This window comes from Ornithodoros turicata, chromosome 8, assembly GCF_037126465.1.
Source record: "Ornithodoros turicata isolate Travis chromosome 8, ASM3712646v1, whole genome shotgun sequence".
NCBI classification, from domain to species: Eukaryota; Metazoa; Arthropoda; class Arachnida; order Ixodida; family Argasidae; genus Ornithodoros; species Ornithodoros turicata.
In genome coordinates this window covers 13,755,295-13,879,846 of record NC_088208.1, presented here as the reverse complement: position 1 = coordinate 13,879,846, position 124,552 = coordinate 13,755,295, and the positions used below count along the sequence as shown (strand labels likewise).

The 124,552-nt window shown below is 47.8% G+C and overlaps 2 protein-coding genes across 2 annotated transcripts; both read left to right on the top strand.

Moving 5' to 3' along the window:
* The first annotated feature begins 4,978 nt into the window (after positions 1–4,978).
* Positions 4,979–72,001, top strand: LOC135366484 (ATP-dependent RNA helicase DHX8-like). The gene is made up of 14 exons (XM_064599196.1): positions 4,979–5,006; positions 5,084–5,256; positions 12,952–13,146; positions 14,330–14,515; positions 16,359–16,445; positions 20,773–20,896; positions 48,432–48,610; positions 60,977–61,117; positions 62,055–62,264; positions 65,622–65,702; positions 65,772–65,900; positions 67,549–67,745; positions 70,200–70,403; positions 71,721–72,001. Exons 1-14 carry the CDS (start codon positions 4,985–4,987, stop codon positions 71,887–71,889), a joined length of 2,097 nt encoding a protein of 698 aa, XP_064455266.1. The 5' UTR covers positions 4,979–4,984; the 3' UTR covers positions 71,890–72,001.
* Positions 72,002–85,471: 13,470 nt separating this feature from the next.
* LOC135367525 (uncharacterized protein K02A2.6-like) lies at positions 85,472–86,365 on the top strand. Its single transcript, XM_064600822.1, has one exon. The coding sequence runs from the start codon at positions 85,472–85,474 to the stop codon at positions 86,363–86,365; it is 894 nt and encodes a 297-aa protein (XP_064456892.1).
* The last annotated feature ends 38,187 nt before the right edge of the window (positions 86,366–124,552 follow it).

Below are 124,552 nucleotides of genomic sequence, written 5' to 3'. Positions count from 1 at the left end.
GACGTCACCCGGTCGCCATTACAGTAGTGTGGGGGCGTTGTGCCCGCGCCCAGTGATATGCTCCGCAACCAATACGGTAGTGCGGGGACGTCATAGCCCACGGATATGCGCCACAACCCATACAGCAGTTTCCTAGAGAGCAGCTATCTTGCCTGATGTCACCCGGTCGCCATTGCAGTAGTGTGGGGGCGTTGTGCCCGCGCCCAGTGATATGCTCCGCAACCAATACGGTAGTGCGGGGACGTCATAGCCCACGGATATGCGCCGCAACCCATACGTCAGTTTCCTAGAGAGCAGCTATGTTGTCTGACGTCACCCGGTCGCCGTTACAGTAGTGTGGGGGCGTTGTGCCCGTGCCCAGTGATATGCTCCGCAACCAATACGGTAGTGCGGGGACGTCATAGCCCACGGATATGCGCCGCAACCCATACGTCAGTTTCCTAGAGAGCAGCTATGTTGTCTGACGTCACCCGGTCGCCGTTACAGTAGTGTGGGGGCGTTGTGCCCGCGCCCAGTGATATGCTCCGCAACCAATACGGTAGTGCGGGGACGTCATAGCCCACGGATATGCGCCGCAACCCATACGTCAGTTTCCTAGAGAGCAGCTATGTTGTCTGACGTCACCCGGTCGCCGTTACAGTAGTGTGGGGGCGTTGTGCCCGCGCCCAGTGATATGCTCCGCAACCAATACGGTAGTGCGGGGACGTCATAGCCCACGGATATGCGCCACAACCCATACAGCAGTTTCCTAGAGAGCAGCTATCTTGCCTGATGTCACCCGGTCGCCATTGCAGTAGTGTGGGGGCGTTGTGCCCGCGCCCAGTGATATGCTCCGCAACCAATACGGTAGTGCGGGGACGTCATAGCCCGCCGATATGCGCCGCAACCCATACGTCAGTTTCCTAGAGAGCAGCTATCTTGTCTGACGTCACCCGGTCGCCGTTACAGTAGTGTGGGGGCGTTGTGCCCGCGCCCAGTGATATGCTCCGCAACCAATACGGTAGTGCGGGGACGTCATAGCCCACGGATATGCGCCGCAACCCATACGTCAGTTTCCTAGAGAGCAGCTATGTTGTCTGACGTCACCCGGTCGCCGTTACAGTAGTGTGGGGGCGTTGTGCCCGCGCCCAGTGATATGCTCCGCAACCAATACGGTAGTGCGGGGACGTCATAGCCCACGGATATGCGCCGCAACCCATACGTCAGTTTCCTAGAGAGCAGCTATGTTGTCTGACGTCACCCGGTCGCCGTTACAGTAGTGTGGGGGCGTTGTGCCCGCGCCCAGTGATATGCTCCGCAACCAATACGGTAGTGCGGGGACGTCATAGCCCACGGATATGCGCCACAACCCATACAGCAGTTTCCTAGAGAGCAGCTATCTTGCCTGATGTCACCCGGTCGCCATTGCAGTAGTGTGGGGGCGTTGTGCCCGCGCCCAGTGATATGCTCCGCAACCAATACGGTAGTGCGGGGACGTCATAGCCCACGGATATGCGCCGCAACCCATACGTCAGTTTCCTAGAGAGCAGCTATGTTGTCTGACGTCACCCGGTCGCCGTTACAGTAGTGTGGGGGCGTTGTGCCCGCGCCCAGTGATATGCTCCGCAACCAATACGGTAGTGCGGGGACGTCATAGCCCACGGATATGCGCCGCAACCCATACGTCAGTTTCCTAGAGAGCAGCTATCTTGTCTGCCGTCACCCGGTCGCCGTTACAGTAGTGTGGGGGCGTTGTGCCCGCGCCCAGTGATATGCTCCGCAACCAATACGGTAGTGCGGGGACGTCATAGCCCACGGATATGCGCCGCAACCCATACGTCAGTTTCCTAGAGAGTAGCTATCTTGCCTGATGTCACCCGGTCGCCATTACAGTAGTGTGGGGGCGTTGTGCCCGCGCCCAGTGATATGCTCCGCAACCAATACGGTAGTGCGGGGACGTCATAGCCCACGTATATGCGCCGCAACCCATACGTCAGTTTCCTAGAGAGTAGCTATCTTGCCTGATGTCACCCGGTCGCCATTACAGTAGTGTGGGGGCGTTGTGCCCGCGCCCAGTGATATGCTTCGCAACCAATACGGTAGTGCGGGGACGTCATAGCCCGCGGATATGCGCCGCAACCCATACGTCAGTTTCCTAGAGAGCAGCTATCTTGTCTGACGTCACCCGGTCGCCATTACAGTAGTGTGGGGGCGTTGTGCCCGCGCCCAGTGATATGCTCCGCAACCAATACGGTAGTGCGGGGACGTCATAGCCCACGGATATGCGCCACAACCCATACAGCAGTTTCCTAGAGAGCAGCTATCTTGCCTGATGTCACCCGGTCGCCATTGCAGTAGTGTGGGGGCGTTGTGCCCGCGCCCAGTGATATGCTCCGCAACCAATACGGTAGTGCGGGGACGTCATAGCCCACGGATATGCGCCGCAACCCATACGTCAGTTTCCTAGAGAGCAGCTATGTTGTCTGACGTCACCCGGTCGCCGTTACAGTAGTGTGGGGGCGTTGTGCCCGCGCCCAGTGATATGCTCCGCAACCAATACGGTAGTGCGGGGACGTCATAGCCCACGGATATGCGCCGCAACCCATACGTCAGTTTCCTAGAGAGCAGCTATGTTGTCTGACGTCACCCGGTCGCCGTTACAGTAGTGTGGGGGCGTTGTGCCCGCGCCCAGTGATATGCTCCGCAACCAATACGGTAGTGCGGGGACGTCATAGCCCACGGATATGCGCCGCAACCCATACGTCAGTTTCCTAGAGAGCAGCTATGTTGTCTGACGTCACCCGGTCGCCGTTACAGTAGTGTGGGGGCGTTGTGCCCGCGCCCAGTGATATGCTCCGCAACCAATACGGTAGTGCGGGGACGTCATAGCCCACGGATATGCGCCGCAACCCATACGTCAGTTTCCTAGAGAGCAGCTATGTTGTCTGACGTCACCCGGTCGCCGTTACAGTAGTGTGGGGGCGTTGTGCCCGCGCCCAGTGATATGCTCCGCAACCAATACGGTAGTGCGGGGACGTCATAGCCCACGGATATGCGCCGCAACCCATACGTCAGTTTCCTAGAGAGCAGCTATGTTGTCTGACGTCACCCGGTCGCCGTTACAGTAGTGTGGGGGCGTTGTGCCCGCGCCCAGTGATATGCTCCGCAACCAATACGGTAGTGCGGGGACGTCATAGCCCACGGATATGCGCCGCAACCCATACGTCAGTTTCCTAGAGAGCAGCTATCTTGCCTGATGTCACCCGGTCGCCATTACAGTAGTGTGGGGGCGTTGTGCCCGCGCCCAGTGATATGCTCCGCAACCAATACGGTAGTGCGGGGACGTCATAGCCCGCCGATATGCGCCGCAACCCATACGTCAGTTTCCTAGAGAGCAGCTATCTTGTCTGACGTCACCCGGTCGCCGTTACAGTAGTGTGGGGGCGTTGTGCCCGCGCCCAGTGATATGCTCCGCAACCAATACGGTAGTGCGGGGACGTCATAGCCCGCCGATATGCGCCGCAACCCATACGTCAGTTTCCTAGAGAGCAGCTATGTTGTCTGACGTCACCCGGTCGCCGTTACAGTAGTGTGGGGGCGTTGTGCCCGCGCCCAGTGATATGCTCCGCAACCAATACGGTAGTGCGGGGACGTCATAGCCCGCCGATATGCGCCGCAACCCATACGTCAGTTTCCTAGAGAGCAGCTATGTTGTCTGACGTCACCCGGTCGCCGTTACAGTAGTGTGGGGGCGTTGTGCCCGCGCCCAGTGATATGCTCCGCAACCAATACGGTAGTGCGGGGACGTCATAGCCCGCCGATATGCGCCGCAACCCATACGTCAGTTTCCTAGAGAGCAGCTATGTTGTCTGACGTCACCCGGTCGCCGTTACAGTAGTGTGGGGGCGTTGTGCCCGCGCCCAGTGATATGCTCCGCAACCAATACGGTAGTGCGGGGACGTCATAGCCCACGGATATGCGCCGCAACCCATACGTCAGTTTCCTAGAGAGCAGCTATGTTGTCTGACGTCACCCGGTCGCCGTTACAGTAGTGTGGGGGCGTTGTGCCCGCGCCCAGTGATATGCTCCGCAACCAATACGGTAGTGCGGGGACGTCATAGCCCACGGATATGCGCCGCAACCCATACGTCAGTTTCCTAGAGAGCAGCTATCTTGCCTGATGTCACCCGGTCGCCATTACAGTAGTGTGGGGGCGTTGTGCCCGCGCCCAGTGATATGCTCCGCAACCAATACGGTAGTGCGGGGACGTCATAGCCCGCCGATATGCGCCGCAACCCATACGTCAGTTTCCTAGAGAGCAGCTATCTTGTCTGACGTCACCCGGTCGCCGTTACAGTAGTGTGGGGGCGTTGTGCCCGCGCCCAGTGATATGCTCCGCAACCAATACGGTAGTGCGGGGACGTCATAGCCCACGGATATGCGCCGCAACCCATACGTCAGTTTCCTAGAGAGCAGCTATGTTGTCTGACGTCACCCGGTCGCCGTTACAGTAGTGTGGGGGCGTTGTGCCCGCGCCCAGTGATATGCTCCGCAACCAATACGGTAGTGCGGGGACGTCATAGCCCACGGATATGCGCCGCAACCCATACGTCAGTTTCCTAGAGAGCAGCTATCTTGCCTGATGTCACCCGGTCGCCATTACAGTAGTGTGGGGGCGTTGTGCCCGCGCCCAGTGATATGCTCCGCAACCAATACGGTAGTGCGGGGACGTCATAGCCCGCCGATATGCGCCGCAACCCATACGTCAGTTTCCTAGAGAGCAGCTATCTTGTCTGACGTCACCCGGTCGCCGTTACAGCAGTGTAGGGGGCGTCTGAGGAAAGACGCAAGGGAAAGATGTGTCCCTTTATCGTGGTCAGGGAATTCTCTCGAAATAGTCCGCGGAAACCTGGAAAAGTCAGGGAATTTAAAGATTGCAATTTGCTAGACATTCTGCTTAAACGAATTTCTTTCTTTCTTTATATGGCAGAGGGAAGACTCGGACATGGCGGGATCAGAAATCACCGGTGAGTATATTCATCTCAAGAAGAACTTAGAAGTGTTATGATGTCTCAGTGTGTGAAAGTTTGCCATGGATTCACAGGGGACCCGTTCAAGGCCTTGTTGCGTCGCATGAGGACTACTAGCATACGGGATGTTGGCGAACAGTTTCTTGATGACGGGGATGTGGCCCACGTGCCAGTGTACAGTAGGAGTGAGATCCAGAAGCAGAGAGAAGCACTGCCCATTTTTCCCTACAAAGACCAAATCATCAAGGTCAGTCTGGTATTATACTTCAGTGCATGCAACTTCATTCTCAAAGGTCACATCTGATGCGTCGCGTGTAATGGGGTAGTGTACTGCTCTCCAGTGGTGAATCACCCCAGGCCATAGTCACAATTTATTTGTTGTTCTTGTTCAATGCATGGGACATGTGCAACTATTGCCTCGCAGACACCAGTGAGTGACTGCTTCATACATGATACTCAACCCTTAAAAATGAGCTTCACCGTATAGCACGCTCCTAGCCGACCAACATCTCCAATGGTATCATTATCTGCCCTGATTTGTTGAAAACCTGGGGGGTCTGTGACAATTATGTAGTGCGTGAGTGTCACAAAAAAGGTGCACGCCTCCCGTTTTCAACAAATCAGGGCAGATGGTGATGTCATTCGAGATATTCAGGTTCATCACAGCAGAAAACACCTGTTCCCAGACCTCTATGTTGACACAGTTGTTTTGCGACGTAAGACCGAGAATTATTATTAGTAGTAGTAGTAGGGCCCAGATTTTTAGGCACAAACAGGTAGCGCTCTTCGTTGGATAAACCATTCTAGGCCAACCAACCTTCAGAACCGTATTGTTTTATCTTCCGATTGGAAGGAATGTTGATACATAAAATGTGGCGCACCCCCTTTCTCGGCTTATTGAGAGACAGAGCGATATCATCCGCGATGATGATTGGCACTCTGGTGCTATGTAAAGTCCCTCGATCGCTCTTTGAGAAGTAGCGACAACCCTTGCGGCGCCGACAGGGAGCGTTCGTTGGTCGAAGGTGCTCACGTGGTAGTTTGCGCCACGTCCGCCGTGTCGCTTTGCTTCCGTCCGCCATGATCTTCCCAAGTTCGCTCCTCGCTCAGTTCGTGCGTTCGTGCTCTTTGCGCGTAGTTTTTGAAGGCCGAACTATCGCGTTGAATCGCCTATCATAACCGACTGAAAATGACTGGCTGCTGTGCCTTCGGGTGCAATAGTCGTCCTGAAACAGGACAGGCAATGTTTGCCGTTCCAATGGGGAAAAGCAGTAAAGAAGTAGCAAGGCGGAAGGCGTGGCTGCACAAGATTGGAGGAAAAAACTTCAAGCCAACGAAAAGCACCAGTGTCATTGTCTTCATCCTTGTGACCCAAGCCGCCGTCTCTACTTCTCTGCTGACGTTCCCCACGTGTTAAAGAATTCGAGAAACCATTTATCACACGGCCAACAGATATATACAGGGTGTCCCAGAAAACGTGTCATTGAATTATGATAAAAAAACTACACCACCTAGAGTCATGCGGTCAACAGCATTTGTTCTTATGAGGTTTTTGTCACCTCCTAATGTGAATGTCATGTACTCCAAGTTTAATTATGTAAATATTTGTGAACTGAACTCGGAAATTTGCCAAGTAAAGGTCACTTTTTTAACTCACCAATATGAAGAGCGTGCCAAATTCACTCAAAATCATGATAATTCACAGTGATATTCACGAGCTATCCCATCGGAAAAAATAGCCGAATATCATGCTTTTCGGAGCACCGGACCATAGCGCGCGATGGCTTTTTGAGCGCAATCGCTCTGAGTGCGACGAAAGGAGGTTCCGAAGCCAGCCCACAGAGTGATAGTAGAAAAAATAACAGTTCCTAAAATTGGGAGAGGGAAAGCATTATCCCAGCGAAAGTCGGACGTGATAAGCCGTGCCTGTTAATTTGACTAAATTAGACACGCTCTTCACATTGGTGGGGTAAAAAAGTGACCTTTACTAGGCAAATTTCCGACTTAAGCTCGCAAAAATTTACATAATTAAACTAACGTTACACGACATTCACATGACGAGGTGGCAAAAACCTAATAAGAACACCTATAGATGGTTAAGATTACCTATGAAGACAACCCGATTGTGACAACCTGACATGACAACACGCGCTGAAAAAAAGACCCTTTTCAGGGCCGTTCCAATTAGTCAGCATGAGGCTTGCAGCTGTGTTAGCAGGAAATCCAAATTGTGTGTTTTTTCCCTTATACTTGAGGGTGGGAAAATTATAGTAGCCAGGCATAGGGACATTAGTGGGAAAAATTACGGTAAACCGGGGCATTACTTGGAACAGCTACCTCCTTACAAGACGCTGTGCAGAAAATGAAAAAAGTTTGGTGTAGTTGAGGTTGAAGTTTGTTTGATTCTGGAAAAAAAAAAAAAAAAACGAACGAAAAGGCTAAGTTGCTATCGGTCATGCTTGTGCAGATGTTTTGTCTTTTTATCTTCCTAACAAGCAAACGGAGTCGTGCAGGACTGGCAAACAGCACTTCCGAGAAATAGATGAGAAGTCTTCCTTCGAAGACGTTTTCGTTTGGTTTTCATTCAAGCGTTTCACTGCACAGCCAAATGGTTCTTCGTCATGCTGTAACACTAAGCGGCATGCTCCTACTTCTGATTTGGGAGTTCAAAAACAAGCCAAGGACGTCTAGCATTCAAAACGCATGCAGATACACAAAATTTCGGTCTGCTGAAGTGAAATTAGCAGGCGGCTAGCAAGACAATGTATCAGCGAACCGAACCGGCGTCGATACCTGGGAAGAACACGGCGGGCGGAGGAGTGAAAGGGAGAAAAATAAAGAGGGCGAGGGAAGGGTTGTCGCTACTTCCCAAAGAGCGATCGAGGGACTTTAGTGCTATGCGGTCAAGAGCGCCCCCTGTTAATGCCTAAAAATGCATGCCCTAATTATTAGACGTCTGTTTTGCCGAACATGGACAGGTTTCTCTATGACAACATACGTATCTTTGGATACTTTCGTAACGTAAGAATAAAACATAACCGCACCACCGTCAGCGAATTTGTTCTATATCGGTATGTCGCACTGCAGGTCAATCATTCCATTTGTAAGTGAACACCAACGTTGTCCACAGCTGCAGAAAACAGCGACCCAACAAGCCCTATTGCAAGTGCCCTGAACTCGAATGATTTTTCACGCGGGAGATCACCAAGCCCTATGATTGAAATTGGCCAAAAAAATGGAAAACTACAAATTTGCCGTGTAGGGAAACGTCATGTCAAAAATTTTGATAGGAATGTACTAGTAATGTCCAGGGTTGGAAACCAGAACTGAACCGTAATCGAAAACTGCAAAAAAACGAAAGTCATTTTCTACCGAACCGAACCCAAACAGAACCGAAAAAATATAATGCGGTAACCGGTTCGCCGGACGGTAAAAACACCTATACCTCCACACTCAACTGCTCTGCACCAGCTCCCTGCATCGCCCGGAATCTTGCCGAATTCATAGAGCGGACAAATTGATAAACCAAGAAGTGGTGAGTCATTGCACCTCCTACAGCCTCACCTCCAATAGCTTCACGACATCCCCGTACACCTTTGCGATTCGAAAACAAAAAAGGAAGAAAAAGTTGTCCTACACGACAGCTACACTTTGCATTCTTGCCTCGGCTGTTTGCATTCATTCAGCATCGCAGTGTGAAGGCGACGTAAATCTTAATAGTTCACAAAGTGACATCCACAAGCAACGCAGACCTCTATCGACTACGGGAAAGAGGATGGCGTGTGGTCCCGACCCAGACCATGGTAGAGAGGAACACTGGAGCAGCACCCTCTTTTCAATGGGGAGCAACGTTTTGGCCTGCACATGGGACTCTGGGATACGCCTATCTACAACGTGGCCTCTTTCTTCTCTCTTTTTTTGTCATTTTCTGTAGAAATTGGCGATAGCGTTTTGCAAAGGGCATGCTAGCTGTACGCCGTTTCCCAGCACTTTTATCTGCTGTGAACTGCATAGTTCATTGTACCTATGAGGTGAAGGGAGAAGGAGAAAGCCATTGCCGGAACCTGATATTAATTCTTACATGTGGCATACTGATTAGCACAGCACGCGGTTGCGCTGGACCCGAACCGAACCAATAACCTTGAACCGGAACTTGAACCGAACCCGAAAAAATAACAGTTTCGAGTCCTGGCTAATATCAATGAAGTAAAAATCGGCCACGCAGGAGCAGGTTTCGAGAGTCATCAGCGAAAACGTCTAAAGTAATACAGAGACCCAGACAGGGAACAACTTGATAACGCGACCTAACACCGGTGGGCCGCGTCTTTGAATGCGCGGCCTACAAGATAGTCGTCGGGGCAGGATCGCTTGCAGCGGGATTTTTTCTTCCAATCTTCAGAGAACTAGTTCTCTTGCTTGATGACAGTACACTCTTTAAATGCCCTGTAGTCTATGTGCTGCTCACTTCTATGGAACACGTTTTAATCTTGCCACCTCGGCCTAGCTCGATGTAGATGCTGTCCAAATAAATATATATAAACTCATCTCATCCACCAGGTAGCAAAACAAAATAAACTTCAGTTTTTTGTTTGTTTTTTTTGCGAATTGCAACGAAACGGAAGGGAAGGCCCCAAAGTAGGACCTTCTAGAAAGGTGTCCAGTCATCGCCTGTGGCTGGTGGTAATTTCTGATCAGTAATGTACGTGTAGATATAGCTCTAGACCAGAGAGGGGATGTTTTTATCGGAACAAAGAAAAAAAGAGGAGGAAAGGTCAACCAAAAGGGGAGGTCGGCTTGCTGTTCCGCAAAGAAAAAAAAAAGATAAGATAAATACATAAAAGGTTTTTACAGCGTCAGCTGCATAGTGCAGACGTGCAGACTTTCCCAAGGTTGCGTCGGAGGCGACATGTAAGGAGGAAAACCGCACCCGTTTAGAACCGCTATCGGTGGTATCGCCGGATTTTTAGTACATAGCCGAAAGCGTACACGATAAGAGGCCCTCTCACCTCTTCTTTTTAAAGGGGCGGTCTCACACAGCAGGGGCGATTACCGAAACTTAACCAAAACTAGCTTCACGAGTACTGTATGCATACAACCGTCAAAGTTTCATTCGGAATAACCAAGACGTTTGAGGAATTTCTCGAAACGTGCCGAAATAGCAGACGACGAAACCTGCGCTCCACTCGCATGTAACGTCATGCGTGACTTCGGCCTGCGGGTACATCGTTGTTGTCATGGTAGTTGTAACCTGCAGAAGCACCTTGTGTACAGTCATTCCCTTTGCTCTCGAAATGGGGACACTCAGGCATATACCTCCGCCAGCAGAGAATATAGTCCGTGCATTGACTGTGGGGTCTCCGCGATAATGTGCGCATAGTCGGATACGTGCAGTGTTGTACCCGTTACCGAAATATGGTATCGCGATACCGATACTCGTTACTTGAGTAAACAGTATCGAAATACCGATAACGATACTTCTTTTTTAAAGTAACGAATACCGCTACCGTTACTAAAAAAAAAGTAACGCGATACTTTGCCCGATACTTTTGTTTGAAACACAAAGATGATGCAACATAGAAATACTGTATCGCTTACGTAAACAGTTTTGCAGTAAAAAGACAGCAGACTTTTATCAATAGCTCGTTCTGGAACTCGTCTTCTGCCATCCTTTCAGGCCGTGGTCTCTCCGGCAGTTGGCAGAGACCAGTATGACAATTACGTTAGTGTCAGGCCCACACACCCTGGAGTCCGATTACCAAGGAATCCTATCCGAAGTATATGTGAGCGTGACTCAGTGTGACACGGCAGCTAAGCAGTGGAATCCAGAGCGTACTGTCAATGACTTGACCTCTGTTCGTTGACCTCAACCCTTTTGTTGTGATTATTTTCTCCAGTTTCTAAGAAAAGCAGTGAACATGTGTTTGGTATAGTAATTCTATAATTCCGGTTACGGAGCACTTGGACATGTCCACAGGCTTCTTGTCGAGGGCTAGGCGGACCATTGACAATGAACAAGAGTGAGAAATGTCGTCGGTGAAGAAAGGGTGGGGCACTAAAAAGTATCGGTATCGGTAACGATACGGAGATCGCGTTACCATAAATTTGTAACGGAAATACTCTTCCGATACCAATTTTAAAAAGTATCGCGATACGCACTCCGATACCGGAAAAGTATCGATTACAGTAACGGCGTTACTTGTAACGGCGATATGTACAACACTGGATACGTGGAAGCTATAAGTCACGTGTTTTCTTTCCGCAATTATTGAGTGCGGTTCTTAGATAAACATGCACTCCTCCTCCATGTACGTCGTCAGCGACACTTCATTTCAAAACATGATCAGTGTGCAACGAGGAGTGTAAAGGAAGCGCAGGTAATATAGTTTTAAGCCTAGTTCTCACATACGACAACGGCGCACGGCAACGGCAAACGGCACGGCAACGGCAAACGGCACGGCAAATTGTGTCGTTCCGCGTGCGACCGCGTGCACCGATGGCTGGCGACTTGAGATTTGTGATTGTGGACGGGGCTATCCTGCTATCTGCGACTTTTAACTTGTCTCTGAAGATTAACATTGTGGTTCTAAGCCACCATGTGGGCCAAAAAGGCGCAGACAATAGATTTTAGGAAAGTTAGAAACACTAGTTCATTTAATGGGCAGAAATTAAAAGTTAAATGAAAAAAGGGTCGACTTGAATTGCGAACATATGCCCCACGTGCAGCCATGGAGCATTCGCTCATTTTTATATTTGTATCTGTACTCACTGGCTTTGCACTGCGACCTCCGGAGGTGTTGCTAACACCTGGAACATTGATGCTTGCAGAGACACAGTGTTTGTGCCGACCCTAGAGCGTGTCACATCCCTACGCTGGGCCGATGAGAGCCAAAAAGCTTGAAACGGCCGTCCACAGCTGGGATTGTGGCATGCTTGAATTGTGCCAGAGTCATGTTCTGGAAGGTTTTGGAAGGTTCCTGGGTCCAAAACCTTCCAGAACATGACTCACTGACGACCGCCTCGCAGTGGAATTGTACCGGCTGTGACGACACTTTTGTAATCTTTTAAAAGACATTGTACATGGATTTTTCGTTTTAGTCCCGAAGAAGGCGGAGCCTCCGCCGAAACGTAGACTTCCCCAGACCCTTAGTTTAAATGCCAATTTAATAAATAACATTCCCCCACTCCCTACTTCAGTCTCTGGTGTCTTTTTTTCCCTATCTATATACAACATCCTGGTCGTTCGAACCTCCATTTTGTAACGTATATATATAGACTACGAGTAACGAACAGACTTGGGAAGCCGTATAAGGGTTAAAAACAGTTGCTACTTTTATTACATTAATAATTAAGGGGGAACTAGAGATAGATTTGTAGTTAGGGGTCGACATTTTGGCAGTCAGCGCTGCCTTCAACAGGACTGGACTTTCTCGCATCCATCTGTACCCCGTTATTGATAGAGATTGGTGTCTCAGTTAAATCCCTGGGCTAAAATTCGCAAAGGTATGCACCAATCGAAGAACTTTCTTTTTTACAAGTATCTGTCTGATACCACCTACAAGTTGCGCACTGTGTGAATGAGTGGGAAGCACTCATTATTTCTATATAAATTCAAATGAATTTCGTGAAAAAACGTAACTTCCAAAGCAGGTGCTTCCCCTTTTGGGAACTTCAGTGGACACCTTTTAGAGAAAGATCTGCCAACAAATCGGGCACGTGCTTACATTTTTTCACGAAACACATTTGAATTCTTATTTAAATAATGAGCGCTTCCTGCTCATTCACGCAATCTTCAGCTCGTAGGTGGTACCGGATAGATACTCGTAAAAAAGAAAGTTGTTCAATCGGTGCACCCATTCACGAATTATTCAGCCTGGGGAGTTGACTGAAACACCCGGTATAGCAATTAGCTTGTGTGATAGTAAGTGTGGTGCTTGCAACATAGACTGTGCAGGAGAACCAGACTGTGGTGCTGACAGGCGAGACAGGTTCTGGCAAGTCCACTCAGATCGCGCAATACTTGCATGAAGCAGGCATTGCAAAGGGAGGAACAATTGGCTGCACTGAGCCTCGGAGGGTGGCTGCCATGTCTCTGGCTCGCAGGGTTGCTGATGAAGTCGATTGCCAACTGGGCACAAAGGTAAGCACTTTTCAATGTTATTCTCTCTTCCCAACTCTGGAAATATTTTCTATGCGGTCCTCCATGGGATTGAAAGTGGCCTACTACACGGTATGACCGACACATGGTGTTAAAACCTTGAATTAGTCCAACCAAGCATTAGCTTCTTGATGGAGAAGCTGCACGTCAACACACTAATCGGCTCAGGTCCTGGAACATCATAGGCATCGTCAGGGAACTGCCATTATGGCTTTGGGTTATTTTTTGAGAAGGCGGAAATTCCTTTCGCTTCCACTAGTTATTCTTATGTCGGTACTGGAAACTTCCAACGCCCAGGAATCGTATGTAGAAAGTGTTGAATCCCAAAAGACAAGACCACCAGCGCGTACTTTAAAGGGAGACTTGGCACGAAAAACGTGTCGAAGTAACAGTGCAACGTCATTCCATGCTGTACAGTGAACACAATTTTTCATCCCCAAGTGGCACAGGCAATTAGAAAATGAATATTTTCCTTCATATGATTCGGGGCTCCGGCACGGAAGAGCAGTCCAGCAACACTGGGCTTGACCTCACCGGTATTGTTCGCGTACGCCTTTCTGTAGGCTCTGTTCTGCCGTTGGGGACCACTTAATTTACAGCGAAAGTGAGGAAGCACATGACTCGTCATCCATTGTCTCACGAAGAAGTTAGCAAGCACGGGCTCGAAAAACAGCCGGCAGCCTGCGCGACACTACACCTGTGACGTTACGCAGGGTACAGAGACGGAGAGGGAAGGTTCAGGAGTTTGGGTTTCGATATAAGCTTCCCAGCTCTTTTGGCAGCTAACCAGCTATCGATTGCCAAACCAACCTTATTTCGTATTTCGGTAGAATGTACCGAACTTATTCACAGAATCCCTCTAAGAATTTCCAACTGTCCCGGAGCGTCCCTTTAATTGTCAAGTACAAAATAGCAGTGTGCAAGCCAGCTTGCCTCTGTTTACACCTGATTTACACTGCGGTCCGCCTAGCGGACTCTTTCCTCATACACTGAGTACATAACAGAAATGTGGGAAATCCAGTGAACCGTTGGGGAGAACCGCCTCCAGTGGCCTTCCAGAAATTTCAGTTTCTACTTAAAGCCACTAGAGGCTGCAAAGCACGTGTCAAAGTGGAGTGTCAGTGTATTGCTTTTGCAGTGTAACGTCATTTGCTTCAATGAACAGGTTGGCTATTGCATTCGCTTTGAAGACTGCACGGCACCGGAAACAGTCATCAAGTACATGACTGACGGAATGCTTCTAAGCGAGGCAGCCAGGGACAATCTACTGGAACACTACTCGATCATTGTTCTGGACGAAGCCCACGAACGGTCCATACATACCGATGTCCTTTTCGGCGTTCTCAAAGGGGTATGCATGGAGATTTTCCAAACCACTACTCATATGGTGCCAGTAGACATACTTAGAGGATGTTTCACGTCATGCGCTAAAAAATTGTATCGAAAAATATACTTATCCGAAAATTATGGGGTCAACGGTATTGACGTTCGGCGAACTTTTACCACGATTGCGACAACTTTGGAGAATTTTCTGTCGCAAACTGAATTTTCTGAGTCGCTGAAGTTCGCTAAGGGAATGTAACATTTTGATGTGAAATCGTCTGTTAGTTCGATTTCGTTGCCAGATCAAATTTTACGACGCAACGAAGATTACGCGGAATTTAATGACACGATAACTCGGTGAGTAATAAACCGAGAGCAACCAATGGGCTACATCCAGATAGCTTGTACGCACAAGATTCTAGCTAACAAGGTCGTTGCGACGGCTCACGTAATCTCTGGGTGTGGCGGGCACGTGCGAGAGAGAAGGAAATTTAGGGGGTGCCCGCACCTTATAAACGCGTAAAGCTATAGGACGTCAATCGAGGTGTCATTGGAGAGCACTTGATATGTTCTACGTGGACCAATTACCAAAATTTTATAAATTTGCAATTTTGAAATGTCAAAGTTTTTTTCATAATAATGGCATATATGAAAGTAAAATATGGTAAGATGCGAAGGAAACGGCAATCAGAAGAAAGGGCAGCTCGAAAGGAACCCAAAAAAGCCCCCAAACTCAAGCACTGAGCAATCGAGAGAACTATACGGGAGCACTGAAGGAGATTAGTGGGGGAGCCAAATTAGGGGACTGTATGCAAGTGCACATAGAGCCCTTGCCCTCTTGAATAAAGGAATAAAGACTCGTGTTTCTTTCACTGAAATTCCATGTGGTGTTTACCATGTGTAAATAAATACTGAGTTGCTCCTACCGTTTAATATCACTCTTTGATTTAATCACCACCGGCAAATTGACATCACCTATTTCTTTGGCCTACTTACGCGCAATAATTCCGCAAAGGAGCCGGACCGTGACGTTTTTGTGTAAGACACTACGGCTCAGACACGAGCCGTAGCATCGTCCCACGGCTGTCCCATCCTTAGCAATAGTGCTCCCAGCACGAACGACATAAATTCCCCGCTAGTACGTGAACTACGATGTAATCAGACAGTGTTAGTAAACGTAAATTGAGTTTCTAAAGTAAAACCACGTTTTAGGCATAAAATTCTGTAGATTTAAGTGTATTTTGATATTGTGTGAGTATTTCAGTAGACCGACCTGAAGTCCGGTAGATCTACTGAAATTTCAGTAGATCTGGCAACACTGCGCTATTCACCTCCGCACACACACGCAGTACCGTATCCACTGCTGCTGAGGGCAGCGAAAAGCCGGTACGCACGTCGCGGAACTCTTCACATACCTTAACATGCAAGCGACAACGGTCGCTGCCACTGTTCCTCCGAGGAACGTGACGTCAACATCACAGCCAACGTGACTCTCCGAAATGACCAATCTGCATCGCGCACCTTTTTCTCGATCTTTCGCTTTATCTCGCGTCAAGGTAGAGAAGGGTTGGGGGGGTGCGACGTACGGGACATGATCATCACAAAATTGAGCCCTTAATAGCTGCTGCTCTGAAACGTTCACTTGTCGAATTGCAAAATTCAATTCAGAACATTCAATTGGTTGCGACAGCAACTTTATCCAAGCGGTCGCAAGTCGTGGTAAAAATTCGCATAAATACCTGACCGCATAATTTTAGAACAAGTCGATTTTTTTTCTCACTGCACTTTTTAACAGATTATGTGAAACTCCCGATATGCCTCCCTGAAAAGACAGACACAAAAGCAAAAAATTACTAAAATGTCTCTTTCAGATTGCCAAACGAAGGTCCGACCTGAAGATCATTGTGACATCAGCGACCATAGATGTCACCAAGTTCTCGAACTATTTCTTGAACGCTGTAAGTCGAACGATGTATACTGTAAGAGAGCCAAGGGTAACTGCCTTGTGTGTGAGAAGAAATGGGAAACACAGAGACCATGAGAAATTCTAACTACTTTAATCTTTCCAGCTTCTTGTCCTGCTCAAAGCACCTTGTTTTTAAATAGTATAATATCTCGAATTGGAAGCAAGTGAATCTCCTTCACCCATGCATGAGACTATGCCCAGGCGAAAATTTTTTGAACTGGTACCAGTTGAACTGTGTTATCGAACAGGGACCAGTTCAACCGGTCCCAGATCAACTGGTACCAATTGGGACAACTGGTCCCTGTTTGATAACACAGTTCACCCAGTCCCAGCTGAGACTGGGACCGGTTAGAAACCAGTTGGGCCAACTGGTACCAGATGATCGAACTGGTCCCTGTTCGATAACACAGTTCACCCAGTCCCAGTTGAACTGGTCCAGTTGCAACTGGGACTGGGTGAACTGTGTTATCGAACAGGGAGCAGTTCAATCAACTGGTACCAGTTGGCCCAACTGGTTTCTGGCCAGTCCCAGTCTCAACTGGTACCAGTTGGCCCAACTGGTTTCTAACCGGTCGCAGTCTCGACTGGAACTGGTTGCAGACCTCATTGTTGAGCTGTGACCGGTTGAAGGGGCTTCACTTAGAGCGGCCTGTTCGGACAGAGGCTAGCTTGTATGTAACCCTTTGCAGGATCGCTGTTCCCAGCAACGGCAGATCCAAAGAACTGCAATGCAAAATTGCATTTTATTTCTAGTCAAACATTACACATATTCTAATGTACATGTAGCGTAACTATAACATAATTAAATTATAGCAGTAGATGTACTACAGAGTTACACGGAATAGATAATACTTCATGGTTGATTGGTCCCTTGCTTGACTGCCTTGTGGACATCTTGAATCATTTAACAAAGTATTTGAGATGTTCTTAATAGCACACGATGGATCAATATTTTCCTTTGAGCCCCAGCAGCTCAAGGTTTCTGGAAAGTTGAAAAGGCACAAGTAAACATGCATTCTATTGCAACATGTAATTGTGGTGTGTGCCTGGACAGTCACTCAATTTGAGCAGTCGTGGCCCCGGAAAGTATGCGAATCTCTCAACATTTTCATTGTGCAGTAGTTGGCAGTGATGGCCAGTAGTTAACTACATGTAGTTCAACTACTAGTTAAACTACCTGATTGTAGTTATAAAGTAGTTATCAACTACTTGCCAAAATGTAGTGTGCAACTACTAGTTAAACTACTATTTCAAGTAGTTAACTACAGTAGTTAGGTTACTGCAGGCGCCACTACTTCCAATTTTGCCGCAAGCTTCACGGCAGGATTGCGCTTCCGACTTTTACCTTGAGCTACTTGTTTGATGAGAATGGAGGTGCAGAACAATTGTGCCATCCATGTGTACTAAATCTTCACTTTTATCACTGCTTATGATTAGGGTTCGTGGTTTTCGGCATTTTCCGAAAAATGCTGGAAAACACCCCCCCGAATGATTTTTTTCAGATTCGGAATATTCCGAAAAAATACGAATTTCTCGTATCCTGACAGCTGCCATTCCTGGAACCGCAAAGGGAAATCCCCTTGGAATCTCCCTTTGTCGACTATTTCTCGAGCGTGGCATTATCTCCGGGCTGTGCCCTGTTTGTTTCGTTATGCGTAAGCGCTTATAGGAGGATGACCTCAGCTCTGTTGACGAATCTCGTATGGATGATATAAAGCGCGAGTTTTTCGAATATGCTGCATGCCCTGCCCCTCAGGTATCTCCTATTCAGTTTTGGACGACCCGTTCCAGCACATGGTCTTTGTTATTGCAGTGCGCCTTAAGCATACTGGCTATTCCTGTTTCTAGCGCTAATGTTGAGCGCGCGTTCTCTAAACTGCTTGTTATTAATCGCAAGGAATGAGCCGCTATGACAGATGCGAGCATGATGATGTACGCTTGCATCTATTACAACAAGAGGTAGTCTCATTGTTTGCTGGTTAGGCACAGGCAATAAAAGACATTGTTAATGAAACCGTGAATCAAATCACTTATTTTCGGTTCGTTGTTACTTCGCCCGCAAAATAGGCTCTCCTTCATGCGAAATAAATAGATGCCCGTATTCGGGCGTTTATTTTTTGGGCGGAATATAGATGCCGAAAAAATCCGCTTTATAGTCCCCAATATAAATGCCGATAAACACCCCCCGAATTGGGTTGAAAATAAATGCCGAAAACCACAAACCCTACTTATGATTCATATTTAGGTGCCCAAGAATACTATAGAATGGGATTGATGTTGATGGACAACGTTAAGTAGTTATAGATGTAGCTAAAATACATTGCAGTAGTTAAAGAAGTAGTTTTAACTACCTCCCCTGAAAAGTAGTTGAACTACTAGTTAAACTACTCCATCGCAAAGTTGTTAGTAGTTATAGTTAAACTACTGTAGAAGTAGTTAGTGGCCATCACTGGTAGTTGGACCTTTCAACTAAGAGATTCGCCGGCCTTCGGGGGCAATGAGTACTACTCTGGCACACCACGGTAGTTCGACAACATCCGTGGTGTGAAGGATCTAAAGCACGAGAATGAACGAAAAAAAAAGCAAAAACAAAACCATGAATGAAAAAAGTTGCTGGTAACGTTAACATAAGCCGGATGTTACTCGTAAAACGGCATGCACTTGCAGGTGCCACAAATGTGACGCGGAACAAAGAGAAGAGGTTCTAGTGGAAGCCATATTTCTAAATGGTGCACAAGGAAAAAGCACTTAAGCATATAGAACTCACCATATAAAGCGGTCTCCACAGTTGTAGTCGAGCTGTAATCCTATAACACCCACTCGCCCGGCAGCTGGCGCTCATTGTACTGTCGCACTGTTGTAACTTGCAGACAAATCCTTTAGATTATAAAACCAACGCCTATGTCACATCACGCTAAGAACATAACGAGCAAAAATCGCTGTACAAGCATGCTGCTAAGCAAGCGACTGTTGCACAATAAACGCATCATTCATCGCGGGAGCAGGAACGCACAAAATACAAATATAAGAGTTCCAAAATAACTTTCGTTAACACTAACGAACTTTACCAAAAATTGAAATACGATTATTTCTACTAATAAAGTTACTTTCTGATCGTTTTTATAACTTCGTCTTGCAACCTTCATATTAACCTGTCCTGGCACTGAAACCGGAACTTCCCCCCAAATATGTAAACTGGTCCAGTTCGAAGTGGCACCACCTCACTTCCAGTTGCTACCAGTCTAGCTTGAACTGGTACTAGTTCACTCTCCAGTTGCCACCAGCCCAGCTTGAACTGGTTGCACACAGTGCCCACTTGCCACCAGCCTAGCTTGAACTGGTACCAGTTCACTTTCCAGTTGTCGCCAGCCCAGCTTGAACTGGTACCAGTTCGCTGTCCAGTTGCCGCCAGCCCAGCTTGAACTGGTACCTGTTCACTTCCCAGTTGCTACCAGTCCATCTTGAACTGGTACCACAAAGTGCCCAGTTGCCACCAGCCCGGCTTGAACTGGTACCAGTTTACTTTCCAGTTGCCACCAGTTTGGTACCAGTTGGTTCCAGTTGACCACGAGCTGGTGCGAACTGGGAACGAGCTGGTACCAGTTGACTTCCCAGCTCAAATTTTCGCCTGGGTCTGTGTAGTTCCCATGGGCATTGCCAGGATTTTACCAGGAAGGGGGGGGGGGAGTGCGTCAACTGCGCCTGCAACTACATTGTCTTGGCTCAGAAACCAGGGGAAGGTGGCAACGGCCCTTCGTGACAGTGCCCATGATAGTCCCACTTTTATTTGTAAACAAGAAGGAGCGCATGCGCATAGAGCAGACGCCGCTAGTGGGCAAAAGAGAGTAGGAAACCGCATAGTTGTACAGCGTGTACCTTTACGTACGGTGTACCACTAGCTACACCTCTTTGTGGCATACCTTTAATAAGTACCCAGAATACTCAGTGAAACACTGTGTGATTTTTGTCCATCAAATTCGACAGCAGCGCCGCCGCATAACGTCACGCGAAGTGAAGTGGTCTAACCCAGTAAGCAGCAATGAGAGAGAAGAAGCCTGGTATGGGGGCTATTTCCTTTCTGCTTCGTCTAATATGATTGTCAAGACGTAATTTTGGCCGGACCATCATCATCTGGTAGTCGCTCATTAGCCTCTGACTCGTTAAAGGGTGCACCCTCAGTATCAATAAATGGTCTGGCGACATGACATTAGTATGACGTTTTACTGGCGTTTTTAATGGTTCAGTCTTGTCAGTAGCTGAACTCAGACACTAAGGGAGGACCTAGGAAGTACCATTACTTTGACTGTTTTGTTCCTTAGCCCATCATCAAGATACCAGGGAGACTCTTTCCCGTGGAGATTTTCTACAACGATGACCCCAAGCCTGACTACTACGAAGCCTCAATTCGAAGAGTGCTTACCATACACAGAACAGAGCCAAGAGGTGTGTTTAAGAATATATAAAGGTAGAAGTATGGTTGAGTGGGGAAAGCCAAAGTGATACAGTCGAACCTCGATATAACGAATTTGTAAATGCTGGCTCTTTGTTTCGTTAAATAGAGATATTCGTTAAATGGAACATGCCACGGAGGAGAAGTAAGGAGAACTCTTCTCGAAATAAGGTTGCTGTCATGCACGCTTTTAGATGTACTTGTGTGTCCAGTGCGAGCAGAAAAAATATTTTGCTAAGTAAACACGTTTGCTGTGCATCGAGGAACGATCTCGCTATGAATTTCTCGCCTACAGTTTTTGTTAGTGCAAAGCGAGAAGCTTTTATTTTAGAATGCGGGGAAGCCGCCGTGAAGGGGTTCCGTGTTTCCTTGAAGGCTTAAAGGAGCATGGAAATGATCGGAATAAAATATGACGGGAGAAGTAGAAATTATGATTCTGAGCCCTGTGATACATATTCGCACAAAAAGTTTGAGCGTAGCGCGCAATCCTGGAGCGCGAGGGAGCTTTGAATCTCGCGGCAGAAATGCCCCCTCACTCGGCTGTCAGCCGCTGACGTCATGTGACCGCGCCGTCTTTTTCTTTATTTTTTGCGATTTCTCCGGCGCGCGCTGGCAAGCCGACCGGGAAGGAAGCGTTGTTGCTCATCGGACGCCGTGCGAAGGACAGGTGATGAATTGAACACTCTTTAGGCGACACGTCTGCTCTTCTCGACGAAACGTTTTATGGAGTTGGAGGCTAAGTTCCTCGAGCTTCGATTTCGCCACACGAATGTACCGGAGGCTGGTAAGTGATGCTGCTAAGTGTGAACGAACATTCGGATTGAAATATAGTGCTTCTTCTTATTTACAAATGCATAGTCATGAAGACGCGGCGCAGTGACCAGTGTTTTCACTTGAAGATGTTGCCGACCATCATGACTTCTCCGTGTCGTGGTCAACACTATGGGCTCTGAACCGCATGGACACTGGCATCTCTGAGGCGAAAGAGCGGACCGATGAACGCATAGCTGTGTAACATTGCGCTTACCATATCTTAGTGATACCAGGAGCGTAACGTCTCCACAAACACTACAACATGAATACCAAAATAAAGTTAGTAAAGTTCATCTGCTAGCGATCTGTGGGAAACCCCAAAATACATGGTCAAATAATCATTTTCTTTTTTGAATGGTCATACGCAGAATACAACACTGGCACATGGAATAAATCTCCAACTGACAGGAACGTATTTAGTCGTATCACATATATATATATATATGCTGCACACACTTGCACAATACTGTTCACTAATGAACGACACCTCAGCACAATCGGAACAGAAATCACAACCGCGTACGATCCACCTCAACCCGGGCCGTCACCGCAACACAGAGGCATGGCTACACCTTTTACACTGCCCGCAGTCTTGTTTTATGCAAAACTTACGAGACAAATCATGTAAGAACGCAAGTGAATGTCAAACGCAAATAAATAGCACCAGCGTCTCAGTCGGTAAGTTGCCACGATTCCTGAGCTAGCAGACGATTCTGGCGGGGAGCGGACGCTTCCGGCAGCCAATGAAGTGCTCGGACGCCTGACGTCACCACACGCCAGACTCGGCTTGGGGGAGACTGTCGCCGCGGAGCGCATTCTTCCAAACTAATTTTCTCGGGAAATTCGCGCTTTCCGAAGGAAATATTTTCCGTAACAGTTTATGAAGGTAGTATGTTCATATCAAGCGGTGAAAAAATATATGTTCCAAATGATTTCTATGCTCCTTTAAATGTCTCCGTAAGCGTAGTGCTGTCGCAGTCTTGCGGTCAACAAGCTGTTCTCTTTTTTCTTTGAGATAAAACACGACACCCGAAGAAGCACAAAGGTTGTTGTCCGACATCGTACAGGATATGGTACGGGTATTTACATCACCGCCAACGCACAACCAAGATATCACCTAGATATCAGCTAAAATATCTAAGATATCAGTTTAAATAACAACTAAAATGTCAGCTAAAACATCAGCTAAGATCTTAGTTAAAATATCAGCAAAAATGTCAGCTAAGATAGCAGCTAAAATATCAGCTAAGACGTCAGTTAAAATAGAAGCTAAAATGTCAGCTAAAATATCAGCTACGATGTCAGCTAATATATCAGCTAAGATATCAGTTAAAATAGCAGGTAAAATGTCAGCTAAGTATCAGCTAAAATATCAGCTAAGATATCAGTTAAAATATCAGCTAAATATCTAAGGTATCAGTTAAAATATCAGCTAAAATATCTAAGATATCAGTTAAAATAATAACTAAATGTCAGCTAAAACATCAGCTAAAATATCAGCTGAGATATCAGCTAAGACATCAGCTAAGATATCAGCTAGATATCAGCAAAGACTCCTGCGTGCGAATGGGGCTCTAAGAAATGTCGACACAGTTCTCTGTGAAGTCGGTCCAGGACGCACGATCCCCCCTGCGGTAGTTGTGACATACGCCGCCTGATACCACTACGAAGTGAGGGAGTAACAAATCAGCTAAACATAGGGTAGCATTATCAGCTAATGGTAACCATTATCAGCTAATATATCAGCTAAATATCAACTAAGCTATCAGCAAAAATATCAGCTAAGATATCAGCTAGATATCAGTTAAGATCTTAGTTAAAATATCAGCTAAAATGTCAGCTAAGATATCAGTTAAAATAGCAGCTAAAATGTCAGCTAAGATATCAGCTAAAATATCAGTTAAAATATCAGCTACGATGTCAGCTAAGATATCAGCTAAAATATCAGCTAAAATGTCTAAGATATCAGTTAAAATAACTAAAATGTCAGCTAAAATATCAGCTGAGATCTTAGTTAAAATATCAGCTAAGATTTCACCTAGATATCAGTTAAGATCTTAGTTAAAATATCAGCTGAGATATCAGCTAAAATATCATCTAAGATATCAGTTAAAATATCAGCTAGAACATCAGCTAAGATATCAGTTAAAATACCTAAAATATCATCTAAGATATCAGTTAAAGTATCAGCTAGATATCAGCTAAAACTCCTGCGTACGAATGGGGCTCTAAGATAAATGTCGACACAGTTCTCTGAAGTCGGTCCAGGACGCACGATCCCCCTGCGGTAGTTGTGACATAGGCCGCCTGATACCACTACGAAGTGAGGCAGTAACAAATCAGCTAAACATAGGGTAGCATTATCAGCTAACGGTAAACACTATCAGCTAAGATGTCACCTAGATATCAGTTAAGATCGTAGTTAAAATATCAGCTAAAATGTCAGCTAGATATCAGCTAAAATGTCAGCTAAGATATCAGCTAAAATGTCAGCTAAGATATCAGCTAAAACATCAGCTAAGATATCAGTTAAAATATCAGCTAAAACATCAGCTAAGATATCAGCTAAAATATCAGCTAGGATATCAGTTAAAATAGCTAAAATATCAGCTAAGATATCAGCTAAGATATCAGTTAAAATATCAGCTAGATATCAGCTAAAACTCCTGCGTGCGAATGGGGCTCTAAGATAAATGTTGACACAGTTCTCTGTAAAGTCGGTCCAGGACGCACGATTCCCCCTGCGGTAGTTGTGACATAGGCCACCTGATACCACTACGAAGTGAGGCAGTAACAAATCAGCTAAACATAGGGTAGCATTATCAGCTAATGGTAAACATTATCAGCTAAGACATCAGCTAAATATCAACTAAGCTATCAGCTAAAATATCAGCTAAGATGTCACCTAGATATCAGTTAAGATCTTAGTTAAAATATCAGCTAAGATATCAGTTAAAATATGAGTTAAAACATCAGTTAAAACATCAGCTCAGATATCAGCTAAAACATCAGCTAAGATATCAGTTAAAATAGCTAAAATATCATCTAAGATATCAGCTAAAATATCAGCTAGATATCAGCTAAAACTCCTGCGTACGAATGGGGCTCTAGGATAAATGTCGACACAGTTCTCTGAAGTCGGTCCAGGACGCACGATCCCCCCTGCGGTAGTTGTGACATAGGCCGCCTGATACCACTACGAAGTGAGGCAGTAGCAAATCAGCTAAACATAGGGTAGCATTATCAGCTAACGGTAAACATTATCAGCTAAGATGTCACCTAGATATCAGTTAAGATCGTAGTTAAAATATCAGCTAAAATGTCAGCTAGATATCAGCTAAAATATCAGCTAAGATATCAGTTAAAATATCAGCTAAAACATCAGCTAAGATATCAGCTAAAATATCAGTTAAAATATCAGCTAGGATATCAGTTAAAATAGCTAAAACATCAGCTAAGATATCAGTTAAAATATCAGCTAGATATCAGCTAAAACTCCTGCGTGCGAATGGGGCTCTAAGAAATGTTGACACAGTTCTCTGTAAAGTCGGTCCAGGACGCACGATCCCCCCTGCGGTAGTTGTGACATAGGCCGCCTGATACCACTACGAAGTGAGGCAGTAACAAATCAGCTAAACATAGGGTAGCATTATCAGCTAATGGTAAACATTATCAGCTAAGACATCAGCTAAATATCAACTAAGCTATCAGGTAAAATATCAGCTATGATGTCACCTAGATATCAGTTAAGATCTTAGTTAAAATGTCAGAAAAAATAGGCGATGTCAAGTTGCCGGTGGTGAGTAAATCAAAGAGTGATATTAAACGGTAGGAACAACTTATTTATTTACACATGGTAAACAAGACTTTCGTGCACGAGACTGCACTTCTTCAGGTTACAAAAATGTAAACATGGTACAGGCACATATATACAGTTGAAGGGGGAGTTCTGGCATGAGAGGGTAACAGGTTGATGGAAAGGATGCAAACAACAGATAAAAATCACAAGAACATAAATACAAAAGCAGGGGTATCAGAAGCGAAACAACGCGAGCCCAAGGGCTTATACACAGGAAACGAGAACACTTGTTGGTGACGTTCGAGGAATTAAGGATAAAAAGGGGGGGTTATGGCGACGGAATGAGGACACGGGTGCGGAGTACAAAGGTGACCAGTGGACCGTGAGAAAGTGAAGACGGAGGTGGTCTCAGGAGAGAGACAAACGAAGAAAAATGTGGAAGTTGGAGAGTAGTGTGTGTGTGTTTATCATTATCTTGTTTTATTTGAAAAATTATATTTACGGGTTCAATAATTGTAGTGGGCCTGCGTGGATGTTCAAACCATGAGGCTTCAGAGACTGGAATTTTGCAATTAAAAAGGATTCGCGATTTTTGCGCTTCATGTCACTGTTATAACCCGATTCAAGGATAACGATTTTGAGGTCTGTACCTAAAGCGTGTCCAGGAAGGTTAAAATGTGTAGAAACGGGTGTAGGATGGTTATTAACAATATCGGATTTATGGCCGTAAAACCTTTCCCTCATGGTGTTCGAAGTTTCTCCAATATACTGAATACAACAAATTCAGTATATTCAACACATTCAACAACAAATTCAGTATTCAGTATATTGGAGAAACTTCGAACACCATGAGGGAAAGGTTTTACGGCCATAAATCCGATATTGTTAATAACCATCCTACACCCGTTTCTACACATTTTAACCTTCCTGGACACGCTTTAGGTACAGACCTCAAAATCGTTATCCTTGAATCGGGTTATAACAGTGACATGAAGCGCAAAAATCGCGAATCCTTTTTAATTGCAAAATTCCAGTCTCTGAAGCCTCATGGTTTGAACATCCACGCAGGCCCACTACAATTATTGAACCCGTAAATATAATTTTTCAAATAAAACAAGATAATGATAAACACACACACACTACTCTCCAACTTCCACATTTTTCTTCGTTTGTCTCTCTCCTGAGACCACCTCCGTCTTCACTTTCTCACGGTCCACTGGTCACCTTTGTACTCCGCACCCGTGTCCTCATTCCGTCGCCATAACCCCCCCTTTTTATCCTTAATTCCTCGAACGTCACCAACAAGTGTTCTCGTTTCCTGTGTATAAGCCCTTGGGCTCGCGTTGTTTCGCTTCTGATACCCCTGCTTTTGTATTTATGTTCTTGTGATTTTTATCTGTTGTTTGCATCCTTTCCATCAACCTGTTACCCTCTCATGCCAGAACTCCCCCTTCAACTGTATATATGTGCCTGTACCATGTTTACATTTTTGTAACCTGAAGAAGTGCAGTCTCGTGCACGAAAGTCTTGTTTACCATGTGTAAATAAATAAGTTGTTCCTACCGTTTAATATCACTCTTTGATTTAAAATGTCAGCTAAAACAGCTAAAATATCAGCTAAGATATCAGTTAAAATATCAGCTAAAACATCAGCTAATATATCAGTTAAAATATCAGCAAAGATATCAGTTAAATATCAGCTAAAACATCAGCTAAGATATCAGTTAAAATATGAGTTAAAACATCAGTTAAAACATCAGCTGAGATATCAGCTAAAATATCATCTAAGATATCAGTTAAAATATCAGCTAGATATCAGCTAAAACTCCTGCGTACGAATGGGGCTCTAAGATAAATGTCGACACAGTTCTCTGAAGTCGGTCCAGGACGCACGATCCCCTTTGCGGTAGTTGTGACATAGGCTGCCTGATACCACTACGAAGTGAGGCAGTAACAAATCAGCTAAACATAGGGTAGCATTATCAGCTAAAGGTAAACATTATCAGCTAAGATATCACCTAGATATCAGTTAAGATCGTAGTTAAAATATCAGCTAAAATGTCAGCTAAGATATCAGCTAAAAATGTCAGCTAAAACATCAGCTAAGATATCAGTTAAAATATCAGCTAGATATCAGCTAAAACTCCTGCGTGCGAATGGGGCTCTAAGATAAATGTTGACACAGTTCTCTGTAAAGTCGGTCCAGGACGCACGATCCCCCCTGCGGTAGTTGTGACATAGGCTGCCTGATACCACTACGAAGTGAGGCCGTAACAAATCAGCTAAACATAGGGTAGCATTATCAGTTAATGGTAAACATTATCAGCTAAGAGATCAGCTAAATATCAACTAAGCTATCAGCTAAAATATCAGCTAAGATGTCACCTAGATATCAGTTAAGATCTTAGTTAAAATATCAGCTAAGATATCAGTTAAAATATGAGTTAAAACATCAGTTAAAACATCAGCTGAGATATCAGCTAAAACATCAGCTAACATATCAGTTAAAATAGCTAAAATATCATCTAAGATATCAGTTAAAATATCAGCTAGATATCAGCTAAAACTCCTGCGTACGAATGGGGCTCTAAGATAAATGTCGACACAGTTCTCTGAAGTCGGTCCAGGACGCACGATCCCCCTGCGGTAGTTGTGACATAGGCCGCCTGATACCACTACGAAGTGAGGCAGTAACAAATCAGCTAAACATAGGGTAGCATTATCAGCTAACGGTAAACACTATCAGCTAAGATGTCACCTAGATATCAGTTAAGATCGTAGTTAAAATATCAGCTAGATATCAGCTAAAATATCAGCTAAAATGTCAGCTAAGATATCAGTTAAAATATCAGCTAAACATCAGCTAAGATATCAGCTAAAATATCAGCTAGGATATCAGTTAAAATAGCTAAAATGTCAGCTAAGTTATCAGCTAAAATATCAGCTAAGATATCAGTTAAAATATCAGCTAGATATCAGCTAAAACTCCTGCGTGCGAATGGGGCTCTAAGATAAATGTTGACACAGTTCTCTGTAAAGTCGGTCCAGGGCGCACGATTCCCCCTGCGGTAGTTGTGACATAGGCCACCTGATACCACTACGAAGTGAGGCAGTAACAAATCAGCTAAACATAGGGTAGCATTATCAGTTAATGGTAAACATTATTAGCTAAGAGATCAGCTAAATATCAACTAAGCTATCAGCTAAAATATCAGCTAAGATGTCACCTAGATATCAGTTAAGATCTTAGTTAAAATATCAGCTAAAATATCAGCTAAGATATCAGTTAAAATATGAGTTAAAACATCAGCTGAGATATCAGCTAAAACATCAGCTAAGATATCAGTTAAAATAGCTAAAATATCATCTAAGATATCAGTTAAAATATCAGCTAGATATCAGCTAAAACTCCTGCGTACGAATGGGGCTCTAAGATAAATGTCGACACAGTTCTCTGAAGTCGGTCCAGGACGCACGATCCCCCTGCGGTAGTTGTGACATAGGCCGCCTGATACCACTACGAAGTGAGGCAGTAACAAATCAGCTAAACATAGGGTAGCATTATCAGCTAACGGTAAACACTATCAGCTAAGATGTCACCTAGATATCAGTTAAGATCGTAGTTAAAATATCAGCTAAAATGTCAGCTAGATATCAGCTAAAATGTCAGCTAAGATATCAGTTAAAATATCAGCTAAACATCAGCTAAGATATCAGCTAAAATATCAGCTAAGATATCAGCTAAAATATCAGTTAAAATATCAGCTAGATATCAGCTAAAACTCCTGCGTGCGAATGGGGCTCTAAGATAAATGTTGACACAGTTCTCTGTAAAGTCGGTCCAGGGCGCACGATTCCCACTGCGGTAGTTGTGACATAGGCCACCTGATACCACTACGAAGTGAGGCAGTAACAAATCAGCTAAACATAGGGTAGCATTATCAGTTAATGGTAAACATTATCAGCTAAGACATCAGCTAAATATCAACTAAGCTATCAGCTAAAATATCAGCTAAGATGTCACCTAGATATCAGTTAAGATCTTAGTTAAAATATCAGCTAAGATATCAGTTAAAATATGAGTTAAAACATCAGTTAAAACATCAGCTAATATATCAGTTAAAATATCAGCAAAGATATCAGTTAAATATCAGCTAAAACATCAGCTAAGATATCAGTTAAAATATGAGTTAAAACATCAGTTAAAACATCAGCTGAGATATCAGCTAAAATATCATCTAAGATATCAGTTAAAATATCAGCTAGATATCAGCTAAAACTCCTGCGTACGAATGGGGCTCTAAGATAAATGTCGACACAGTTCTCTGAAGTCGGTCCAGGACGCACGATCCCCCCTGCGGTAGTTGTGACATAGGCTGCCTGATACCACTACGAAGTGAGGCAGTAACAAATCAGCTAAACATAGGGTAGCATTATCAGCTAACGGTAAACATTATCAGCTAAGATGTCACCTAGATATCAGTTAAGATCGTAGTTAAAATATCAGCTAAAATGTCAGCTAGATATCAGCTAAAATATCAGCTAAGATATCAGCTAAAATGTCAGCTAAAACATCAGCTAAGATATCAGTTAAAACATCAGCTAAGATATCAGCTAAAATATCAGCTAGATATCAGCTAAAACTCCTGCGTGCGAATGGGGCTCTAAGAAATGTTGACACAGTTCTCTGTAAAGTCGGTCCAGGACGCACGATCCCCCCTGCGGTAGTTGTGACATAGGCCGCCTGATACCACTACGAAGTGAGGCAGTAAGAAATCAGCTAAACATAGGGTAGCATTATCAGCTAATGGTAAACATTATCAGCTAAGACATCAGCTAAATATCAACTAAGCTATCAGGTAAAATATCAGCTATGATGTCACCTAGATATCAGTTAAGATCTTAGTTAAAATGTCAGCTAAAACATCAGCTAAAATATCAGCTAAGATATCAGTTAAAATATCAGCTAATATATCAGTTAAAATATCAGCAAAGATATCAGTTAAATATCAGCTAAAACATCAGCTAAGATATCAGCTAAGATATCAGTTAAAATATAAGTTAAAACATCAGCTGAGATATCAGCTAAAATATCAGCTAAGATATCAGTTAAAATATCAGCTAGATATCAGCTAAAACTCCTGCGTGCGAATGGGGCTCTAAGATAAATGTTGACACAGTTCTCTGTAAAGTCGGTCCAGGACGCACGATCCCCTTTGCGGTAGTTGTGACATAGGCTGCCTGATACCACTACGAAGTGAGGCAGTAACAAATCAGCTAAACATAGGGTAGCATTATCAGCTAAAGGTAAACATTATTAGCTAAGATATCACCTAGATATCAGTTAAGATCGTAGTTAAAATATCAGCTAAAATGTCAGCTAAGATATCAGCTAAAAATGTCAGCTAAAACATCAGCTAAGATATCAGTTAAAATATCAGCTAAAACATCAGCTAAGATATCAGCTAAAATATCAGTTAAAATATCAGCTAGGATATCAGTTAAAATAGCTAAAATATCAGCTAAAACATCAGCTAAGATATCAGTTAAAATATCAGCTAGATATCAGCTAAAACTCCTGCGTGCGAATGGGGCTCTAAGATAAATGTTGACACAGTTCTCTGTAAAGTCGGTCCAGGACGCACGATCCCCCCTGCGGTAGTTGTGACATAGGCCGCCTGATACCACTACGAAGTGAGGCAGTAACAATCAGCTAAACATACGGTAGCATTATCAGCTAATGGTAAACATTATCAGCTAAGACATCAGCTAAATATCAACTAAGCTATCAGGTAAAATATCAGCTAAGATGTCACCTAGATATCAGTTAAGATCTTAGTTAAAATGTCAGCTAAAACATCAGCTAAAATATCAGCTAAGATATCAGTTAAAATATCAGCTAAAACATCAGCGAATATATCAGTTAAAATATCAGCTAAGATATCAGTTAAATATCAGCTAAAACATCAGCTAAGATATCAGTTAAAATATGAGTTAAAACATCAGTTAAAACATCAGCTGAGATATCAGCTAAAATATCATCTAAGATATCAGTTAAAATATCAGCTAGAACATCAGCTAAGATATCAGTTAAAATAGCTAAAATATCATCTAAGATATCAGTTAAAATATCAGCTAGATATCAGCTAAAACTCCTGCGTACGAATGGGGCTCTAAGATAAATGTCGACACAGTTCTCTGAAGTCGGTCCAGGACGCACGATCCCCCTGCGGTAGTTGTGACATAGGCCACCTGATACCACTACGAGGTGAGGCAGTAACAAATCAGCTAAACATAGGGTAGCATTATCAGCTAATGGTAAACATTATCAGCTAAGACATCAGCTAAATATCAACTAAGCTACCAGCTAAGATATCAGCTAAGATGTCACCTAGATATCAGTTAAGATCTTAGTTAAAATATCAGCTAAGATATCAGTTAAAATATGAGTTAAAACATCAGCTGAGATATCAGCTAAAACATCAGCTAAGATATCAGTTAAAATAGCTAAAATATCATCTAAGATATCAGTTAAAATATCAGCTAGATATCAGCTAAAACTCCTGCGTACGAATGGGGCTCTAAGATAAATGTCGACACAGTTCTCTGAAGTCGGTCCAGGACGCACGATCCCCCCTGCGGTAGTTGTGACATAGGCCGCCTGATACCACTACGAAGTGAGGCAGTAACAAATCAGCTAAACATAGGGTAGCATTATCAGCTAACGGTAAACATTATCAGCTAAGATGTCACCTAGATATCAGTTAAGATCGTAGTTAAAATATCAGCTAAAATGTCAGCTAGATATCAGCTAAAATGTCAGCTAAAACATCAGCTAAGATATCAGTTAAAATATCAGCTAAAACATCAGCTAAGATATCAGCTAAAATATCAGTTAAAATATCAGCTAGGATATCAGTTAAAATAGCTAAAATATCAGCTAAAACATCAGCTAAGATATCAGTTAAAATATCAGCTAGATATCAGCTAAAACTCCTGCGTGCGAATGGGGCTCTAAGAAATGTTGACACAGTTCTCTGTAAAGTCGGTCCAGGACGCACGATCCCCCCTGCGGTAGTTGTGACCAGGGATGGGCATAAATACATTTTTTGAGTATTTAAATATAAATACAAAATACTTTGTTGAAAGAGGTATTTAAATACTCTGCATAAATACTTTTCAACATGAGTATTTAAATACAAAATATAAATACAGTATTTAAATACCGTAACTACTACCATAAATACTGTGTGGAAAATGTCATCTGGAATTACAGAAATAACGATGATCATAACCACAAATCAGCAGCGAATAATACCATTTATTTGTTGGATTATCATGATTTTAATATTAGAAGTTTCTCGAATACTGCATCTTTTAGGAATCTTCTGTTCGACCGTACAATCACATACGCAAAGGAGAAGGGCATCTCCACAGGTGCCGATGACCAAGTGCTTGTATTAAATTTGATGAAGATGCTTCGCACAACAAGGGAATTGGCTAGTCACGACCGTTGTCCTCAACAACAGTGAAAAACTTGCCATCTAAATTTTTTTGTCGCATGCGCATGGTAGCGCAAACACAGCATAACTGCGCCCCAAACTCTCTCGTCTTCCCGAAAGGTCAAATGGAGGGCAAGTTTAAGGTATGAGTCAGTATATACTGTATTTAGGAGTATTTTTAAAGTATTTACAAGAATAAATACCCAAAAATTGGTATTTAAATATAATTATAAATACATTTTTCAAGTCTGTATTTAAATACAAAATATAAATACATGTATTTATATTTTAAATAGTATTTTAATTACAATGTATTTAAATACTGCCCATCCCTGGTTGTGACATAGGCCGCCTGATACCACTACGAAGTGAGGCAGTAACAAATCAGCTAAACATAGGGTAGCATTATCAGCTAATGGTAAACATTATCAGCTAAGACATCAGCTAAATATCAACTAAGCTATCAGGTAAAATATCAGCTATGATGTCACCTAGATATCAGTTAAGATCTTAGTTAAAATGTCAGCTAAAACATCAGCTAAAATATCAGCTAAGATATCAGTTAAAATATCAGCTAAAACATCAGCTAATATATCAGTTAAAATATCAGCAAAGATATCAGTTAAATATCAGCTAAAACATCAGCTAAGATATCAGTTAAAATATGAGTTAAAACATCAGCTGAGATATCAGCTAAAATATCATCTAAGATATCAGTTAAAATATCAGCTAGATATCAGCTAAACCTCCTGCGTACGAATGGGGCTCTAAGATAAATGTCGACACAGTTCTCTGAAGTCAGTCCAGGACGCACGATCCCCTTTGCGGTAGTTGTGACATAGGCTGCCTGATACCACTACGAAGTGAGGCAGTAACAAATCAGCTAAACATAGGGTAGCATTATCAGCTAATGGTAAACACTATCAGCTAAGACATCAGCTAAATATCAACTAAGCTATCAGGTAAAATATCAGCTAAGATGTCACCTAGATATCAGTTAAGATCTTAGTTAAAATGTCAGCTAAAACATCAGCTAAAATATCAGCTAAGATATCAGTTAAAATATCAGCTAAAACATCAGCTAATATATCAGTTAAAATATCAGCTAAGATATCAGTTAAATATCAGCTAAAACATCAGCTAAGATATCAGCTAAGATATCAGTTAAAATATGAGTTAAAACATCAGTTAAAACATCAGCTGAGATATCAGCTAAAATATCATCTAAGATATCAGTTAAAATATCAGCTAGAACATCAGCTAAGATATCAGTTAAAATAGCTAAAATATCATCTAAGATATCAGTTAAAATATCAGCTAGATATCAGCTAAAACTCCTGCGTACGAATGGGGCTCTAAGATAAATGTCGACACAGTTCTCTGAAGTCGGTCCAGGACGCACGATCCCCACTGCGGTAGTTGTGACATAGGCTGCCTGATACCACTACGAAGTGAGGCAGTAACAAATCAGCTAAACATAGGGTAGCATTATCAGCTAACGGTAAACATTATCAGCTAAGATATCACCTAGATATCAGTTAAGATCGTAGTTAAAATATCAGCTAAGATATCAGCTAAAAATGTCAGCTAAAACATCAGCTAAGATATCAGTTAAAATATCAGCTAAAACATCAGCTAAGATATCAGCTAAAATATCAGCTAAAACATCAGCTAAGATATCAGTTAAAACTCCTGCGTGCGAATGGGGCTCTAAGATAAATGTTGACACAGTTCTCTGTAAAGTCGGTCCAGGACGCACGATCCCCCCTGCGGTAGTTGTGACATAGGCCGCCTGATACCACTACGACGTGAGGCAGTAACAAATCAGCTAAACATAGGGTAGCATTATCAGCTAATGGTAAACATTATCAGCTAAGACATCTGCTAAATATCAACTAAGCTATCAGCTAAAATATCAGCTAAGATGTCACCTAGATATCAGTTAAGATCTTAGTTAAAATATCAGCTAAGATATCAGTTAAAATATGAGTTAAAACATCAGTTAAAACATCAGCTGAGATATCAGCTAAAACATCAGCTAAGATATCAGTTAAAATAGCTAAAATATCATCTAAGATATCAGTTAAAATATCAGCTAGATATCAGCTAAAACTCCTGCGTACGAATGGGGCTCTAAGATAAATGTCGACACAGTTCTCTGAAGTCGGTCCAGGACGCACGATCCCCCCTGCGGTAGTTGTGACATAGGCCGCCTGATACCACTACGAAGTGAGGCAGTAACAAATCAGCTAAACATAGGGTAGCATTATCAGCTAACGGTAAACATTATCAGCTAAGATGTCACCTAGATATCAGTTAAGATCGTAGTTAAAATATCAGCTAAAATGTCAGCTAAAACATCAGCTAAGATATCAGTTAAAATATCAGCTAAAACATCAGCTAAGATATCAGCTAAAATATCAGTTAAAATATCAGCTAGGATATCAGTTAAAATAGCTAAAATATCAGCTAAAACATCAGCTAAGATATCAGTTAAAATATCAGCTAGATATCAGCTAAAACTCCTGCGTGCGAATGGGGCTCTAAGAAATGTTGACACAGTTCTCTGTAAAGTCGGTCCAGGACGCACGATCCCCCCTGCGGTAGTTGTGACATAGGCCGCCTGATACCACTACGAAGTGAGGCAGTAACAAATCAGCTAAACATAGGGTAGCATTATCAGCTAATGGTAAACATTATCAGCTAAGACATCAGCTAAATATCAACTAAGCTATCAGGTAAAATATCAGCTATGATGTCACCTAGATATCAGTTAAGATCTTAGTTAAAATGTCAGCTAAAACATCAGCTAAAATATCAGCTAAGATATCAGTTAAAATATCAGCTAAAACATCAGCTAAGATATCAGCTAAAATATCAGTTAAAATATCAGCCAGGATATCAGTTAAAATATCATCTAAGATATCAGTTAAAATATCAGCTAGATATCAGCTAAAACTCCTGCGTACGAATGGGGCTCTAAGATAAATGTCGACACAGTTCTCTGAAGTCAGTCCAGGACGCACGATCCCCTTTGCGGTAGTTGTGACATAGGCTGCCTGATACCACTACGAAGTGAGGCAGTAACAAATCAGCTAAACATAGGGTAGCATTATCAGCTAATGGTAAACATTATCAGCTAAGATATCACCTAGATGTCAATTAAGATCGTAGTTAAAATATCAGCTAAGATATCAGCTAAAAATGTCAGCTAAAACATCAGCTAAGATATCAGTTAAAATATCAGCTAAAACATCAGCTAAGATATCAGCTAAAATATCAGTTAAAATATCAGCTAGGATATCAGTTAAAATAGCTAAAATATCAGCTAAAACATCAGCTAAGATATCAGTTAAAACTCCTGCGTGCGAATGGGGCTCTAAGATAAATGTTGACACAGTTCTCTGTAAAGTCGGTCCAGGACGCACGATCCCCCCTGCGGTAGTTGTGACATAGGCCGCCTGATACCACTACGAAGTGAGGCAGTAACAAATCAGCTAAACATAGGGTAGCATTATCAGCTAATGGTAAACATTATCAGCTAAGACATCTGCTAAATATCAACTAAGCTATCAGCTAAAATATCAGCTAAGATGTCACCTAGATATCAGTTAAGATCTTAGTTAAAATGTCAGCTAAAACATCAGTTAAAATATCAGCTAAAACATCAGCTAATATATCAGTTAAAATATCAGCTAAGATATCAGTTAAATATCAGCTAAAACATCAGCTAAGATATCAGCTAAAATATCAGCTAAGATATCAGTTAAAACATCAGCTAAGATATCAGTTAAAATAGCAGCTAAAATATCAGCTAGCTAGCAGCTAAAATGTCAGCTAGATATCAGCTAAAATATCATCTAAGATATCAGTTAAAATATCAGCTAGAACATCAGCTAAAAATCCTGCGTGCGAATGGGGCTCTAAGATAAATGTCGACACAGTTCTCTGTGAAGTCGGTCCAGGACGCACGATCCCCCCTGCGGTAGTTGTGACATAGGCCGCCTGATACCACTACGAGGTGAGGCAGTAACAATCAGCTAAACATAGGGTAGCATTATCAGCTAACGGTAAACATTATCAGCTAAGATATCAGCTAAATATCAACTAAGCTATCAGGTAAAATATCAGCTATGATGTCACCTAGATATCAGTTAAGATCTTAGTTAAAATGTGAGCTAAAACATCAGCTAAAATATCAGCTAAGATATCAGTTAAAATATCAGCCAGGATATCAGTTAAAATATCATCTAAGATATCAGTTAAAATATCAGCTAGATATCAGCTAAAACTCCTGCGTACGAATGGGGCTCTAAGATAAATGTCGACACAGTTCTCTGAAGTCAGTCCAGGACGCACGATCCCCTTTGCGGTAGTTGTGACATAGGCTGCCTGATACCACTACGAAGTGAGGCAGTAACAAATCAGCTAAACATAGGGTAGCATTATCAGCTAATGGTAAACATTATCAGCTAAGATATCACCTAGATGTCAATTAAGATCGTAGTTAAAATATCAGCTAAGATATCAGCTAAAAATGTCAGCTAAAACATCAGCTAAGATATCAGTTAAAATATCAGCTAAAACATCAGCTAAGATATCAGCTAAAATATCAGTTAAAATATCAGCTAGGATATCAGTTAAAATAGCTAAAATATCAGCTAAAACATCAGCTAAGATATCAGTTAAAACTCCTGCGTGCGAATGGGGCTCTAAGATAAATGTTGACACAGTTCTCTGTAAAGTCGGTCCAGGACGCACGATCCCCCCTGCGGTAGTTGTGACATAGGCCGCCTGATACCACTACGAAGTGAGGCAGTAACAAATCAGCTAAACATAGGGTAGCATTATCAGCTAATGGTAAACATTATCAGCTAAGACATCTGCTAAATATCAACTAAGCTATCAGCTAAAATATCAGCTAAGATGTCACCTAGATATCAGTTAAGATCTTAGTTAAAATGTCAGCTAAAACATCAGTTAAAATATCAGCTAAAACATCAGCTAATATATCAGTTAAAATATCAGCTAAGATATCAGTTAAATATCAGCTAAAACATCAGCTAAGATATCAGCTAAAATATCAGCTAAGATATCAGTTAAAACATCAGCTAAGATATCAGTTAAAATAGCAGCTAAAATATCAGCTAGCTAGCAGCTAAAATGTCAGCTAGATATCAGCTAAAATATCATCTAAGATATCAGTTAAAATATCAGCTAGAACATCAGCTAAAAATCCTGCGTGCGAATGGGGCTCTAAGATAAATGTCGACACAGTTCTCTGTGAAGTCGGTCCAGGACGCACGATCCCCCCTGCGGTAGTTGTGACATAGGCCGCCTGATACCACTACGAGGTGAGGCAGTAACAATCAGCTAAACATAGGGTAGCATTATCAGCTAACGGTAAACATTATCAGCTAAGATATCAGCTAAATATCAACTAAGCTATCAGGTAAAATATCAGCTATGATGTCACCTAGATATCAGTTAAGATCTTAGTTAAAATGTGAGCTAAAACATCAGCTAAAATATCAGCTAAGATATCAGTTAAAATATCAGCTAAAACATCAGCTAATATATCAGTTAAAATATCAGTTAAATATCAGCTAAAACATCAGCTAAGATATCAGCTAAGATATCAGTTAAAATATGAGTTAAAACATCAGTTAAAACATCAGCTGAGATATCAGCTAAAATATCATCTAAGATATCAGTTAAAATATCAGCTAGATATCAGCTAAAACTCCTGCGTACGAATGGGGCTCTAAGATAAATGTCGACACAGTTCTCTGAAGTCGGTCCAGGACGCACGATCCCCTTTGCCGTAGTTGTGACATAGGCTGCCTGATACCACTACGAAGTGAGGCAGTAACAAATCAGCTAAACATAGGGTAGCATTATCAGCTAAAGGTAAACATTATCAGCTAAGATATCACCTAGATATCAGTTAAGATCGTAGTTAAAATATCAGCTAAAATGTCAGCTAAGATATCAGCTAAAAATTTCAGCTAAAACATCAGCTAAGATATCAGTTAAAATATCAGCTAGATATCAGCTAAAACTCCTGCGTGCGAATGGAGCTCTAAGATAAATGTCGACACAGTTCTCTGTGAAGTCGGTCCAGGACGCACGATCCCCCCTGCGGTAGTTGTGACATAGGCCGCCTGATACCACTACGAAGTGAGGCAGTAACATATCAGCTAAACATAGGGTAGCATTATCAGCTAATGGTAAACATTATCAGCTAAATATCAACTAAGCTGTCAGCTAAGATATCACCTAGATATCAGCTAAGATCTTAGTTAAAATATCAGCTAAAATATCAGCTAGATAGCAGCTAAAATGTCAGCTAGATATCAGCTAAGATACCAGCTAAAACATCAGCTGAGATATCAGCTAAAATATCAGCTAAGATATCAGTTAAAATATCAGCTAAGATATCAGTTAACATATCAGCTAGATATCAGCTAAGACTCCTGCGTGCGAATGGGGCTCTAAATGGGGAAGATAAATGTCGACACAATTCTGTGTGAAGTCGGTCTAGGACGCACGATCCTCCTGCAGTAGTGGTGACATTGCCCTCCCGTGTTTTCTTGTCCGAAAACCCAAAACAGGTGCGAAGAGGCGCCGGTTTCGAAACGGCGTCGGCAACGCAAATATCTACACGCTCGTGCCTACAGCACGTGACAACCAAAGTAACCAAGGAAAACTCGCGTGAGGACAACCGAGAGGGGAAGGTTTCTCCTCCTCATCCTCTTCTTGGTGAAGGAGAAAGACACGTGCGGATGGCTTTGGTCGCCCAGAGACTTCGTTGAATGGAGGTGACCAAACGAATGTATTTCGTTGAATCGAGTGCAAAAATACATTGGCGTCTATGGGGACGCGTGCGTGCAACGGAAATTCTTCGTTAAACAGAGGATTTCGCTAAATCGACGTTCGTTATTCAGAGGTTCAACTGTACTCTGTCTCCCCTCTTGGTCACATATAGAACACATATAACTATGTAGATGGGTAGAAATCCAGCGAACCGGTAGAATGTAGGGAGTTGCCTCAGGACAGAAGCCGCCGATATTTCGAACAGAGACTGTTCTTCTTCTGGGCACCGTCCTCATCATTGGCATGGTATTTAAAGGGTTAGGTGTGACGTGTTTAAAGGTTCATGCGAATTGTGGGTCAACAGCCCGGAGGGAAGAAAGGTTCCGTACGGGCTTTTATGGCCGGAGTGAATGGCTGCTTTGTTAGAGTGTGGAGGGGATTATGTGAACGTAGTGATCTAGGCTACAGACCGGTTACAGAAAAATGGAAGGTTCACGAACACGTGGACGGAACGGGACAACAGGCAAGAATTGGCAAGCATAGCGAAAGATAAGGAGGTTAGTGGTTATGTGGGGAAAATTCCAGACGAGGTTCTGGAAAACCGAAAAATCCTTACGCGTGCCAAATAAGCTTCATCACAAGATATTCCAACGCACTTCCAAACATCAAAGCCATTCTACAGAAGCACGAGCCCCTCCTCCAAAGCAGTGACCGACTTAGCAATATATTCACAAATCCCATACAGGTGACATACCGACGCGCAAAAAACCTGGCAGACTCCTTGGTCAATGCCAAAATCAGCAAAACAAGCACCCCGTACACGGGAACACAACCCTGCAACCTCCCGCGCTGCAAAACATGCAAGCACGTTCAACACGCTAACTCCATCAAAAGCACTGCGAGCAATTACACCCACCCCGTTAACCACGCGTTCACATGCACAAGCTCCAATGTCATATACTGCATTGAATGCGGCGACTGCTCTATGCAATACATTGGTGAAACCGGCCAACAAATGAACAACCGCCTTACCGGACACAGAACCGACACGTCCAACAAACTCCCCAAAGCAGTCGCCGAACACTTTAACGTTCCTGGTCACAATTTTGACAACATTAAACTATATATTCTAGAAACCGGGTTTGGATCCACACGTGACAGACGTGATAGGGAGTCTTATCTCATATACAAGTTCAACGCTCTTCACCCGTCCGGTATCAACAAATCACAAGGCACCCTAGAAACACTTCACAAATAAAATATGCTTTTCCCTTCTACCTCCATTATCATCTGTTATGTTCTGCATGGCCACTGCTTTCTACTTTCTTTATTGCATGCCACAACTTTGCAGTACAAATATTAAAAAAAAAAACCTTTGCTGGTTCTGGAATTTTCCCCACGTAACCACTAACCTCCTTATCTTTCGCTATGCTTGCCAATTCTTGCCTGTTGTCCCGTTTCGTCCACGTGTTCGTGAACCTTCCATTTTTCTGTAACCGGTCTGTAGCCTAGATCACTACGTTCACATAATCCCCTCCACACTCTAACAAAGCAGCCATTCACTCCGGCCGTAAAAGCCTGCACGGAACCTTTCTTCCCTCCGGGCTGTTGACCCACAATTCGCATGAACCTTTAAACACGTCACACCTAACCCTTTAAATACCATGCCAATGATGAGGACGGTGCCCAGAAGAAGAACAGTCTCTGTTCGAAATATCGGCGGCTTCTGTCCTGAGGCAAGTCCCTTCCTACATAAAACTATGTGGTTGCTGTGACGTTTTTTGCCACCATATTAATAAAAGAATAATTAGCGTTAGAGAGTGTCCGGGCATGTAAAAAAAAGTGAGTTTCTATTATATTTAAAAAATTCAGTGGGGATTTACGGTAGATGCAAGAGAAATCCGTCAGCATTAAGCGCCTTTTCCGATTTACGGCCGACTTCCGGGTGTTCACTGACGGTCGAAATCCAACTTCCGGTTGTCCACTTCCCGTCTATACTTCCGGTCCAACTCAACTTTCGGTTGTCCACTTCAGGTCTAACCTGACTTCCGGTTGTCCGCTTCCCTTCTATACTTGACTTCCGGTATCCACTTCCGGTCGAACTCTACTTCCGGTTGTCAACTTTCGGTGTAACCTTACTTGCGATTGTCTGTCTCAACCCGACTTCCGGTGTCCCACTCCTGGTCTATCTTAATGTCTGGTTGTCCACTTCCCGTCTATACTTAACTTTCGGTATCCACTTAGGTCTAACCTGACTTCCGGTTGTCGGCTTCCCTTCTATACTTGACTTCCGGTATCCACTTCCGGTCGAACTCTACTTCCGGTTGTCAACTTTCGGTGTAACCTTACTTGCGATTGTCTGTCTCAACCCGACTTCCGGTGTCCCACTCCTGGTCTATCTTAATGTCTGGTTGTCCACTTCCCGTCTATACTTAACTTTCGGTATCCACTTAGGTCTAACCTGACTTCCGGTTGTCGGCTTCCCTTCTATACTTGACTTCCGGTATCCACTTCCGGTCGAACTCTACTTCCGGTTGTCAACTTTCGGTGTAACCTTACTTGCGATTGTCTGTCTCAACCCGACTTCCGGTGTCCCACTCCTGGTCTATCTTAATGTCTGGTTGTCCACTTCCCGTCTATACTTAACTTTCGGTATCCACTTAGGTCTAACCTGACTTCCGGTTGTCGGCTTCCCTTCTATACTTGACTTCCGGTATCCACTTCCGGTCGAACTCTACTTCCGGTTGTCAACTTTCGGTGTAACCTTACTTGCGATTGTCTGTCTCAACCCGACTTCCGGTGTCCCACTCCTGGTCTATCTTAATGTCTGGTTGTCCACTTCCCGTCTATACTTAACTTTCGGTATCCACTTAGGTCTAACCTGACTTCCGGTTGTCCGCTTCCCTTCTATACTTGACTGCCGGTATCCACTTCCGATCCAACTCTACTTCCGGTTGTCCACTTTCGGTGTAACCTTACTTGCGATTGTCCGTCTCAACCCGACTTCCGGTGTCCCACTCCTGGTCTATCTTAATGTCTGGTTGTCCACTTCCCGTCTATACTTAACTTTCGGTACCCACTTAGGTCTAACCTGACTTCCGGTTGTCCGCTTCCCTTCTATACTTGACTTCCGGTATCCACTTCCGGTCGAACTCTACTTCCGGTTGTCAACTTTCGGTCTAACCTTACTTGCGATTGTCCGTCTCAACCCGACTTCCGGTGTCCCACTCCTGGTCTATCTTAATGTCTGGTTGTCCACTTCCCGTCTATACTTAACTTTCGGTACCCACTTAGGTCTAACCTGACTTCCGGTTGTCCGCTTCCCTTCTATACTTGACTGCCGGTATCCACTTCCGGTCGAACTCTACTTCCGGTTGTCAACTTTCGGTGTAACCTTACTTGCGATTGTCTGTCTCAACCCGACTTCCGGTGTCCCACTCCTGGTCTATCTTAATGTCTGGTTGTCCACTTCCCGTCTATACTTAACTTTCGGTACCCACTTAGGTCTAACCTGACTTCTGGTTGTCCGCTTCCCTTCTATACTTGACTTCCGGTATCCACTTCCGGTCGAACTCTACTTCCGGTTGTCAACTTTCGGTGTAACCTTACTTGCGATTGTCTGTCTCAACCCGACTTCCGGTGTCCCACTCCTGGTCTATCTTAATGTCTGGTTGTCCACTTCCCGTCTATACTTAACTTTCGGTATCCACTTAGGTCTAACCTGACTTCCGGTTGTCCGCTTCCCTTCTATACTTGACTGCCGGTATCCACTTCCGATCCAACTCTACTTCCGGTTGTCCACTTTCGGTGTAACCTTACTTGCGATTGTCCGTCTCAACCCGACTTCCGGTGTCCCACTCCTGGTCTATCTTAATGTCTGGTTGTCCACTTCCCGTCTATACTTAACTTTCGGTACCCACTTAGGTCTAACCTGACTTCCGGTTGTCCGCTTCCCTTCTATACTTGACTTCCGGTATCCACTTCCGGTCGAACTCTACTTCCGGTTGTCAACTTTCGGTCTAACCTTACTTGCGATTGTCCGTCTCAACCCGACTTCCGGTGTCCCACTCCTGGTCTATCTTAATGTCTGGTTGTCCACTTCCCGTCTATACTTAACTTTCGGTACCCACTTAGGTCTAACCTGACTTCCGGTTGTCCGCTTCCCTTCTATACTTGACTTCCGGTATCCACTTCCGGTCGAACTCTACTTCCTGTTGTCAACTTTCGGTCTAACCTTACTTGCGATTGTCCGTCTCAACCCGACTTCCGGTGTCCCACTCCTGGTCTATCTTAATGTCTGGTTGTCCACTTCCCGTCTATACTTAACTTTCGGTATCCACTTAGGTCTAACCTGACTTCCGGTTGTCGGCTTCCCTTCTATACTTGACTTCCGGTATCCACTTCCGGTCGAACTCTACTTCCGGTTGTCAACTTTCGGTGTAACCTTACTTGCGATTGTCTGTCTCAACCCGACTTCCGGTGTCCCACTCCTGGTCTATCTTAATGTCTGGTTGTCCACTTCCCGTCTATACTTAACTTTCGGTATCCACTTAGGTCTAACCTGACTTCCGGTTGTCCGCTTCCCTTCTATACTTGACTGCCGGTATCCACTTCCGATCCAACTCTACTTCCGGTTGTCCACTTTCGGTGTAACCTTACTTGCGATTGTCCGTCTCAACCCGACTTCCGGTGTCCCACTCCTGGTCTATCTTAATGTCTGGTTGTCCACTTCCCGTCTATACTTAACTTTCGGTACCCACTTAGGTCTAACCTGACTTCCGGTTGTCCGCTTCCCTTCTATACTTGACTGCCGGTATCCACTTCCGGTCGAACTCTACTTCCGGTTGTCAACTTTCGGTGTAACCTTACTTGCGATTGTCCGTCTCAACCCGACTTCCGGTGTCCCACTCCTGGTCTATCTTAATGTCTGGTTGTCCACTTCCCGTCTATACTTAACTTTCGGTACCCACTTAGGTCTAACCTGACTTCCGGTTGTCCGCTTCCCTTCTATACTTGACTTCCGGTATCCACTTCCGGTCGAACTCTACTTCCGGTTGTCAACTTTCGGTGTAACCTTACTTGCGATTGTCTGTCTCAACCCGACTTCCGGTGTCCCACTCCTGGTCTATCTTAATGTCTGGTTGTCCACTTCCCGTCTATACTTAACTTTCGGTACCCACTTAGGTCTAACCTGACTTCCGGTTGTCCGCTTCCCTTCTATACTTGACTTCCGGTATCCACTTCCGGTCGAACTCTACTTCCGGTTGTCAACTTTCGGTGTAACCTTACTTGCGATTGTCTGTCTCAACCCGACTTCCGGTGTCCCACTCCTGGTCTATCTTAATGTCTGGTTGTCCACTTCCCGTCTATACTTAACTTTCGGTATCCACTTAGGTCTAACCTGACTTCCGGTTGTCCGCTTCCCTTCTATACTTGACTGCCGGTATCCACTTCCGATCCAACTCTACTTCCGGTTGTCCACTTTCGGTGTAACCTTACTTGCGATTGTCCGTCTCAACCCGACTTCCGGTGTCCCACTCCTGGTCTATCTTAATGTCTGGTTGTCCACTTCCCGTCTATACTTAACTTTCGGTACCCACTTAGGTCTAACCTGACTTCCGGTTGTCCGCTTCCCTTCTATACTTGACTTCCGGTATCCACTTCCGGTCGAACTCTACTTCCGGTTGTCAACTTTCGGTCTAACCTTACTTGCGATTGTCCGTCTCAACCCGACTTCCGGTGTCCCACTCCTGGTCTATCTTAATGTCTGGTTGTCCACTTCCCGTCTATACTTAACTTTCGGTACCCACTTAGGTCTAACCTGACTTCCGGTTGTCCGCTTCCCTTCTATACTTGACTTCCGGTATCCACTTCCGGTCGAACTCTACTTCCTGTTGTCAACTTTCGGTCTAACCTTACTTGCGATTGTCCGTCTCAACCCGACTTCCGGTGTCCCACTCCTGGTCTATCTTAATGTCTGGTTGTCCACTTCCCGTCTATACTTAACTTTCGGTATCCACTTAGGTCTAACCTGACTTCCGGTTGTCCGCTTCCCTTCTATACTTGACTTCTGGTATCCACTTCCGGTCAACTCTACTTCCGGTTGTCAACTTTCGGTTTAACCTTACTTGCGATTGTCCGTCTCAACCCGACTTCCAGTTGCCCACTCCTGGTCTATCTTAATGTCTGGTTGTCCACTTCCCGTCTATACTTAACTTTTGGTATCCACTTAGGTCTAACCTGACTTCCGGTTGTCCGCTTCCCTTCTATACTTGACCTCCGGTATCCACATCCGGTCAACTCTACTTCCGGTTGTCAACTTTCGGTCTAACCTTACTTGCGATAGTCCCTCTCAACCCGACTTCCGGTTGCCCACTCCTGGTCTATCTTAATGTCTGGTTGTCCACTTACCGTCTATACTTAACTTTCGGTATCCACTTAGGTCTAACCTGACTTCTGGTTGTCCGCTTCCCTTCTATACTTGACTTCCGGTATCCACTTCCGGTCAACTCTACTTCCGGTTGTCACCTTTCAGTCTAACCTTACTTGCGATTGTCCGTCTCAACCCGACTTCCAGTTGCCCACTCCTGGTCTATCTTAATGTCTGGTTGTCCACTTCCCGTCTATACTTAACTTTTGGTATCCACTTAGGTCTAACCTGACTTCCGGTTGTCCGCTTCCCTTCTATACTTGACCTCCGGTATCCACTTCCGGTCAACTCTACTTCCGGTTGTCAACTTTCGGTCTAACCTTACTTGCGATTGTCCGTCTCAACCCGACTTCCGGTGTCCCACTCCTGGTCTATCTTAATGTCTGGTTGTCCACTTCCCGTCTATACTTAACTTTCGGTATCCACTTAGGTCTAACCTGACTTCCGGGTGTCCGCTTTTGGTCCAGCTCAACTTCCGGTTGTCCACTTCCTGTCTATACTTTACTTTCGTTGTTCAGCAGTGGTCTAAACCTGACTTCCGGTTGTCCACTTCCTGTCTGTACTGGAGTTCCATTATCCACTTCCTGTCCAACTCGACTTCCGGTCTAACCTGACTTCTGTTGTCCTCTTCCGGGCTACACTTGACTTCCGATTCGACACTTTCAATTACCATGTGTAAGTCCATTTAATGAACCCTTCCTCAATGCTTTCAGTTACCCTGTAATTACCATTAATTACCGAAGGTAAGTGCGGGTTATCTGCGATAATTTTGAATTTCATTTAATTGCCTTTAATTACATTTACTTGCTTTAATTACTCTCAATTCCCTTCTAGTTGACATTAATTAGCTTTAATTACATTTAATTACCTCCGGTAACCTGTAGTTACCTTCAGTAATCTTTTAATTTAATCTTTCCCTTAATTACATATATATTACATTCATTGCTTTTAAACTTCCTTGCTTTAATTGCCTTTAATTACCTTAAATTTCTCTTACCTCTTACTCTTAATTACCGTCGACTACTCCAATTTCAAATCATTTACCTCCATTTAGATTTACCCTCTTATATCCCCTCTACATGTCCAGTTATACCTCTGCCTCGCTGAAGCTTCATCATCTCACACACGGACACACACACATACAACCTTTTCCAGTTACGCATTATAACGCAACGCGTCACCCTAAAGAGGCAATCTGCTTTTCCTTGTGATGGCGTGTTTGTTTAGGGCGCGCAAGAAATACAACTGCAGTACGCTCTGCAGACGTCTCGTTTCTGTACACTGCCTTTTTCCGCACAACTCGCAGCATAGGCTACATGTATGTAGGTCTCACTCTGTTGAAAGATCTGAAGACAGTAGAAGACACGTGTGTACATCCTACGTCATGGGTAGGGGAAGTGGTGACACGAGGGTGGTGCGACGCGTGCGGTGTGCACTGGTTGACGCGACAAAAGAGGGGGTGAAGCGCCGCACCAGTACCGCCGCTTCCCCCTTTCTCTGCCACGCATTGACGCCAAAGACTATGTGAGGAGCCCCCTGCGGGCACCTTTCTTTGGTTTTTCTGTTCTGAGCGTGGTACATTATCTACTGGGCAATGCCAGATATGGAGGTAGTAGTACGAGGTAGGGAGGGAGTAGTCCAGCAGTATTGAGAGGTGATGCAAGGTGCTCCCGCACCGGGTGACATGAACCTTAGTTAATTCTCTGGGTAGGGTTCCGAATTTTTGGAGTTATCCAAGAAACAATCGAAAACAGATGCCGGTAAAATGTAAAGTAACTCGATTTGTCCGAAAAACTTTACGTTTGGGTGTTGCAGGAACTGAAATCTCACCAAGAAAATCAATGTAGTGATTAGACGGGATTCATTCTCTACTACTCTCTACTACTCGACATTAGGCGATTTTCAGATTATTTCGACCACTTCCCAGGTCTGCTTGGAGTGTGTGTATTCCCTTCTTGATGCCACTACATACATTTGAAAAACGTCCGGCGCCTACAGTTTTGCTCGATTTTTTTCTGGGATCCATGCTTCCTCGTGCTCCGCCTCAAAGTGGACATACAAACTAAAGGAGCACAGGTGGCATAAGTTGTTCTATTAAAGGTTGACTTCTGGAGGAACCGATGTATAGATAGCATAGATTGTTGTCATAATTGTGTATTCACATCCAGGAGATATTCTCGTCTTCCTGTCTGGGCAAGAAGAGATAGATAACGCTTGCGACGAAATCGAACACAAGTCTCGAATGCTACCAGCAGCCCTAGAAGCGATGGTGCTGCCGCTGTACAGCGCCCTTCCGAGCAACATGCAGGCCAAGGTGTTTGAACCAACACCAGAAGGTTACAGGAAGGTAGGTGTATAAGGGTGTAGCACGATTTGTTAGCTCTCATGTCGCCTGTCCAATTACCCCCGATCCATTTTTCCCGTGTGTCAAACCACCGGCGTCAATTTCCCCCGCGGTGCTTCACCCGAAGGCTAAAATGTGCTCGGGGAAAGGCAATACGGGGCAACGTGTCGGGGCAACACGTCGTTACGAAAAGCTGAAAGTTGTAGACGAATGTTGAAAGTGCTAGCTTATATCCATATGGAGGCTACTTCCTATGCAGTACTAAAATAGCCATGACCTTTTAAAAAAGGATTCGCCTTCCAAAACCATCTCCTGTTTTCCTAGTTCTGAGTCACACCACTGAGGCAGGGAAAATGGGACGATTATACGATGAAAAATTGCCGATCGGTTTTTTGCGCTCGACGGGAATCGCGCAAAAGCACAAATAATAGAGCAGTTAAAAAAAACGAATTTTGGTTTTTAAAAACATTCGGTGGCAGGAAATCCTTGTTAATATTTTGCTGATGAACGCTGTTCCGCTTCCATGCGATTGTATGTCCGTTTGTACGTCACCAAGGGACATTCCTTCCCAGTGTACGTACCGCTTGCAACATACTTGTCTGAAATCTCCAGCCTGTGGCGGAGTGGTCCCCTATCGGCGGTCTCGTGCGCGCAGGGCCCTTACCATTATCGCCTCCGAGGGGAAATCGTGTTTCACACAACGCCACCAACTAGGAAAGGTAATCTGTGATACTTGGGAGTCGTCTCCTAGCATGGGGAAGTAAGAATGCTAGCAGACGACGCACTACGCGCTCAAGTATCACAGATGATCTCCCCCGATCGGTGGCGTTATATGAAACATGACCTCCCCTCGGAGATGATAATGGTATGAGCCCTTCGCGTGCGACACCGTCGATAGGGAACCGCTCTGCTCCGCCACGGGCTGGAGATTCCAGACTTCTATGTGGCAAGCAGTACCGCCTTTGTCTATTCAAACTACGACGGCCGCACCGTATCCCGCACATCGGCCTCGGAGTCAGTCCCACTAGCTCTATCAAGCACTTGCTCATCTCATGCGATCTCATCATTGGGCAGTTCAGTACATCAGTATGTTGATGATGCAATTCACACACGGCGCGACAGCGGGTATTTCGAACCCTCCGTTGCGCAAATCACAAAGCACACACGTAAAAAGCAGCCGGCGCCATTTCAAAGACTTTCAATGACAAAATCACTTAACACCAAAATCGCTTCGTTATTGCGGTCCAAGATTACTACTAGTTTCGTCAGGAAGCACTCGCACTGAAAACAAAGGACAGATCAATGGCGGCCATGACAGGGAAGCGGAACTGGTCGTGCAGCACGCCTACCAGGTGCCTCAGTTAAATCCCCAGGCTAAATAATTCGCGAACCGGTGCACCAACCGAAGAACTTTCATTTTACAAGTATCTATCCGATACCACCCACAAGCTGCGCACCGTCTGAATGAGCGGGAGACGATCATTATTTAAATAAAGATTCAAATGAGTTTCGTGGAAAAACCTAACTTTTAAAGCAGGGCGCCGTCGGCATTAAAATGTCCCTCTCTCACGCACGGCTCTTCTGCTCCGCTTCTGTTTCGCTTGTACCCGCTCAAAATTTCAAGCCTCAAGCCAGACGTTATCACCTCCACCAGCGCCTTGGCGCCTTGCTGAATCCTGCGAACTGGGATTCGCGACGCGGTTCCCCCCTTCCGAGCATGGAGGGGGTTGAGCACCCCAGCTACAAATCCTCCACAGAGGAGGGAAGTAACATTGACAGCGACTCATCCGCAAGCTGCGGAACCGTGCTCCTTGGGAAGAGAAGTCTTCCTCCTTCCTCCTCGTGCGATGGTCCCGGTCTCCCATCTTCGGACGATGAGCCGCCCTTCCAGGAGGTCACAAAGCGTCCCCGCAAAGCTGCCCGCCGCAACACCGCACGAGCTTCCGCTCTAGAGGGCACAACGGTACTGTTCACTCCTACTGACCGCAACTCCAACCTCGCTCGTCTTAACCACCTAAAGATCTCCGAGTTCCTCACCTCCGAGTTTCCAGGGCGAATAAGGGAGATCCGCCCCAATTACTCGAAGAACATAATCGCAGTAGACGCTGTTTCACCCTCCGCAAAGCCATCACTCCTACAACTGGGGCGAATCTGCTCCGTCTCTGTGCGCGCTTATGAACCACGGCCATCGAACTCGTGCTACGGTGTGCTCCCAGGGATTGACCCCTCGCTTACGGACGAGCAAATACTGGGCGCCATCAAATCTGAACCTCCGGTCCTCGCGGCTCGGCGAATCAGGAAGGATGGGGGAGCTGTGCGGCTCACTTTCCCTGGTTCTAAGCCGCCAAACCAAATCAGCCTTCACCTCCTCACGATGCAGGTTCAAAGCTACCTACCCCATGCAGTACAGTGCAACAACTGCCTTAGATATGGCCATGTGGCTGCGTGCTGCACCCGAAAGAGGACGTGCGCAACGTGCGGGATGTCTCACGACAACGCTGAGTGCCCCAATGAAGAACCGCTCTGCATAAACTGCAAGGGGAGTCATGTTGCCACGTCGGCAGATTGTCCGAAACTCAGGGAACAAAGACGCGTAGCCCGGGTGCGGTCCCGCTCTACGAGCAGCTACAAAGAAGCCCTGGAAGTAGTCAGGAAGGCTGCACGCAAGAGGAAGCCAAAAAAGAAGCGTGCACCTGCTCCGCCAACTACAACGGGTTCACGCCATCCGCCTACCAACAGCCCTGCCCCCGAGAAGCATCCCTCGTGGGCGGACCCCGACTACCTCCCGCTCCCGCCATGCGAACCTCGAGCGGCCGCTTCAAAGCGCACAGCGGCTAAGCATCCAGCACCTGCCATGCCAAGCAACACCCAATCTCCGTCCCCTTCATCCCGTGCCGCCCTAGACCGAACACGCGGCGGTGACGTCGCATCGGTCATATTAAAACTGCTGTTCGCGGCACTTAAGGCCATAGTTACTGCGTGCCCTAACTGTACCGTTCTCCCAGATGTTCAATCGATCCTAGGCCTTGAAAACCTCATCGCACCCATTCTCCTGGCGGATCAGAGTAGGAACTGAACTCATCCAGTCTCGACCTCACCGATCAGAACATAACATCGGAATGACAACGCACTTTCAAGAGACAACGGTGTTCCAATGGAATGCGAAAAGCCTCTTGTCCAAAGTGTCCGACTTCCGTCAATTCACCTGGCGACACAAGTTTCCTATTATGTGTATATCGGAATGCGGAATTCCGGTAGAGTTTCGTTTATCGAACTACGTGACATTCACCTCCAGTCCCCGTGGCGGGCGATGCCGATCCGCGTTGTTTGTTCGGTCCGACATTCCAGCCATCAAGAAGGATATTATTACGGGCGGACAGGGCGAATACGTATGTTGCATCGTGCGCATGGCCGACCTTGTCCTTACTGTGGTCTCACTTTACCTTCCTCCGGCGGTCGCTTACGATACTGGGGACCTGCCCGCAGTACTGGACAACGTCCCGCCTCCATATCTTCTTTGTGGTGACTTCAACGCCCACAATGTCATCTGGGGCAGCGCGCGCTCCGACACGCGAGGGGAGCGACTGGCAGCCCTGTTCGAGGAGCGAAACCTCTTCACCCTTCATCCTCAATGATGGCTCCCCTACGTTCCTGAAGACAACGTACCATTCTTCCTGCTTGGACCTCTCTGTTGTGTCAGCTCCTATTGCACATCGCTTCAGATGGCAGGTGGGCGCTGATACCCTTGGAAGTGATCATCTTCCTGTCCTGATCAGCATGCAAGGTTCGCGAGTACAAGCCCGCTCCCACACCGCTAAAAGAACGGATTGGCAGGCCTACAGATGCATGCTCGAATCTTCACTTTTAGACTGGAGGCCCCAAAATGCCCATGACTTCTGCGACGTGGTTGCTAACGCGGCGCGCGCTGCGACCCAGGTGCACCGCATACCTGCCAAGTTCACGTCCGTCGACGCGGAGCATGAGAGGCTGCGCGCTATCCGCCGCCGCGCCGAGCGACGCGCCCGCCGCACACATCTCCCAGTCGACAAAAGTGAAGCGAGGCGGCTACAGAAGGTGATTCATAGGCATCTGTACAAGCTGACACGCGACCGCTGGAGAAGCTTCGCGACATCACTGTCTCCAAGAACACCCATGTCTCGAATTTGGTCGGTGCTCAAAGGGCTCGCCACTCCCGTTTTCCAAAGGCATCCTTTCCGCTCACTATCGCTTGCCACTGGGTGCCCTGAAGTCGAGGTTGCAGAGCAGTACTGTGCCCGCCTGACGTCGACACCTGCCGCTCCTCTCGCGTCTTCCCTTGACATCCCTGTAGCCCTTGAGTGCTCCGCAGATCCGTCATTGGATGCCCCATTTTCGCTTACCGAGCTCGAATCTGCTATAGGGCTCTCGCCTGCGCACACGTCGCCGGGTCCTGACGGAGTCACCTACAAAGCATTGCGGTATCTCCCGCTTTGTGGCCGCCAGCTCCTTCTGGGCCTCTTCAACGAAACTTGGCAGGCCAGCTCCATCCCGCCGCACTGGAAGTCCGCGATGATCGTGCCTATCCTTAAACCTGGCCAGTCCCCTCACAACATCGACTCTTTTCGGCCAATCGCACTTACAAGCTGCGCAGGGAAAGTCATGGAGCGGATGGTCCACTCTCGCCTGAACTGGTTCTTCGAAGCCTCGAACTTCTTCCCTGAAGTCATGGCCGGCTTCCGTCAAGGCAGGTCGGCGATAGACAACGTAATCGACATTGTCTCTAGTGTACAACAAGCGCGATCGGAAGGGAAGCTCACAGCAGCGGTCTTCCTTGACGTCAAAAAAGCATATGACAGCGTGGTGCACAGCACTGTCATTGCGACGCTCCAAGAGGCTGGTATTGGGGGCCGCCCGCTCGCATGGATTCGGGACTTCCTCGTTGATCGCACCTTGTTTGTGCGCACCTCTCAAAGGCACACTGCACACTACAGAGTTCTGCGAGGTGTCCCGCCAGGGGAGTGTGTTGAGCCCACTGCTGTTCAACGTCATCATGGCTGCTTTACCTGCTCAACTAAGTGAACATGTCAACATCACAATATACGCCGACGACCTCTGCATCTGGGCCTCCTCCACCCGTCGGGATGTAATCCAGCGTCGCTTGCAAGGTGCTTTGGACACTATCGTATCTTACCTCTCCGACCGTGGTCTTACAATCTCACCTAGCAAGACTGTTGCCATGGCATTCACCCGCCGATCCTTCCGCAAATTCCCCCTCCGCGTTGACGGCCAACAGCTCGCCTTCGTACGTCATCACAAATACCTGGGCATAACCATTGACAGGGAGCTGACCTGGTCCAAGCACGTCAAGGCCATGTCTACCGCGGCGACTACCATCGTGAACGTCCTCCGCCGCATCTCTGGTTCGTCCTGGGGCCCATCATACCCTGACCTTCGCCAGGTGCATACCTCACTCGTCCTAGGGCTTCTGCGCTACAGCTTACCGGTATTGCACGGTCTAAGTTCAACGACAGAGCGCGAACTTTTGAACATCCAGGCGCGAAGCCTTCGAGTGTGCCTTGGTGTCCCCAAAACGACCGACACCTTCCTGGTCTTGGCTGAGGCGAGGGAGACGCCAGCACACGTCCTACGCGACATGGAGACCCTGCGCGCATGTGCGCGGTACCGCACACGACATGCTGCCCACTACCTACGGGACATTCACCTACTGTATGAAAGCTCAGGTTTCGGGGCTGCTGTTTGCAGGCTGGCACAGTCTCTTCCGCCCCCTCCGTCGCGCCTGCTATACGCTCCACCTTTGTGGACCCTCGAGCTGCCTCCGACGGACCTGCATATTCCCGACATGTCCCGCAAAAACGACACTCCTGTCCTCGCTGCGCGCCAGTTTGCTCTTGACCATTTGAACTCTGTCCACGGTCAGCGTAAAGGAATTTTCACAGATGGCTCGGTTGTGTACGGCGCGTCGTCTGCAGCTTTCTACATACCTCACAGCGATACTACGCAGACTTTCAAGCTGCCGCATGAAACTTCATCCACCGAAGCGGAACTGACAGCCATCTATGAAGCGCTCAACGCCATATCCGGTTCACAGGCCGACTCGTGGTCCATCTTCACGGACAGCAAGTCAGCATTGGAGACCTTGGCGTCGTACCGGTGCAGTGCTATTTGCGATCTCCGCACGCTTGTAATCGCCAGACACAACGAGCTCTTGGCTTCCGGCCACAGCGTACGGCTCCAGTGGGTACCCAGTCACGTCGGGTTGCCCGGAAATACCCGTGCCGACATTGCTGCGAAACGTGCCCATACCACGGCTGCCTTGAGTCTCAGCATCCCGCTTTCAATGTCTGCCTGCCTGCTCCAAATACGTCGCTTGCGCACTCGCTGTGTCCTAGATTTCACAGAACGAGCCATCTCGCCCAATACATTTCTGCACTCCATCGACCCAAAAATGCAATACGTCCCTCCCCCAAACATCACGAGGAGGGAGGCGTCCGTTATCCACCGACTTCGGTTAAGCGTGGCTCGAACGCCAACACGGCTCTTCCAACTCAACACGCTTGACACCCCTACATGTGCAGCCTGCTCTACCGAGGGCAACACTCCCCACCTACTCCTCCACTGTCGCCTGTTCGCCGCTCCCCGTGCCACTCTGATGGAGCGGCTAGCTGCCCTAGGGCTCAGGGAGGTCACGCTGGCGACGCTACTGGGCCCTCTGCAACGCCCCATTCAGTGGCGCGTCGGAAGGGAATTCGTACGCTTCCTTACCGACACAGGGCTCGCGCTGAGCCTGTGACTGCGCCTCCTTCTTTCGCTCTTTCCGATTTGTCTTTATTTTTTCTTCTTTCTCTTTATTTTTCCTTTTCTCCCTTTTCCTTTTTGTAAGCGGGAATAGCAAGTCGGCTGCTGGAGCCAGGCTAACCTTTCCCCTCTTTCGTGTTTTTTTTTTTTTTTTTGTTTTGCAATAAACCTATATTCCCCCCCCCCTTTTGGGACCTTCAGTGGACACCTTTTAGAGAAAAATCTGCAACCGAAGCGGGTCATTTGTTGCAGTAATTAATTGGTTTCGGTTTACATATTTTTGTCGCGGCGAAGAGCAAAAGGGCGTAATTCATTGGCGGATAAGTGAATGGTAACGCCATGAAAGAAGGGGTGGCAGCCCTCTACTTCCTCGGCCATCGGGTCCATTTCCCTCGTCGATTCAGCCTCAGAACAGTCGCTTTCCACCATGTTCACCTGACGATGTTGCCTCGTCCTATGTTGCATGGATGTATAATAAGTGTGTCTATGAAAAAAACATATGTAGGAGAGAATGGGAAGAGAGTGGGTACGTGTTCCGATCGTTGGCACCTTGGTAAGCCTTTTTCAGCGTAGCGCAATCTCGACTGGCAATCCAGAGGTGCTTGGTTCGACTCCCGTCGTTGTCTTGCTTTTTCGACGACTGCCATATTTCAACTGCCTATGTACATATACGTGTGGGGTGTGAATCAGCCTTTTGTATCTCAATACAGAGAACTGTCCTGAGGAATAGGAAAATTCTCATCGTCTATTAAAAAAAAAAAAGAAAGTGGTGCCCGCGAAGAATCCGGAATTATAAAGTTAATGTGATATCCACTTGGAGATGCCTTCAAAATTAAAAATAAACAAAGTTTCACAAAATTCGTTCATGTTTTTTCATAAAGCTTCAAATTCGAATCCAACTGACAGCTTCCGCTTGAAACAGCCCTACCCTGCTTCGCCTCTTCCGGTGACGTAGTTTGCATTGCTCGGGATATTCCCAGTCGCTTAGCTGACTGCGTCGCCAGGCTGGTTGCAATCCGATACCACCAAAAGCTTGTAGAGCGAGAAATGAGGCGACCAGGCTCTACTGAGGTTGATGGGTTTAATGACGGTTAATGGCGATGAACCGAAAACGAAAGCTCGGGTCACGCGCAGTGCTGCGCGTAACCGATGGCGGTGCTGGTGATGATTATGACGCTGCTGCTACAGGGCTCCCCCCCGTGGCGGATGACAAAGCTGGCGAGGAGGGCCGAGGTCGGCGGAAAGGTCGGGCGCCGAGGCCAAGGAGTGCAGGAGCCGGACCCGAGGCGGTGGGCGGCTCGTAGTGTGCGAGCTGCGGCGCCCAATGCACTCGACGTGGAGGGGGAGGAATGCTGGAGACAGGAGCTGAGCACGGGCGTAGGGAGGGCGGGTCGGGCGATACCAGAGGTGCCGACTCCAGGAATGCGGGCTTAAGCCTGTCGATGGCCACAGTGTCAGGTCCCCGCGGAAGGTCGAGGCGGAAAAACTTCCCGGCTCGCGAGATGACCCTGTAGGGGCCGTCATAGGGAGGCTGCAAGCTGGAGCGCACAGAGTCCCGGCGGACGAAGACGTGGGTGGCTTGATTAAGGTCGGGGCTCACGAACACGCGTGTTGCGGGAGCGGAGCGGGTAGGCGTGGGCTTGAGGTCCCGGAAGAGCTGGCGGAGACGGTCGATGTAGGAGGAAGGGTCGTGCACGAGCGGGGCCGAGGGGGTGAAGAATGATCCGGGAAGGCGGAGCGGGCAGCCGTAGACCATCTGGGCCGCGCTGCAGTCATCCTGGCGGATCGCGGCGCGAAGGCCAAGCAGGACGAAGGGTAGACGCTCGGGCCAGGTTGTGTCGCCGTGGTCAGTGGCGCGGAGGGAAGCCTTGAGCTGCCGATGAAGGCGCTCGACCAGGCCGTTGGCAGCCGGATGGTAGGCCGTGGTTCGGATGTGATGGGTTCCGAGGGCGCTGCACAGGTGACGGAAGAGGGCCGATTCAAACTGGCGTCCTCTGTCCGTGGTTACAGTGGACGGGACGCCGAATCGGGAAACCCAGGAGAAGAGGAATGCGTGGGCCACCGTCTCTGCCGTGATGTCAGGAATCGGCGTTACCTCCGGCCAGCGGGTAAAGCGGTCGATGCACGAGAGCAGGTAGCGGTAGCCTTTGGCCGGAGGAAGCGGGCCGACCAAGTCGATGTGGACCTGGTCGAAACGGGCATCTGGCGGAAGGAACCGCGATGGAGGCGAGATGGTGTGGCGGTAGATTTTGGACCGCTGGCAGGCCAGGCAGGCCCGCGCCCAGTCACGGACATCGGCATTCATGCGAGGCCATATGTAGCGCTCTGCGACGATCTTTTGCGTGCCGCGCACGCCAGGGTGGGACAGCGAGTGGAGGGCGTTGAAAACATGCCGGCGGAAGGCCAGGGGAACGAAAGGGCGCGGGGTACCAGTAGAGGTGTCGCACCATAGACTTGCCGTCGAACCGGGGAGCGAGATCTCCCGAAAAGTGGTGGATGAGGCGGGGGAGGAACGAAGATTGGCGAGATCTTGATCAGCGTGTTGAGCCTGGGCGATGCCGTCCAAATCGACCGCGGGGGGCGGATGGAGAGCATTGACGTCCGGCCGCGAGAGTGCGTCGGCAGCGGCATTGTCTTCGCCTGCGACGTGTCGCACATCGGTCGTGAACTCCAAGAGGTAGCACATGTGGCGGGTTTCACGAGGCGAGTGGTTGAGGGAGGCCGATCGCAGGGCGAACATGAGAGGCTTGTGGTCGGTGTACAGCACAAACGGGCGGCCCTCGAGAAAATGGCGGTAGTGTCTGCATGCCAGGTAGGCGGCGAGGAGCTCACGCCCGAAGGTGCTGTAGCGTGTTTCGGCTGGCGAGAGGCGTTGGGAAAAGAAACCGAGAGGTTTCCAGTTGCCATCCTGACGCTGCTGCAAGACTGCGCCGACAGCAGCAGTGGAGGCGTCGACGAACAACGCTGTCTCGGCGTCAGGACGAGGATGGTGGAGCAGCACAGCATCTGCCAGGGCCTGCTTGACCTCTGCGAACGCGCGTTCTGCTGCCGGTGTCCACTCCAGAGGGGCAGCACGGGCCTCTTTCGGATGGTCAGCGCCGAGAGCTGCGTAGAGAGGCTGGAGCAAGGCAGCACAGCGAGGCACAAAACGTCGGTAGAAAGTCACGAGGCCAAGGAATGAACGAAGTCCTTTGCGAGAAGTGGGGGCAGGAAAGTCTCGGATGGCCTGGACCTTGGATGCGAGTGGCCGGATGCCTTGCGGGGTGATGGTGTGTCCCAGGAAGGTAAGGGTGGTAACGCCAAACTCGCACTTCGCGGCATTGATGGAGACTCCGTAGTCCTCCAGGCGCGAGAACAGGGCGCGCAGATGGGCGCGATGAGCCTCCGGAGATGGACTTGCGACGAGGATGTCATCCATGTATGCGAATGCGAAGTCCAGGCCGCGGAGCACTTCGTTGATGAATCGTTGGAATGTCTGCGCAGCATTACGCAGGCCAAAGGGCATCCGCACGTATTCAAAGAGGCCAAAAGGGGTGGTTATAGCAGTCTTCGGGATGTCAGGGGGATGGACGGGAATTTGGTGATAGGCTTTGATGAGGTCTATCTTGGAGAAGATGGTCGCTCCGTCAAGATTCGCGGTGAAGTCCTGAATATGGGGAAGCGGGTATCTGTCCGGTACCGTGACGATGTTGAGTGCACGGTAGTCCCCACATGGGCGCCAGTCACCAGGTGTTGCTTTGGGCACCATGTGGAGAGCGGAAGACCACGGGCTGGAGGAAGGCCGAATGATCCCCAGTTCGAGCATGTGCTCGAATTCCCTCTTGGCAATGACGAGGCGCTCTGGAGCCAGCCGTCTGGGGCGAGCGAAGACAGGGGGGCCCCGTGTCACGATGTGGTGAGTGACGCTGTGGCGAGGTGGGCAAGAGGCGTGAGATTGGCGCAGGACAGCGGGGAACTCCGTGACAATGTCGGCGAAAGCAGTGGGCAACGGTAGCCGTATGGTGGGACTAATGGCGGCTATATGCGCTGGAGCTCCATAAACGTGCAAAGAAGTAGTGTTGTCGACGAGGCGCTGGCGTCTAATATCCACAAGAAGGTCGAAATGGTGGAGGAAGTCGGCGCCAAGGATTGCGAAGGGGAGGTCGGCGATGGTAAAAACCCAACGAAATACTCTGCGCAGGCCGAGGTCAAGGGTGACGGAGCGTTGACCGTAAGTTGAGATGGTGGACTTGTTGACTGCCTGCAAAGCCAAGTCTGGTTGTCGGTGTCGTTTTTCTGCGGGGGTTGGTGGAACGACGCTCACGTCAGCCCCGGTGTCCACCAGGAAGCGACAGCCGGACACGCGGTCCGTGATCCGGAAGAGCCGGCTGTTGTCGCCCCCAGCCATGCCAGCCGTTAATGGTTGGGGGGAGCGTTTCCCGGCCACGAGCAAGGGGCCTGGCAGTTCCTTGAGGCATCGCCGAATTTTCGATGATACCAGCAGAAGTGGTGCTGAGAGGGCGAAGGAGACCGTTGACGGGATGGCGAGCAGCGACGGCAAAACGGGCGCCGAGGGGAACGTGGTCGCTGCGGGGGAATGGCGTCCACCCGGTTCACCAGGGCCGCCACCGTAGTCTGGAGTTGCTGGAGCGACGTGCTGATGGCAGTGATTGCAACGTCCACCGGTGGAGGGGAGGTGCGGGGGGCCAGGGCGGCAACTGCTCCTGGAGATGGAAGGCCAGCAAAATCCAGAAGCTGCTGCAATCGCCGCTCCTCCGAAGCAGATGTGCGGCGAATTAACTCGTCCCGTAGGGTGTCGTAGGGCAACTCGGGGTGAGGGTGGATTATTAGGTCACGGACTTCCGCCGCAGCTTCGGGAGGAAGGTTTGCGATGGCGTAGCCAAACCTTGAGTCTTGAGAAGTGACGCGGCGTCCGTCGAAGAGAACCTCCGCCTGCGCGAACCACAGCTGAGGGTCGGAGATGGAGAAAGGCGGCAGGCGGAGCGGTGCCACAGAAGCCTCAAGCGGTGGAAGTGGCGGTGGCCGGCTGGGAGGCGAAGAGCTGCTGGAGTGCTGGTCGCCGTTCATGATGGTGGAACGTTGGATCACGTTCGGGTCACCAGTTGTAGAGCGAGAAATGAGGCGACCAGGCTCTACTGAGGTTGATGGGTTTAATGACGGTTAATGGCGATGAACCGAAAACGAAAGCTCGGGTCACGCGCAGTGCTGCGCGTAACCGATGGCGGTGCTGGTGATGATTATGACGCTGCTGCTACAAGCATAAACGCAGATGTTTCTAGTGACTGTTCGGCAGCAAATTGCGCATTTGTGACGGACAGCCTGCCTTCATAACAGACTCTAGTGACGTCTGTTCGCGCACTGTTGCCTGAGCTCAGACGGGAGCGCGCAGCCGGCTGCAAATCCGATTAAATGCATTTTCTAATGTTCTCGACTGTGTCCAAACGAAATATTCGGGTTTCATGTATTTTGTATTCCGATCGCACCTTCAGTTCAACTGCGTTCTTTTTTTTTTTCTTTACACAAGCTCTTCCTGGAGTTTTGAAGGAGAGCTTGCATATTTCTTCTACTTTGCAGGTCGTTGTGGCAACCAATGTAGCAGAAACATCTCTCACCATCGACGGGGTGGTCTACGTGGTGGATTCGGGTGTAGTGAAAGAGAAGACATATGATCCCCACACGGGGGTTGAGTCCCTCACCGTCTCGTTAATTTCTCAGGTAGTACCCCCTGTGGGCATATCATGTTTGCAACAGTGTTCTTGTAACGTATCGTGTATACTTACAATACAGTGTCAATACCAACCAAGAGTGCTTACATTTCCGGGTCATATTTGTGTTCCGACCCGCTGATGCGTTTTCGGTTTTCAGTAGCTGTAAATATTATGAAGGAAGCTATGAACAGGGTATCGTGATAACATCCAACATTACCTTAGAGGTCCGACATCTGAGAGCCGTGCAAGTATTTCAGGGTTGAACAGTAATCTAAGCAGCCTCACTAGTGCATTCCGAAAGTTCAGCAGTTGTGGGTTTAGCCTGGCACAAATTACCAGAATAAACGTTTTCGTCTTCCAGAATGATATCTATAATTTCTGACATTAAAACTTACATGTGTATCACAGTGCGTTCTCGCATAATTTTCATTTGAGAGGGAAATTATACAAAATTAATTTCTCATTTTAAGCATTAGCTCATACAAACAGGCATGACATGGCTCCTACCGTTCTATGCGGCTGCACTACCTTGACCTGCATCGTGACCTTTCCTCCCTCTATTTTTTTGTTCTAATAAATATATCTTCCTCCCCTCTGTATCATTATCTTCGGATTCCAAACCGTTGGCCGTCCTGCAACGCTTCATGGAACCAAAACTTGAGAAAGTTTGGGTCTCAACGGCAGTGCAACCAATTTGTGTCGCTTTTATATGCGGACATGTTGACCTTCATAATGTAAAAGCCTGAGTCTGAGTCTTACGGAGTTGATCCACCAGCTGGCCTGCATATATGCCATCTTGTCATGTTGACCTTGCGTTGTCTTTCTATGCTGTCTACCACAAACAGTGGGCCTTGTAGCACGTTGTTTTTCATTAGCAAATTAACTTTTTCTCTGAAGTTCTCGGTGCGCTGGAGGTGTTCTGGGTTTTGCATTGTTCATGCTAGACACAAGCGGACCAGCGATCAGGGAGAGCCGGAAGAACAGCACCAGGCAAAGCATATAGGATGTACTCTAAGGCCGCATACAACAAGATGAAGCCCACACAAGACCCGGAGATCATCCGCAACGAACTCGCTTCTACCATCCTGCAACTCAAGGCTCTCGGCGTTCACGAAATCATGAAGTTTGATTTCATGGATACTCCAGATCGTCAGGTGTGTACAGCAGTGTGCCAGATGTGGTGTATCCGTGTGAAGTATATGCTATTGATGCAGTTGCAGATCCAAGAAAGGGAGGGTGTGCCCTGCAAATCAATGGGTTAAACATTAGACTTCCCCTCCCCACAGTTCGCCCTGTTAGTCGAACCAGTCCCCCACTACTACTGCAGGTTGGGACAAAAGTTTACGGAACACGCGAGCGGCGTACTTTTTCTTCGGTGCGACACCCTAGCGGCCGCCGGAAGCAGGTGAGTTCACTGTCTCTGAGCGGTAAAAGGGTAGGCTGTGAGCGACACACAGCGGTGGCTTCCCTCCGAGGCACACCCAAGCGACACCGAAACTACCACTGTGTGTCGCTAACAGCGAACCCTTCCACACCTCCGAAACAGTGAACTCATCCGGTTCCGGCAGCCGCTAGGGTGTCGCACCGAAGAAAAAGTATGTCGCTCCCGTGTTCCATAAACTTTTGTCCCAACCTGTACTAACTCCCCTGCTCCTGCTCCTGTCCTTTCTCCATCTGACCAGCCTGTACTCCGCTCATGGCCACAGTTACTTCGCGGCGCTAGCACGGACATGAAAAAAAGGTCTTCATGCAGCAGGTGCTATTGCTTTCTGTGCTGCACTTTTCTAAAGGAACGCGCGAAGGCTTCCTGGTTAACGTTTTCTTTGTACGGCATGTCTTAATGTCGAGGAACACAGGTGTATGGGAACAGTAGGTAACACGGATGCTAACCATTTAACCAGTTTCACCTCGTCTTATGAGAGAACGTGGTATACCTTACAAACGACAGCTCGGAATCCTGATGATTCCGAGCTCCATACTCACGTCCCCCCCCCCCTTTTTTTTCTTTATCACATCACGATCACCACCATCCTGACTGTCCTTCTGCATTCGAGCCTATTACTCCACGAAGAACACACGCGGTCCTGAAGATGTCCCCAAAGTGTCATCGTGTCCTGGTCCTTCGATATGAATCCGCAGAGCGTCCTGAGGACGATACTGGCGGACTGTGCACGAAGAGTCATTCAGATACGTCCTGTGCATGTCCCTGTGGGTAACTGACAGGATGAGAAATATTATTTTGTACAGTTTACCTGCTAAGATTCCCCAAATATTGAGTGATACATTTGTATTGTTTTTGGGTCGATCTCTGGGCCTGAATGGCGTTTGTCATCAACAAAGTGCGGTCCTGTGTAAGATTCCTCCTCCCAAAAAACGTGACTGTCTATGACACATGGAGCATTTACCGCGAAAAAGACAGAAATGTGTGATTCTGTTGCACTGTTTTTGACTTCCCAAAATCCCACTGAATGCCTCAAACCAAATGGAGTAAGAAACATAGCATTTGCATCGATGAGGGGTTAATACTCTAAGCAATTCCTCGTTTGTTGTACTATTTGTTTGCATAATCGAATTAAACTTAGCAGCACACCTTTCGTTTTTAATACGGAAGCGACTAAGGCTCTCGAATTTACGGGAGGACGCGTAACAAGCAATAACTAGTATCTGTTTCTGTTTGGAGGGATGGTCCAGTACCTTTCGAAGTGAGTTTCTCGGACATAGTGCTCCTGGAAATGCTTTTTCTGAATCTTTCATATTTCTTTTTGCTTGCTTTTTAAACAGCCGCGCTCCTTGTCCGTTATGAGAAATACGCTAAACAAATAAAAAGGAGCAAACGGAAAGCTGGTGACAAGGGTTGAACAAGTGCCGGAAAGAGAAAAACGGCCTTGCGCTCAAAATGGGCCACCTTTCTCAAAATAAATAAATAAGATATCCTGTTTTGCTCCTAAAACCTCTCTGGGGCTGTTTTTGGGACACTCCCTGAGGAGCTTCTGGGGATGGCCGGAGGCTTTGCATTTTAACACTTTTCTGACAAACTGAGGACCATACGGGGATGTCCGAGGAATGTTATTCCTGTCCCAATGGAACATCCCTGGGATGACCTGAAGATATCATTGTGTTCTTACCATGTGAACTGCTACCACCGTATTTTGTGGATCTGGAGTGTGCGATATTGTTTTCCCGTTCTATTGATTGTGTGCCTGTGAGTACGTGAGGGATACCGCTGTGATTTGTTTTGATTGCTGTATATAGCTCTTGCAATGGAGCAGGTAGCACCCATGGTGGGTTGCTGAAAGCTCCAAGGTTTACTTTATTCTACTAACTAACTACTAATTTACTAACTAACTAACTACTCTTGACCACACTTGACTGAAGAATTGAAGTGATAGAAGCAGGAAAATGCGGGCGGGGCTGTGCCGGGATCATATCCGCTATGTACAAAAGTTTACTTGAGTGCATTGGCATGTGGACGGTTTTATTTGTGCGCGCCGAAGTTTACGTCGCTGCTTTGCAACGCTGTCTCCAGCTTCGTGCTCACTCGCTCGGCGCTGCTCAGTGCCCTGAGTGCGAGTGGGGTGGCGGTGGGGTACGATGTTCAAGGAAGAGGAGCGAGTGTTTCATGCTGTGGTATCATACTCTTGTCCACGCGCTGCAGTGATCTTGTCCACGCTACTTGTGGCACTTGGTGACATCAAGCCAGTCAGCACTTTTTACTGGCTGCGGAGTTCCACCTTCACTGGTCGGTGGAATAGGGCCCCACCTCTCATTGCTTCCTCCGTGTCGGTCTATGATGCATATCCTCCTCTGTCTTTGCGTCTCTTTCTTCCTGTTCTGTCTGCGTCTGTACACGGTCCATAGCCACAGCTGCTTCACGGTGCCGTGCGAAAAGTGCGCACTAGCTACGTCAAATGAGCGACCACGTTTACTGTGCGCCAGCGTGCGCATTCATTTTCTGCATAGACAAAGAAAACTGTCCCACTCATTGCCTGCCCACCTTCTAACCTTTCTTCCCTTGGTTTCCCGTCCCAACGTGTTTCCTCTTTAGCCTGGACCACTAACTGTGAGACTCATTGGAACGTTATAGTGGATGAGGCAAGTAAACATAGACGGATAAACGCAACACAAGCTTCACAGCGCCCCGTTGCATACTATATATCATATCAGCACAATCACAGGGCGTGGATTCGATTCACACTTCTGGTTCCTTTTCTTCAAGTGCCATTGTGCAGTCGAGGACTTATTGTAGTTGCTTGCTCTAGAACGCTAATGATGGCCATCGTGAACATCATGCACGATCACATCATGTGATATTGAGTCACGGGCTGCAATGCGATATGATGTTGAAGTCGAATGACAAGTTTTGTAGTTGATGTTCAACGATAGGCTGTAACATCGAATGCCCTCTCTGAAGTCAGCCTGTACCCTCGAGCGTGTTAATGATGACCTCACCCTGTTGCTGTTTCCTACTCTGATTTGTCACGTGTGTTACATTTATATGGCTTGGTATGCAGGCCCTTCAAAGAGGAATCATAAGCCTTCAGATCCTGGGAGCACTGAATAAACAAGAGATTCTGACCGAACTGGGAAGACAGGTAAGGCTTAGATGTTTTGGTGTGGCAACTTTTGGGATACTATACAGGTTGGTCTGAATCTCACACCAGATGACGCTGTACCCAGTGGATCCGCCACTTGCAAAGATGCTGATAAAATCGTTGGAGCTGGGTTGCAGTGACGAGATCCTTACCATAATCGCTATGCTGTCTGCCCAGCACATATTTCATCGTCCAAAGGTGAGGATTTTCTAAACGTGATAGCATCTGTAGACGAACCTTCCGAGTTTCTGTGAGGCGAGGTATGTAGCCACATAAGCGGCACTGCCATTGGCCGCTACTATAGGCTGCCATCACTTGTTCTGTCGCACCTATATCGGCCCGTCGTGAGAGGAGGCTCCTTCAGATGTTGCAACCACACCGTCCGATCATACCTTGGCAAAACTCACTCATGGGCATGCTTGCTCATGCTCAATATGCCGAATGAAGTGAGCTGCGAGCGAACGCGAAGCTGAGCATGAGCAAACGTCACTCATGAGCCACGCTCCTTCATGCTCAGTGAGGTCCATGAGTTAGCTGAACTGATGCTCAAATTAGGTGAACCGAGCACGAGCGAACTTGAGTAAAGGGGTTGAGACACTTTCACAGATGTGGTTCATTACATCACGGGCGAATTTTAGTACACGCCAGGGCACGGAGGAAAAAAAAAAAAGAATTGTTCTTCTACGTGTCATACTTAGCTAGATACAAGCCCGTGAACAGACTCCCGAGCGAAGCGCAGGAGTCACAGACCTCGTCCGAGTTGCGTCCATTCCCACTGGCAGCCGTAAGCACGTGACGTCTGGTGCGCTACCTCACTGGTAGCGGTGAGGTCTGTGATGTCAGAGCCGCATGACTTTCGGTAAATACGGTGCCCATTTTCTTCATTTTCTATTACCCTCTATGCTGTGAAGGTGGTCCATCGGTGCAATCACCGTTGTTTACGTTTATCTGGGAGAGTGTGGGATGACCTGTCGCAACCGCTTGACGTTCACGCTCCGCGAACTGAGCATTCAAGATAAACAATTCTGCCTTACACCTCATAACCACAACCTACATAATTTCATTTTTACGTCACTGAACATCACCTCTCCTTACCTCATTTCACATTCCCATCACACGAGCACAACTCCCCTCATACTGTGCTCTTCACACTCTTAACAACCGAGAGACCTGTGATGAGACAGCAACCGAGAATCGGAGGCAACACTGTTTGGGCAAGCGTGAGCACCCCATAGTTCATCCAGAGATAAGAATCCAAGCAGAAGATGAGTGAGCAAACGAAGAGCTGAACAGGGAGTGAGTGATTGAGCACCAGTGAGCAAAAGCTGAGTACGAAGTGAGTGAGCATGAGTAAGCGGTCACAACAAATACCTGCGAGAGGGTTGGGCAGCGCCCAGAATGGCGCCCCGGGGCCCGGTCCACTTCGAGGATCCAGCGGCATCGAAGACCTGTTGTAATCATATAAAGAAGAAATACTTGGACTGCCATCGAAACACGAGGAGGGTGTGGGGGGCATGACCCGTCCCCGGGGCCCCTAATTTCTCTTGCCGGCCCTGGTCATGACGCACGAGTGCCGACCTCTGCACGCGAGAGCAGGTACCGGAGAGGGAACCTCTCCAGCGCAAGGGTAAGCATGATGAGGTGTAGCATAGCGAAGGAGGCGTATGGACAACGTGAAGCGCGTTTGTGTAAAATGCGAGAACCGGCCTCGCTAAATTTTTCCCAATCAACTGATTATTGTAAAGTTTATTCGCCTTGCCCCTCCCTTGTCCTAACGTTCTGCCCCCCCCACCCCCCACCATGGACCACGCACTGACTAATCCTGCTTGTTAATGGCTTCTTGCAGAAGAGTCACCAGCAAGCAGATTTGAAGAAGTGTCAGTTCAACGTCCCTGGCAGTGATCATTTGACCCTGCTCAAGGTGTACAATATGTGGGTGGACACGAACATGAGCAGAGAGTGGTGCTACGACAACTTCGTTCAACACCGTCGCTTGCAGCAGGCAAGGTCTGTGAGGAATCAGCTGTGCTCGGTGTTAACAAGGTAAGCAAAATATGATTGTCAAATGGATATATCTATGAAAGACTAGCCAGAGTCTTACCAAGGTCACCTTGTCATGCGTACCAAGCTGCACGTGCGCCGCTCTTGGTACCTACACCTGCACCGCAGGCACGCCGCGCCACACGCATCCCCCACTATACACAAAAACGCGAGTCAGAAAATGGGCGCCGCCAGTAGTGCTGCCACCCCGTGGTAGTCACAGGAACTGTGCACGCTGGTGGACTGCCGTTTGCCTAGTTACTTCATTTTGCTGTGTGTTTTTGTTCATTGTCTCTCACTCAGGAACTGGTGTAGAGAAGATATCGCATCCGCCAGCACACCTCACATAGACCTCACGTGGGCAACTCGGAATCTTCTGTTTCCTTGATCTTTCGAACGTTGATACGCTACTCAGATGTTTACCGGATGACAATGTTACGTTATCGTCAGTCATACTCATTAAAGACGGCGGCCACCAGTATTCATCCCAACGACAAGAGCAATTTTGGCAGTCCGAAAATCCTGGTTCACGAAAATCCCCCATCTGAATAATTCGAAAATGGTGCCACCTGTCAGAAAACTTGTTTTTTTCTTTGTTAGCATGTTTGATGCGCCGGCCAGAAACTGGCCGCTCAATTCCTCATTTGGATGCGCTCGTTAATTAAATAAACATCTTGACTTTGTTGTTTTACTTTGCCGTACAGTCTGGCTCTTCCATTGACACTACCGCAATCAAACCCTCGCTCATGGCTGTTCCTTATCTTGCGGCTCCCCCGCCACCAATGCAAGCGGATGAACACGAATTTGAGCGCAGGATAGTTGGACGAAAGAGCACATTCATGGGACTGCTCTGCATAAGAAATTTGTTAACCGAAACGAGTAAATTACTGGGTAAAAAATCACTAATAGTCGAAGCTAGTTTTTTACTGCTCTGGCACTGTCCCCAAGTGACCATTGCAACGGCACAGGTACCAAAGCCCGGTGAAGTAAAAGCAAAAAAAAAGTCAGGATATTTATTTAATTAACGAGCGCATGCAAATGAGAAACTGAGAGGCCAGTTTGTGGCAGGAGCACCAAGGATGCTAGATGAAAAAAAAAAAAAAAGATCCTGATAGGTGGCGCCGTTTTCGAATTATTCAGCCGAGGGATTTTCGTGAAACAGCCTGTATACCTGCCGACGCTGTGCGAGTACCCTGGCAAATAGCAAAACCAGGTGATGGGCATACCCGCATTCCTGCTCATCAATACTTATGGCATGAACATTGGCAGACTAGGGGCGGTGGCATAATCGAGTAAAATGTAGCAACGTCGGATTAGCAGTGCAAGGGCAAACCATTTGCTGTAAGGAGCAATTGTTTTTGACTCAGCTATATGGGACGAAGCCAGCGGTACATGGCAGAGGGGAGGGGGTGTTGGGGGTACTGCTGGAAGAGCTCGCCCTTGTCGGCCTCGATCACAAGGTTGGTGACGTCACGACTAGCTCTCTGGGGAGAATGTGCGTCCTGGGCCGACTTCTGAGGGAACTGTGTCGACATATGTCTGACAGCGTCTGAGGAAAGTCAGATAGGGAGGTACCCGGGTTCGAATCCCGGTGTCAGCTGTGCTGTCTGGGGTTGTTTTTCCTGGGTTTTCCTCAGACGCTTTCAGACATGTCGGCACAGTTCCCTTAGAAGTCGGCCCAGGACACACGTTCCCCCAGGGCGTCAGTCGTGACGTTGCCCACCTCGGTGAGGCCGACAACGGAGAGCTCTTTCACCATCCACCACCACGCTGTGTTGACAACGACGAAGAGGTACGAAAGAGAGTATAGCGCGTGCTTAGCAACAGCCTATGTAGCATGCAGACGACGGTGGCGGTGATGATAATAGTGTACACGTCATTTCCTCTCCCCAGCAATAGGGTGCCTGATTACTAGCTCCTTCTGTGCAGTTGGAGCATGTGAGTTGGAGATAGTATTGAGGCACCCTACCCAGTGATGCTATGTGGCGCTTGCAGCGGCCACTGGCGTAACTATCTCACGACCTGACTCTCCCGTAGGCGACTGCCATTTGTCTAGTTTTCAGACCACCCCCACCACCATGGTTGGAGCTTTCTTCGTCTTCTCACGTGGTGCAGGCTATCGTACGTTTCCTGAACATACCACGATGACCGTAAACACACGGCATGTCGCGCTTTGTGTGCTGTAAATTATATGACGTGATTTACTGTACCGTTCGCTCAACATACTAGCCAAAGGACAGGTCAGGTGCATTACTAGTTTACTACATTACTATTCTGGATCCAATGCGTGGAAATACGAAAAATATGCACGGTCGTCAGCCCCCCGCCCAGAAAAAAAATCCTGGCGGTGCCCCTGGAAATATTATTGTATGTGGCTGCTTTTTACGTTTTCCCAGTCAGAACAATCTGCCTTGTGTTGCCGCAAATGTCACGCAATCCATTTTGCGTTAATTGCAGACGAAATTTTGAAGTCACCTCGTGCGGGAAGGACACAGACAAGGTCCTGCAAGCACTTTGTTGCGGCTTCAGCCAGAACATCGCAGTAGCCAACAGACAATTTTTGCCAATGGAGCCAGAAGATATATCCTACAAAACTGTTATTGGCTTTCGGAATGTATCCATCCACCCTTCAAGTGTCCTTTTCCACGAGAGCGCCGAATGGTAAGAGTCCTAATGTTCTGAGACTGATATATCTGCATACAGGTTGTGTTTTCAGTTGTAATTAAGTATACTCGTAGCTTCTGGAAGGCAATGGTGGAGAGGAACTAGAGGAGCCTACGAGTGGAGGTTCGTCCGCATGGGTTTGGGACCCATCAAGTGAGCAAAAATGGAGGGCAGTAGAGTGGCAGGGACGTAGCTAGCGTGCGGTGGTACTAGAGTCACTAAATAGAGAGCAGAGTAGCAACATATTTTGCAATGACTAAAGAAGAAAGTCACTGAAAAGGTTAGCCAGCTGTAGGACTCGAACCCACATTTTCTGGGCTAACCTTTAAGTGACTTCTTTCTTTCATCATTAATTTCTTAGACACTTGAAGCTTTGTATGTATTTGTCCTTTCTATGTGCTCCAGCCTCAGAACATCAATTTGTCTTATATTTTGCGATGTACTTCACGCAACACGGTTGTCTGAAACTAGGTGATTTCCCCATTGAAGGCGTGTGCTGGACTTAGTTCACTTACCTGCCATATGGCGCTCGCTACATGGCCCAGGTTGGCGATGCTGTTGGGGCCACGCCAAGTTTCGGAACAGTTCTGTGTCCTGGGCTATCGAATGTGTTGTATGGGAATTTTTCAACGACAATTATTTAGTTCAGTGAGTGGGTCTATGTTTTGTGCCTGCTCGGAAGAAAGAGAGAACTTAACTCGTATGCGTGAGGATTTCTGAACAATGCGTACACAATTTTTGCTTGCTTCAAGGTGAATCGATTTCGCTTGTGGATCTTGTGCATCATAATGAAGGAAACGGAAGGGAAGAGGCACAAGCAAGTCTCTACCCCTTCTTATTGTTTCTTTTCAGACCTCAAGCTCGACTTTTCTCTCTCTCTCTCTCTCGCACGCGCGCGTGCGACATAGAGAGAGAGGGAGAAAAGTCGAGGGCAGCAGGGCTAGCTTATGACCACTGATTATCTGCGAAAAATATATTTCCAAACTCCGAGGATATGTCGTTAGACAATTAAGCCCGCGGTTTTGCAGGCTAGGTCTTGAAAAAATCAATTCCAGAAATTATTGACATTTAACATCTTTTATAACCGAGGAACTTGTGTTGTCCACAACAGAAAGTAGCGACAAATATTCTTGTTTGTTTGTTTTAGTTTTTTGTGCGAGTTTCACACCCTTCATTATCCGTTAAACACCAGGCTGCTTTGGATGGATGGATGGATGGAGTGTAGGGGCACCCCTGGTGGGCCTCTTCGGAACGTTCATGCATATCACTGTTGCCAGCTTAGAATGTTTTTTATATTGTTATTTTTGCTTTCAGGATCGTGTACCACGTGCTACTTAAGACGACCAAGCCGTACGTTCGATGCGTCAGTCGAGTGAAAGCGTCCTGGGTTCCAAAGAACATATACGACCTCCAAATGCGCAGATTCAAAGTAATTGACTCAGCCATAGCAACTGTCTTCCCGTCATTCCCCTTCAAACGATAGACTTCACTTATTCATCCGAAGAGACAGGCAAGCACCTGAATGTGTAAGAGAGGTTTCGAATAGTGCAAAATTTGTGTTTAACGTTCAATAAAATATTGCAAGATGTAATCGACTCAATTTTGATCCATGCACATGTATTCCATCAGTTTTATTTTTATGCACACTTATTATGTGGGGCTAGCAGAAGGGGTCCGAAGTCTATAGTGAGGCAGATATTGGCCTGTTACAAATGCCCATGCTGTTTTTATCATTATTATTATTCAACACGGATTTTTCTATTTTTGAAAACTCAAAACGGCACAGAACAGCTGGTTGTGTATGCGGGTTAGCCTGAAAACGACCGTATGTAAACTACTACTAGATTAGTAGTTATGCTAAGATTTGTTACTTTTTCTTTTCATAGAGGTTTTTGCAGAAGCGTGATATGGCACAGCTGATGTCGTTCATACTTTTTTAAAGAAGTTTCGGCTGCGGTGATAGTGATGCTGTGCCAATCACAGGGCGCTGCGCCGTAATGCGCCGTAATGGGTGCATTTGCGCAAAAGGCGAGTAGGCGACTATTTCGCAGTCCACGGAGCGTGTCACGAGAAAATGCAGCCCGAAGTGGAAGATGATAGGGCTTGCCGTTACCGCGCGGCCTCACGTAGCGTCACGACTGACGCCCTGAGCCGACTTGTAAGGGAAGTGTGCCGACATATGTCGCAAAGCGTCTCAGGAAAATCCAGGAAAAATCCCCATACAGCACAGCCGGCACCGGGATTCGAACCCGGGCACCTCCCAGTCTTGACGAGACATGGCCAGCACGCTAACCACTGAGCCACGGAAGCTGGTCGTCTCCTCCTCTTCCTTGTCTTCACTATTTATTTATTTATTTATTTATTTTACCCTCAGGGCATACGCATTTCAGAGGGGAGTGGTGTACAGAATGGTTATTGAGCATAGCACATAAATGAAAGACACTAAAGGTTGGCATTTCACACAGCAGTCAATCACTCGAATAGTGCACACATACCGCATTTTTAAACAACTGAGACGAAGAGGTAGCCGTCAGGGAGCCGGGAAGGCAGTTCCAGTCGATCGATGTGCGTGGAAAAAATGAGTCTGAAAAGCCTTTAGTAGAACATCTAGGAATTCCTACTTTTTGTTGATGGCTAGTGCGATGGGAAATATATGTGGGAGAAAGTAAAAAGTGGTTACGTAGCTGACCGTTGTGATAATATATTTTGTGAAAGAGGCATATGCGGGCAATTTTACGACGTATGGCGAAGTCGGGAAGATGGAGTGTGGATTTCATAGAAGATACACTGGACCGTTGATGATAGTTACCGCAGATAAAGCGAACTGCTCTCCTCTGTATGTTTTCAATAGAATCTACAAGTATGCTCAAACCTGGATCCCAAACCGAGGCTGCGTATTCAAGTTTGGGCCTAACGACAGATTTATAGAGCGTTAGCTTGAGGTCCAGTGGTGCTTGACTAAAATTACGTCTGACGTAACCAAGAGTACGATGGGCATTATTTGTTATATAATTAATGTGAGCATGCCATGAGAGGTCACTAGTGATAAGGACCCCCAAGTACTTATAACACTGAACTTGTTCAAGTGGGACGTTCTCTAGTAGATACAGAGGATGACGTTCGAAGTTCCGAGAAATTCGCATGTGCTTGCACTTACCGATATTAAGTTCCATATGCCATGTCTTGCACCATGTTATTATGTTATCTAGATCTGATTGTAATAGGGTAATATCTGAGATGTGAGAAACTTTCCTGTAAACGACACAGTCGTCTGCGAATAAGCGAACAGATGAAGACAGTACAGATTGCGGCATGTCGTTAATATAGATTAGGAAGAGAAGGGGACCGAGGACTGAACCTTGTGGCACACCGGATAGTACAGATGTTAAGCTAGAATTCGTGTCGTTAACTGTGACATATTGGCTGCGGTCAAGCAAAAAAGAATGAATCCAAGATAGGACGTATGTGTCAATATTGAGTGTACTTAGTTTATGAAGTAGTAATCTGTGAGAAACCTTGTCGAATGCTTTAGAGAAATCAAGAAAAATACAGTCAGTCTGGAATCCACTGTCAAGGTTCGAACTCAAGTCGTGTAAAAAACATACGAGCTGAGTTTCACAGGAAAATGATTTACGAAACCCATGTTGGCTGTCATGAAAAAAAGAGTTAGAATCAAGAAACTGAAATAAATGTGTACATATGATATGCTCCATAACCTTGCAAGGAATGCTAGTTAATGAGATGGGACGGTAGTTAAGTGGAGAGCTTTTATCACCGTGCTTATGAAGGGGAACTACCTTCCCAACTTTCCAGTCGTTAGGCAACAATCCTTGTTCAAGAGACTGCTTGAAAATCATTGACAGAATAAGCGATGAATAACATGACGTATTCTTTAAAAATTTAGATGTTATGAAGTCAGTACCACAACTGGATGAGATCTTCAGAGAGTCAATAATACTTTCAACACCACGACAGTCAAATACAATTGGGTCCATAGGAATGTAATTGGTAGGTAGCAGGGGGGGATAAGAAAATACAGTGGAGCTAGAGAAGGAGCTTACAAAAGCATTATTGAATGCCTCAGCACACTGAGAATTAGTTAAGTCATCACCGGATGAGTTACGCAGAGCAATGAAAGAGTCCCGATTTTTGTCTTTATTGACAAGATTCCAAAATTGACGTGGATTAGTCCTAAGCATGTGGGGAAGAGACAAGCTGTAAAAACGGGATTTAACTTCTTCCGCAGCCTTCTTATATTCTGAGGCAGCCGCATGGTATCTATCCCACTTGAGGACGTCCTGAGTAAATTTTGCGGCGCGGAAAAGTCGCTTCTTTTTACTGCAAAGCCTTCGGAGCGCTGTATTGTACCAAGGGGAGCGTGACTGACAGGACAGTCTCACGCGAGGTATGTACCTCTCGACGAGTACAGCAACTTTGTTTTTAAAAAGTGTCCAATTACATTCCACAGAACGAGAGTAAAAGTCGTGCACAAAGGTGTCCAAAAAAGAGCATAACTCGCTATTAATTGTGGTGAAATCCGCTTTCTTGTAATTCCTTATATATTTAATACTTTTCTGCGACTGTGGCGCTGGGAAATTAAGGTAGAAGTGAATGATTGAATGATCACTTAGCCCAGGTACAATGGTTATATCTGAAACGATGTCGGGCTCTGTGGTCAGAACAAGGTCTAGTGTATTTGCACAAGAAGTTGTAATCCTTGTTGGGCCATCAATCAGCTGATAAAGATTGAAATCTCTGCAAACATTAACAAACGCGTCACATTCGCGAGACATTGGGGAAATTTCTATATGAGGACGCCAGGTAATATAGGGATAGTTAAAATCGCCCACTAACAAAACTGCATATGTAGGAAATCTGTTTACAACAATGTTGAGAGCGTCATGCAAATCATCCACAAATGATGAGCAAGATGAAGGAGACCGATAACAGATGCCAAGGATGAGACGCTTGAAATTGGAAGTTACACATACCCATAATATTTCAAGATTGGTAGGGATGTTCACAACAGAGGATGAGATTTTATCAGATATCGCGATTAGGACGCCTCCACCTGCCCTGTGACCTCGGTCTGCACGATACACTATAAAATTTTTACAACATTGAAACAACTCATGGTTGGACACTTTTGCTGAAAGCCAAGTTTCAGTGAGCAAAACAATGTCAGCTTCACAGGAATCTATAAAGGAACACAATTCACCGCGATGTTTCCAAAGTGATCTAATGTTAGTGTACATAACAGAAAATTTTTTAGGAACAGAGGTGCTCAAAGGTGGCAAAAATTGCTATGCAGAAGAGGCACTGGCGTTCATTGCAGAACGGGTGGTGGGTGGCGAGTATTGTGGGTTGGAGTGAGTACGAGAATGTGGCGTGTGGTTTGTATTAGAACCACTAGAGGTCGAGGCAAACACATGGGTACTGACCTCACGAACGGCACTCGCATGGACATCATATTGGTAACACTTGTTATTAACGTATAGCCTATTGTAACGAAGTCTGAATGGTAGACCAGTCTGTTTACCATATTCTATTAACTTCTTTCTCGCGAGCCGTGTAGACTCACAGAAATCTTCAGAAATCGTAAAGCCACTCGTTCTAATTGTTGCTCTGGCTTGAAAAAGAAGTTCGCGACTTTTAAATGTTGAAAACTTTGCTATAATGGGGCGCGATTTCGCTGAGTGAAAGGAGCCAAGTCTGTGTACGCGTTCGAAGGCCTCGGGAGTAAGCGATAGACCTATCTTTTCGTTTAGCACCGCGATCAATTTATCTTCAGTTTGCTTAACAATACCGTGGAAAATAAGATTATCCCGCCTCGAGCGATCCTCAAGGTCATTGAGACGTGAGCGTAGTTGTGCGTTTTGCTGTTTCAACACGTGGAATTCATCCTGAATATTATTAAGACAGGATGCCGTCTTCTCAACAGTAGACAACCTAACGCTTAGATCGCTGATCTGGGTGCTTATTTCAGTTTGCGTTTTTTGAATGGTCGACACTGCTCCTAAGAGTTGAGCTTGACCAGACTCAAAAGCGCTCGACCGTGAGCTAAGATCTTTTAACATATCAAAGATAGAGTCAAGCTTAGACTGCGGGTCATGCTTATTGGGTCCTGGATTAAGTTCTACATCACCAGAAACCAGAAGTGTTGTGCGCATGTAGTCATATGATGTATTCAACAGGCAAGCTAAGGCATTGTACATGGCAACAAGGTAATCACATATTGAGCATACGACAAGTGGGCAAGGCAGCTCCAACAAAAACAAGTTACTAGACTTCCTCGCAAACAAGGAGTAGTTATTTCTCACCTGTGTGAAGAGTAGGAAGTGGTTTAGTGATATCCACATTGTAGAGCTGCGATGCCCACTGACGTGTCCCGAAAAGCCCGCGCTTTTAACGAACAAGCGAGAGAGGGATGTATCCAAGGTTGCTCGACGCTCAGAAGCAGCGCTGCCGAATGAGGTGCACGACAGCTTAGTTGATGGAATCCAGTTGGGGAATGCACTGTGAGTCGGCTCGGTTGATGATATCCCGTCGGGTGGAACCTCGATTGCGAGCGGAGTTTTCCATAGCACCAACTGTGTGAAGAGTAGGAAGTGGTTTAGTGATATCCACATTGTAGAGCTGCGATGCCCACTGACGTGTCCCGAAAAGCCCGCGCTTTTAACGAACAAGCGAGAGAGGGATGTATCCAAGGTTGCTCGACGCTCAGAAGCAGCGCTGCCGAATGAGGTGCACGACAGCTTAGTTGATGGAATCCAGTTGGGGAATGCACTGTGAGTCGGCTCGGTTGATGATATCCCGTCGGGTGGAACCTCGATTGCGAGCGGAGTTTTCCATAGCACCAACTGTGTGAAGAGTAGGAAGTGGTTTAGTGATATCCACATTGTAGAGCTGCGATGCCCACTGACGTGTCCCGAAAAGCCCGCGCTTTTAACGAACAAGCGAGAGAGGGATGTATCCAAGGTTGCTCGACGCTCAGAAGCAGCGCTGCCGAATGAGGTGCACGACAGCTTAGTTGATGGAATCCAGTTGGGGAATGCACTGTGAGTCGGCTCGGTTGATGATATCCCGTCGGGTGGAACCTCGATTGCGAGCGGAGTTTTCCATAGCACCAACTGTGTGAAGAGTAGGAAGTGGTTTAGTGATATCCACATTGTAGAGCTGCGATGCCCACTGACGTGTCCCGAAAAGCCCGCGCTTTTAACGAACAAGCGAGAGAGGGATGTATCCAAGGTTGCTCGACGCTCAGAAGCAGCGCTGCCGAATGAGGTGCACGACAGCTTAGTTGATGGAATCCAGTTGGGGAATGCACTGTGAGTCGGCTCGGTTGATGATATCCCGTCGGGTGGAACCTCGATTGCGAGCGGAGTTTTCCATAGCACCAACTGTGTGAAGAGTAGGAAGTGGTTTAGTGATATCCACATTGTAGAGCTGCGATGCCCACTGACGTGTCCCGAAAAGCCCGCGCTTTTAACGAACAAGCGAGAGAGGGATGTATCCAAGGTTGCTCGACGCTCAGAAGCAGCGCTGCCGAATGAGGTGCACGACAGCTTAGTTGATGGAATCCAGTTGGGGAATGCACTGTGAGTCGGCTCGGTTGATGATATCCCGTCGGGTGGAACCTCGATTGCGAGCGGAGTTTTCCATAGCACCAACTGTGTGAAGAGTAGGAAGTGGTTTAGTGATATCCACATTGTAGAGCTGCGATGCCCACTGACGTGTCCCGAAAAGCCCGCGCTTTTAACGAACAAGCGAGAGAGGGATGTATCCAAGGTTGCTCGACGCTCAGAAGCAGCGCTGCCGAATGAGGTGCACGACAGCTTAGTTGATGGAATCCAGTTGGGGAATGCACTGTGAGTCGGCTCGGTTGATGATATCCCGTCGGGTGGAACCTCGATTGCGAGCGGAGTTTTCCATAGCACCAACTGTGTGAAGAGTAGGAAGTGGTTTAGTGATATCCACATTGTAGAGCTGCGATGCCCACTGACGTGTCCCGAAAAGCCCGCGCTTTTAACGAACAAGCGAGAGAGGGATGTATCCAAGGTTGCTCGACGCTCAGAAGCAGCGCTGCCGAATGAGGTGCACGACAGCTTAGTTGATGGAATCCAGTTGGGGAATGCACTGTGAGTCGGCTCGGTTGATGATATCCCGTCGGGTGGAACCTCGATTGCGAGCGGAGTTTTCCATGGCACCAACTGTGTGAAGAGTAGGAAGTGGTTTAGTGATATCCACATTGTAGAGCTGCGATGCCCACTCACTATATTGGACTAAGAAAGGTGTAGAAAAGCCTGCCATTTGTAACGCGTCCTTATTCAGACGAGCTTCTACGAACAAGGTATTCTTGGCGATGAAACTCTCCGTTCACCATCAGTAAAATAATGTTGTTACTGGCATTGATAGCCGCATGAGATGACGTCATTTACTTCGGAATCGCTGCCAATTGTGAGGTCTATGGTGTTTTGCCTTTCTCGTCTGTAAGCTACACTCTTAAAAATGAACTTCACCGCATAGCACGCTGCTAGCCAACCATCATCTCGAATGATATCGTTATCTGCCCTGATTTGTTGAAAACGGGGGGCGTACGCCTTTTTTGTGACAATTATGAATGGCATAAGTGTCACAAAAAGGCGTACGCCCCCTGTTTTCAACAAATCAAGGCAGATAACGATATCATTCGAGATGATGGTTGGCTAGGAGCGTGCTATGCGGTGAAGTTCATTTTTAAGAGTGTAGGACATTGCGGAAGGATATGTTCTATTGCGTCGAGGGATATCAAACAGAAGGGGCATATGCTGAATCATGTGTAGTCTCCAGGTGGATGGAGTATGCATCATCTTCACCAGCTCTCTTGCTTCCTAGCCGTTTTTTTCATTGGAGTATGACGTTCGCGTAAGCTGAGCTCGTACGTGTGCAGTGGAGGAATGTATAGCTATATGAGCACGGAGAAGCTTCGAGACACGGGAGAAAGAGCGTGTGTTGGACTGAGTGAGCCTGGTGCTCAGATATTGAGCTTTCGGCTGTTTCCCTGGGGCTTAGATGTGGTGGAGATGGAAGGTGGCAGCCTGAAGAGATGATGTTGCTGTTGTCGAAAAAAAGCCTGAAGTATAGCCTTCGTTGTTACTTTGAAGTTCCAAGAACGGCTGAAACACCTCATTTTCTCCCTGAAGCGGGATAACTCCCGATTGAGGTTCTCCGTGAGAGGGAAATAGCTCGGCACTTGCTCCGTTTGCGTGCACACATCGCCGTCACCCGCTCCTCAGGAAAATTTGATGCTGCCCCGAGAGTGACTTTTATCTAGTAGCACGTACAGGTGACACGGCCGAGCCTCACTGGCTTCTGTAGCTAAGGACGTAACACCGACGGAAACCCATTGGTCTCTACCGGTCACGCCCATCGTCGTGACGCTTCCGTATCTTCGGGAACGACCGAGTCCCCTTACCACCAACCCTAGTCAAAATTTCTCTTCTACCAGAGCATAAAAACGGGCTCGAGCCATTTTTATGCTTTGATAGAAGAGAAATTTTCCACTTTTGCAGCAGTATGCATGGATAACGCAGCTGCTCATAGACTGCCATGTGCGATCCCTGGTCACAAGTGAGGTGTCGGGGTACCCGTCTTGTAGAGATATTGCGGAACAGTGCACGCGTGAATGATTGTCTTCACAGTGCCGGCACTAATATTACCTCGGCGGTTCTCGAGTGTCATGATGGTAGGCGCACCTATCGCCATCGGCATCTCCAAGCCAAAGAAGGAGCCGAAGCCAGACTCCAGATCAATCATCAGATGTACTCGATATGTCGATATACTCAGACATGCCTTTGTAACTATGTAATCATTAAACATCGTCTCTGACATGGTGTCAGAAGTGGGGTTAGAAACAGCAGACAGAAGACCTCAAGAAGAAACAATGTAGCGCAAAAGAACGGATAGAAGACGGCGCCGGAAAAGACAGGCAAGAAAATACGCTAGTAGGTATTCCGAAACTATGGCAGACTGTGGTCTGAAAACGCCCAAGCCTCTCGATGTGTCATCGCAGTCGCCGAACACATGGGACGATTGGCTACATAGCTATGAATGGTATGCTACAGCCATACAACTGCACAAGAAACCCCCAGAAGTCCAAGTCGCCAACTTCATGACAGTTCCCTAGCAACACAAAATGTTGCCGGGACATTGTTGCAATGTTGCCCCCAAACGTTGTCAAAACGTGGCTAATGTCCTTTTGAAGCCACATCCTAGTAACGTTACATGCGAACATTTCTCCGACACTGCCACAATGTTTAAATTAGCTTTGCAACGTTGCTGCAATGATACTGCCACATAAGGACAACATGTTTTTAACATTGTTCCAACATTGCTGCAATGTTCCTGGCAGCAGTATTCGGTAAACGTTTTAGTGTGACGTTGTGACGACATGATGACATGTGACGAAAAATGTTGACCAACATCTAGCAACGTTGCCACAATATTGTTGAATATTGTAAAACATTGCTCCACTATTTACAACATTCGCAACATTGCAGCAACGTTGTGGCAACAATATGTGTTACTAGGGTTATCGGTCCTCCCCCTGTCCCCCACTCCTTCCTGATGTCCTCTCTCCGTCTGTCCACACCTGTACGCCGCTCATAGCCACAGTTGCTTCGCGGCGCTAACACCCAATCAAAAAAAAAAAGTTATCGGTCCGGACGCGCAGAATGTGTACAGAACGCTTTCCCTCAGCGATGAAGAAAGAAGCAATTGGAAGTCGTGAAACAGAGATTCAAGGAACACTTCACGCCAAAAGCTAATCACGCCTATGAAAGATACAAGTTTAACGAAATGAAGCAGAAAGAAGGCGAGACGTTCAACGAGTTCCTTACCGCTGCACGACTCCAAGCGAAGAAATGTCAGTTTGGCGAGCTGACAGACGAGCTACTTAGAGACCGTATTATCGTCGGTATCAGGAACGACGACGTCAGAGAAAAATTACTGAGCGATCCGACGATCGATCTGCAGAAAACGGTCAACACGTGTAGGGCAAGTGAACAGGCATCTCAACAGCTCAAAGAGATAGCGAACGAAGATACAAAGGTAGTGGACTCTATTACGAAGAAGAAAACGAAGAGTACACAAAAGATGGACACAGAGATGAAAGAGCAAACACAAAAAAAGACAGGACCAAGAAAAGCGTGTACGTTTTGTGGAAGGTTCCACAAACCTAGAGAATGCCCCGCATATGGCAAAACTTGTAACAAATGCCATAAGATGGGACACTTTGCAGCTGTGTGCCGAACGAGCAGAAACTTAGCACAACACAACGTCCACACGATTGATGAACAACATATGTTGTTCAATTCGGACACGTACATCTCTTCTGTGTCATATGACACAGAAGAGATGTACGTGTCCGAATTGAAGACTGAGGAAAACAAGACAGCGTGGCATGAAGAAATCCAATTCAAACATGGAACCAAAGTCACTATGAAGTTAGACACTGGAGCCCAGTGCAATGTCCTCCCATATAAAGTAGTCCAAGAAAAGGGATTACAGGTGTTTGACACATCTGTCAAGAGAATCTCGTCCTACAGCAATCACAAAATTCCTGTGATTGGAGAAGTAAGAGCTACATGCATTGTACATGGACAGACAGCAGAGCTGAGATTCCTCGTTGTGGACTCAGATGTAACACCAGTTTCAGGTCATAGCACGTGCGAGACCCTCAACTTGGTAAGAAGAGTGCACACTGTCCAAACAGTACAAGAGGACGACAAAATATTTCAAGATATGGGATGCATAAAAGACTTTGTGTATGATGCTGACATAAAAGAGGAAGCAACTAAGACTTTGGTGAACAGGCCACCAAGAAAAGTTCCATATGCGATTATGGAGGAAGTCAAGCAGGAACTCCTCAGCATGGAACAGAAAGGAATAGTTGAAAAAGTCGTGGAACCAACACCATTTTGCAGCGAGATGGTCCTGGTGAAACAGAAAGGAAAAATAAGGATCTGCCTCGACCCAGTAGAACTCAATAAGGTTCTAATCAGACGTAACTACCCACTCAAGACTCTGGAAGAGATTGTTGCTCACCTCAGAGGTGCCAAGCGGTTCACTCTCTTAGATCTAAAGAAAGGTTTCTGGCAAATGAAAGTGTCAGAACGCACAAAGTATCTGGCCTTCAGCACACCCTGGGGCTGGTACTGCTTCAAGAGAGTCCCATTTGGCATAGCTACAGCACCAGAGGTTTTCCAACAGGTTGTCAGCAGAATCCTAGAAGGTATGCCAAACACAGTGAACTCCATGGATGACATCCTGGTGTATGCTGAAACAAGCGAGAAGCTACAAGAATATACACACAAAGTCATGGAAGCACTGAAAGAAGCCGGTGCAAAGCTTAACAGAGACAAGTGTGTGTTTGACAGCAATTCGGTCAAGTTTCTTGGTCATACGGTAACTGCAGATGGACTCAAGATTGACCAAGACAAAGTAGCCGCAATTGATCAAGTCAGGGAGCCAAAGAACAAGACTGAACTACAAAGGCTACTAGGTATGATACAGTACTTGCAAAAGTTTGTGTCAAACCTTGCAGACAAGACGGTACCGCTCAGAAAGCTCATTACAAAGGATTCAGACTTCCTTTGGACGTCAGAACAGATGCAAGCGCTAGCAGAAATAAAACAGGCACTAAAGACTGCCCCGACGCTGCAGTATTACAACGTCAATGGCGCAGTAACCATATCGGTCGATGCCAGCTCCAAAGCTTTGGGAGCAGTGCTGTTACAAGAAGGAAATCCTGTCGCATATGCATCTGCAGCAATGACAGAAGCTCAGCAGAATTATCCACAAATCGAGAAAGAGGCACTGGCAATCAGATATGGGTGCAAGAAATTCCATCAATATATATATGGAAGACCACTGACCATTGAGACTGATCACAAACCAATAGAGAACATCGCAAGAAAGCCATCCCTAGTAAAAATTCCAGCTGGAAATGCAGTGGCAATTCCAGCTGGATTATTGGACTGGTTCCAGCCTGGAATATGACTGGATCTAGCCTGGAAACAGGCTGGAATTTGACTGGATCTAGCCTGTAAACGGGCTTGTACCAGGCTAGAAACAGGCTGCATCCAGCCGGAGAAGGACTGGTCTAGAACTGGTTCCACAGTGGACGCAGGCTGGAACAAGGCTGGATATGCAGCGTGTCTCCAGCCGGATTATCGTGTCCCGATGTAGGAGTGCTTCCACTTCAGCCTGTACCTTCTGCTGGAACTTATGTTCCAAGGCAGGAGGTTCCGCTCAAGTGAAAGCAACTTATACAAGATAAATTGCTGCACAAAACAGAAACTGGAAACACACTATAACAAATGAATAAAGTGACAATCAGCAATAAATTCAAATTTTTATTTTAACAACAATAGCTAACACCCCATATAACAGGTATGATAATAGACATACTACAAATAGTGTACATGCAGCAACAGTGGCAACACTATGAGACGATAATGTGACAGTTTGATGCAAAGTTTGGCATGTGCGAAATCACAAAGGTCGCTTCTCAGTCGCTCGTTTTCATTTAACTGTCCGACAAAGTCCGTCCCGTGCAAGCGGGACAATGAGACATCATGAAGGCAGTTCAGATAACTATAGATAAGTATCGGGTCACTACTGCACCTCTTGGTTCAGATTTAGGACTTGGGGATCAACGGTACGGTACTGTACTACACACGCCGCTTACCCTTTGTCGTAATAGAGCTCGTGCACGGATTCAGGAACAAAATGCATAACAGAGCACACGACTACACAAATGCAAAGACGTTCAAACTGATATACGGTCGGCGAAGGTGAAATGCAGGAGGAAACACCTAAATTACCAGGCTGCGCCTTGGACGCCAACACAACAACCGACGTTTCCCAGTTCAAAGCAGATTCTGAGTTAATGTCGATGACGGTTGGTCGCATTTTACGATGAGAGCATTATGGCTAAAGTTTCGGTTTGACAAACCGGGAAAGCTCACGTTTCGCAGCGTGAAGCTAATCAACAATATTTTTTTTGCAATCTACTCATGTACGTGGAGTTCTGTGCATAACATTGCACACCTTTGAGTATTTATTTTATTATTTTATTTATTTATTTTATTGTTTTGTTTATTTATTTTATTATTTTATTTATTTATTTTCTTATATTTGGGCATAAATTATTTGCACACATTTGTGAAATGAATTTCGGCTTTTTTTTTCCCGTATATAAGCCAACATTATCTTCACAGTGTTCACAGTGAACAATCTCGCACATTCCAGCGTAGTCGCTGGAATATCCCATTTCCAGCTCGGCTCCAGCAGGGAACCATCCTGGTTCCTGGTAGTGGAAGTTGGATGGTTTCAGAATGGAAATTCAAACAGCACTAGACCCAGCATGGAAACAGCCTTGGCCAGCCTAGCCCCAGCCTGGGATGGCTTTTCCAGGCTGGTTCCACAGTGGATCCAGGCTGTTTTTTTTTTACTGGGGATTGAGTAGAGCACCTCCCCGATTACAAAGGTTTCTGCTGGATGTACAACAGTACGCACCAACAATAGTCTACAAGAAAGGAAAAGAGCTTGTCATTGCAGATTTGCTTAGCAGAGACTGTGTCGATAACGAGTCCGCCGACATTTGCACACAAGACCTACAAGTCTTGGCAATAGCACCTATGTCGCCAGAAACGATGAACGAACTCAAAAAGGATCTTGCAGAAGACAAAGACATTCAAGAGATCATAGAAACCACAAAAAACGGCTGGCCAAGTGACACAAAAAGGCTCAGTGAAACACTAAAACTATACTGGTCCTTTAGAGATGAACTTGCAGTTTACGAGGACATACTTTTCAGGAATGACAGAATTGTCATCCCCAAAGCGTGGAGGAAAAGAATACTATCATAGATACATGCTGGACACCTTGGCAGCAACAGTTGCCTGAAAAGGGCACGAGAAACAGTATACTAGCCTGGCCTAACAACAGACGTCAGAAATTATGTAGAAAGATGTAAAACATGCCAAGCCACAGAAAGAAAACCAGCAAAGGAACCACTCCACATGAAAGAGATACCCGATCTAACCTGGGAAAGAGTGGCATCAGACCTATTCAGTTTTGAAGGACAATCATATATTGTCATAGTAGACAACTATTCGGGTTACCTGGATTTCAGAAAACTACGTGGAGAGTCTGCACAGGAAGTTGTCAATGTCATGAAGGAATGGTTAGCCACTCACGGTATACCAAAGGTCCTTGAAACCGACAACGGCCCCTGCTACACAGCGAAGGAGTTCAAGAACTTCACCAAAGACTGGGAATTCCATCATATCACCTCAAGTCCGAGATACCCACAATCTAACGGCCTCGCTGAACGAGCAGTGCAGACAGCCAAGAGTGTACTTCGAAAATGTGCCTTAGATGGAAGTGACATACAAATGGCCCTCCTCAACCTAAGAAACACACCAAGGAATGAAGGGCTGGGATCACCAGCACAGAGACTGTACAGCCGAAGAACAAAGACTACCATTCCAATGCACAGCAAACTACTACAGCCAAAGGTAATACAAGGTGTGAGACACAAATTGAATACAGAACGTGACCGGCAGAAGAGGTATGGTGATCAGCACACAAGGCAAGCACCGAAAATGGCTGTAGGCCAATCAGTCAAAGTGTGGGAAGGACACAGACACTGGATCCCTGGTACGGTCATACGACACTTGGACGAACCCCGTTCGGTAATTGTTAAAACACAGAAAGGTCTACATCGCCGCAATACATCTTTCGTCCGTCCAACAAAAGCAGAACAGCAGAGGACAGACACTCAGACAAGAAGTGCCGAGCACTGTGTGCCCCAGCAAGTCACCCATTCAACTTTTGACGACGACACAGAAGACGACAGAACTCTGACCAGGTCTGGTCGCTCTGTCAAGCCTGTCGTGAGACTCAACCTCTAAAAAGAGAAAAAGGGTGATGTCATGATGGTCGGCGCACCTATCGCCATCGGCATCTCCAAGCCAAAGAAGGAGCCGAAGCCAGACTCCAGATCAATCATCAGATGTACTCGATATGTCGATATACTCGGACATGCCTTTGTAACTATGTAATCATTAAACATCGTCTCTGACATCGAGGATGGCTTGCTCGACGCCTGCGATGTTCGCTGGCGCGACTGCACTCGGGCGAACGTGTCCATGTGGTTTATTCGTCACCATATCCCGTCATTTGCCACACCATCTGTACTCTTCCCCTTGATAACGTTTGTTCCCCATCCTGTGCCTGTCATCTTTACAAAATCTCAGCTGATTCGATGTTCTGCTTCACAAGGAACTTGATTACGCATCGCGCTGTTCCACTACACACACACTGCTCGGCGCCATGATAACTGCCGCTGTTGCACGTCCCGTTGATCCGAGGACAAACAACAACAACTTTAGCTCTTGTTGAATGGGGAGTTTCATCGCCAGGAGAAGGATTGCACTTCGTCCTCCAAAAGATTTATTCAATCATATTTCCTCACTGATTTTTCTCGAGCAAAAGTGCGTGAATATTGGACGACCTTGTCTATATCCCAAGGTTTCTAGTCCTAATTTCCACTCCTCCTGACACCATTTTTGTTTGTTTCTCGAGTCCAGTGCTCCTTTAAGAACCTCCTGCTCCTGATGTCATACCTGGGCACATAAAGATAACCAAGCAGCCTCAAGGGCCAGTCTCCAGATACGATGCCGACACTGAAGGTCGTCTCCTTCATCATGGAAAGTAACTCTTCTGAAAAAGTTGCAATATTCAATCTTTAATGTTCTTAATACCACGCATCTTTAGGCTTGTGTTGTGTTAGTCCGCTTGTGTTCCAACCCCAAAAACACAGTTACTTTCCATCGTTTCCAAACTGTTCCACTGGAACACAGAGAGGGACGAACACAACACAAGCCTCTGGTGCTTGAGAACATGAACGATGCAAATATGACACTCGTCGAAAAACTCACACAACGCGAGGAGTCAAACTACGTACTTCTTCATTGACGGTCAAGTGTGCTAACCATTACGATACACTGGCACAGCTTACCGAAGTCTTGCAAAGGGGCCTCAGGAAACGAACAGGACACACACTTGCTCTCTTCACATTCTGTACTGCATGTTTTCTCATACACACGCATCCATACCTCCAACGCCAACACAGCCAGGCAGCGGCATATGGTGAACAGGACAAACAGTTTATCCTAAATTTGGTCGTGTCTTTCAACTCGCGTAGTTTCGGTTCATCAGTCGCGTAGCAAAAATTTGGCGGTTGATATCTCAAAGTACGTGCACGTTTCATGAATAGACGATTTTAAAGAGATGCGCGGCGCAAAGCAGCATGGGAACTTTGAGGAACGTTACTGCTCCGCCGCCTGCTTCTGTTATGGTTTACCCCGGCTGTCAATGCCTGCTGCGCGCACAGGGAATATTGTTGTTCTTCTACCTCCGCGTCTGGCCGTCTCGTAATGCTTCAATGCGCTCTAAGCTCCCATGAGCCCTTGCGTACCATAGGTGCAGGCGATTTTAACTGTACGATAGACCGCCAGCACGGCCGCCAGGCGAACAGAGAGCTGGAGCGCCTGGTGAACTCGATTAGTTTAATTGATACTTGGTTCCACGTGCATGGCAATGCATATGAGTTCACCTGGGTTAACACGTGGCCACCCGACTAGACCGATTTTATGAATCGCCAGGCTTTGCAGACTTCATCTCTAGTTGTGCGACCCGACTTGCTGGGGATCTTACAGATCATCACGGCGATCTTTTGTCCCTATCTGGCCTACTCAATTTTCGATCTGGTTGCTGGGTGCCATATACAAAGGCGCAAAAAGTGTCGTTTCCATAGCTGGTGGCCTATCGTCTCCGTTTGACGTTACGTGTGGTGTCCGACGAGGATGCCCTCTCTCCCCCCGCCTTGTATGTCCTTGCCATCAAGCCTCTCCTTGGGAGGCTGTGTTCTCTCTGTTATCCTAAAGCTACCTAATAGACTCCCACCGCCTGTGTTTGCGTACGCTGGTGATGTCTCCGTCATACTACCGCGCGAGAGTTCCCTATAGAGCCAGTGTTGAAAGCATTCGAAGTCTACGGTACAGTTTCTGGGGCAAGACTGAATAGGTCTAAAAGTGTCGCTCTTTTTTTAAATGTTCAGCTAACCTGTGCTGCATCGTTTCAAGTTCCTGTAAGACCTCAGGTTAAAATCCTAGGAGTTGTTTTTGACAGTGCAGGGGTCTCAGCTGTCAACCGGCCTCGAGTATTCATCCGCTGTAGTGCTGTGCTGCGAGAACTCAAGTTTGTTGACCTGCCGATCACTTTTCGGGCACGGCTCTTAGCAGCATGATATTACAGTCGCTTGTGGTTTTTAGCGACTGTTTCATCCCCGCCAGCTGTAATACAAACTGCTATCACGCAACACGCGTTCCGCTTTCTGTGGGGCGGATCCGTTGAATGGGTCTGTAGGTCTCAACTCCACGGAAGCCGTGATCTGGGCGACTTGGCAGTACCGGCTGCGCCAGGAAAGTGCTTGGCGCTTCAATCGCGTATTCTCTTTGAGGCGCGCCGCACTCTAGAAACTACTCCCGCGCATTTACTCCCGAAAGGGACTATTTTTTGTGGCAGTCCCCCAAAGGAGTAAAAGTACTCCATTTTTTTCTCAGAGTGCGTGCCTCAGAGCACCCGGCCTGCGCTTTAGTACAGTATTTCCTAGGATACGCCGCCAGGTGGTTCCTAGAAAGTCCCGAGCTTCGCCGCAGGGCAGAAGTACTCCCTGCTTATTTTTGTGCTTGTGTTGCTGTCGTGCGGCGCTTGCGTGTCGAATGCCCAGATGAAGACATCTCCTTGTGGAGCATCCGTGATTTCTACGCCGCCTACAGGGAAATGTGACCGGGTCCCGCAAGGCCAGATGTGCCAACGAAATTCGCCTGGCGGCGTATCACTACTAGCTGGCTTGATGCACGGCGCGCTAGTCTCCATTAGTGAGAGGATGAACCCGGTTCAAGTGATTCACTCGTGCTTCTTATTTTTCTTTTGACTGTCGCGAGAACTCTTGTATATTGCTTGCCATATCCATACCATGGATATCTTTTAAGCGATAGCATATAAAAGTGAACGGGCTTCCGTCCGTATACATGCTTCGTGCACCTATGTGGTAGTGCTGACGAGTCTCGGATGATACGAGCTGTTTTTTTCATGCCCTGTGAGATTCGTATCATTGAGATCCTGTTGTAGCAGCTGTTCTTTTTTTCCTATGAAACAATTTCGCATGGTATGCCGTCTTTGCACAGAGAATTGCACCTCCAGAATGCCGCACAGTACGCATCATATCTGGGAACCTTAGGCGCCGCGTGATGTCAGCGTCCCTTGGGCAGGCAATAGCTGCAATGCAAAATTGACAAGCAATCCGATTTTCCGTCTACCGCTCTGGAAACTTCTTTCTGATGCTTTTGGCAATCGGGAACCACATACCCTTTTCCAGAACAGCCGCGGAAAAACCGCATTGCGGGTCATTTCAGAATTGCAGCCGTTGCCTGTACAAGGACCGCGCGGTCACGTGACGTCTACGGTGCTCAGGTTTGACGCATACTATGTGGTATTTTTAGGTGCAGTAAGTGGTATCACAAAGGTAGCCAAACAGCCCATAGAATAACTGGCATCGAACACCGCTTAAATTAGGGGTAAAAAAGCTTTTTTAGCTTACTATCCGTCATATTTTTATGCGTAAGGTGTTGACCCTTAGAATATGGGTCAAAAATTTTACGATTTTTTACCCTTACTATCCGGTTTCCCTGTGAGAGTGCAGTGGAGGCTGGCACATGGTGTCCTCCCACTGCATGAACGTTTGCACCGTTTTCGGATATGTCGCAGCGACGGCTGTCCGTCTTATGTATGGCATGTCAGTAGTAAAGAGTGGTTCAGAAACAAGCCGGGTGAGAAACTACGGCATCCCCTGCCCTGAGCCCTGCGCGTATTTTTCCCTGAGCGGCGCGTGTGCGGAGGGTTGTCCGCACGCTTATCGGTGGGGGAGGGCTGCGCGTGCGCTCATCGTAGCGTATTTTTCAGCCTGGGCAGACTTCTTTGGCCGAATTTGTCAGAGAAAGAGGCAGACTAGACACAGGTTGCCGTGAGAGCCAGGCCAGTCGAACTAGAGCCCGAGCTGGCCGAGGCAAAGGTTTTTATTACCCGCGCGCCTAGGTTATTGGATGCGCGGGAATGGTAATGGCGATGCCGCTACAGGGCTCCCCCCCTAGTGAGGCGTCGGAAGATGTCGAGCGATACATAGCTGTGGGGCCCAGGTGACGTGTCGGCGGCGGGGGGGAGGCGATGAAGTCGAGGGTGGAGAGTGAAGTGCGGACGAAGTGGCAGGAAGAATTGGCGTCGGCCCTGTGTGGGAGTTAACGGCGCTGGGGGACGTCGCAGGAACGTCGAGGAAGGCGGGCTTCAATCGCTGCAGGGCGACAGTCTCCTCTCGGTTCTTTACCAGGATGGTGTAATGCGTAGGAGATCTTCGCACGACAGCGTACGGGCCGGAGTATGGGTGCTGAAGGGGCCTCTTGACTGCGTCGCACCTGAGGAAGACGTGTGAGCACGTTTCGAGTTCGGGGTGCTGGTACGTCGCAGCAGAGCGTGGCACACGCGGGGGGATCGGGTGGAGGGCGGCCATTGTTTGGCGAAGGCGGGACACGTAGTCGGCTGGTGATGGAGACGGGAAGTCGGGAGGTGGGTCGATGATATCGCCAGGCAAGCGAAGAGACGTCCCGAAAACTAATTCCGCCGATGTGCAGCCTAAGTCTGGCTTATAAGCCGACCGAACTCCCAGCAGAGCTAGGGGCAGGACTTCTGTCCAAGGAAGGTCAGATGAGGTCCGGAGCGCGGCTTTCAGCTGCCGGTGAAAGCGCTCAACGAGGCCGTTGGAAGCCGAGTGGTAGGCGGTTGTTCGAATACGTTTGGTGCCAAGGGCTTGCGTGAGGTTGGAAAACAGGTTGGACTCGAACTGCGCGCCCCGGTCTGTGGTGATGATTGACGGAACACCGAACCGCGATACCCAGGTGGAGATGAAGGCTGAGGCGACGGTGGCGGCGGTAGCGTCGTGAATGGGAATGGCTTCGGGCCACCGGGTGAAGCGATCGACGATGGTCAGAATATACCGGTGGCCAGCACATACCGGAAGCGGTCCAACCAGATCAATGTGGAGATGCGCGAAGCGGTCGTCGGGGGCAAGAACCTGTCTGGCGCTCTGCGGACGTGCCGTTGCACTTTGCTGCGCTGACAGGGAAGGCAAACGCGCACCCAGTTCTTGACGTCCTTGTTCATATGCGGCCAGACATACCGTTGGGAAATCAAGCGCAGAGAAGCGCGGGCGCCGGGGTGAGAGAGCGCATGGTACGTCTCGAAGATGCGACGTCGCAGGGAAGAGGGGACGAAAGTGCTTTATCGTGAGGTAGATGGCTAAAAGTTCTCGTCCAAAGGTGCTGTACCTCGTCTCTGGCGGTTTCAGCTTGCGAGAGAAGAACGCCAAGGGGCGCCACGCTCCTCTGATACGCTGTTGAAGCACGGCGCCGACGGCTGTGCTGGAGGCGTCAACCATAATGGACGTTTCGGCGTCATGGCAGGGGTGGAAAAGGAGCGATGCGCTCGCAAGTTCTTCCTTAATGGCCTTGAATGCGGCAGTGGCTTCTTCGGTCCATGATAGAGGCGGTGGGGACATAGTACGTTTAGAAGTAAGCATGGCTTCGAGTGGAATAAGCTTGGCCGCGCACGACGGAATGAAGCGCCGGAAAAAGTTGATTAACCCAAGGAACTGGCGCAGCTTGGTCAAGGAAGTGGGAAGCGGGAAGTCCTGGATGGCCGCAACTCTGAAAGGCAAAGGCAGGATTCCCTGGCTGTTGACACGGTGCCCGAGGAAATCGAGTTCCGGAACGCCGAACTCGCTCTTCGCTGCGCTAATGATGATTCCATAGTCGTGAAGACGGGAGAACAGCGCACGAAGGTGTTGCTCGTGTTCGGCCGGCGAACGAATTGCGACGAGGATATCATCAATATACGCATAGACGAAGGGGAAGCCGCGGATGATGTTGTCCACAAACCGCTGGAACGTCTGAGCGGCGTTCCAGCACAGGTTGCCGTGAGAGCCAGGCCAGTCGAACTAGAGCCCGAGCTGGCCGAGGCAAAGGTTTTTATTACCCGCGCGCCTAGGTTATTGGTGCGCGGGAATGGTAATGGCGATGCCGCTACACACCCTCCTACCGGCAACCGGCAGAGCGAGCAAATAACCGGCCGTGCTGGTATAATACCGGCCTGGTGGCAACCCTAGTTGTGGCAATGAATGCAATCTACAGGAATAACTGGCTTATGAGTTATGACCCACAGCCGCCTGTGATAAGAGGGGCTTTGTTGCCAAAATGAAAGAGTTCAAGGACGAAGAGCTTTCGAAGGACAATGTACGCACGTGTCTTTCCTCCTTGCATCGTAAACAACGATCAGCATCAATATGGCGTCGGCGAGAACGGCTGACACGGGACAACAATAGAGCACGGCGAGGGAGGTGGCTTAGCCGTGACGTCACATGACGCGCTTCAAGTTAGGATCCTCCTAATGGCCAAACTCTCCCTATAAACGGCTCTGCACGAATGGGCACTTGTTCGCTGACTCCTACTGAAGAGAAAGTAGGACCGAAGGTCGCTTCCCTTTCAGGGACCATCGTAATCCCTTCAAGACCGTGGCTTTCGTGCGAGACCTTGTTCGTCCCCCAGCTTCGAGCGTAGTTAAACTCTACCAAATTGACGGCGCTGTCGAACACTATGACGTCATTTGTTTACAAACAGGTAGGGGTCTGCTGACGTTACTTACGCTTAATTACCTCTTGCAGCCCGAGGTTAATTTCATTTAATGTTTGTCTTATTTACATATATCACACATTAATGACCTTTAAACTCAACTTTCTTCCTTTACTTACCTCCAATTACCTTTAACTAATCTTACCTCTTGCTCTTAATTACCTTCAGCTACTTCGATTTCATATCATTTGCCTTCCTTTATACCTACACTTATACTTCTCCTTCTGTGAGGCTTCACCATTTCACATACACACACACATACACTGTTTTTTTTTTTTGTTTTTTCACTTTGACACTCCTAATGCTAACGCATTGATAGCCCTGTGTATCGTAACATGTCTAGCTCCGCCTCAGCGGAACTTCAGCCCGCTTCTGCAAGGGACATATATGTATACAAAATAAATAGAAGGAATAGAATGGTCATTACGCATGTGTATATATCCGAATTCTTCGAATGCGGAAGCGACCGATTCGGTCGTTCTGTACAGAGGTGCTGCATGTGGAGGGCACGTGATCTCATGCACGTCATCACGGGGCGCAGCCTCATCTCTTATGTCTCTACGAGGCCGAGGCTCGGCGAGCATGGGCACCCACGACACTGATGCATTCATGAGCAGAGCCTGGTGTAACGAAGAAAAACGAAACAACACAGACGACAGCTCAACTGCATTCGATTCCCGAATCAAATACGGGATTCTATATTCGAATTTAAAATCGAATCGTAGTTTGTTCCAAGCCAAATCTTTTCGACCAATTCCGATGCTGCCCACTTCAGATCGAAAACGGCACAAGAGAGGGCATAAAACAAAGTGAGTGCTACTTCGTACTCTGATCCGTGTGGCGTACGCGTGGTGTACACATGTTTATATCCGAACATCCGCTGCATGCGTTTCCGATCCTTCCCTCTAAAAAAAAGTATTCGTACATGTCTAATGTGCATCATATTTGTCTTGCATTTTACCTTGCACTTTTATTAAAACGTATCAAAAATACGAAACTTTGCATTGTGTAAGGCTTCCCTTACATTCAGGTGCCTGTCTGTGTCCTAAGGCTTGACCAACCCTTGAGAAGGGCCTTTAGCTCTGAAAAATCCTCCTTATGTTGATTGAAGTAGTGTACTTTGAGATCGTATATGTTCTTCGGAACCCAAGACTCTTTCACTCGACTGACGCATCGAACGTAGGGCTTGGTCGTCTTGAGTAGCATGTGGTACACGACCCTGAAAGAGAATAAAAAAGAAGATATTCCAACCTGGCAACAGCAAGACTTGAAGCGAGTGACCTAGTGCTTAGAAGAGTGTTAAACATATCAAGCTTTGCTTGCCAGTGCTGCCAGGTATCGTACTAGACTAAAGTTCTATACAACAGACCCTTCACGACCAGGTCAGACTTGCGCAGAAATCGTTAGACACAGTTTAAGAGATTACGGAGGGAAATCACATACGAGGGCGTGCTGAAAAAATTATTGGCTCGACCCTGTTCCAGATGTTGATGAAAAAAAAAAATTATAATAGGGAGGGACTTCATTCGTCACACGACAAATTCGGCTACCCTCTTCCAGATGTACGTATGTAATCTCGTCATCGTAAATACACAAAGAGCGAGATGAAGAAGAGCAAACGTTAGTGAGTTTTAGTGGAGCGTACGCTGTCGCCTTTGCGTGCGTAAGGGATTGCGTGATAGTTCTGCGCAATGCGCGAAACTCTCTTTATTAAGGGCGGGTTACGTGGAGCGAATTATGCGACGAACAGTCGGCGAAGTTCGCCCGGCGTCCTTCGATCGACGCGCGGCGTCAAAAAATATGCCGCCCGCGGTCGATCTGGCCAGGCCAGAAAATTTCGCTCGCGTCCGACGCTCCACTCTCAGAAAAAAGGGTGGAGCAGTTACACCTTTTCATTCTGAGGTACCTTTTAGGAGGTAATAGTTGTCGCATATGTAAAAGGTTGCAAAGTTCTACCTGCTACATCACTCTCTGCCACGAATGATAGGGTTACCGCTTCTGATTCGGTGAGTGAGGGGGACGTACGCATTTTTGTAGCAATTTGGGAATGCGATAATTGCATTTGCCACCCTGTTACACTCTTTATCAGACGCTATGTTGACCTAGGTGGTAACTATACAAGTTACCACCTTTTCACACCCTTTTTTCTTAGAGTGCAGAAGCGTCGAGCAGGCAGCGCCGGGAAAACAGCCAGTTAGGGCTCACTATACTGGTCCCGACTTCTGCCTACGCCTACGCCGTACGTATTCGTCGTCTTCCCCGCGCGCTCTTCACCCGTTGTACAGCTCCGGTCAACCTTAATAATAACACTTGGAAAGATCCGTTCTCATTTCCCGTCGCCATAACAGCCAGTTAGCAGCTAACAGAATAATTTTGTTCAATTAAGATTTCCTCATAGCCCCAATGGTTGCTGTAATCGCGCTCGGGAACGAGAGCACATTTTTTACAATGTTATTATTAAGGTTGACCGGAGCTGTACAACTCCCAGCACGAGCAATGGCATCAAAAGCGGCGTGTCTAACGACAATTACCGCCATGAAAAAGCACCCCACCCTCTAGGATTGCGAGTGTATGGACTAGAACAGGGGTTCTCAAACTTTGTGGGCCCAGGGAACCCTTGCACACTTGCAGGCACACTGGAGCAGTCTTGAGAAAAGTTACTTTGGAAAGTAACTAGTTATAGTTACAATTACCCGAGCCAAAAAGTAGTTAAGTTATAGCTACAGTTACATCGCGAAATTAGTAACTAGCTAAGTTACAGTTACAAATAACGGTTACTTTCAGAAAATTGAGTAATGAAGATGACGTATCAACTTTTATCGCAGAGCTACTTTTATTGCACATATTATCTGTACATATTGCACTTATGGAGCTACTGCTGCTCAAAATTCGCATCACTGGGGTTGCTCTCCTAATTGCCGAAAATATCCCGGACCACGCTGAAAAGCCGCTCAACTGGGGCGCTGGAGGGAATGCCGGTATTACATTTAACGAATATTCTTCTTATAATTGGGAAATTATTCACGGCACAGCTAGGGTGCTGCGGCTGCCTTCTTTCCACCTCTCGAACACCTCGGCCTCCTGTACAGGTCTTCTTTGTCCCGTCCTGATTTTCGTTGTTTCTTTCGCGTGTAGGCGGTCATATGACACATGCTTCTTTTCAGTGGCAGCCTAGGCTGTGCTACTCTTATATTCTTCAAGGATGGCAGTCCTTATTGTTTTGAGAGTAAGGAACTACAGCATAACCGCAGAGGCGGTCAAAAGGTCGTTAAAAAGAGAAAAAGGAAAAGAGAAGACAAATGAAGTGTCATGCTAGGTGGCTCCGAAATGGAAAATCTGCGATTTCGAAAAGCAGTAACTAGTTACCCAGAAAAGTACCTAGTTACAGTTCGAAGTTACATTTCTCATACGAGTAACTAGTTACAGTCAATAGTTACATTTTTGTAGCTAGTTACTTGTAACTAAGTTACTTCCCAAGACTGTACTGGAGGAACCCTCCAGCTCGCAGAATCTACTTTTGCAAGAACACAAGTGGGATCACACAAAACTAATAATAAAACACAGTGGGCATTTAGCGGCGACTGGAATTTGCTAGGGAGGTTTTTTACCCATAGGGTGTTTTTATCCATAGACCATTGAGGGGTGCGTTCAATACGCGGAGGAAAATTGGAACCCGAATTGTATTCCGCGATCGAACGTCGCGGTTCTGCTTCATCGACGCGATTTATTCTGAGGTATCCGCGGCGATCTCCCGGGAATCGAACGTCGCGATTCTGTATCATCGTCGCGATTTATTCTGAGTCGGCCCAGGACGCATACTAATCCCCCTGTCCCCCACTCCTTCCTGCTGTCCTCTCTCCGTCTGTTCACATCTGTACGTCGCTCATAGCCACAGTTGCTTCGCGGCGCTAACACGCAATCAAAAAAAATAAAAAAGATTTATTCTGAGGTATCCGCGGCGATCTCCCGGGAATCGAACATCGCGATTCATCATCACCGTCACGATTTATTCTGAGGTATCCGCGGCGATCTCCCGGGAATCGAACGTCGCGATTCTGTATCATCGTCGCGATTTATTCTGAGTCGGCCCAGGACGCATACTAATCCCCCTGTCCCCCACTCCTTCCTGCTGTCCTCTCTCCGTCTGTTCACATCTGTACGTCGCTCATAGCCACAGTTGCTTCGCGGCGCTAACACGCAATCAAAAAAAATAAAAAAGATTTATTCTGAGGTATCCGCGGCGATCTCCCGGGAATCGAACATCGCGATTCATCATCACCGTCACGATTTATTCTGAGGTATCCGCGGCGATCTCCCGGGAATCGAACGTCGCGATTCTGTATCATCGTCGCGATTTATTCTGAGTCGGCCCAGGACGCATACTAATCCCCCTGTCCCCCACTCCTTCCTGCTGTCCTCTCTCCGTCTGTTCACATCTGTACGTCGCTCATAGCCACAGTTGCTTCGCGGCGCTAACACGCAATCAAAAAAAATAAAAAAGATTTATTCTGAGGTATCCGCGGCGATCTCCCGGGAATCGAACATCGCGATTCATCATCACCGTCACGATTTATTCTGAGGTATCCGCGGCGATCTCCCGGGAATCGAACGTCGCGATTCTGTATCATCGTCGCGATTTATTCTGAGTCGGCCCAGGACGCATACTAATCCCCCTGTCCCCCACTCCTTCCTGCTGTCCTCTCTCCGTCTGTTCACATCTGTACGTCGCTCATAGCCACAGTTGCTTCGCGGCGCTAACACGCAATCAAAAAAAATAAAAAAGGTTTATTCTGAGGTATCCGCGGCGATCTCCCGGGAATCGAACATCGCGATTCATCATCACCGTCACGATTTATTCTGAGGTATCCGCGGCGATCTCCCGGGAATCGAACGTCGCGATTCTGTATCATCGTCGCGATTTATTCTGAGTCGGCCCAGGACGCATACTAATCCCCCTGTCCCCCACTCCTTCCTGCTGTCCTCTCTCCGTCTGTTCACATCTGTACGTCGCTCATAGCCACAGTTGCTTCGCGGCGCTAACACGCAATCAAAAAAAATAAAAAAGATTTATTCTGAGGTATCCGCGGCGATCTCCCGGGAATCGAACGTCGCGATTCTGTATCATCGTCGCGATTTATTCTGAGTCGGCCCAGGACGCATACTAATCCCCCTGTCCCCCACTCCTTCCTGCTGTCCTCTCTCCGTCTGTTCACATCTGTACGTCGCTCATAGCCACAGTTGCTTCGCGGCGCTAACACGCAATCAAAAAAAATAAAAAAGATTTATTCTGAGGTATCCGCGGCGATCTCCCGGGAATCGAACGTCGCGATTCTGTATCATCGTCGCGATTTATTCTGAGTCGGCCCAGGACGCATACTAATCCCCCTGTCCCCCACTCCTTCCTGCTGTCCTCTCTCCGTCTGTTCACATCTGTACGTCGCTCATAGCCACAGTTGCTTCGCGGCGCTAACACGCAATCAAAAAAAATAAAAAAGATTTATTCTGAGGTATCCGCGGCGATCTCCCGGGAATCGAACATCGCGATTCATCATCACCGTCACGATTTATTCTGAGGTATCCGCGGCGATCTCCCGGGAATCGAACGTCGCGATTCTGTATCATCGTCGCGATTTATTCTGAGTCGGCCCAGGACGCATACTAATCCCCCTGTCCCCCACTCCTTCCTGCTGTCCTCTCTCCGTCTGTTCACATCTGTACGTCGCTCATAGCCACAGTTGCTTCGCGGCGCTAACACGCAATCAAAAAAAATAAAAAAGATTTATTCTGAGGTATCCGCGGCGATCTCCCGGGAATCGAACATCGCGATTCATCATCACCGTCACGATTTATTCTGAGGTATCCGCGGCGATCTCCCGGGAATCGAACGTCGCGATTCTGTATCATCGTCGCGATTTATTCTGAGTCGGCCCAGGACGCATACTAATCCCCCTGTCCCCCACTCCTTCCTGCTGTCCTCTCTCCGTCTGTTCACATCTGTACGTCGCTCATAGCCACAGTTGCTTCGCGGCGCTAACACGCAATCAAAAAAAATAAAAAAGATTTATTCTGAGGTATCCGCGGCGATCTCCCGGGAATCGAACATCGCGATTCATCATCACCGTCACGATTTATTCTGAGGTATCCGCGGCGATCTCCCGGGAATCGAACGTCGCGATTCTGTATCATCGTCGCGATTTATTCTGAGTCGGCCCAGGACGCATACTAATCCCCCTGTCCCCCACTCCTTCCTGCTGTCCTCTCTCCGTCTGTTCACATCTGTACGTCGCTCATAGCCACAGTTGCTTCGCGGCGCTAACACGCAATCAAAAAAAATAAAAAAGATTTATTCTGAGGTATCCGCGGCGATCTCCCGGGAATCGAACATCGCGATTCATCATCACCGTCACGATTTATTCTGAGGTATCCGCGGCGATCTCCCGGGAATCGAACCTCGCGATTCATCATCATCGTCACGATTTATTCTGAGGTATCCGCGGCGATCTCCCGGGAATCGAACATCGCGATTCATCATCACCGTCACGATTTATTCTGAGGTATCCGCGGCGATCTCCCGGGAATCGAACGTCGCGATTCTGTATCATCGTCGCGATTTATTCTGAGTCGGCCCAGGACGCATACTAATCCCCCTGTCCCCCACTCCTTCCTGCTGTCCTCTCTCCGTCTGTTCACATCTGTACGTCGCTCATAGCCACAGTTGCTTCGCGGCGCTAACACGCAATCAAAAAAAATAAAAAAGATTTATTCTGAGGTATCCGCGGCGATCTCCCGGGAATCGAACATCGCGATTCATCATCACCGTCACGATTTATTCTGAGGTATCCGCGGCGATCTCCCGGGAATCGAACCTCGCGATTCATCATCATCGTCACGATTTATTCTGAGGTATCCGCGGCGATCTCCCGGGAATCGAACATCGCGATTCATCATCACCGTCACGATTTATTCTGAGGTATCCGCGGCGATCTCCCGGGAATCGAACGTCGCGATTCTGTATCATCGTCGCGATTTATTCTGAGTCGGCCCAGGACGCATACTAATCCCCCTGTCCCCCACTCCTTCCTGCTGTCCTCTCTCCGTCTGTTCACATCTGTACGTCGCTCATAGCCACAGTTGCTTCGCGGCGCTAACACGCAATCAAAAAAAATAAAAAAGATTTATTCTGAGGTATCCGCGGCGATCTCCCGGGAATCGAACGTCGCGATTCTGTATCATCGTCGCGATTTATTCTGAGTCGGCCCAGGACGCATACTAATCCCCCTGTCCCCCGCTCCTTCCTGCTGTCCTCTCTCCGTCTGTTCACATCTGTACGTCGCTCATAGCCACAGTTGCTTCGCGGCGCTAACACGCAATCAAAAAAAATAAAAAAGATTTATTCTGAGGTATCCGCGGCGATCTCCCGGGAATCGAACGTCGCGATTCTGTATCATCGTCGCGATTTATTCTGAGTCGGCCCAGGACGCATACTAATCCCCCTGTCCCCCACTCCTTCCTGCTGTCCTCTCTCCGTCTGTTCACATCTGTACGTCGCTCATAGCCACAGTTGCTTCGCGGCGCTAACACGCAATCAAAAAAAATAAAAAAGATTTATTCTGAGGTATCCGCGGCGATCTCCCGGGAATCGAACGTCGCGATTCTGTATCATCGTCGCGATTTATTCTGAGTCGGCCCAGGACGCATACTAATCCCCCTGTCCCCCACTCCTTCCTGCTGTCCTCTCTCCGTCTGTTCACATCTGTACGTCGCTCATAGCCACAGTTGCTTCGCGGCGCTAACACGCAATCAAAAAAAATAAAAAAGATTTATTCTGAGGTATCCGCGGCGATCTCCCGGGAATCGAACGTCGCGATTCTGTATCATCGTCGCGATTTATTCTGAGTCGGCCCAGGACGCATACTAATCCCCCTGTCCCCCACTCCTTCCTGCTGTCCTCTCTCCGTCTGTTCACATCTGTACGTCGCTCATAGCCACAGTTGCTTCGCGGCGCTAACACGCAATCAAAAAAAATAAAAAAGATTTATTCTGAGGTATCCGCGGCGATCTCCCGGGAATCGAACGTCGCGATTCTGTATCATCGTCGCGATTTATTCTGAGTCGGCCCAGGACGCATACTAATCCCCCTGTCCCCCACTCCTTCCTGCTGTCCTCTCTCCGTCTGTTCACATCTGTACGTCGCTCATAGCCACAGTTGCTTCGCGGCGCTAACACGCAATCAAAAAAAATAAAAAAGATTTATTCTGAGGTATCCGCGGCGATCTCCCGGGAATCGAACGTCGCGATTCTGTATCATCGTCGCGATTTATTCTGAGTCGGCCCAGGACGCATACTAATCCCCCTGTCCCCCACTCCTTCCTGCTGTCCTCTCTCCGTCTGTTCACATCTGTACGTCGCTCATAGCCACAGTTGCTTCGCGGCGCTAACACGCAATCAAAAAAAATAAAAAAGATTTATTCTGAGGTATCCGCGGCGATCTCCCGGGAATCGAACATCGCGATTCATCATCACCGTCACGATTTATTCTGAGGTATCCGCGGCGATCTCCCGGGAATCGAACGTCGCGATTCTGTATCATCGTCGCGATTTATTCTGAGTCGGCCCAGGACGCATACTAATCCCCCTGTCCCCCACTCCTTCCTGCTGTCCTCTCTCCGTCTGTTCACATCTGTACGTCGCTCATAGCCACAGTTGCTTCGCGGCGCTAACACGCAATCAAAAAAAATAAAAAAGATTTATTCTGAGGTATCCGCGGCGATCTCCCGGGAATCGAACGTCGCGATTCTGTATCATCGTCGCGATTTATTCTGAGTCGGCCCAGGACGCATACTAATCCCCCTGTCCCCCACTCCTTCCTGCTGTCCTCTCTCCGTCTGTTCACATCTGTACGTCGCTCATAGCCACAGTTGCTTCGCGGCGCTAACACGCAATCAAAAAAAATAAAAAAGATTTATTCTGAGGTATCCGCGGCGATCTCCCGGGAATCGAACATCGCGATTCATCATCACCGTCACGATTTATTCTGAGGTATCCGCGGCGATCTCCCGGGAATCGAACGTCGCGATTCTGTATCATCGTCGCGATTTATTCTGAGTCGGCCCAGGACGCATACTAATCCCCCTGTCCCCCACTCCTTCCTGCTGTCCTCTCTCCGTCTGTTCACATCTGTACGTCGCTCATAGCCACAGTTGCTTCGCGGCGCTAACACGCAATCAAAAAAAATAAAAAAGATTTATTCTGAGGTATCCGCGGCGATCTCCCGGGAATCGAACGTCGCGATTCTGTATCATCGTCGCGATTTATTCTGAGTCGGCCCAGGACGCATACTAATCCCCCTGTCCCCCACTCCTTCCTGCTGTCCTCTCTCCGTCTGTTCACATCTGTACGTCGCTCATAGCCACAGTTGCTTCGCGGCGCTAACACGCAATCAAAAAAAATAAAAAAGATTTATTCTGAGGTATCCGCGGCGATCTCCCGGGAATCGAACATCGCGATTCATCATCACCGTCACGATTTATTCTGAGGTATCCGCGGCGATCTCCCGGGAATCGAACGTCGCGATTCTGTATCATCGTCGCGATTTATTCTGAGTCGGCCCAGGACGCATACTAATCCCCCTGTCCCCCACTCCTTCCTGCTGTCCTCTCTCCGTCTGTTCACATCTGTACGTCGCTCATAGCCACAGTTGCTTCGCGGCGCTAACACGCAATCAAAAAAAATAAAAAAGATTTATTCTGAGGTATCCGCGGCGATCTCCCGGGAATCGAACATCGCGATTCATCATCACCGTCACGATTTATTCTGAGGTATCCGCGGCGATCTCCCGGGAATCGAACGTCGCGATTCTGTATCATCGTCGCGATTTATTCTGAGTCGGCCCAGGACGCATACTAATCCCCCTGTCCCCCACTCCTTCCTGCTGTCCTCTCTCCGTCTGTTCACATCTGTACGTCGCTCATAGCCACAGTTGCTTCGCGGCGCTAACACGCAATCAAAAAAAATAAAAAAGGTTTATTCTGAGGTATCCGCGGCGATCTCCCGGGAATCGAACATCGCGATTCATCATCACCGTCACGATTTATTCTGAGGTATCCGCGGCGATCTCCCGGGAATCGAACGTCGCGATTCTGTATCATCGTCGCGATTTATTCTGAGTCGGCCCAGGACGCATACTAATCCCCCTGTCCCCCACTCCTTCCTGCTGTCCTCTCTCCGTCTGTTCACATCTGTACGTCGCTCATAGCCACAGTTGCTTCGCGGCGCTAACACGCAATCAAAAAAAAATAAAAAAGATTTATTCTGAGGTATCCGCGGCGATCTCCCGGGAATCGAACGTCGCGATTCTGTATCATCGTCGCGATTTATTCTGAGTCGGCCCAGGACGCATACTAATCCCCCTGTCCCCCACTCCTTCCTGCTGTCCTCTCTCCGTCTGTTCACATCTGTACGTCGCTCATAGCCACAGTTGCTTCGCGGCGCTAACACGCAATCAAAAAAAATAAAAAAGATTTATTCTGAGGTATCCGCGGCGATCTCCCGGGAATCGAACATCGCGATTCATCATCACCGTCACGATTTATTCTGAGGTATCCGCGGCGATCTCCCGGGAATCGAACGTCGCGATTCTGTATCATCGTCGCGATTTATTCTGAGTCGGCCCAGGACGCATACTAATCCCCCTGTCCCCCACTCCTTCCTGCTGTCCTCTCTCCGTCTGTTCACATCTGTACGTCGCTCATAGCCACAGTTGCTTCGCGGCGCTAACACGCAATCAAAAAAAATAAAAAAGATTTATTCTGAGGTATCCGCGGCGATCTCCCGGGAATCGAACATCGCGATTCATCATCACCGTCACGATTTATTCTGAGGTATCCGCGGCGATCTCCCGGGAATCGAACGTCGCGATTCTGTATCATCGTCGCGATTTATTCTGAGTCGGCCCAGGACGCATACTAATCCCCCTGTCCCCCACTCCTTCCTGCTGTCCTCTCTCCGTCTGTTCACATCTGTACGTCGCTCATAGCCACAGTTGCTTCGCGGCGCTAACACGCAATCAAAAAAAATAAAAAAGATTTATTCTGAGGTATCCGCGGCGATCTCCCGGGAATCGAACGTCGCGATTCTGTATCATCGTCGCGATTTATTCTGAGTCGGCCCAGGACGCATACTAATCCCCCTGTCCCCCACTCCTTCCTGCTGTCCTCTCTCCGTCTGTTCACATCTGTACGTCGCTCATAGCCACAGTTGCTTCGCGGCGCTAACACGCAATCAAAAAAAATAAAAAAGATTTATTCTGAGGTATCCGCGGCGATCTCCCGGGAATCGAACATCGCGATTCATCATCACCGTCACGATTTATTCTGAGGTATCCGCGGCGATCTCCCGGGAATCGAACGTCGCGATTCTGTATCATCGTCGCGATTTATTCTGAGTCGGCCCAGGACGCATACTAATCCCCCTGTCCCCCACTCCTTCCTGCTGTCCTCTCTCCGTCTGTTCACATCTGTACGTCGCTCATAGCCACAGTTGCTTCGCGGCGCTAACACGCAATCAAAAAAAATAAAAAAGATTTATTCTGAGGTATCCGCGGCGATCTCCCGGGAATCGAACATCGCGATTCATCATCACCGTCACGATTTATTCTGAGGTATCCGCGGCGATCTCCCGGGAATCGAACGTCGCGATTCTGTATCATCGTCGCGATTTATTCTGAGTCGGCCCAGGACGCATACTAATCCCCCTGTCCCCCACTCCTTCCTGCTGTCCTCTCTCCGTCTGTTCACATCTGTACGTCGCTCATAGCCACAGTTGCTTCGCGGCGCTAACACGCAATCAAAAAAAATAAAAAAGATTTATTCTGAGGTATCCGCGGCGATCTCCCGGGAATCGAACATCGCGATTCATCATCACCGTCACGATTTATTCTGAGGTATCCGCGGCGATCTCCCGGGAATCGAACGTCGCGATTCTGTATCATCGTCGCGATTTATTCTGAGTCGGCCCAGGACGCATACTAATCCCCCTGTCCCCCACTCCTTCCTGCTGTCCTCTCTCCGTCTGTTCACATCTGTACGTCGCTCATAGCCACAGTTGCTTCGCGGCGCTAACACGCAATCAAAAAAAATAAAAAAGGTTTATTCTGAGGTATCCGCGGCGATCTCCCGGGAATCGAACATCGCGATTCATCATCACCGTCACGATTTATTCTGAGGTATCCGCGGCGATCTCCCGGGAATCGAACGTCGCGATTCTGTATCATCGTCGCGATTTATTCTGAGTCGGCCCAGGACGCATACTAATCCCCCTGTCCCCCACTCCTTCCTGCTGTCCTCTCTCCGTCTGTTCACATCTGTACGTCGCTCATAGCCACAGTTGCTTCGCGGCGCTAACACGCAATCAAAAAAAATAAAAAAGATTTATTCTGAGGTATCCGCGGCGATCTCCCGGGAATCGAACGTCGCGATTCTGTATCATCGTCGCGATTTATTCTGAGTCGGCCCAGGACGCATACTAATCCCCCTGTCCCCCACTCCTTCCTGCTGTCCTCTCTCCGTCTGTTCACATCTGTACGTCGCTCATAGCCACAGTTGCTTCGCGGCGCTAACACGCAATCAAAAAAAATAAAAAAGGTTTATTCTGAGGTATCCGCGGCGATCTCCCGGGAATCGAACATCGCGATTCATCATCACCGTCACGATTTATTCTGAGGTATCCGCGGCGATCTCCCGGGAATCGAACGTCGCGATTCTGTATCATCGTCGCGATTTATTCTGAGTCGGCCCAGGACGCATACTAATCCCCCTGTCCCCCACTCCTTCCTGCTGTCCTCTCTCCGTCTGTTCACATCTGTACGTCGCTCATAGCCACAGTTGCTTCGCGGCGCTAACACGCAATCAAAAAAAATAAAAAAGATTTATTCTGAGGTATCCGCGGCGATCTCCCGGGAATCGAACGTCGCGATTCTGTATCATCGTCGCGATTTATTCTGAGTCGGCCCAGGACGCATACTAATCCCCCTGTCCCCCACTCCTTCCTGCTGTCCTCTCTCCGTCTGTTCACATCTGTACGTCGCTCATAGCCACAGTTGCTTCGCGGCGCTAACACGCAATCAAAAAAAATAAAAAAGATTTATTCTGAGGTATCCGCGGCGATCTCCCGGGAATCGAACATCGCGATTCATCATCACCGTCACGATTTATTCTGAGGTATCCGCGGCGATCTCCCGGGAATCGAACGTCGCGATTCTGTATCATCGTCGCGATTTATTCTGAGTCGGCCCAGGACGCATACTAATCCCCCTGTCCCCCACTCCTTCCTGCTGTCCTCTCTCCGTCTGTTCACATCTGTACGTCGCTCATAGCCACAGTTGCTTCGCGGCGCTAACACGCAATCAAAAAAAATAAAAAAGGTTTATTCTGAGGTATCCGCGGCGATCTCCCGGGAATCGAACATCGCGATTCATCATCACCGTCACGATTTATTCTGAGGTATCCGCGGCGATCTCCCGGGAATCGAACGTCGCGATTCTGTATCATCGTCGCGATTTATTCTGAGTCGGCCCAGGACGCATACTAATCCCCCTGTCCCCCACTCCTTCCTGCTGTCCTCTCTCCGTCTGTTCACATCTGTACGTCGCTCATAGCCACAGTTGCTTCGCGGCGCTAACACGCAATCAAAAAAAATAAAAAAGATTTATTCTGAGGTATCCGCGGCGATCTCCCGGGAATCGAACGTCGCGATTCTGTATCATCGTCGCGATTTATTCTGAGTCGGCCCAGGACGCATACTAATCCCCCTGTCCCCCACTCCTTCCTGCTGTCCTCTCTCCGTCTGTTCACATCTGTACGTCGCTCATAGCCACAGTTGCTTCGCGGCGCTAACACGCAATCAAAAAAAATAAAAAAGATTTATTCTGAGGTATCCGCGGCGATCTCCCGGGAATCGAACATCGCGATTCATCATCACCGTCACGATTTATTCTGAGGTATCCGCGGCGATCTCCCGGGAATCGAACGTCGCGATTCTGTATCATCGTCGCGATTTATTCTGAGTCGGCCCAGGACGCATACTAATCCCCCTGTCCCCCACTCCTTCCTGCTGTCCTCTCTCCGTCTGTTCACATCTGTACGTCGCTCATAGCCACAGTTGCTTCGCGGCGCTAACACGCAATCAAAAAAAATAAAAAAGATTTATTCTGAGGTATCCGCGGCGATCTCCCGGGAATCGAACATCGCGATTCATCATCACCGTCACGATTTATTCTGAGGTATCCGCGGCGATCTCCCGGGAATCGAACGTCGCGATTCTGTATCATCGTCGCGATTTATTCTGAGTCGGCCCAGGACGCATACTAATCCCCCTGTCCCCCACTCCTTCCTGCTGTCCTCTCTCCGTCTGTTCACATCTGTACGTCGCTCATAGCCACAGTTGCTTCGCGGCGCTAACACGCAATCAAAAAAAATAAAAAAGATTTATTCTGAGGTATCCGCGGCGATCTCCCGGGAATCGAACATCGCGATTCATCATCACCGTCACGATTTATTCTGAGGTATCCGCGGCGATCTCCCGGGAATCGAACCTCGCGATTCATCATCATCGTCACGATTTATTCTGAGGTATCCGCGGCGATCTCCCGGGAATCGAACCTCGCGATTCATCATCACCGTCACGATTTATTCTGAGGTATCCGCGGCGATCTCCCAGGAATCGAACGTCGCGATTCTGTATCATCGTCGCGATTTACTCTGAGGTATCCGCGGCGATCTCCCGGGAATCGAACATCGCGATTCATCATCACCGTCACGATTTATTCTGAGGTATCCGCGGCGATCTCCCGGGAATCGAACCTCGCGATTCATCATCATCGTCACGATTTATTCTGAGGTATCCGCGGCGATCTCCCGGGAATCGAACATCGCGATTCATCATCACCGTCACGATTTATTCTGAGGTATCCGCGGCGATCTCCCGGGAATCGAACCTCGCGATTCATCATCATCGTCACGATTTATTCTGAGGTATCCGCGGCGATCTCCCGGGAATCGAACCTCGCGATTCATCATCACCGTCACGATTTATTCTGAGGTATCCGCGGCGATCTCCCAGGAATCGAACGTCGCGATTCTGTATCATCGTCGCGATTTACTCTGAGGTATCCGCGGCGATCTCCCGGGAATCGAACATCGCGATTCATCATCACCGTCACGATTTATTCTGAGGTATCCGCGGCGATCTCCCGGGAATCGAACCTCGCGATTCATCATCATCGTCACGATTTATTCTGAGGTATCCGCGGCGATCTCCCGGGAATCGAACATCGCGATTCATCATCACCGTCACGATTTATTCTGAGGTATCCGCGGCGATCTCCCGGGAATCGAACCTCGCGATTCATCATCACCGTCACGATTTATTCTGAGGTATCCGCGGCGATCTCCCAGGAATCGAACGTCGCGATTCTGTATCATCGTCGCGATTTACTCTGAGGTATCCGCGGCGATCTCCCGGGAATCGAACATCGCGATTCATCATCACCGTCACGATTTATTCTGAGGTATCCGCGGCGATCTCCCGGGAATCGAACCTCGCGATTCATCATCATCGTCACGATTTATTCTGAGGTATCCGCGGCGATCTCCCGGGAATCGAACATCGCGATTCATCATCACCGTCACGATTTATTCTGAGGTATCCGCGGCGATCTCCCGGGAATCGAACCTCGCGATTCATCATCATCGTCACGATTTATTCTGAGGTATCCGCGGCGATCTCCCGGGAATCGAACCTCGCGATTCATCATCACCGTCACGATTTATTCTGAGGTATCCGCGGCGATCTCCCAGGAATCGAACGTCGCGATTCTGTATCATCGTCGCGATTTACTCTGAGGTATCCGCGGCGATCTCCCGGGAATCGAACATCGCGATTCATCATCACCGTCACGATTTATTCTGAGGTATCCGCGGCGATCTCCCGGGAATCGAACCTCGCGATTCATCATCATCGTCGCGATTTATTCGAAGATATCCACGGTGATCTCCCCGGAATCGAACGTCGCGATTCTCCAACATGAAATGGTCTTCCATTCTATCAAGCGTGGACGAAATACTGCTCAATGTCCGTCGCATTCGTCGTTCATTACTCTGGCGCCAGGCGCTCCATCTGTTGACTGCACGACACGAGCGGCCGCGCGACACGATGGCAGGCTGGCGTTGCGCGAGACGATCCGACCGCGCTACTACAGTCGGGGGGAGCGTTTAATGTGCGGGGAACAGAAAAGTACCAGCATTTCGGCGCTCAATTTGGGGCGTGTTAAATACGCGAGTGCGTCCAGTATATCCGTAAACGCGTAGCTCGCGCTCTCGTCAACTACCCGCGGAACCTAGTTTGAGAACCCCGTTGGCTTGGGCCGCCGTCGTCGCCGGAGCAGGAAGCGACCCAAAATGTATGTTTACACTGCTACTTCTGTTGGTTTTTTCCTTATTTCAAATACAAAAGGCTATCACAGAGCTTTGCTACTAATTGGTTATTTTTTCGCACATTCTAACCATACTGAGACGAGCCACCGATCAACGAGCGTCTGCTTGTTGCTTGCATGCGGAATGTAAAACTACTTTTGGGCTGATAAGTTTTCTGCGTGCTGGCTGCAGTGTGTACAAGGAAAAGCCTGCGCGATACATTCACGCAAATACACATAGGTACCGTGCACGGAAGGACGGAGCGCCAAGTAGCTCCGGTGCTATAGCGACGTGAAGCAGGTGCGCTGCCCGTACTTCCATCTACTCATATTTCTCAAAGATCAAGTGGAGATCGGGAGGTGTGTTCACGGCTCTGTGGCCACTCAGAGCAGTTGAGAGAGTTTGGTCATTATGAGGAGCCTAACTTGAACCGCGTCATGCGACGTCACGGCTGAACGACCTCCCTTTCCGCGCGCTATTGTTGTCCAGTCGCCGACGCCATGTTGATGCGAAAGCGTTGGTCACGATTCAAGGGGGAAGACACGTGCATGCCGTGTCCTTCCAGACCCCTTCGTCATTGAATTCTTTCAGTTTGGTAATTAACAAAGCCCCCATTTCACAGGCATCTGTGTGGGTCACAAGCCGGCGACCCTGGTACATTACATTGAGCACGACAAATGTACATGTTGACCAGCCGGTGAACTGCATCAAGATGGCGCCTAGCTGCTGGCTGATAAGCGGATTTCGCTTGCATTCAGGCTTTTTTTGTGCGGTGCAACACCGACTATGACGTCAAAAGAGGCTCTGCCCGTGAAGCGGCAAAAGATCAAAAGATGGCCAAACTCTCTCTATATACGGCTCTCATGGCCACCTGGCGGCGATTTCGAAAAGCTGCGAGTGGAGACATCAGTTCTTTCATGTCCGAGAGCGCGTCTGTACACGGAAGCGGTACACGTTTCTCTGGCTTGTCAACAACGTGCCGGAAACAAAGAATGTACTGAAATTAAAAAGTGGAATGTTGCACTACCAATTTCTTCTCAGTCTGTGGGAATACCCCACGCTTTCTTTTAATAGTTTTCCAATCAAGAAGGACGGAACGGAAGCCCCATGTGTCTACCCATCGCACGAGTTTGCTGATCAATTCTGTCACCACCATTTTATCTTAATATTTATCTTAGGAATACTGTACGAGGAACCGAATTTTCTTTGTCGTGTTGACAATTTCCAGACCTCAGGCAAAGTAGGCTTTCGTTTCACCAGAAAATTCCCCTGTGACATATCACACATAGATCATAGCGCCCGATTTCTCCCCGAATCCTCGTGTGTAAATATCACCCGATTTTTCCCTCCCCAATTTAAAAAATCATAAAACCCGAAAAGGAAGAACCCTAAATATGAGATGACCAGCAAACAAAATCGATTCAGTTCTCATGAAACATGTCAATTTGTGGGTACTAAAAACTGAAACAGATTAACATAATTCGGCTGACACCGTATCCCCTACGGTGGCTCGGGAGACCTCCATTCGTCCGCCATCTTGGAAGCTCGGGGCGCCACCTATAGTACATTGGAATCGCAGAGTCATCACATCCGCGTCGCAAGGGTGGCGAGGGCCCGCACGTCGAAGTTCACGTGGCTTAGCAGACGACGAAACCCGAAAGCGAGTGACCACGATACCCCTAGCACGATCCAAGCAACTAAAATCGCCAGATTCCTGGCACTCATGTTCGGACGAACAACTGTCGCTTGACCCAGCGTGGGCAAAAGGCTAGGGATTTCAGAGCGCTCGGCCGAATTTGCCACATTCTGACCAAGCGAACTCGCCATAGAAGTGGTGAGGAACGCGTCCTTGGCCTCAAACCACGCGGCCATGCTCTGCGGCGCTGGCGTACCCATGGGCGCTGGTGCATTACGTTTAATCCTGTACGGTGAACCTTTACGGGGAAAATGTACATTCCAAAATATGTTTGCCAATCAAAAACCACAATGGGCGTTGCTAAAAGAAATAAGATCTGATCAGATGCCCAGAGCCACTTGGTCGAAGACTGTACAGTGTGGCTGGAGTGTGGTTACCTTCTGCGATGTGCACCCTATAGACCATTTTACTGTTTGCAAACAAACGGCGCAAACTGGAAGACATACGGGAAACAAAACAGGTTAACGTGCGAAGGCACTACCTGGCGGCCTCCAGCTGTCAAACAGCTGCTGTTACCGGAAGACCATCGGGACGCACGTACAGGTGTCACAGCTTGGCGCATCCTGGCGTCGCGAAAGGGACTATAGAGGTGAATGCGCATAGTATAGTAAGCTACAAAACTGTAGGCTGCGTCTCACCAAACCACTCTCCCACAGTGTCCTCTCCATTGCAGGACTGGGGATACGTATTACTGCATGCTAAGCGATGGGGCGCTTGGGTCAGTGTCCCTAACATTTTGCTCCCCTTTCACCGTAACAGGACTGAACTCCCATCGTCAGCTCCTTGGGTTCCTCTCCATTATCGGCTTTCCAGAAACTCTACCAGTACTTGCAACTGAACACGCAACCTGCACACAATTATCAGTCCCAGTACATTAGCACTCTTACCATTGGGCTTCGTACCGAAAAAGGACACTTGAAGGGTGGATGGATACGTCGCGAAAGTCAACAGCAGTTTTGTAGGTTGCACGCCCTTTCCATGTCATACCGGACGTTTTGTAGAGCACTGCGATGTTCTCGCTGAAGCCGTAACACAGTGCTTGCAGGACCTTGTCCGTGTCCTTTCCACACGAGACGATTTCTACATTTCGCCTGCAATTAACGTCAAAACTGGAATGGGTAACATGCGCAGGAACACCAGGCGACTTGTATTGGCAGGGGAAACATGGAAAGGTGCCATAAACAATAGCCTATCTAAAGGCTGCTCAGCACTCACTATTTCATTCATTCATTCATTCATATTCATGGGACTCATTATTTCATTCCCTACATCACCTCCAGCAATGGGGTAGAGTATCGCCCCCGATGATGAAATTCCCCACCCATCATCCCGAAATAAAGTTGTTGTTTTTTGCACAGCATTCATGGGATTCAAAGTAAGGTAAGTAAAGCCACGGCAGAGCAGTCAACTTGCTCTTTTTCTGCTTCTGCTTGGTGCGGGGGAAAGCCAACTACAACAGGCCACGTATGATTGTCAACTGAGAGGCGCCAAAGCATTTTTGCACGTTCTTTACTCTTTTTATTTCTTGTTTTGTTTTCTTTTTTTTTAAGGGGTCACCCCTAGGCAGAGAGCTTTGGCCCGGTTATCCCCGGCAGACTGAAAACTCTCCGCCTGTGGGCGCAGGTACGAATTTGCTCAGTTGCGCTCACCTCTGGCGAGCTCTTCATAGATACATTCATTTGACAATCACATTTTGCTTACCTCGCTAACACTGAGCACAACTGGTTCCTCACAGACCTAGCCTGCTGCAAGCGACGGTGTTGAATGAAGTTGTCGTGGCACCACTTCCTGCTCATGTTCCCGTCGACCCACATATTGTACACTTTGAGCAGAGACAAGTGATCACTGCCAGGAACATCGAACTGTGACTTGCTTATATCTGCTTCCAGGTGTTTCTTCTGCAAGAAGCCATCGACCGGAAGTATGCATCAGAGGCTGTCCCGTGGGGAGGAGCGGGGCACACAGAGCTCCGTAAGTAACACCCACGACCTACTACATTATAACGACCATGTCATAAGCACCCCAACCGAGCGCCGGATTTCATTTGGAAGCTAGAGGTGGCGCTACTCATCGGCCCGGTTATTGCCTTCCTCAACTTCTACAATACTTTCTACTTCAGCTTACCTTAGTACTTTTGTACAAGCGGTGGATGTACCACGGAAGATGTACGTTTCATTCTAAAGTCGATTATCATCCTCATTCTACACGTTTTCATAGGAGTTGCTGCTGTCGTCTGCTACGGAGGTCGTACGTCCGCTTCTGCGCATTCAAAATTCAAATTTCCGTTGTCCTATCATGATGTAGATCTCGCGGGCCGATGAGTAGCGCCCCTAGCGGATCATGCGGACGGGCTCCACATAGGGGTTGCCGATTATGACATCGTCGTTATAATCTAGTGGGTCGTGATAACACCATATGTACAGTGCCACCAAGTTGTTAGCATACTCGGCCGGACCACTACATAAGTGGAACATGCCAGAAAGAAAGAAAATATCCTTACCTTTGGACGGGAAAAGATGTGCTGCGCAGACAGCATAGCGGTTATGGTGAGGATCTCTTCGCTGCAGCCCAGCTCGAGCGACTTTATCAGCACCTTGGCGAGCGGCGGTTCCACTGGATACTGCGTCATCTGGTGCGGGATTGAGACGAGGCCACACAGTAACACAATCAATGCCACACTACGACGTCGAAGCCTCACCTGCCTTCCCAGTTCGGTCAGAATTTCTTCTTTGTTCAGTGCTTCCAGGAGCTGAAGGCTTCTGATTCCTCTCTGAAGGGCCTGCATATCAAGCCGTATGAATGGACGCGAAAAATAAGCGTACGAAAAAGAAATGATGTAAGGTCAGCATAAACACGCTCGAGGGGATAGTCCGGACCCAAGGCTAAACAAACTGAAGTTTATTGTCACTATGATGTCACCAGCTGTGGCGTCCAGGCACCCCAGCACTCCTTACCCGGTTATTAGGGGAACGCGTACCGGGAGGCACGGGCGCTCCGCACGCGCGGTACGTATTGAGCATTCTCTTTAGACTGTATATGCACAGCTCTTAATAGGGACAGTTTGACCACTAGGCGGAGCCTAAGCCAAAGCGAGTCACCCAGCGTCTCGGCTATGCGACCTCCCTCATCGTTCTGCTCTATTGTTGTCCGCCGTCAGCCAGTCACAACGCCATATTGATGTTGATCATTGTTTACAATGCAAGGACGGAAGACACCTGCGTACATCGTCTTTCAAAAGCCCTTCGTCCTTGAACTCTTTTGCAACAAAGCTCCCCTTATCACAGGCAGCTGTGGGTCATAAGCCGGTTATTCCTGTATATTACATTCAGTTCGACAACAAAGCTGTCGACCAGCTGACGGACAGAATCAAAATGGTGTACACCAGATGGCTGACAACCGGATTCTACGCGGATTCAGACTTTTTGGGAAGGCTCCGACGTCAAAATAGGCTCTGCCCATGAGGTGGCAAAAGGTCAGAGAATGGCCACACTCTCCGTACAGATGGCTCTGACGGTATGCAAAACCCAGCGCCCTCTTGTAGCCCGCACGAAAACCTCCAGAATTTCGCCATGTTTGAGGCGCCCTACCCGGCTCAAGCCGTACACCGCGTACACACAATTTCTTCTTTCAGCAGTTCAATCGCGCATCATGCTTCGCACATGTTATTCCACCCACTATGTTATTCACGTTGTGAGAAGAGAGGGATCAAAAGAGAACGCAAGCAAAGTGAGAGTCTTCTAAATCCCTTATTGCATTTAAAACATTGGAGCGCGGCTCTGTCATCCTGGTGTTATGAAACTGCCAACTGAACGGCTCATATATACAGTGTGCAGCGCTGCTAAAGGTACTGTATAAGGCAGCACCGATCAAATGTCATTTAGTGTGGCTATTCGATAGTCCAAGCCACCAGGACAAAAACTGCGCTAGTTTCATTCCAATCGACGGTGCAATTAATTAGAAAATTACAATTAATGATTACGAGCAGCACTGTACCAGGTATTCGAAATGAATCCGCACTCCTGACACATGTGGCAGCTACCACATTGCAACTGGGCCCGACATAACAATCCACCATAACATCCGCCCCTGCAATCCACACAACGATCCACATCTGAGGATGAACGGATAAGCGAACTGAAATGAATTGCTGAGCCGTTAAAAAAAATGTGTCAGACGTTCAAGAAGCCAGACAGCGTCGGGACTTGTTTGTTCACAGAGGTTCACAGGGAGAGTTTGTTCGTTCGAAAGAGGCCGCGAACAGAAGGAGCGCGCAGGCGCAGCAGAGAAGTAGGGAGAGCACCCATCGAACAGCGGCCAGCGCTGGGTTACTTCGCAAAAACAGGGGTCAACAGGTTAAACTGTTAACAGGGGTTTCAGAATGCATAGGAAATCAGGAAATCTAATAATATGGTTACTAAAATAACGAAGTTCCGATGTAATAATGTGTAACGCCAATTTTCAGTGTTGCCCGCTATACAGGGGGTTGTTTGACACCAGCCGTCGCACCGCTCCACTACGCCGCATCTTTCATGGAAAATTTAAAATATAGCGCGTTGTCGGTCGTGGGGTCCCGCATATGGTATTTAGAAGCAACAAAGTCTCTAGTCACATCACCGGCATATCATGCTTGTCTACTGCTTTACAGTACCTTTAAATACAGTGTGCAGCATGCCGGGATTTAGGTGCACGCTAGAGAACTCTCAGGTGGGCAAAATTATGCTCAGGCAGATCGCAACGGCGTCTCTCATGATCATAGATGTCTCGGCGTAAAGTCAATAGAAAACTAGGGAAGCACCAAACTACCCCAGCTTTTCAAAGCATTCACCGTGCGCATTTAGACACCGGTGCCACTGGCGTGAAAACACCGACGAATTTGGCGCAGAAAGAACTGGGCCGCTGTCGTAGTCAATGCAGAATGTCTTTGAAGGGCCTAATCTGTGTGTTATGTCTTTGTTTCAATGCGCTCTTTAAGGGGCCCAAAATAAATGGTAAACGCTCGGGGCTAAATGTGGGCTGCAAGGGACAGGGGGCAAAACTTCCCAGCACGGTTTGGCCAGGGCTGCCAATGTCAAATTCGTTGATGGTTCATTCGTAATCGTTATTATCATAAAGAAGTATGACCTTTCCGGACGACATCCCTGGCCTTCGACAGGATTCGACCACGCTGGCATCCGCTTTCCGAACTCTTTACGAAGCGGACGAAATACGGTGGTAAAATTCGGCTAGCCCTGAACATATTGCAGAGCGGACACACGAAGCAGACCGGCGCGAAGAAAATCGCTCCTTTTGCTGTGCCTACGTCATCATGATGTTCCTGTCGCTGTGACTTCCATAACTGAAGAGGCAGTGCATATCTGTAACGCTCGTTTATTTAATATGGAAGCTGTTTTCAGAAGCGAGATTTGGCCGAGTAAGCCTCGGTAGTGAAACAGTGCCGTAGGTTACTGACAAAATGGCGTATATACCGGCTAGCTTGTGGATGAACTCCATAAAGTAAAAGCCCGAGTCTGGGCGCACAGAAGAACGACACGAGTACATGTGTCAATTTGAGTGTGACACGTGTGACATGTACTGTTGGGGACACGGTTGTCTAAAACCTCCAGCCCGTGGCCGAGCAGTCACCTAGTGGCGATGTCGCGCGCAAAGGAAGCATGCCATTACAACCTCCGAGGTAAGGCGTAATAGAGTCACTGTACCCGGGTCACTGTCCCCCGGTACAGTGACTCTAAGGCGTAAGGCCACGCAGCACCATCTGTTGGCAGAGAGTACCATCGCATTCTCAGCGTCGTCTGCTACGGGAAGCGGGCCGAAAGGGGATCATTCCGCCACGGGCTGGAGATAAAAAAAAAACAAAAAAAAACTGTGTCCCCAAAAGTATAATAGTGTGTGCACGTGTCAGACACATGTCGTCCCTCAGTGTGCCTGACTCGGTCGTTTACGTTACGGAGGGCATACATTAGTGTGCGGGTCTTATCAGCTTCCGGATGCGACAGTCCCTTTAAGACTGCTTCTTGCGAAGCCTTCTCTTTATAAGCATTGTAGGAAGATCGCACCAGTATCGCACGCCAGTCGCAGACGTGTCTGGCACCCTGCTGTACATACCTGATGATTCGGGGCATCCATGAAGTCAAACTTCATGACGTCGTGAACACCGAGGGCCTTGAGTTGCAGGATGGTAGAAGCGAGTTCGTTGCGGATGATCTCAGGATCTTGTGTGGGTTTCATCCTGTCGTATACGGCCTTAGAGTACAACCTGTACGCCTTGCCTGGTGCTGTCCTTCCCGCTCTCCCTGATCTCTGATTTGCTTGCGTCTAGTACAAAGAACGTAACGCACAACGAACAACTCCAGCACGCCGAAAAATTTGGATCAAAGCTTAAATGGCTCGCAAAAATCCCCGTGCTACAAGACCCATTGTTTGCGACGGCAGCCACAGTAATGCGACATCCTAGCAACAAAGGTACCAGGCTGGAGCCACATCGTGCACGTTTTTTTTTTTTATGAGACACGTTTTAGCGTGAGAAATTTATTTCATATAACTCCCTACGAAGGGCTGCAGAAGCCCTTCATGGGGAATTATGCAGTCGCGAAAACACATTGCCGTAAGTGTAGGTTATAACGAAATAAACTATAGGTACGATTATGGAAGACGTACACAACTCTGGTACTTTGTGCCACGCCATACCACAGGGATGGATTTAGGGGAAGGTCTGGATGTCCTGACCCCCAGCCCTCAATTTCAGTCGTTACTCAGTTTCAGTTTCAGTCGTGTAATAGCAAGCTGTCTAAGGCAGGATCCCCCATTTCAGAAAAATCCTTAATGTGCCCCAGGACACAACTGCTCAAATTCTGGAACGCACTCACACATGCAGTGCAGTTAATCTGGGAAATATTTACGAAGCCCGCAGATATCAAGGGTTCCACTCATGTAAGTCGCCATGATATACCCTGTTCAAAGCTTTCCTTCATACTGTTACAACAGCAGACAGTAGTGTAACTAGGGCATGTAACATACAGTGCGGGAGCTCTGCGTCTCCCTCCCCGCGCAATGCCGGACTCCTGGATTCCAAGGCGATACACGATAAGTAACAATATGATACGACACGCTGGAAAATAATCACGCTTCACGTGCGAGTATGAGCGCTCCTCGTGTTGTTTTTCGCCAAACGGTAGGTAGGGTGAGAGAGTATTGGTGCGGCGCGTCAATCATTTCCGTTGTGTCACCCTGCGCGGACCGCACCCCTCGCACGCCCCTAGTTAAGCCACTGGCTGCTGAAAAATGTAATTGAAATATCAGCGGGTGGCATCAAGGCAAAAATGGCATGCACTGTTGACTGACGTTGACGCTGTATTTTGAATATATGATAAGCCGCAAACAAGCGCAGCCTGATGCAAGCACCCCCACGGGGAGTATTACCTGAGAAATAGATGAGACGTTCAGCGACTCAATCCCTGTGCGGGGATCGTATGTCTTCTCTTTCACTACACCTGAATCCACCACGTAGACCACCCCGTCGACGGTGAGAGATGTTTCTGCTACATTGGTTGCCACAACAACCTGCAAAGTAGAGGACACCAGCCAAACTCTCCTCATTGAGACTAGGAAGAGTTTTTCTTTTTCTTTTTTTTTTATTCCCCATGCAAGCTCCGTTGAGTAGAATTCTCCGCATTGAGATACAGGGCTTGCATCAACGTTGAGGCACAATAGCTTCGGTAGCGCGAAAGGCAAGCGCTACGGTCGTCAACGTTGCTGGTGCGTGGAGCACAGCAAACACTACTGAAGACGTCACTGAGGAAAGCGGGTGTATAGGTATTATCTCCGAGAGTGCAAAGGGTGCACTCGTGACAGAGAGAGAACGCGTGAGAGAGCCTGACTCGTGAGAGAGAGAGAGAGAGAGCGCAAGTGCATTTATTTCCAATGAACCTCTTTCGCTTCCTTCTGCTCAATGCGTCTGTCAGCATTGCGTTCGTCTGCGAACCAACGCGAGCCCTTTCGGAAGCGACGGAAGAGTGCGCTCGCGTCGCAGAGGCGCGGACGTGAATTGGCATCCTGAAACGTCTGTCTCACATGGACAAATGATGACGGACGGACGCACCGGCCGTATTTGCATCTGCACATTCTTTCAGGTTGTTCGTGATAACCATCACAACGTGAGACGAGTAGATGTGCTCACTTTTGTCAAAGGCTGATTCAACCCCCACACGATACACAAGTAATGGCAGGACTGTGCATTGTGGCATAGATATATATATATGCTATGAAAGTACGGGGTGGGTGCTATAAAAGGTTAGTCACATTTTCGCGCCTGGCGCGATACCTACTTTGACGCACAGGCTTCCGCTGCCACAAACTGTGTAATTTTGCCAGAAAAGCCTCCGAAAAAATCGTGGTTACCAGGCACTGCATAACAAAGTAAATACAAGCACGCAAACTTACGTCTTCAGGCATTTGTTATGCACTATACCGACGCAAACACGGCGGTCTGCCACTAGTTGAGTGCAGCTTCCACCTAGGGGCGCTAGCGGCAAACAAAAAGCGAAAACTAATTCGTGTCGGCTAGCGCCCCTAGGCGGATGCTATGCACAACAATTTGCAGACCGGCATGTTCACATCGGTATAGCCTAGTAAAATGTGACTGACCTTTTATAGCACCCACCCTGTAGCCCTTTGCGCAGTCCCTCAGCTTTTCCCTTTCCCCTCGTGCACCTGGAACGGCACCATTGGATCGCTCTCAAATAAGGTACCACAACAACTGCACCCGTGAGGTTCACGTTCCTTCATCTTCTTCACTATACTCTGGGCAACACCGCCTAGATACAGAAAGCCTGGGCATTGCCTCCTCCCCTCTTTCAATTAAGAGTCGGAATTTTATTCGTCTGCTCCTTGCGATTCACCGTTCTGCGAATTGAAGAACCCGCAAATGATTGGCGGCTCACCTGGAACCCGCAAAGCTAAATATTTAGACAAAAAGTGCAAGTCGCTTTCCAGAAAATCAGTTTTGAGAAAGAGCGAGACCGGTTTGCGCTCCATTTCCAAGTTTTCTCATTTAGTACGCGGGGACGTTCAATCAATCAACTCGGAGACGACTGTGGTTCGTCTCCATGGCCACAACCGCTGAAAGCACGTTGGTGATTGGCTGACCCTTAATTGTACGTCACGTCGACGAGCGCGCGGGCTTTCTGAATCTATAGGCGGTGTTGGTCTGGGCCAGTCTGGGAATACCCCATTAGTGGACACACGCTTTCTCGCATGCCTTCTCCAACCTTTTCTTTCTGTCATGTGCAGAGACGTACTGTCGTAGCGTATATGGAGACACCTACCTTCCTGTAACCTTCTGGCGCCGGTTCAAATACCTTGGCCTGCATGTTGCTTGGAAGTGCGCTGTACAGCGCAAGCACCATCAGTTCTAGGCCTGCTCGTGTGTCTTGAGACTTCTGTTCGATTACGTCGCAGGCATTTTCTATCTCTTCTTGCCCAGACAAGAAGAGGAGAATGTCTCCTGGATGTAAATACACAATTATGACAACCAATGCAATAAACATCGCTTCGTCCACAAGTAGTCATACAGTGTCTTAGTGTTGTCTGCTAATGGATGTCATTGTCGTATGTTTAGGTATAGTTCTTGTTAGATCGAAGGGAGTTCCATGACACTGGAATTTGCTGTAGTGTTTGGACGTGGCACTTTAATTTTCGCTCGATTCCCTGGTCTGACTTGGACAGTTTGCTTAGCACGTAACCGAAAGCAGCGGTGTATTGGAATGAGATGACCTCCTGTACTCACTGCAGATATGCTCGTATTTCTTGCATGAAAAGACGCCGTGACCGGTGTAATATGCCCGACACAAGAACCTTAGTTCTTATTCTAGGCCCTTGCCCGAGGTCTAACTAATTAACTTCTTCGCTTCTTCTTCTTCCGACACGTCGGCACCCTACAAGCGGCCACCTTAATCAAAAGGGGTTGCGTGTTCAGGGTCACGCGCTGCGTTTTTAATAGAAACTATTGTAGCGAGCGGCACTATCTCCAATGTCATAAGCGCTCGTTCAGTTTTTTACACGCCAATAAACGCACGGTGCAGCGACCACTCGGCTAGTTATTCCCGTGGATAACTGCAAGACTAGACTCATTCCTGGGACATGCTCCTACAAACTGACGACGTTTCAATGGACGTTGCCCAAACTACACCAGAGGATGCGTCCATAGCCCCAGCGTCCCCTCCGCTCCAAGATGGCAGTGGCCATCCGACGATCGGTGCCGTCGGCTGCGAGATCAGGCCCCCTGCCTTCTGGAAAAGAATCCCCAAAGACCGGCAGTTCTACGTTCTCACGGACCACAAACCCCTGACGTTCGTTAAGTCGAACTGTGGCACCCACGCTCCGCGTGATCGTCGTCGTCCCTCGCACATCTCGGAGTACACATCCGCTTCGTCCGTGGTGGTCAGGACGCTGCGGCCGACGCACTGTCCCACCTCGAAGGTGCCTCGCGTTCCACCGTCACCACTCTGGCCGCCGCACAAGCAGGAGATGATACGCTCCACCAGACACGAGCAGGCATTCCCTGCAACTTTGGCAGGCTCCTCTCCCCTTTTCGTCATCTGACACCATGTGCGACGTCTCTGGCCCCATCCCTACGTGCCGCCTTCCCTGCGCTCCACTGCATTTCAAGATCTCCACAGCATCAGCCATCCTGGCATCCGTGCTACGCAGCGAGTGTTGTTATCTCGCCTTGTGTGGCCAGGAATGAACACCGACGTTCGCCTTTGGACGAGGGCTTCCATTGCTTGCCAGGAGGCCAACATCACGCGTCACACCAGGACAGCCAGCCGTTCATCCCTTTCCTTTGCCTGACGCACGGCTTCAGCACCTTCACGCGGACCTCGTCGGTCCACCCCCGTGCCTCGGCCATCGCTACCTTCTTTCTATCGTGGACCACCACGGCGGCCGGAAGCCGGTGGTTCCCCTCCCCGACGCGACTGCCGGTACCATGGCGCACGCCATTCTCTCCGCATGGCTCGCCCAGTACGGTTGTCCCGCTCGCATTACCACCGATCAGGGCAGGCAGTTCCAGAGTGCCCTGTCCTAGCGACTCATGGCACTCCTCGGCGTTCACCATTTGCGGGCCAAAGCGTACCACACTGCTGCAAACGGTATGGTCGAGGTTGTCATCGTCAGCTGAGGGCTGCTCTCATCGCTCGACAGGTCAGGGGATCATTGGGATGACCATCTGCCCCTTATCATACTTGGCATTCGCTCTTCCCTGAGGCACGACCTCGCATCTGCTGCAGAGTTGGCTTTCGTCACGACCCTGCGGTTACCTGCTTACTTCTGGTGCCCCGGGCAACTCCAACAGCCTGTGCACACGGGCGACTATGTCCATAACCTCTGACGCTTCTTTCGTCAGCTTGCTCCGAATCCTCCGCGCTAGTCCACTTCCGCCCCAGATTTCGTTCCCCAAGACCTAAAGTCCGGCGCGCATGCCTTCCCGCGTCGTGACGCCATCAATACGACAGGTCCTTTCGCGGCGGTCCTTTCGCGTGCTGTCCCGGTCTGACAAGACCATAATACTCGACGTTGCGGGACACAGTCAGCTGGATTTGTTGGACTGCGTGGAGCCCGCTTACGTGGACTCTGACTCTCCTGCATCACTTCCGTACTCCCCGGCACGACCCCTGCTGCCAAAGCTTCGTCGCACGGTCTCCTGGGCCAGCCCCACTGAACCTGTCTTCGACTCCCGACTCAGACAGTCGAAGGTGTGAGGCAATATTGACCAAGGGAAAGGGGTGAAGAAAGATGTTAACGCTGGTGATGGACCCGATGTCCCTGGCTATCTGCCAAACTCAAAATAAGGTTCACGAATACGGCATTTGGATAACACACAGACAGTTTACTAGCACTCTGGTATGATACATACAATGAATAAATGTCTGGAAAGATATACCTAGCAATTTGGGTGATGAAGGGCCGAATGAGCTAAAGCGAGGATCCAACAGACTAACGACGCATGATGATGAACGTCGTACGATGAAAGAACGCACAACAGCACGTTGGGCGCGCTTATAAGCATGTAGCGGCGCCACTGCTGGCTCATGACAATGACGGTGAGGCCGAATTGAACAGATTGGCTCTCACAAAGGGGAGGGGAAGCCCTGTAGTGAGCGGCACCCTCCAACGTCATCGGCGCTCTTTGTTTTTACGCTCTATTAAATACACTGCGCACGGGCCACTCGGCAAGTTGTTCCCGTGGATAATTCCAAGACTTTACTCCTTCCTGGAACACGCTCCTATCCTAATCCTAACACTATCCCGCTAATTCGAAACTTACGGATGATTCGAACTGCCACTGGAGGCTCACCAAAGTCGTGTCTGTATTTCAAGGGGGAAAATGTTCGGTAATTCGAACATATGTGCGCAAGTAGCGCACCGACCAGCACGCTGCTGCCGTGTTAGGGTCACGGTTCGCTTTCACGGGTTTTGCGGCTGGGGTGAGTTGAACATCGCAAAGATGCGACCGAAGAAACGAATGTAAACGTGAATAACATATTGTCTGTGCACTGACATGTTTTGATGCCTGCCTGTAAATATATATTTTGAATGACTAATCAGCCTGTTATATTTCCGGCGTCGTGCGACCGCGAACTTACGGCAACGCCTAGCGATCCGTGACGCGTCTCCGATGTAGCTAGTATGCGTTCGCATCGTCGGAGTCGCTCTGCACTCGTTGATGGCGATGCTCATTAGTTCGAGCTCCGCCTTATTCGAACAACTCGTCGATCCCCTTCGAGTTCGAAGTAACGGGATTGCGCTATATTTGTCGTGCAAAAGACGGGAATATGTGATTTCAGGAAATTCCAGTGCTCCTTGCGCACGCGTTGAATCCTGGGAGATTACTGAAATTAGGAAAAGAGAATAGTCCACGCATCGTTTTCGCTGACCTTGACACCTCGTGGACAGTGGACCGAGACCACCTCCTTCTTTGTTATCTCCTATAGTTCAACGAGGCGCTCTGTTCTCTGGGATTTCCTGAAGTCGTCTTTCGCATTTTAATTAATATTGCCGCAAAAAAATGTTGCATTCACCGCATAGATGCGTGTGGTGAATATGAGGCCAACAGAGGAGGCAGAGTAGCGCACGGGC

Coding starts and splice junctions, on each gene's coding strand:
- LOC135366484 (XM_064599196.1), top strand. CDS start 4,985: ATGGCGGGATCAGAAATCACCG. Junction 13,147..14,329: donor ATTGCCAACTGGGCACAAAG/GTAAGCACTTTT, acceptor TTCAATGAACAG/GTTGGCTATTGCATTCGCTT. Junction 65,901..67,548: donor ACATATTTCATCGTCCAAAG/GTGAGGATTTTC, acceptor GGCTTCTTGCAG/AAGAGTCACCAGCAAGCAGA.
- LOC135367525 (XM_064600822.1), top strand. CDS start 85,472: ATGAAAGAGATACCCGATCTAACCTGGGAAAGAGTGGCATCAGACCTA.